The following is a 144,179-nucleotide window of genomic DNA, read 5'->3' as shown; positions in this document are numbered from 1 at the left end:
AGACTTCTCAGCCAAAATTTTAGCAAGTATTTCCATTGCTAAAACAAATAAATAAGGGGATAGAGGATCACCTTGTCGCAATCCTCTAGCCCCTTTGAAATAACCATGGAGACTTCCGTTGATACAAATAGAAAAGGAAGGACTAGTGATATAGGCCTAGATCCAAGAAATCATGACAGGTGGGAAGGCCATAGCCTTAAGAATATCAATAATAAATTCCCACCTCACACTATCATAGGCTTTCATGATATCCACTTTCATGGCACACTTTGGGGTAGGGGACTTCCTATGATACCCTCTCATAAGCTCCTGAGATAGAAAAATATTGTCAGATATTCTCCTACCTTGAACAAAAGATGACTGAACGGGATCAACAAGATCCGGGAGAATAGTTTTAAACCTGTTAGCAACGATCTTGGCAATGCATTTGTAAATAGTATTACAGCAAGAGATGGGTCTAAAGTCACCCACTTTAACAGGATTGGGGACCTTAGGAATGAGAGCTATGATGGTACTATTGACTTCGGAAAGAAGCCTACCAGACTCAAAAAAAGTTCTAATAGCTTGCGTGACCTCTCTCCCCACAATATTCCAGGAGCTCTTGAAAAAACCAGCAGAGAAGCCATCAGGGCCAGGGACCTTATTGGCTTTAAGAGACCAAAAGGTGTCCTTAATCTCTTGATCAGTCACAGGGCTAGCAAGCAATAGCGATTGGTCAAAAGATATTTTAGACTTAACAAGAGAATGGATTCTGTCGAACCCATTGTAATGGTCATCAATAGGGGTACCAAATAAACCAGAGAAAAAAAATCTATAAAAGCATTGTGAATGTCCTCAGGTTTTGAAGATTTTTGGCCATTCATCATCTCCAAGTTCAAGATTTTACCCCTATTAATGTTACCCTTAATAGTTTTGAAGAAGAACCTACTATTGCTATCACCCTGACTAAGCCACTGGACTCTAGATTTCTGGTGGGCCAAGCTCTCCTCAACAGCCAGAAGATCAACATGCTATTTATACAAAGTTCTCTCAAGCTTTTGCAAAGAAACATTATTAGGATCCTTGTCCAACTTACACTGAGAAGAAAGGAGCTCAGACCTAGAAGTGTGGACTCTAGTAGTAATGTCACTGAAGTCTTTCTTATTCAAAGCCTTTAGAGCAGGTTTCAGATTTTTCAATTTCTGACACACTCTGAACATAGGGACACCCTGAATGTACTGGTTCCAAATTGTAGAAACCACAGAGCAGAAATCCTCATGGTCAGCCCAAAAGTCAAAGTATTTGAAAGGTTTCTTAAAAGAAGTCACCTTATCAGAGATGTGTATCACAGCAGGAGAGTGATCAGATATGCCCGAGGGCAAAAATGTAGCAAATGAAGCAGGGAATGCATCAAGCCAAGCCTCATTTACTAGCACTCTATCAATTTTGGAAGCAATATAATCCCCACAGGTTCTCTTATTTGCCCAGGTGAATTGGCAACCTCCATCTCTATTTTGTACAAGGAACTAATTAACTTAGGTCACCAACAGATTCATTAGCTTAAGTGGGAGGTTTAACTCAAACTAACCTTGAACAGCGTCTAGGAAAGAGAATTTTCTGTGTAATTGTAGCTTAACGATTTTGGTTTCACTTATGAACCAGATTCAAGGTTTCTTAATCACCTACGTGTTGAATTCTTATTCACCCAAAAAAGTATTGAATTCTTAAGTCCACAAGCATGAATTTGAATTCCCTTTGATTTTCTTCCTACAACTGTCTTTTTTAGCTCTGAAGAAGAAAGTTGCTCTCTTACTTTCTTCGTCCTTCTACATCCTTCTCTATTTTATTCTAGGAACTAATTAGCATAGGCCACTAATGGTTTCATTGGCTTAAGTGGCCAAGTTTAGCTCGAACTAACCATCTTTTTTTTTTCTTTTTCTGGGTGAATAAACTAACCCTCTTTACACTCTAAAAAGGAGAATTTTCCATGTAATATAAGCTTAACGATCTTAGTTTAGCTTAAACACCATATTTAAGGTTTTCAAAACCACCAAGTGTTCAATTCTCAAGTCCAAACGAATGAATTTGATTTCCCTTTAATTTTCTTCCTATTTCTCTTTTGTTTCTCTAACTTTCTCTTGCTGCTCTCAAGAAGAATGTTTCTCTCTAACTTTCTTCATCCTTCTTCATCATTCTCTATTTTGTTCTAGGAACTAATTAGCCTAGGCCACTAATTGTTTCATGAGCTTAAGTGGCAGAGTTTAACTCAAGCTAGCCTTGCATAGCCACTGGGAACGAGAATTTTATGAGTAATCTAAGTTCCTTTCCCCAAGTTTCTCTTCTTGCTCTCAAGAAGAATGTTTCTCTCTAACTTTCTCCATACTTCTACATCCTTCCCTATTTTGTTCTAGGAACTAATTAGCTTAGGCCACTAATTGCTTCATTAGCTTAGGTGGCCAAGTTTAACTCAAAATAACCTTGCTTTTCCTCTAAGAACGAGAATTTTCGGATTAACTGGAGCTTAATGATATTAGTTTAACTTAAGCACATTGTTTAAGGTGTTTTAAATCACCAAGTGTTCAATTCTCAAGTCAAAAATGATGAATTTGAATTCCCTTTGATTTTTGTCCTATTTCTCTTTCTTTTCTCGAACTTTCTTCTCTAGCTCTCATGAAGAATGTTTCACGATAACCTTCTCTGTCCTTGTCCATCCTTCTCTATTTTGTTCTATGAAGTAATTAGCTTAGGCCACTAAATGATTCATTAGCTTAAGTGGGAAGTTTAACTCAAACTACCCCTGCTTAGCGTTTAGGAAAAATAACTTTTTCAGTAATTGTAGCTTAACGGTAGGTATTAGTTAAACAACATAAGCACCTCATTTAAGGTTTTCTAAATTACTTAAGTGTTCAAATCTCAGGCACAAAAGGATGAATTTGAATGCCCTTTGATTTCCTTCCTATTTCTCCTTCTTTTCTCTAACTTTCTCTTCAAGATCTCAAGAAGAAAGTTTCTCTCTAGCTTTCTCTGTCCTTCTACATCTATCTCTATTTAATATAACCACATCATTTAAGGTTTTCTAAATCACCAAAGTGTCCAATTCTCAAGCCCAAAATGATGAATTTGAATTCCCTTTGATTTTCTTCCTACTTCTCTTTCTTTTCTCTAACTTTCTCCTCTAGCTCTCATGAAGAATGTTTCTACCTAACCTTCTTCGTCCGTGTCCGTACTTGTCTATTTTGTTCTAGGAACTAACTAGATTAGGTCACCTATGAATGTTGGTGACTATAGACCTATTTCTTGCTACAACACCATCTGCAAATGCATTGCCAAGATAATAGCTAACAGAGTCAAATTGGTGCTTCCTGATCTGATTGATTCTGTGCAGTCTGCCTTTCTCCAGGGTAGAAGAATCTCAGACAACATCTTTCTGTCCCAGGAGATTATGAGGGGCTACCACCGGAGTTCCAAAACTCCGAAGTGTGCTATGAAAGTGGACATCATGAAAGCCTACGATACTGTGAGATGGGAGTTTATTATTGATATCCTCACTGCTATGGGCTTTCCTCCTTGCATGATAAAATGGATCAAAGCTTGTATGACTAGTCCTTCTTTCTCCATTTGCATTAATGGTAGTCTTCATGGGTACTTTAAAGGGGCTAGGGGGCTTAGGCAAAGAGACCCCATGTCCCCTTATCTTTGTGTTGGCTATGGAGATTTTGGCTAGAATTCTTGCTGAAAAATCTAGAAACCCTCTTTTTAAGTTCCATTGGAGATGTGAAAAGACTAAAATTGTAAATTTGTGTTTTGCTGATGACCTTATGATCTTCTGCAGAGGGGATCCGGGGACTGTTAATCTCATCATGCAAGGTTTGGAGGAATTTAGGAACTTGTCCAGTCTTACTCCTAATCCTAATAAGAGTAATATTTATTTTTTCGGGTGTAGTAGTGAGCTTAAAGCTAATATTTTGCATATTGCCAACTTCTTTGAGGGCTCCCTCCCTGTGAAATACTTGGGTGTGCCCTTGATCACCACTAAGCTTAAAGCATCTGATTGCCAATCCCTGGTTGATAGGATGACTAAAAGGATTAAAAGCTGGACCAATAAATTGCTATCATATGCTGGAAGAGCCCAACTCATCCAGTCTATTCTTTTCTCGATGCAAGTTTATTGGTCTTCTATTTTTATTCTCCCTAAGAGGGTTATCCGCGACATTGAAAATCTTTTCAGATCTTTCCTTTGGTCTGGGACGGAGCTGAAAAAACATAGTGCTAAAATTGCTTGGAAGAATATTTGCAAAAAAAAAAAAAAATGAGGGTGGGCTTGGTTTTAAGGATATGGAGGTTTGGAATAAAGCGGCTATAGCCAAACATGTTTGGTATTTGTTTTCAGGTGGGGAATGTTCTATGTGGTGTCAATGGGTCAAGTCCTACTTACTCAAGGGTAAGAGTTTTGGGGGTATTAAGTTGCCCAGTGATCCTTCCTGGGTTTGGAGGAAACTTTTGTCGCTTAGGGACTTAATTTTCCCTATTATCAAATTCAAACTTGGTAATGGTGAAAATGTTTTCCTCCGGCGTGATAACTGGCACCCCTTTGGTTCGCTTTTGCTTCGGTATGGTCCTAAGTAGCAATGTAATCCCCACTGTCTCTTTTATTAGCCCAAGTGAATTGGTAACCACCATAAGATAGGTCCACCAATTCCGATTGAAGGATATGAGAATTGAAGGCCTCTTTTTCACTAGACCACATAGAAGAACCACCAAATTTTTCAAAACCATATCTAATAGCATTAAAATCCCCAAGCATAACAAAAGGGACATTGGACAACAAAGATAAGGTCCTGACCATATATTCAAAAAAATCCTTCCTAACAATATGCCTATTATCAGTATATACAAAACATACAGTGAAAACAACATCTTTAGTAAAATCAGTAATTTCACACAAAAGGAATTGATCAGAGGACTCTATCAACTTAACAGAACAAAAAGTCGAATCCCAACATACACAAATTCGCCCAGTTTGAGTAGGAAGTGAGTTAGTCAAAAAAGACCAATTATTTAAGCAAGAGGACAAAATACGATTTTCATTTGTAGCTTTTATTTTGGTCTCCAAAATGCCCAAAACTTTAATATCTTCACGACTCAAAATTTTTTTTACTTCTCTATCTTGAAGGGTCATTAAACCCTCTGACATTCTATGATGCAATTTTAAAAGTCATTGGACATAATAAGAAAAGATTTCTAACCCAAGACCAAACTAAACTAGGACTTACCTTTGTTTCTTCCTCTGGCCTTTGTAGCCCTTGCCAGAGGAGTTACCTTTTGCAGAGTTGGGTGGTGTGGCTTGCTGAACTGGTGGAGCAACTTTTTTTTAGAGTAGTGCCCTTCAAGTTTTCTACTTTTATGATGAGATCCACCTCATTTGGTAAAGCCAGCTTAGTGAGCTCCAACAATTCCTTCTGAAGAACATCAAGCCCTTCAAGATTGGGAATAAAGGACTCCCCAACAGTTTCCTTAGGATCAATTTCCCTAACCTCATCACTACTACTCTCTCCAGCCTTCTCCAAAGGAGCTATAGGTAAACTGCTTTGCCCAGCTTCTTGTGTTCCTAGAGCAACCTCCCCTTGAACAACTGGTGGCTCAGTGTCCGAGATAGTAGCCCCCACTTGCCTTTTACCCTTAGCTTTCACCGTACTCCAGCCTGGATCAAGGTTGTCTTCAGTTTCCTTTTGAAGGGAGATCAATTTGGCTACTTGGGTAGCATCATGACCAAATGCTATACAGTGGTCACATTTGGGGGGAAGCCCTTGATATTTCACGTTAATAATCACCTCTACTCCCTCACAGTTAACTTTGAACATAGATGGCAGTGTAACAATAGCATCAACTTCTACACAGACTCTGGCAAAAGAGACCCTACCATATTTCTCTGTAAGATTGTCCATAAACAATGGAACACCCACTGCACTTGCAATTCAACTAAGCCCATCACTGTCCCAGTATTCAAAAGGAACATTAAAAAATTTAGCCCAAACAGGAACTTTTGTAGCTTTTTCCTAAGTCAATCTCATCATCCTTGTCCACTTTTTGAGAAATAGATTAAAGCCCCCTACATACCAGGGTCCCCCTTCAAGGACAGAATTACAACATTCAGAATCGTCGAAGATAAAGAAACTAAAGCCCTCATTATTAACCTGAACTTCCTTCAACCCCTTATTCTTCCGCATACTGAAAGCACTGTTGCGTAAATGGTTGAACGAGACCCCCTTGTCCAGAAAACAACCAACCAAACAAGAGTCCCATTTTTCTAGGGGGTTACGTCTAGGGGGCAGATCCACACTAACATAGCCCTCATTGTGGATTGGGGGGACATACCTCAGGTGGACACTGGATCGGAACGATGGTGCCGCGATCTCTGCCCAAGATTTAGCATTAGGTTGCCCACGACCTCCCCCTTGACCACGCCCTCCTCTGCTGCCTCTGAATGTAGACGTACCACCTCTTTGAAACTCAACATCATCACAAACCCTATCAGAGTCAATATTAGGGTTCCGATCAAAAATCCCTTCGTCTTGATGAACGGAGATAGCAGGAGGTGAGTCTCCTCCCATCTTGACAAGAGATGGATCTGATTGTAACATCTCCGCTTCCCCAACAGCCCTAGACTCACTTCGATTTTTTGCTACCACAATGCTATCTGGAAGATTTTGAAACATAGATTGATCCTTCTCCATGCGATCTGACCAAAGGGGTTGAGCCGTACCCTCGACGGTTGGTGTCGATTCACCTTTCAAGCGTGGCAATCTATCTTCAACTCTCTGAAGATCCTTCTTCGAAACTAGAGTATCCAGACCCCGATTCGAATGGGTTAGGGTTTCAACCCCTTGCACAGAACTCACCGTGGTTAGATCTTCAGGAACACGATCTAGATGAGAGGTTATCGACGGATCCATCTCACACACGCTCAAAATGTCAAACTGATTTCTAGTAAACCCTAAACTCGAGTTTTTTTAACATATCACCCCCCAAAACCTGAGGATTAACATTTACAAGAGATGGGCCCTTAGAACTAGCCGAAGCATTTACTTCTACCATCGCATTCAATGAGGAATTGAAACCCTAAAAACACAAAGTTTCTAGAGAGAGGTAGGAGCTTCTCACTCTAACCCATTCAATGAGTTACACAGGGAAACTCTCTCTAACTTTCTCCGTCCTTCTCTATTTAGTTATAGGAAATAATTAGCTTAGGCCACTAATTGTTTTATTAGTTTAAGTGGCCAGGTTTAACTCAAACTAACCTTGCTTAGCCTCTAAGAATGAGAATTTTCTGAGTAATTGTAGCATAACGATATTTGTTTAATTTAAGAACCTAATTTAAGGTTTTGTTAATCACCTATGTTTTCAAAAGTTAAGTCCAAATGGATGAATTTGAATTCGTTTTAATTTTCTTCCTATTTCTCTTTGTTTGCTCCAACTTTCTCATCTTCTATTTAACTTTCTCCGTCCTTCTCTATCCTTCTCTACATTGCTCTAGGAACTAATTAACTTAGGCCACTAATTGTTTCATTAGCTGATGTTGCCTAGTTTAACTCAAATCAACCTCTTAGAGAGAGAATTTTCTGAGTAATATTACTTTAATGATATTAGTTTAGCTTAATCACCTCATTTAAGGTTTTCTAAATCACCTAAGTGTTCAATTCTCAAGTCCAGAAAGATGAATTTGAATTCCCTCTGATTTTCTTCTTATTTCTCTTTCTATTCTCTAACTTTCTCTTCCAGCTCTCAAGAAGAATGTTTCTCTATAACTTTCTCCGTTCTTCTCCATCTTTATCTTTTCTGTTCTCGGAACTAATTAGCTTAGGCCACTAATTGTTTCATTTGCTCAAGTGGCCAAGTTTAACTGAAACTAACTTTGCTTAGCCTCTAAGAAAGAGAATTTTCAGAGTAATTATTGCATAACGATATTAGTTTAACGCAAGCACCTCATTTAAGGTTTTCTAAAACACCTGAGTGTTCAATTCTCAAGTCCAAAATGGTGAATTTGAATGCCCTATGATTTTCTTCCTATTTCTCTTTCGTTTCTCTAACTTTCTCTTCTCGCTCTCAAGAAGAATGTTTCTGTCCAACTTTCTCCGTCCTACTCTATTTTGTTCTAGGAACTTATTTCCTTAGGCCACCAATTGTTTCATTAGCTTAAGTTGCCTAGTTTAACTCAAATTAACCTTACTTAGCCTCTAAGAAATAGAATTTTCTAAGTAAACTTTTGACAGCCACCGTCCCAAATGAAAGCCAATTGGTTGTTGTTCAGGAGAATCTGCCACCAGAGAATGAAAATGCAAATATTACACACCATTTTGTAATTGAAACCACACTTTAGCATGCAAAGAAAACACACGATATATTGTACATTTGTATTTGCAGGCTAAGATATTCATTAGCTCGAACATAAGAAGTTCATTTCACACTCTATTCTCTCACCAGTCAATCTTTGAATATTTTCTCACAACACTCGACCCTCAACTTAGGCACTCTATTTAGCTTCAGTTGCCACTGCACAAAGTAAAAAACAGTTAGATAAACACTATGAATTGCTCTCCTTCACTCAACCCTCTTATGGTGAACTCACACCACTCAGCAGCCCTCCTATTCCTCGAGATTGGGGCTTCGAGATTGTGTTGGGCAAATTCCACTGAGCAATGTACCAGCTATCCCCTGTAGATCTAGGCAAATTGGTGATAGATAGAAATCTTTTTTTGGGTAAGTAATATAGATAGAGATAGATAGAAGTCTACCTCTAATCATATGAACAATTGAGTTAGTAACCACCTTTTCAGGTTTGTGTTCCTTATTAAAGATTCTCTATTATTCCTTTCAAGCCAAATTTGGTAAATAGAACAATGAAAAGTAAGCTTAAGGAGGGTTTGTGGAAGCTTAAGGAGGGTTTGTGTAAAGTAAGCTTAAGTAAGCTTAAGGAGGGTTTGAGGGGATTAGGTTGAGAGCTTCTCTCTCTAGAAAGCTCCCTCCGTTGTTACCCATGGAGTTCTGAGGGCTCCTTATCAGATTTTTGTCTGGTTTGGATAGTGCTGTGTGTTGGGGCTGAATCTCTTCTTATTTTATCCAGATTCAGGAGGGTTTGTGGAAGAATTATTGGGTTCTTGTTGCTTCAGTCCGGCCATTTTACATGGCTGGTCTTGGGTTGTTGGTTGTCTCACACCGGGTTTCACCTTCCTGGGTTCAGGTGTTACACTTGTTCCGGTATGTGTTTGGGCTACCGGTGGGGACGTATCGCTAGCTGTGCTGGATTTGTGCCCGTTTTTGCAGGGTTCTCCGACGCCAGTTTGGTTCTGCTCCACCGGCGCCACTACTACTGTTTTGAGTTAGAGGCAGCGTGTTGTTGGAGTCGGCGTGAGTTGCTCGTTTTTGGGTGCTTTGCTGGGTCCTGAAGCATTGTCTATTTGTTTGTGATTTAGTGAACTTTGATTCATGCCGTATTCTGCTGTTGGTGTCTAAGACCGCGGTAGTTATGGGTGTGTTCTGGGTGTGCCGCTGGTTTTTTCAGTAATGGTGTTGCTCCATTCCAGCATTGGTATTCTGGGTTTATCGGTGGTCTTGTTGGTGATCCGAAGTGAAGTCTTCTTCGGCGTTGTTGTCCGCCTGTTATTTGGCTTTGCCGCTGGTTTGGGGTATGATTATTATATATATATTTTATATATATATGTTTGTTGTTTCGTGTACTGTCTACAATGGTGGTGAGCTAGGACACGAAGTTTGAGTCTTTGCTGTTGAAATGGCGATGTGCTATTGTTTAACTTCGGCGGAGTTAATCCGGGCATGGCGTTGTGAGGTGGTGGCAATGTGGTTGTCAACTGGTGGGCTTTGGTGTTGCTAATGACGTTGTCCATGGCTGGTGTTAATGACATTGTTTCACGCGCGTCCTTTACGGTGGGCTTGTTTCATGTGGGGTACCGTGTAGCTTTACGGGAGGAAGCGTGCTTGAGTCAGATCACGTGGGTCGCCTTTTTCTGGGGTGGCTAACGTCTGTTGAGTTGGAAAAGCTAAGTTTGTCTCTTCTTTTAAATATATATAATATGTCTATTATATATGTTTGAGTGCGGTGTTAGTTGTGTGGTGCTCCATTACGTGGCAGATTTGGAGGAAAACTCAACTTTTTCACGTGGGTGGGATTTGGCAAATATAAGTGTTGGTCTGGGTGATGTTTGTGCCCATGGTTTATTGCTGAGTTGGTGGGGCCAATAGTTGTGGAGTATTTCTTTATAAGTAGATATCGGTGGGGCCTTTTATTTAGAGTGGTATATATAATTTATATCTCTTTTTTTAGTGGTTTCCACCTGTTGCTTTTGTGGAATTTTGAGAGTAGGGCCCAATATTTTTATAAACTTGGTTTTATTTAGTGTTTGGGCTGGTGTAATTATTTTTCAACCGTGGCTGTTCAGCGCTTTTTGGGCCGAGGCTAATCTGTGGAGAATTCTGTGGGTCCACGGCCAATTAAGGTAAATTAGAAATTTGTTGAGTCCTTGATTGCTGCTGTCTACTATTTTTGGCTTCGTCGTTATTTGGTTGATGATCCGTACATATTCATGTGATTCGGCTTAGTGTAGTTCTCTGACCTCTTCTGGTGTGGAGTGAGGGGGACACTGCCATGGGGAATTGAGGTGTGGAATTTGCCATTGCTAGAACTGGGAGATGTGTGGTAAGTTAATTGGATTTTGATTGGCTCTTTTGTGTGGACAACATTGTTGCATGGGCTATGTTGAGTGGTTTTTGTTTGGTCATTGGTGGGCCTTTACGCATTCTGTTGTCTACTATATTTGGTTTTTTCGTTATTTGGTTGATGATCCGTACATATTCATGTGATTCGGCTTAGTGCAGTTCTCTGACCTCTTCTGGTGTGGAGTGAAGGGGACACTGCCATGGGGAATTGAGGTGTGGAATTTGCCATTGTTGGAACTGGGAGATATGTGGTGAGTTAATTGGATTTGATTGGCTCTTTTGTATGGACAACGGTTTGTATAGGCTATGCTTCTTTGTTGATGGTAAATCCAAGTGGGTGAGTGGTTTTTTTGTGGGCCTTTATGCATTCTGCTGTCTACTATATTTGACTTCTTCGTTATTTGGTTAATGATTCGTACATATTCATGTGATTCGGCTTAGTGTAGTTCTCTGACCTCTTCTAGTGTGGAGTGAGGGGGACACTGCCATAGGGAATTGAGGTGTGGAATTTGCCATTGCTGGAACTGGGAGATATGTGGTCAGTTAATTGGATTTTGATTGGCTCTCTTGTGTGGACAACATTTTTGCCTGGGCTATGTTGAGTGGTTTTTGTTTGGAAATTGGTGGGCCTTTTTGCATTCTGCTATCTGCTATATTTGGTTTTTTCATTATTTGGTTGATGATCCGTACATATTCATGTGATTCGGCTTAGTGCAGTTCTCTGACCTCTTCTGGTGTGGAGCGAGGGGGACACTACCATGGGGAATTGATGTGTGGAATTAGCCATTGCTGGAACTGGGAGATGTGTGGTGAGTTAATTGGATTTGATTGGCAGACAACATTTTGCACAGGGTAAGCTTCTTTGTTCTTGTTAAATCCAAGTGGGTGAGTGGTAATTTTGTTTTGGAATTGGTGGGCCTTAATGCATTCTACTGTACACTATATTAGGATTTTTCGTTGTTTGGTTGATGATCCGTACATATACATGTGATTCGGCTTAGTGCAGTTCTCTAACCTCTTCTGGTGTGGAGTGAGGGGGACACTGCCTTGGGGAATTGAGGTGTGAAATTTGCCATTGCTGGAACTGGGAGATGTGTGGTGAGTTAATTGGACTTTGATTGGCTCGTTTGTGTGGACATCTTTTTGCATGGGCTATGCTTCTTTGTTGATCTTGTTGGGTGTTTAGTGAGTTACATTGTATTGTGTGTTTGTCTGTTTGTTTCTTGAGTCTGTGGTGTGTTTTGTTTATTTGCCTATATATCCACCCCAAGTTCCTATCTATTGTCTCTGATGGTAGGGGTTATTTGGGGACAAAAAAGGATATATGGACAAAGTGGGGTCTTGTTTTTCTTTTCGGTTCTGTTGTTCTTTAACTTTCTCTAACTTTCTCCGTCCTTCTCTATTTAGTTATATGAAATAATTACCTTAGGCCACTAATTGTTTTATTAGTTTAAGTGGCCATGTTTAACTCAAACTAACTTTGCTTAGCCTCTAAGAATGAGAATTTTCTGAGTAATTGTAGCATAACGATATTTGTTTAATTTAAGCACCTAATTTAAGGTCTTGTTAATCACCTATGTTTTCAAAAGTCAAGTCCAAATGGATGAATTTGAATTCGCTTTAATTTTCTTCCTATTTCTCTTTCTTTGCTCCAACTTTCTCATCTAGCTTTCAAGAAGAAAGCTTATATCTAACTTTCTCCGTCCTTCTCTATCCTTCTCTACATTGTTCTGGGAACTAATTAACTTAGGCCACTAATTGTTTCATTAGCTGAAGTTGCCTAGTTTAACTCAAATCAACCTTGCTTAGCCTCTTAGAGATAGAATTTTCTGAGTAATATTACTTTAATGATATTAGTTTAGCTTAATCACCTCATTTAAGGTTTTCTAAATCACCTAAGTGTTCAATTCTCAAGTCCAGAAAGATGAATTTGAATTCTCTTTGATTTTCTTCCTATTTCTCTTTCTATTCTCTAACTTTCTCTTCCTGCTCTCAAGAAGAATGTTTCTCTATAACTTTCTCTGTCCTTCTCTATCTTTATCTTTTCTGTTCTGGGAACTAATTAGCTTAGGCCACTAATTGTTTCATTTGCTCAAGTGGCCAAGTTTAACTGAAACTAACTTTGCTTAGCCTCTAAGAAATAGAATTTTCATAGTAATTGTTGCATAACGATATTAGTTTAACGCAAGCACCTCATTTAAGGTTTTCTAAAACACTTGAGTGTTCAATTCTCAAGTCCAAAATGGTGAATTTGAATGCCCTGTGATTTTCTTCCTATTTCTCTTTCCTTTCTCTAACTTTCTCTTCTCGCTCTCAAGAAGAATGTTTCTGTCTAACTTTCTCCGTCCTACTCTATTTTGCTCTAGGAACTAATTTCCTTAGGCCACCAATTGTTTCATTAGCTTAAGTTGCCTAGTTTAACTCAAATTAACCTTACTTAGCCTCTAAGAAATAGAATTTTCTAAGTAATATTAGTTTAACGATATTAGTTATGCTTAATCATCTCATTTAAGGTTTTCTAAATTACCTAAGTGGTCAATTCTCAAATCCAAAGAGATGAATTTTAATTCCGTTTGATTTTCTTCCTATTTCTCTTTCTATCCTCTAACTTTCTCTTCTAACTCTCAAGAAGAATGTTTCTCTCTAACCTTCTCTGTCCTTCTCTATTTTGTTCTAGGAACTAATTAGTTTAGGCCACAAACGGTTTCATTAGCTTGAGTGGCCAAGTTTAACTCAAACTAACTGCGTCTCCTCCAAGAAAGAGAATTTTCTGTGTAATTGTATCTTACCGACATTAGTACATTTAAGGTTTTCTAAGTCACATAAGTGTTCAATTCTCAAGTCTAAAAGGATGAATTTGAATTCTCTTTGATTTTCTTCCTATTTCTATTTCTTTTGTATGACTTCTCTTCTACCTCTCAAGAAGAATGTTTCTCTGTAACTTTGTAACTTTCTCCGTCCTTCTCCATCCTTCTCTGTTTTGGTCTTGAACTTATTGACTTAGGCCCCTAATTGTTTCGTTAGCTTAAGTGGGCAAGTTTAACTCAAACTAACGTTGCTTAGCCTCTAACAAATGGGTTAGAGTGAGAAGCTCCTCCTTCTCTCTAGAAACTAGTTTTCTAGGGTTTGCATTCAATTCTTTCATTGAACTGCGGAGGTCTTTACTGAAATGGAAACACGGGTTTTGGTATCTGGGTCTTCGGATTCTGATGGAAACATTAAATCGAGTCTACTAAATGAAGAGAGAGTAAATGAGTTGAGTGATTTGTGTGGATGTTATGGTGCGCATAGCCCTAAGAGTTCTAAGTTAACTGAAGGAGAGTTACAAACCCTAGTGGTGCTTGCAAACAAGAGTGAGAAGAAAGTGAAAAGGGTCACGGTGCAATCTATACAAGAACTTTCCGATCGACTTGCGACGATTAAGGCCAGATCTGTCATGGAAGAGGATCCTTACTCTACCCTTGCAGATCTGTCGACACCGCTGCCCCATGGGGCAAAATGGTCGGATAGGGTTGAAGAGGAAATACGATCTAAGCTTCAGGATCTTCCAGATAACGTTGAGATCACCAAAAACCGTGGTATTGCGCATCAAGTTGCAGCGATGGGTGTTCCCGTTGAGCAGTTATCATCCCCCCCTGAAGTAATGGGGATTCTAGATCTGGGTGAACAAGATTTGGGTATTGATGTTGGTAATGAGGTAAGGTCTAGAGGTATCGCGAGTCAACAAGATCTCGGTTCTGACGAATCAGGGTCGAACCCAAGAGGATCAGAGGGCAACCCCCGTGGTGGGTTTCACAATCATGGCCGTGGAACCAACACCAACGTTCGTGGTGGTCGTGGAGGTAGAGGGCAGTATCGAGCCCCCGAGGGGAGATCATGGGCAAATGTGGCATCGGCCTCAGTCAGATCAGAGGTCAGTCTCAAATATTACCCCCCTAAATTGGATCATGATAAAATTGTTGTTGAGATGCCTCCCCCTTCCCCCATGGTCAAATGGGAAGCCTGTTTGGTTGGGTATTTCATTGATAAGAATCTTCCATATACCCTAATCAAGAATAATGCGTTTAATATGTGGAAGAATAAGGGGCTTGTTGAGATTATGAAAAATGACGATGGTTTCGTATTCTTTATGTTTGAAAATCGGGACTGTTGCATCGATGTGTTAGAGGGAGGGCCATGGTATGTGGGTGGCTTCCTTCTCATTCTCAAACAGTGGCATCGTATGATGAGGCTATCGAAGGAGGATAAGAAAACTATTCCTGTGTGGGTGAAATTCTTCAATGTACCTTTGGAGTACTGGGATGGGGAAGGCTTAGGTAGGGTTGCTAGTGCAGTGGGGGTTCCATTGTTTATGGATCAACTTACATCATCCGAAAGCCGTATTTCTTTCGCTCGAGTATGTGTGAATATTCAAGCAGATTCTGCTTTCCCTGATAGCTTTACCCTCACTCATGGTGATGATTCTATTACTATCCACGTGGAGTACCAAGGTGTTCCTTCTAGATGCTTGCATTGTCAGGTGTTTGGACACGACACAAAAGTTTGTCTATCTGCTCAAGTGGAAAAACTTGTTGAGTTACAGAAGAGTACTGAAGACAGGGTTGAATCTGCTGAGGGCTGGATAAAAGTCAGGGATAAGGGTAAAAGGAAAGTTGGTGATCAATTATCTCCTATTCAAGATGTTCAGGGGGAAGAAACATGTTCCTCTGCGTCAAAGGGGCATGATAGGGGGTTAGAAGTTCAGTTTGTGGTTGAAGAACCTGTCACTACTGTTACCGATCAGATAGCTGATGATCAAATTCCTGGGATTCCATCTGAGAAGGCTGTTCTCCACCCAGAAGGCATAGATGTACCTGCTCTGATCCAGATGGATGTCTCTCTCTCTGAGGCTGTGGTACCTGCTGAGTTCTTAATCCCAGTAACTGAAGAAAATACCATAAATATGGAGGAAGTGGGGGTAGAGGTACTGAGAGCAAACTCCCCTATATTGCAGGAGGAGAAGGGGGATGGTGGGCTCAAGGTGTGCAGCTCAACAAAGCAGAAGTCTTCTGGCAAATCAGGGAGCCAGAAGAAAAAACGAAGGTAATCCAGTTGTAGTTGTTTTTTGTGGGGATCTGGTTGTGATCTTTTTTTTTGTTTGTTATCATGTCTGTTAACCTATCTTTTTGGAATGTAAGGGGGTTTAACAACCCCTCAAGACATAAAGAAGTTCTTGATTTTGTTAAAAAAGAAGATATTAAAATTATGAGCATTTTGGAGACAAAAGTTAAAATGGATAATGAAGCTAAACTTTTTGAAAATAGCTTTAAAAATTGGAAATTTTTGCCAAATTCACAACCAGATCTGCTAGCTAGAATTTGGGTTTGCTGGGACCCAAATTTCTGCGATATTTTGTTGGTTCAAAAATCAAACCAGTTTATTTTTGTTAAAGTGACTGTTTTTGAAAATGATTTCAGCTTCTTCTCTACGTTTGTATATGCTGAAAATAAGCATGATTTGAGAATTCCCTTGTGTTTTGATCTAAAGAAAATTGCTTTCAATCATGCTAGTTACCCTTCGGTATTTCTTGGTGACTTTAATGCTATCCGTTTTCCTCATGAGAAAGTGGGGGGGAAGGAGGTGTGGAGTCGTGGTCATGATGTGTTTAACAGCACGGTTTTGGACTCTGAGTTGGATGACCTTTGCTATAAAGGGTGTCAATTTACTTGGTCTAACAAGCGCGGGGGTGGCAATTTTATTAGCTCTAAAATTGATAGAGTTCTTGTAAATGAGAGGTGGTTAACCGTTAACCCTAACTCGTATGCTCTTTTCTTGCCTCCTGGTATTTCTGATCATTCTCCTGTGATTGTGAAATTTGGAGGTGCGATAGCCAAGTTTAAAAAACCTTTTAAGTTTTTTGATTTTTGGGCGGACCACTGTGATTTCCTCCCCAAAGTGTATGATGTTTGGAGGAAATACATCAGGGGCTCTCCTATGTTCCGGATCTGTCAAAAGCTTAAAACCCTGAAAATTTCTCTTAAAGAGTTGAACAAGAAGGAATATAGTGAGATTTCCACTCATGTTGGAGTTGCTAAGGATCATCTTCTTAATTCTCAGATTAAGCTTGATAAAAATCCTTTAAATTTAACTCTTCAGGAGGCGGAAAGGGCTGCTTATGTGCAGTATGTTGACCTTATTAAAGCTGAGGAGAGTCTTGCCCATCAGAAATCTCGTGTCCAATGGTTAGGGTTAGGTGATAGGAACTCCAAGTTCTTCTTTAGAACTGTAAAGGGTAATGTTAACAAGGGGCGGATCAATAGTGTTGTGCTCCCTAATGGGGATAGAGTGACTAAATGTGCTGAGATTCATGCTTCTTTTGTGGATTACTTCACTAACTTGTTTGGGAAACCTTTTGAAGGCCAGTATAATGGGTATGCTAGAATTAGTAGCCTTATCACCAAAAGAGTGTCTGAAACTCAATATCAAATTCTTGCTAGGGAGGTTACGGAGACTGAGATCATTGCTGCTTTTAAGTCTCTAAAAGCTAACAAAGCTCCTGGTCCTGATGGGTATTCTGCGGGTTTTTTTCTGAAAGCCTGGGACATTGTGGGGAGAGAGGTTGTTGAAGCTATAAGATCGTTTTTTACTTCGGGGGAGCTTCTTCGGGAATTAAACAGCACCACCATTGCTTTGATTCCGAAGATCCCCAATGCTGAAAAAGTTAGCGATTTTAGACCTATTTCTTGTTGCAACACTTTGTACAAATGTATCTCTAAGATCATTGCTGATAGGATTAAAGTTGTCCTTCCTGATCTCATCGACCCTGTCCAATCAGCTTTTGTCCCTGGTAGAAGGATTGCTGATAATATCTTCCTTTCTCAGGAACTTATAAGGGGCTATCATAGATTTTCTTCCTCTCCCAGGTGTACTATGAAGGTGGACATTATGAAGGCTTATGATAATGTTAGATGCGACTTTGTTCTTGATGTCCTTACTGCGATGGGTTTCCATTGGATAAAAGCTTGTATGACTAGCCCCACGTATTCCATTTGCATAAATGGGAGTCTGCATGGTTATTTTAGGGGGGAAAGAGGGTTGAGACAAGGTGATCCTATGTCTCCTTACCTCTTTGTTATTGTCATGGAAATTCTCTCTAGAATTCTGGCTGAGAAGGCGTCACATCCAGCTTTCAAATTTCATTGGAGATGTGACAAAACCAAGATTGTTAACTTATGCTTTGCAGATGATTTGATGATCTTCTGTAAAGGGGATGTGTTCACTGTCCAGTCCATCAAACAAGGTTTAGATGAATTTACAAGCCTGTCTGGGTTGTCCCCTAGCCCTAACAAGAGTCATATCTTCTTTTCTGGATGTCCTATTCAGCTTAGAGATGAGATCCTTGGGGTTTGTAACTTTAGTGTGGGCACTTTACCTGTGAGGTATTTGGGGGTCCCTTTGGTATCCACAAAACTTAAGGCCACTGATTGTGATCAACTTGTGGAGAGAATCACCAAAAGGATTAAGAGCTGGACAAATAAGTGTCTCACTTATGCTGGACGTGCTCAATTGATCCAATCTGTGCTTTTCTCTATGCAAGTTTACTGGACATCTTTGTTCATTCTTCCAAAGAAGGTCATTAGATCCATTGAGAGTTTGTTTAGATCTTTTTTTTTGGTCTGGTTGTGAGTTAAAAAAGTATGGGGCGAAGGTGTCTTGGGATAGAATTTGTTCTCCTAAGAAGGAAGGGGGGTTGGGTTTTAAGTCCCTCACTGTGTGGAATAAGGCTGCCATTGCTAAGCATATATGGTTCCTCTTCTGTGGGGGTGAGCAGTCTATGTGGTGCATCTGGGTGAAGTCTTATATCCTTAAAGGTAGAAGTTTTTGGAGAGTTAGGGTGCCAAATGACCCATCCTGGGTTTGGAGGAAAATCTTGTCTCTTAGACCTATTATTTACCCCTTAATCAAGCATAGGGTGGGTGATGGTTCTGCTATTTTTCTGTGGTTCGATAATTGGCACCCTATTGGGTCTGTTTGGGACAAGTTTGGTGCTAGGATTGTATATGACTCTGCCCTTGGTATAGACGCGAAGGTCAATGAGATTGTGGAAGGTACCAGTTGGAGATGGCCATTTCCATCTTCCTGGGAGCTTATGGACCTTATTGATAATACTCCTCCCACATTCCTCCCCACTGGGGGGTCTGATGATGTGAGTTGGTGTCCTACAACTTCTGGCCATTTCACTATTCAGTCTACTTGGAACCAATTGAGACAGCATTTTGATACTGTGAATTGGTCTAATTTAATTTGGGGTCCCCATAATATCCCAAAATTAAGCTTTGTTGTGTGGATGGCTTTTCTTGGTAGATTAAATACAGGGGATAGGTTGCAAATTTTTGGTGTAACCCAAAATACTGCTTGTGTTTTCTGCCAGTGCCCTTATGAAGACCACAACCACCTGTTTTTTGAGTGCCCTTTCTCGGAAAGGGTGTGGTCTTGCATTAAGGGTAAACTAAATGTTGATTGGCCTCCCATCCATTGGGGTGACCTAGTCCAGCACATTGCTAAATCTGTTAAAGGGAATTCCTTAGGGACCATTATTACCAAGCTTGCCTTTACTTGCACTGTGTATCAGTTGTGGATTGCTAGGAATAATAGAGTGTTTAGTAAGGATATGGTCCCTGAAGAGGTTGTTAAAAAGTGTATTGTGGATATGGTTAGATTCAGGGTAATGCATATTACCAATTTGAAGTCTCGCCAATTTGACAGATGGTATCTCAGTTCATGGAGATTACCCAACACTGTGCTGAAGCTTGCGGCGGATGATGTGAGAAATAAGAGTTCACAAATTGTGGGTTGAGTGATGGTTTAGCATATACATTGTGGGGTTTCCTAATGTTTGTTATTGATATAGGTGCTTGGATCACTGTGCAGCCGAATGAGGAGTTTGTGCCATTTGTTATGAGGGTTGAGAATAGTGTGAGGAATAAAAAATCACTTACCCCAAAATCACTAGCCACATTGAGAGGAACTAACATGTTATTATATATTTTCTGTATTTTTTTCTTTTGCAGGTATATGGAGCAGTGTGTTTCGAGTGATGTGAGCATATATATTTGTGGGTTGAGTTTAGTGAGCATTTATAAGTGTGGTGTAAACTGTAAAATGTTACTGATTCTTGAATACTACTTTGTTGATCAGCGTTTAATCTTGTTTGATATCTGCTGGATGACAGGGTCTATTATAGTGTCTGAACATTGTTCGGGTTGTATGGGGATGGCAGCAATGTTCCCGTTGGTTGATGCTACATGCTTTGGTTTTCAGCTAGAGTGGTGCCTGAAGCTGGACATGTTTCGTTGTGATGGCTGCTGTATACGCCTCCGGTGTGAAGAAAGACGTTACTTTATGTGTTTGTTTTGTTTAGTGTGTGTGACTGCTTTTGGCTTACCCGTGTGGGATGTACACGGGGAACATGGATTTTTCTTTTTTTCATTTTGTATGTCTTTTGCTACTTAGATTTCTGGGTGTGTTCATGCTCCTCATCTGATTTGCATGCGGCCCATGAACACATTTTGTTTTGTTGCTAGTAGGCTTGGGATCTCTAGTTTTGTGGTGTGCAATTTTATTTTGTTTTTTCTTTTATTTTTGGGTTAGCGTTTTTTTTTTCTGGGGTTTTATAGGGTTGGCCTTGTTTCCTTGGCTTTTTTTAATTCTTGTATAATGGTGGTTTGGGCTTGGGGTATGCCCCTTGTAGTGGTGTAAGTTTTTCGTCTTTATTTTTATGACTTATCCACCCAAAAAAAAAAAAAAAGCCTCTAACAAAAACAAAATTCTGAGTAATTGTAGCTTAACGCTAGTTGTTTAACTTAAGCACCTCATTTAAGGTTTTCAAAATGACCTAAGTGTTCAGTTGTCAAGGACAAAAGGATGAATTTGAATTTCCCTTCATTTTCTTCCTGTTTCTCTTTCTTTTCTATAACTTCTTCTTTTAGCTCTCAAGAAGAATGTTCCTCACAAACTTTCTCCCTCCTTCTCTATTTAGGCACTAATTAGCTTAGCCACTAATTGTTTCCTTAGCTTAAGTGGTCAAGTTTAACTCAGACTAACCTTGCTTAGCCTCTAAGAAAGAGAATTTTTTGAGTAACGATATTAGTTTAAAACTTAATCAACTCGTTTAGTGGCTTTTTTTTTTTTTTTTTTTTTTTTAGGAGGGTACTTTTAAGGTATTCTAAATCGCCTAAGTGTTCAATTCCCAAGTCGAAAATGATGAATTTGAATTCTCTTTGATTTCCTTCCAATTACTCTTTCTTTTATCTAACTTTCTATTCTACCTCTCAAGAAGAATGTTTCTCTCTAACTTTCTCCATCCTTCTATATTTTGTTCCATAAGCTAATTAGCTTAGGCCACTAATTGTTTTATTAGCTTAAGCAACCAAGTTTAACTCAAACTAACCTTGCTTAGACTCTAAGATAAGAAAGAGAATTTTCTGAGTAATTGTAGCTTAACGATATTAGTTTAACTTAAGCATCTCATTTAAGGTTTTCTAATTCACTTAAGTGTTCAATTCACAAGTCCAAAACGATGAGCTTGAATTCTCATTGCATTCTTTCCTATTACTATTTCTTTTCTCTAACTTTCTTTTCTACCTCTCAAGACGAATGTTTCTCTCTACCTTTCTCTGTCCTTCTCCATCAACTGTTTTGTTCAATGAACCAATTGGTTTAGGTTGCTAATTGTTTCAGTTGCTTATGTGGCTAAGTTTAATTCAAACTAACCTTACATAGCCTCTAAGAAATAGAAGTTTCTGAGTAATTGTAGCATAAGGATATTAGTTAAACTTAAGCACCTCATTTAAGGTTTTCTAAATCAACTAAGTGTTCAATTCTTAAGTCCAAAGGAATGAATTTGAATTCCATTTGATTTTCTTTCCTATTACTTTCTCTTTTCTCTAACTTTCTCTTCTACCTCTGATGAAGAGTGTTTCTCTCTACCTTTCTCAGTCCTTCTCCATCATTCTCTATTTTGTTCTAGGAACAAAATTGCCTAGACCGCTAATTGTTTCATTTGCTTAAGCTGCCAAGTTTAACTCAAACTAACCTTACTTAGCCTCTAAGAAAGAGAATTTTATGAGTCATTGTAGCTTAAGGAAATTGGTTCAACTTAAGCACCTCATTTAAGGTATATAAATCACCTAAGCATTCAATTCTCAAATCCAAAATGATGAACTTCAATTCCTTGTGATTTTCTTCCTATTTCTCTTTCTTTTTTTCAAACTTTCTCTTCTAGATCTCAAGAAGGCATATTCCCCTCTGACTTGCTCCGTCCTTCTCCTTCTTTCTCTATTCTGTTCCGGGAACTAAATAGCTTAGGCCGTTAATTGTTTCATTAGCTTAAGTGGCCAAGTTTAACTCAAACTAACCTTACTTAGCCTCTAAGAAAGAGAATTTTCTGAGTAATTATAGCATAACGATATTAGTTTAACTTAAGTACCTCATCTAAGTTTTTCTAAATCAGCAAAGTGTTCAATTCTCAAGTCCAAAAGGATGAATTTGAATTCCCTATGATTTTCATCCAAATTTTCTTTCTTTTCTCTAACTTTCTCTTCTCTTTTTCTTTTCTTTTTTTTTGGGGGGGGGGCGAGGGTAGTGAATAAGACATAAAATAAAACAAGAAAATTTACACAACTACAAGGGGAACGCCCCAGGCCTACCACAGCTAAACAAGACCACCAAACAAAATAAAAACATAACAAACCTACAAACTCACTAAAGCTAAAGAGAGCCAGAAAACTTAAAACCAAACAAAAAAACTAGGGCCTTACAACCTGTTCACTATCCATATATAACTAAAGATAGGGAGAATGAACAAGAGAATAAACCAACCAGCAGCAGCCTAGCACGAGTACAATCAGAAGCATCATGTTCCAGGGAAAACATTCCCTTGACAGCAAAATGATGGCACTTGAACTATTCTTCCGCAATAGCAGGTTTGCTTGCACAATCCAGCTTCTATAACACCAAAACAAACTTATCTATGTAATTTTCCACAGCCGCACGTGCATGTAGCCCCAACCAAAAGGTAAAAATAAAGTTAAAAAATAAAATTCCCAACACAACCCGCAGGGATAAGGAAACAAAACACCAGCCAGTTGTAGACTGTACACATGCCAAAGAAAAAAGAACTATTACAACGCAGAAATGAAAGACAAAGAATTTTCCATTTGAGGATTTTCCACGTAGAGACTGGCGCAGCATGCAACCTGGTCTTTGTGTCTCCAAAACTCTTATCCCAATATAGATCATCGGAACCAATGTACACAACAACCAGTGATAGTTGTCCAGCACAGCAGATTCTTCCATGAAGATAAACTTTTGACAGCCACCGTCCCAAATGAAGGCCAATTGGTTGTTGTTCAGAGAATCTGCCACCAAAGAATGAAAATGCAAATATTACACACCATTTTTTAATTGAAACCATACTTTAGCATGCAAAGAAAACACACGATATATTGTTCATTTGTATTTGCAGGTTAAGATATTCATTAGCTCGAACATAATAAGTTCATTTCACACTCTATTCTCTCACCAGTCAATCTTTGAATATTTTCTCACAACACTCAACCCTCAACTTAGGCACTCTATTTAGCTCCACTTGCCACTGCACAAAGTAAAAAACAGTTAGATAAACACTATGAATTGCTCTCCTTCACTCAACCCTATTATGGTGAACTTACACCACTTAGCAGCCCTCCCATTCCTGGAGATTGGGGCTTCAAGATTATATTGGGCAGATTCCACTAAGCAATGTACCAGCTATCCCCTGTAGATCTAGGCAAATTGGTGATAGATAGAAGGCTGCCTCTAATCATATGAACAATTGAGTTAGTAACCACCTTTTTAGGTTTGTGTTCCTTATTAAAGATTCTATTATTCCTTTCAAGCCAAATTTGGTAAATAGAACAAAGTAAAGTAAGCTTAAGGATTATAGAACGCAATGATTTGCCCTTGGTCTCTTTGGTGACAAAGGTTAGAACATGAGGCCATTGGAGATTAGGCCCAATTTACATTGCATTTAGCTTTAAGAGCTTCCCAAATTCTAGAGGCAAAGATGCAGTTAAAGAATAAATGGGAATGGCTCTCAGCATGGTATTGACAGAAAGGGAAGCTTGGATTAGGGAACAAGCCAAACAATTGCAAACGATCCCCAGTATTTAATCTTTCATGAATAGCCATCCAAACAACAAAACTGACCCTAGGAATCATATGAGGCCCCCAAAGAAGAGTGTGCCAGGTCACAACATCAAATTTGCTCCTCCAGTGATTCCAGGCTGAGTTAATGGAAAAATCACCATCAGAGCTTAATTGCCAAAAAGATTGGTCATTTTCTGAAGAATTAGGGGGTGCAGCTACTGGGGGTTGCTGAGATCAAATCTTCCTATATTCGAAGAATTAGGAATAGGCCATTTCCAGGAATTCCCATCAACAATCTGACTGACTTTAGCCTCACTGTTGAGACAGGAATCATACAAGATTCTATCACCATACTTATTCCAAAGGGGACTAAGGGGATGCCAATTATCATGCCATAAAAAAGTAGAGTTACCTCTACCAATCTTATGCAGGATAAGAGGAGACACAGCATCCCTAAGAGATAAAATCTTCCTCCAGACCCAAGAAGGGTCATTAGGGACCCTGACTTTCCAGAAACTCTTGCCTTTAAGTAGGTAGGATTTCACCCATTGGCACCACATAGATTTCTCACCTCCAGAAAACAAGAACCAGATATGCTTAGCAATGGCAGCCCTATTCCAAATGTCTAAAGATTTAAAGCCAAGGGCACCCTCATTTTTAAGGCTGCAAACCTTATCCCAAGCAATTTTGGCACTATGTTTTTTAAGATCAGTACCAGACCAAAAGAAAGCTCTAATTTTGGCACTATGCTTTGTCAAGAAGAATGTTTCTCTCTAACTTTCTCCATACTTCTCCATTTTGTTCTAGGAACTAAATTGCTTAGACTGCTAATTGTTTCATTAGCTTAAGTGGCCAAGTTTAACTCAAACTAACCATGCTTTTTTTTGGGGGGGGGGGGTAAGTAAGTCATAAAATAAAGACAGTAAAATGTACAAGTTTACAAGGGGCATACCACAGGTACGCCCTACAACAAATAAAAGAAGAACAAAAAACACCACAAAACAACCACTTGACATCCTACAACATAAAATCACACTCGCAAAAGCGAAAGAACAACAGAAAAAATAGAACTCCACTTTGCCCATATATCGTTTTTGACCCCAAGTAACCCCTACCATCAGAGATAATAGATGGAAACTTGGGGTGGATATATGGGCAAATAAACAAAACACACTACAGACTCATAAAACATAACAAACAAACACACAATACAAATGTAACTAACTAAACACCCAACAAGACCAATCGAAAATGATAACTGCCGCTGCTTGCTCCCAGTCTCTACCTTGGATGAAATCATGAAATCCAATAAGCATCTCACTTCTCATAGCCGTGACATCCTAGCCACTCCAAAGCTATGACGAAGGAAAATATCTATCCCATGAAAGATCCTGGCTGAGTCACATGAAGCCTGCATAGTCAATCACCATAATCAACAGTCTTGAGAAGTTTAGTGAAAAAACAATAGCCCCGTTGCAACAAACCAATACATAGCCAACAAAACATGAGAGCAATCATCACATCCCCCAGTCCCTTCCTAGGTAGATCACAAGCCTCAAACCCCACGGCAGTGTCCCCTTCACTCCATATCAGGCGTGGCAATACAATCAATTCAGATGGGTCAGATGAAGACAAGAAGCGACCGGAAAACCGGTAGCTATCCTCCCGCTCATCTCCCAGTCTCTAACTCGGCTAGTTATCGAACCACTATTCCCCATAGCAGTGACTCCCCAATCACTCTTGGTGGAGATGGCTCAAAACCACCCTCATATCGAGTCGCATGAGGATCACACAATCAATCATCATGAAATAACCGACTACAAAAGGTCCACTGCATTGTGGCTAATCAAAATTAAAGGCCCATCCAAAACAAAAACCACTCACCCACTTGGATATATCAACAACATAGAAGCATAGCCCATGCAAAATGTAGTCCACACAAAAGAGCCAATCAAAAATCAATTAACTCACCACACATCTCCCAGTTCCAACAATGGCAAATTCCACACCTCAATTCCCCATGGCAATGTCCCTCTCACTCTACACCAGAAGAGGTTAGAGAACTGCTCTAAGCCGAATCACATGAATATGTACAGATCATTAACCAAATAACAAAAAACCAAATATAGTAGACAGTAGAATCCATGGACTAAAAAATTTTCCCACCAACCGAACAAATTTATATAATACGCATATGTCGGTGAGCCCAGATAACAAACCAAATGGCCAAAAAATTCCAAGGAAACAGTGGCCCATCTAGCAATGCACAATAGGCCAATAGATGCGGGCCCACCAGATCCCACTAGCACAATACGCTTTTGACATTAATCAAATAGAGACAGCTATATATAAAATATATATAACTTACCAATTTAAACAACATTTTGAGCCCCACCGAAAAAAAGAAATTGTGGCCTACAACATGGCAAACCAACCTACTCACATGTGGGCCCAGGTGAATGAACCCATCTGCTCATGCATACCCACGTGGGTTCAACAATAATTCAAGATTTAAAAATCCTCCATACCAGCAAATCTAGCTTGCAAATATGCACTAGGTAGAACTTCCCACAAAGCAGCTGGATTGACGTGCAAGCATTACAACCTAACCGCAGCCACTACGCGCTTAGGCACACGTGGATCCATCTCCAACTTCGTGTCCTAGCACTGCACCATCGTTGATAATACACGAAATAACAAAACACACATATATATATATAATATATATAATAATCATACCCCAACCAGCGGCAAAAGCCATAACCGACGAACATGGAGAACTCCGGCGAGAACCATTGCAACAGTGCTGAAGAAGACTGAACCACTTCACTTCACGCCAGAAAACAGACCATCGATGACCCAGAACACCGACGCTGAAATAGAGCGACACCATTGCCGAAAAATAAATCTAGCGGCACACCCAAGAAGAACGAGAAACACACCCGCAACTACCGCGGTCTTAGACACCAACGGCAAAATACGGCACGAACCAGAGAACACTCTAACTCAACACAATAGCAGTGGCGTCGATGGAGCAGAAACCAAACTGGCATTAGAGAACCCTGCATACAAGACCATCGACGGGCACGCAACAGATGCCATTGACGGAGCTTCGAGCAGTCAACAAACCTAGCACATTCGGCGACACACCACCACCGGTAGCCCAAACACCTACCGAATCAAGCTTACATGAACACAGGAGATGAACCCCGTGTAAGACAACCAACAACCCAAGACCAGCCATGAAATGGCCAAATTGAAACAACAAGAATCCAATAAATATCCCACAAACCCTCCTGAATCTAGACAAAATTAAGAAGAGATTCAGCCACAGCACACAGAACCATCCAAACCAGACAAAAATCTGATAAGGAGCCCTCAAAACTCCATGGGTAACAACGGAGGGAGCTTTCTGAGAAGCTCTCGACCTAATCCCCGAATCTAGAGAGAGACATTATAAAGGCAATTGTTAGCCCTACTAACCATGCTTTGCCTCTAAGAAAAAGAATTTTCTGAGTAATTGTAGCTTAACAATATTAGTTTAACTTAAACACCCCATGTAAGGTTTTTCTAAATGACCTAAGTCTTCAATACTCAAATCCAAAATGAGGAACTTGAATCCCATTGGATTTTCTTCCTATTTCTCTCTCTTTTCTCTAACTTTCTTTTGTAGCTCTCAAGAAGAATGTTTCTGAGCCCTTAAATTGTGGGTCGAGTGGTGTGAGATCCTATATTGAGGGCACTGTTACTGACTTAATTCATAGTAGATTGTATCTTATCTGCTGGAGGTACTTACTTATGGCTGTTCTTACAGGGTCTACTACAATGTATGAGCAGGTCCTGGATTGTATGGGTTGGCAGCGGTGTCCAGATTTTGGGGACTGTAGACCTGTTGTTTCAAAAGATCTTGGCTTTTCAGATTTTGGGTTCGCTACAATGATTAAGTTCTGTTGGAGTTGCTGGTTTGTTGACAATCTGACGTGTGGCAGATTGCGTGGCAGATGGTACTGTTCTGTGTTGATGGCTGCTTGTAGCGCCTTTGTGGACACTTGTCTTTCATTAAGTTATTTTTCTGTTTTGAATTTCTGTGTTTGGATGTTAGGCGGTATAGATGCGATGGTTGTTCTTTTTGCCTACCTGTGCGGGATGTGCCAGGTTATCAGTACAGTGTTGCTTTTGGTTGTGTCGTCTGTATGGACTATTTTTCGCTTCAGTTTTGGGTTCTCGGCTGGATGTGTTCATGGGCCTCATTCGTATGTATGCGGCTTATGCACATATCTTTAGGGGTTTCCTTCTATGTATTGTTTTTCTTTATTTTAATTTTGGCAGCCCGCTTTGATTCCTTTTAGGTGGCGGTTTTTTCTTGTTCTCCATTCGTTTGTATAGTTGTCTGTTAGGTCCTGGGGTATGCCCCTTGTAGCTGTGTAGTTCTCTGTCTTTTTTATTTTATGTCTTATTCACCCAAAAAAAAGAATGTTTCTCTCTAACTTTCTCCGTCCTTCTCCATCATTCTCTATCTTGTTCTAGGAACTAATTACCTTAGGCCACTAATTATTTCATCAGCTTAAGTGGCCAAGTTTAACTCAAACTAACCTTGCTTAGCCTCTAAAAAAGGGAATTTTCAAAGTAATTGTGGCTTAACGATATTAGTTTAACTTAGGCACCTCATTTAAGCTTTTCTACATCACCTAATTGTTCAATTCTCAAGTCTAAAAGGTTGAATTTGAATTCTCTCTGATCTTCTTCCTCTTTCTCTAACTTTCTCTTCTAGCTCTCAGGAACAATGTTTCTCTCTAACTTTCTCCGTCCTTCTCTATTTAGTTATAGGAAATAATTACCTTAGGCCACTAATTGTTTTATTAGTTTAAGTGGCCATGTTTAACTCAAACTAACCTTGCTTAGCCTCTAAGAATGAGAATTTTCTGAGTAATTGTAGCATAACGATATTTGTTTAATTTAAGCACCTAATTTAAGGTTTTGTTAATCACCTATGTTTTCAAAAGTCAAGTCCAAATGGATGAATTTGAATTCGCTTTAATTTTCTTCCTATTTCTCTTTCTTTGCTCCAACTTTCTCATCTAGCTTTCAAGAAGAAAGCTTATATCTAACTTTCTCCGTCCTTCTGTATCCTTCTCTACATTGTTCTGGGAACTAATTAACTTAGGCCACTAATTGTTTCATTAGCTGAAGTTGCCTAGTTTAACTCAAATCAACCTTGCTTAGCCTCTTAGAGATAGAATTTTCTGAGTAATATTACTTTAATGATATTAGTTTAGCTTAATCACCTCATTTAAGGTTTTCTAAATCAGCTAAGTGTTCAATTCTCAAGTCCAGAAAGAGGAATTTGAATTCCCTCTGATTTTCTTCCTATTTCTCTTTCTATTCTCTAACTTTCTCTTCCAGCTCTCAAGAAGAATGTTCTCTATAACTTTCTCCATCCTTCTCCATCTTTATCTTTTCTTTTTTTTTTGGGTGAATAGAAACCAACTTTTTTGCTTTTTCTGAGATTCGAACTGCCAACCTCTCCTACATTCTAAACCTTTAGCAACACACTCTCTCCACTATGCCACTACAACACTACAATCTTTATCTTTTCTGTTCTGGGAACTAATTAGCTTTGGCCACTAATTGTTTCATTTGCTCAAGTGGCCAAGTTTAACTGAAACTAACTTTGCTTAGCCTCTAAGAAAGAGAATTTTCAAAGTAATTGTTGCACAACGATATTAGTTTAACGCAAGCACCTCATTTAAGGTTTTCTAAAACACTTGAGTGTTCAATTCTCAAGTCCAAAATGGTGAATTTGAATGCCCTATGATTTTCTTCCTATTTCTCTTTCTTTTCTCTAGCTTTCTCTTTTCGCTCTCAAGTCGAATGTTTCTGTCTAACTTTCTCTGTCCTACTCTATTTTGTTCTAGGAACTAATTTTCTTAGGCCACCAATTGTTTCATTAGCTTAAGTTGCCTAGTTTAACTCAAATTAACCTTACTTAGCCTCTAAGAAATAGTATTTTCTAAGTAATATTAGTTTAACAATATTAGTTTTGCTTAATCATCTCATTTAAGATTTTCTAAATTACCTAAGTGTTCAATTCTCAAATCCAAAAAGATGAATTTTAATTCCCTTTGATTTTCTTCCTATTTCTCTTTCTATCCTCTAACTTTCTCTTCTAGCTCTCAAGAAGAATGTTTCTCTCTAACCTTCTCTGTCCTTCTCTATTTTGTTCTATGAACTAATTAGCTTAGGCCACTAATGGTTTCATTAGCTTGAGTGGCCAAGTTTAACTCAAACTAACCTTGCCTCCTCCAAGAAATAGAATTTTCTACGTAATTGTATCTTACCGACATTAGTATAACGTAAGCACCTCATTTAAGGTTTTCTAAGTCACATAAGTGTTCAATTCTCAAGTCTAAAAGGATGAATTTAAATTCTCTTTGATTTTCTTCCTATTTCTATTTCTTTTGTATGACTTTCTCTTCTACCTCTTAAGAAGAATGTTTCTCTGTAACTTTCTTCGTCCTTCTCCATCCTTCTCTATTTTGTTCGGGAACTAATTAGCTTAGGCCCCTAATTGTTTCGTTAGCTTAAGTGGGCAAGTTTAAGTCAAACTAACGTTGCTTAGCCTCTAACAAAAACAAAATTCTAAGTAATTGTAGCTTAACGCTAGTTGTTTAACTTAAGCACCTCATTTAAGGTTTTCAAAATGACCTGTACAAAAGGATGAATTTGAATTCCCTTTCATTTTCTTCCCGTTTCTCTTTCTTTTCTCTAACTTCCTCTTTTAGCTCTCAAGAAGAATGTTCCTCACAAACTTTCTCCCTCCTTCTCTATTTTGGCACTAATTAGCTTAGCCACTAATTGTTTCCTTAGCTTAAGTGGTCAACTAACCTTGCTTAGCCTCTAAGAAAGAGAATTTTTTGAGTAACGATATTAGTTTAAAACTTAATCAGCTCATTTAGTGGTTTTTTTTTTTTTTTTTAGGAGGGTACTTTTAAGGTATTCTAAATCGCCTAAGTGTCCAATTCCCAAGTCGAAAATGATTAATTTGAATTCTCTTTGATTTCCTTCCTATTACTCTTTCTTTTATCTAACTTTCTATTCTACCTCTCAAGAAGATTGTTTCTCTCTAACTTTCTCCATCCTTCTCTATTTTGTTCCAGAAGCTAATTAGCTTAGGCCACTAATTGTTTTATTAACTTAGGCAACCAAGTTTAACTCAAACTAACCTTGCTTAGACTCTAAGAAAGAGAATTTTCTGAGTAATTGTAGCTTAACGATATTAGTTTAACTTAAGCATCTCATTTAAGGTTTTCTAATTCACTTAAGTGTTCAATTCACAAGTCCAAAACGATGAGCTTGAATTCTCATTGCTTTCTTTCCTATTACTGTTTCTTTTCTCTAACTTTCTCTTCTACCTTTCAAGACGAATGTTTCTCTCTACCTTTCTCTGTCCTTCTCCATCAACTGTTTTGTTCAATGAACCAATTGGTTTAGGCCGCTAATTGTTTCAGTTGCTTATGTGGCCAAGTTTAATTCAAACTAACCTTGCATAGCCTCTAAGAAAGAGAAGTTTTTGAGTAATTGTAGCATAAGGATATTAGTTAAACTTAAGCACCTCATTTAAGGATTTCTAAATCACCTAAGTGTTCAATTCTTTTTTTTTTTTTTTTGGGTGAATAAGACATAAATAAAACAGCAAAATATACAAAGATACAAGGGGCATGCCCCAGGACCTACAGAGCTATACAAATAGGCAAAAACCACGAAGAACAAGACAAAGGGATGAATTTGAATTCCCTTTGATTTTCTTTCCTATTATTTTTTCTTTGCTCTAACTTTCTCTTCTGTCTCTGATGAAGAATGTTTCTCTCTACCTTTCTCAGCCCTTCTCCATCATTCTCTATTTTGTTCTAAGAACAAAATTGCCTAGACTGCTAATTGTTTCATTTGCCTAAGCGGCCAAGTTTAACTCAAACTAACCTTACTTAGCCTCTAAGAAAGAGAATTTTATGAGTCATTGTAGCTTAAGGAAATTAGTTCAACTTAAGCACCTCATTTAAGGTATCTAAATCACCTAAGCGTTCAATTTTTTTGGGTGAATATAAGCGTTCAATTCTCAAATCCAAAATGATGAACTTCAATTCCTTTTGATTTTCTTTCTATTTCTCTTTCTTTTTTTCAAAATTTCTCTTCTAGATCTCAAGAAGGAATGTTCCTCTCTGACTTGCTCCGTCCTTCTCCTTCCTTCTCTATTCTGTTATGGGAACTAAATAGCTTAGGCTGTTAATTGTTTCATTAGCTTAAGTAGCCAAGTTTAACTCAAACTAACCTTGCTTAGCCTCTAAGAAAGAGAATTTTCTGAGTAATTATAGCATAACAATATTAGTTTAACTTAAGTACCTCATCTAAGTTTTTCTAAATCAGCAAAGTGTTCAATTCTCAAGTTCAAAAGGATGAATGTGAATTCCCTGTGATTTTCATCCAAATTTTCTTTCTTTTCTCTAACTTTCTTTTCTCTTTTTCTTTTGTTTTTTTTTTTTTGGGGGGGGGGGGGGGGAGGGGAGTGAATAAGACATAAAATAAAATAAGAAAATTTACACAACTACAAGGGGAACGCCCCAGGCCTACCACAGCTAAACAAGACCACCAAACAAAATAAAAACAAAACAAACCTACAAACTCACTAAAGCTAAAGAGAGCCAGAAAACTTAAAACCAAACAAAAAAAACTAGGGCCTTACAACCTGTTCACTATCCATATATAACTAGAGATAGGGAGAACGAACAAGAGAATAAACCAACCAGCAGCAGCCTAGCACGAATACAATCAGAAGCATTGTGTTCTAGGGAAAACATGCCCTTGACAGCAAAATGATGGCACTTGAACTATTCTTCCACAATAGCAGGTTTGCCTGCACAATCTAGCTTCTATAACACCAAAACAAACTTATCTGTGTAATTTTCCATAGCAGCACGTGCATGTAGCCCCAACCAAAAGGTAAAAATAAAGTTAAAAAATAAAATTCCCAACACAACCCGCAGGGATAGGGAAACAAAACACCAGCTGGTTGTTACACATGCCAAAGAAAAAAGAACTATTACAATGCAGAAATGAAAGACAAAGAATTTTCCATTTGAGGATTTTCCACGTAGAGACTGGCGCAGCATGCAGCCTGGTCTTTGTGTCTCCAAAACTCTTATCACAGCATTGATCATCGGAACTTACTTACCCAAAAAGATCATCGGAACCAATGTACACAACAACTAGTGATAGTTGTCCAGCATAGCAGATTCTTCCATGAAGATAAACTTTTGACAGCCACCGTCCCAAATGAAGGCCAATTGGTTATTGTTCAGGAGAATCTGCCACCAGAGAATGAAAATGCAAATATTACACACCATTTTGTAATTGAAACCACACTTTAGCATGCAAAGAAAACACACAATATATTGTACATTTGTATTTGCAGTCTAAGATATTCATTAGCTCGAACATAAGAAGTTCATTTCACACTCTATTCTCTCACCAGTCAATCTTTGAATATTTTCTCACAACACTCAACCCTCAACTTAGGCACTCTATTTAGCTCCACTTGCCACTGCACAAAGTAAAAAACAGTTAGATAAACACTCTGAATTGTTCTCCTTCAATAAACCCTCTTATGGTGAACTCACACCACTCAGCAGCCCTCCCATTCCTGGAGATTGGGGCTTCAAGATTGTGTTGGGCAGATTCCACTGAGCAATGTACCAGCTATCCCTTGTAGATCTAGGTAAATTGGTGATAGATAGAAGTCTACCTCTAATCATATGAACAATTGAGTTAGTAACCACCTCTTCAGGTTTGTGTTCCTTATTAAAGATTCTATTATTCCTTTCAAGCCAAATTTGGTAAGTAGAGCAAAGTAAAGTAGGCTTAAGGATTATAGAACGCAATGATTTTCCCTTGGTCTCTTTGGTGACAAAGGTTAGAACATGAGGCCATTGGAGATTAGGCCCAATTTACATTGCATTTAGCTTTAAGAGCTTCCCAAATTCTAGAAGCAAAGATGTAGTTAAAGAATAAATGGGAATGGCTCTCAGCATGGTATTGACAGAAAGGGAAGCTTGGATTAGGGGACAAGCCAAACAATTGCAAACGATCCCCAGTATTTTAATCTTTCATGAATAGCCATCCAAACAATAAAACTAACCCTAGGAATCATATGAGGCCCCAAAGAAGAGTGTGCCAGGCCACAACATCAAATTTGCTCCTCTAGTGATTCCAGGCTGAGTTAATGGAAAAATTACCATCAAAGCTTAATTGCCAAAAAGATTGGGCATTTTCTGAAGAATTAGGGGTGCAACTATTTGGGGTAGCTGAGATCAAATCTTCCTACTTCCGAAGAATTAGGAATAGGCCATTTCCAGGAATTGCCATCAACAATCTGACTGACTTTAGCCTCACTGTTGAGACAGGAATCATACAAGATTCTATCACCATACTTATGCCAAAAGGGACTAAGGGGATGCCAATTATCATGCCATAAAAAGTAGAGTTACCTTTACCAATCTTATGCAGGATAAGAAGAGACACAGCATCCCTAAGAGATAAAATCTTCCTCCAGACCCAAGAAGGGTCATTAGGGACCCTGACTTTCCAGAAACTCTTGCTTTTAAGTAAGTTGGATTTCACCCATCGGCACCACATAGATTTCTCACCTCCAGAAAACAGGAACCAGATATGCTTAGCAATGGCAGCCCTATTCCAAATGTCTAAAGATTTAAAGCCAAGGCCACCCTCATTTTTAGGCCTGCAAACCTTATCCCAAGCAATTTTGGCACTACGTTTTTTAAGATCAGTACAAGACCAAAAGAAAGCTCCAATTTTGGCACTATGCTTTGTCAAGAAGAATGTTTCTCTCTAACTTTCTCCATACTTCTCCATTTTGTTCTAGGAACTAAATTGCCTAGACCGCTAATTGTTTCATTAGCTTAAGTGGCCAGGTTTAACTCAAACTAACCATGCTTAGCCTCTAAGAAAGAGAATTTTCTGAGTAATTGTAGCTTAACAATATTAGTTTAACTTAAACACCCCACGTAAGGTTTTTCTAAATGGCCTAAGTCTTCAATGCTTAAATCCGAAATAAGGAATTTGAACCACATTGGGTTTTCTTCCTATTTCTCTCTCTTTTCTCTAACTTTCTTTTGTAGCTCTCAAGAAGAATGTTTCTCTCTAACTTTCTCCGTCCTTCTCCATCCTTCTCTATGTTGTTCTAGGAACTAATTACCTTAGGCCACTAATTATTTCATCAGCTTAAGTGACCAAGTTTAACTCAAACTAACCTTGCTTAGCCTCTAAGAAAGGGAATTTTCAAAGTAATTGTTGCTCAACGATATTAGTTTAACTTAGGCACCTCATTTAAGTTTTTCTAAATCACCTAATTGTTCAATTCTCAAGTCTAAAAGGTTAAATTTGAATTCTCTCTAATCTTCTTCCTCTTTCTCTAACTTTCTCTTCTAGCTCTCAGGAACAATGTTTCTCTCTAACTTTCTCCGTCCTTCTCTATTTAGTTATAGGAAATAATTAGCTTAGGCGAGTAATTGTTTTATTAGTTTAAGTGGCCACATTTAACTCAAACTAACCTTGCTTAGCCTCCAAGAATGAGAATTTTCTAAGTAATTGTAGCATAACGATATTTGTTTAATTTAAGCACCTAATTTAAGGTTTTGTTAATCACCTATGTTTTCAAAAGTCAAGTCCAAATGGATGAATTTGAATTCGCTTTAATTTTCTTCCTATTTCTCTTTCTTTGCTCCAACTTTCTCATTTAGCTTTCAAGAAGAAAGCTTCTATCTAACTTTCTCATCTAACCTTGCTTAGCCTCTTAGAGATAGAATTTTCTGAGTAATATTACTTTAATGATATTAGTTTAGCTTAATCACCTCATTTAAGGTTTTCTAAATCACCTAAGTGTTCAATTCTCAAGTCCATAAAGATGAATTTGAATTCCCATTGATAATCCTATTTCTCTTTCTATTCTCTAACTTTCTCTTTTAGCTCTCAAGAAAAATGTTTCTCTATAACTTTCTCCGTCCTTCTCCATCTTTATCTTTTCTGTTCTGGGAACTAATTAGCTTAGGCCACTAATTGTTTCATTTGCTCAAGTGGCCAAGTTTAACTGAAACTAACTTTGCTTAGCCTCTAAGAGAGAGAATTTTCAGAGTAATTGTTGCATAACGACATTAGTTTAACGCAAGCACCTCATTTAAGGTTTTCTAAAACCCCTGAGTGTTCAATTCTCAAGTCCAAAATGGTGAATTTGAATGCCCTGTGATTTTCTTCCTATTTCTCTTTCTTTCCTCTAACATTCTCTTCTCGCTCTCAAGAAGAATGTTGTCTAACTTTCTCCGTCCTACTCTATTTTGTTCTAGGAACTAATTTCCTTAAGCCACCTATTGTTTCATTAGCTTAAGTTGCCTAGTTTAACTCAAATTAACCTTACTTAGCCTCTAAGAAATTGAATTTTCTAAGTAATATTAGTTTAACAATATTAGTTTTGCTCAATCATCTCATTTAAGGTTTTCTAAATTACCTAAGTGTTCAATTCTCAAATCCAAAAAGATGAATTTTAATTCACTTTGATTTTCTTCGTATTTCTCTTTCTATTCTCTAACTTTCTCTTTTAGCTCTCGAGAAGAATGTTTCTCTCTAACCTATCCTTCTCCATCCTTCTCTATTTTACTTTGATTTTCTTCGTATTTCTCTTTCTATTCTCTAACTTTCTCTTTTAGCTCTCGAGAAGAATGTTTCTCTCTAACCTATCCTTCTCCATCCTTCTCTATTTTGTTCTAGGAACTAATTAGCTTAGGCCACTAATGGTTTCATTAGCTTGAGTGGCCAAGTTTAACTCAAACTAACCTTGGCTCCTCCAAGAAATAGAATTTTCTGTGTAATTGTATCTTACCGACATTAGTTTAACGTAAGCACCTCATCATCATCATCATCATCATTACTTACCCAAAAAGAAGTAAGCACCTCATTGAAAGTTTTTTAAGTCACATAAGTGTTCAATTCTCAAGTCTAAAAGGATGAATTTGAATTCTCTTTGATTTTCTTCCTATTTCTTTTTTTTTTTTTTTTTTTGTATGACTTTCTCTTCTACCTCTCAAGAAGAATGTTTCTCTGTAATTTTCTCTGTCCTTCTCCATCCTTCTTTATTTTGTTCGAGAACTAATTAGCTTAGGCCCCTAATTGTTTCGTTAGCTTAAGTGGGCAAGTTTAATTCAAACTAACGTTGCTTAGCCTCTAACAAAAACAAAATTCTAAGTAATTGTAGCTTAACGCTAGTTGTTTAACTTAAGCACCTGATTTAAGGTTTTCAAAATGACCTAAGTGTTCAGTTGTCAAGTACAAAAGGATGAATTTGAATTCCCCTTCATTTTCTTCCCGTTTCTCTTTCTTTTCTCTAACTTCCTCTTTTAGCTCTCAAGAAGAATGTTCCTCACAAACTTTCTCCCTCCTTCTCTATTTAGGCACTAATTAGCTTAGCCGCTAATTGTTTCCTTAGCTTAAGTGGTCAAATTTAACTCAGACTAACCTTGCTTAGCATCTAAGAAAGAGAATTTTTTGAGTAACAATATTAGTTTAAAACTTAATCAACTCGTTTAGTGGTTTTTTTTTTTTTAGGAGGGTACTTTTAAGATATTCTAAATCGCCTAAGTGTTCAATTCCCAAGTCCAAAATGATGAATTTGAATTCTCTTTGATTTCCTTCCTATTACTCTTTCTTTTATCTAACTTTCTATTCTACCTCTCAAGAAAAATGTTTCTCTCTAACTTTCTCCATCCTTCTCTATTTTGTTCCAGAAGCTAATTAGCTTAGGCCACTAATTGTTTTATTAGCTTAAGCAACCAAGTTTAGCTCAAACTAACCTTGCTTAGACTCTAAGAAAGACAATTTTCTGAGCAATTGTAGCTTAACGATATTAGTTTAACTTAAGCACCTCATTTAAGGTTTTCTAATTCACTTAAGTGTTCAATTCACAAGTCCAAAATGATGAGCTTGAATTCTCATTGCTTTCTTTCCTATTACTGTTTCTTTTCTCTAACTTTCTCTTCTACCTCTCAAGACGAATGTTTCTCTCTACCTTTCTTTGTCCTTCTCCATCAACTGTTTTGTTCAATGAACCAATTGGTTTAGGCCGCTAATTGTTTCAGTTGCTTATATGGCCAAGTTTAATTCAAACTAACCTTGCATAGCCTCTAAAAAATAGAAGTTTCTGAGTAATTGTAGCATAAGGATATTAGTTAAACTTAAGCACATCATTTAAGGTTTTCTAAATCAACTAAGTGTTCAATTCTTAAGTCCAAAGGGATGAATTTGAATTCCCTTTGATTTTCTTTCCTATTATTTTTTCTTTTCTCTAACTTTCTCTTCTACCTCTGATGAAGAATGTTTCTCTCTACCTTTCTCAGTCCTTCTCCATCATTCTCTATTTTGTTCTAGGAACAAAATTGCCTAGGCCGCTAATTGTTTCATTTGCTTAAGCGGCCAAGTTTAACTCAAACTAACCTTACTTAGCCTCTAAGAAAAAGAATTTTATGAGTCATTGTAGCTTAAGGAAATTAGTTCAACTTAAGCACCTCATTTAAGGTATCTAAATCACCTAAGCGTTCAATTCTCAAATCCAAAATGATGAACTTCAATTCCTTTTGATTTTCTTCCTATTTCTCTTTCTTTTTTTCAAACTTTCTCTTCTAGAGCTCAAGAAGGAATGTTCCTCTCAGACTTTCTCTGTCCTTCTCCTTCGTTCTCTATTTTGTTCTAGGAACTAAATAGCTTAGGCCGTTAATTGTTTCATTAGCTTAAGTGGCCAAGTTTAACTCAAACTAACCTTACTTAGCCTCTAAGAAAGAGAATTCTCTGAGTAATTATAGCATAACGATATTAGTTTAACTTAAGTACCTCATCTAAGTTTTTCTAAATCAACAAAGTGTTCAATTCTCAAGTCCAAAAGGATGAATTTGAATTCCCTGTGATTTTCATCCTAATTTTTTTTTCTTTTCTCTAACTTTCTCTTCTCTTTTTCTTTTGTTTTTTTGTTTTTTTTTTTCGATGTGGGGGGGTGAATAAGACATAAATAAAACAAGAAAAGGTGTAGTTCAGGGGCAGAATGCAAATGATATGCAATTGAAAATTGAAATCTTTTTTTTTTTTTTCTTTTTTTGAAAAAGCGCATGACTAATGCAATACGACAAGTAATATGAAACATAACAAGGGATACAAACCGAATACACCCACGCAAAAGAACGAAATGTAACCGATGGTCTCAAAACGAGAAAGGTATTAACCAAGGGATAGTTTTAACCAACAACCCAAGAAAATGGAGGTATTAACCAATAATGGTTTGGACTACCAACCCGAGAAAGGGATAGTTTCGTCATCTTGAAAAAGAGCCAGTACAAACGAGTGGTTTTTACATCTCAAAAAGTGGGAGCCGGCATAAACTGTGTCAAATGGTGATGTGAATAGATTGTAGCCAAGTGATGCAACATGTAACTATGCAAATGATATGCTAATGCAAGTGAAAGTGAAAGTCGAGTTTTTCTTTTTGTTCTTTTATTTTGGAAATGCATGATGTATACAATGCAAGATGTAATGTATAGTGAGACAAGCCTCATGCAAATGATATGAAATAAAAGAGGGTGCATCACATACAAATGTGCATACTGCACAAATGAAAAAAGGGGGTGCATTGCATACAAATGTGCATACTGCACAAATGGAAGAAGAGGGTGCATCGCCTACAAATGTGCATACCGCACAAATGAAAGAGTGGGGTGCATCGCATACAAATGTGCATACCGCACAAATGAAAGAAGGGGGTGCATCGCATACAAATGTGCATACTGCACAAATGAAAGAGGGGTGCATCGCATACAAATGTGCATACCACATAAATGAAAGAAGGGGGGCGCATCGCATACAAATGTGCATACCGCACAAATGAAAGAGGGGTGCATCGCATACAAATATGCCACAACACAAATGATGAACTTGAAATCCAAACACGTCTCACGTGAGAGGAGGAACGATGGTGTGAACACCAGGCGCACCTGATGTTTTTAACCGAGTAAATCAACAACCTAACGCTTCTCATTCGAAATGAGGAAAGATGGTGTGAACACCAGGTGCACCTGATGTTTTTAACCGAGTAAATCAACAACCTAACGCGTCTCACGCGAAAGGAGGAAAGATGGTGTGAACATCAGGCACACTAAGATGTTTTTAACTAAGTAAATCAACAACCTAAGGCGTCTCACGCGAAATGAGAAAAGATGGTGTGAACACCAAGCGCACCTAATGTTTTTAACCAAGTGAATCAACAACCTAACGCGTCTCATGCGAAAGGAGGAAATGGTGAACAAATCCAAATGCGTCTCACGCGAGAGGAGAAAGGTGAACTTGAGATCTAAATGTGTCTCACGCGAGAGGAGAAATAGTGAATGAATCCAAACACATCTCACGCAAGAGGCGAAATAGTGAACAAATCCAAACGCGTCTCACGCGAGAGGAGAAATAATGAACAAATCCAATCGCGTCTCACGCGAGAGAATAAAAGGTGGTATAACCGACAGATGTACCTAACCGTATTTCCAACGGGAGGGGAAATATTTTAGCCGGGTAAATGTCACATCCTAACACATTTCATGTGAATGAAGAAAAGGCGGTGTAACCAACAGGCATACCTAACTGTATCTCATATGAAGAAGGGGAAGGTTTTAACTAGGTAAACATCAAATCCTAACATGTTTCATGTGAAAGGAACAAAGGTGGTATAACCAACAGGCGTACCTAACGGTATTTCATATGAAAAGAGGGAAGGTTTTAACCAGGTAAACATTAAATCCTAACTCGTTTTACATGAAAGGAAGAAAGATGGTGTAACCAATAGACGTACCTAACCGTATCTCATACGGAGAGGGGGGAGGTTTTAACCAAGTAAACGTCAAATCCTAACACGTCTCACATGAAAGGTGAAAACGTGCTAACCGTATCTCATACGAAGAGGGAGAAGGTTTTAACCAGGTAAATGTCAAATCCTAACACGTCTCACATGGAAGGTGAAAAAGTGGCGTAACCAACAGGCATACCTGACCATATCTCATACGGAGAGAGGGAAGGTTTTAACCAGGTAAACGTCAAATCCTAACACGTTTCACATGAAAGGAGCAAAGGTAGGATGCGATGATATGCAAAATACGTATTACATACATATACGTATACACACGGGCAAACTATATACATATATGGATACACACATATACATATACAGACAAAATATATAAAGTTAAATGTACACATACATAATATATACATACACATACATACATATACATATACACATCTCTCTCTCTCTTTCCCTATTTTTGTCTCTCTCTCTCTCTCTCTCTCTCTCTCTCTCTCTCTCTTTCTTCATCTTCTTCGAGCGTTGTGTCTGGCGGGCGATTTCAACAATCGCGGTGCCTGACCGACAGGCTATCCAATCATGCCCCGATTGTCAATGATCGTCTCGGCCTTCCTCCCTCTTTGTCTTCTTCTTTGGCTTCATCCTCTTCCTTAATCTAAGTTCTGCAGGGGAGGCAGAGCAGAGAGCTAAGTAGAGACAAAAGGATGCAAAACCTACTCTGCAACCCCTCTTTTGCATCCCTCTCATCTGACATGGCCTCTCACCATTCTCTTTCTCTTTTTCCAGACCTCAACGAGTCTACAATAGAGTTCACTGATTCTGACTCCTCGCCTCAACCACGTGCCCCTCTTCCTTCCCTTGTTTTCAGCTTCCCTACAATTCCATTCAAGCAACTGATGGCTGCTCAGTCTAACATTGAGGCCAATTCTTTCACGCTAAACGCATACGTGGAGACCGTGATTGTGGTCTCTAATCTGTCCCATCGCCTGGAGTGTATGACGAATGCGGTGCATCGATTGAATGCACAACTTTCTTTACTTCAACGTATGTACAAAGATTCTAAAGGGAAAGTTAGCGGATTGAAGAAACAAATCAAGGAGTATTGAAATGGCAGGTGACCATCGCTGTTCGTTATGGGACTACTTTTGATGACCAGCGAGGGATCATCTCTTTCGGCGGTTTTGTAGACACCGAGGCAAGGTCTTCAAGAGCCTCCCAAAATGAAGGCAAGAATAAGTGATCAGTGGAAGAATCGAGCAAAGAAGGTATCAGCAAGGAAAGTCGGCGTGTATCCGTCACCGCCGGGCCACTGCCAGAATCCGAGAAGTTTGTTCTTTTTTCTTTTTTTTTCCCCCTTAGGAAGGAGCACCAATGCTTCAGATTTTTTTTTTTTTTTTTTTTTCTTTGTGTGTCGAAATTCCTTCCTCTTTTTGTAATGTTGTAATCGAAGGACCTTAGAATTGAATGAAAGAAATTTCATTTTTTGCACATCACGATGTGAATGGCTTTGCAATTGAGTTTGAAAATATTTTATCGAATTTGAATTTGAGAATGATCAAGTTTCAAAGAATTCTGAATTGGATATTGAGCCCTTACCTGATCAAAAATCAAATAATGACTCAATGGAAGAAGAACAAAGCAAAAACAATCCAAACAAACCTATTTACATTCACTGGAATGAAATAGACTCAAAACAAAACTCTAAAAGACAAGCCATTAAGCTTTACACAAATTCTGCAGTTTTTCCATTCTGGGTTCATAAATTGGCTTACAGGCAGATTGAGTGACCTGACACAAACAAGAAACACACCTAGAGTCAACTAAAATCTGGATGGCCGACTGAATGTTTAACCAGCCAGCAGATATATGAACATGCGACTCGAGAGCGCAGGGAGAAGACAAAATTCCTGACTCGACTATGCCCCTAGTTCATTGCTTTGACTTTCTATTTTTTTTTTCTTTTTTCTTTCTGCTAAAGTGCTTTTGATCAACATGAAAGGTAAATTAGCACACTTCTTCCATTTTCTAACTGGAAATCATATAAGCCAAATTATGAGCACTGAAAATTCTCTTTTTGGTCCAAAGAATGGTCTAAGTTTTGCAAAAATGGAATAATTTTTGAGAAAATCAGTCAACATTAAAAGTCCTCAAAATCTATTTTCGCAAATGACCACTACTCGATCAACATGAAATGCTTGAGATGTACAACTGAATTTGTCTTGTAACTGAATTCGTCATGAAGGAGAAATAGGACAACTGAATCAAATGGGGACGAGTCACTCAAATATGGGTAGTTGAGTTGAATAAAGATACACCAATCAAACACAGACGAGATGAGTGAGTTGAAAAATGATTAGAGTCGAACTTCAAGATGAAACTGCCTACATATCCCAAAGATAGGAATCAGGCCATATGTGGTTCTAGCTAAGGTTCACTCGGGTATTGACACTCTACTTTTGTGCTCTAACTTTTGCCAAAGTCGCCCTTTCAAATTTTCAACTTTGCAAGCTTTTCATTTTTTATTTTTCTATTTTTTTCATTTTTTTTTCACTTTCTATTTTTTGTTTTCCTGCTCTAACTTTTGCTTAGGTTGCCCTTTTGGGTTTTCAGCCCAACAAGCCTCTCAAGGATGATACTTTCATTTTAGCTTGCCCATGTTGATTGGTTGTGAGATCTTTAGGCCATCTAAATCTATAAGAATGACTGCTAAACTTTACTTGATAGATATGATGATGTAGGGACTAGGCTAATTTGGTCTAAATTTGCCCCTAGTGTCGTGGATAGAAACTCGACTGTCCTTTAGTAATAAAACTCATTCCCTCAGATTTCGGGATTTGACTTATTTTTCGGTCTTCATTAGCTTGAGAAACAATCCAATTTTAAATTTTTTATCGCATCCAACCTTATTGCCCCTAGTTCAAGGGCTGCTTCCAATCTAAATCACATTCGACCTTATTTCCCCTAGTTCAAGGGCAGTTTCCAATCTGAATCACATCCGACCTTATTTCCCTTAGTTCAAAGGCTGACTCCATTCCGGCTATGCAAGCCTTATACTTTGGTTGATTACTGAATATTCTGAATCAAGGTTTGAAAGCTAAGGAGATCGGACCTTAAGTCGAGAGGGATACTATGCTTTCAATTTCATGTTTTTTAAACCAATTGAGCAAAACCACCCCTCTTTGTTGAATGCGTCTCAAAATTAGGGTTATGGAAATTTTGGGGTTTCTCTCTAAAATATAAATTGGAGATCAACTCTCACCATCACTTACAATAATCTTCAATAATAAACATAATTTCATCCATAACCATAGAGTATTACTCACATTTTCCCAAATCACTTACTAACAACACAATCTACACACACATATATATATACACATACACATGAATAGCTAATGAAAATTACCACATAAGTAGTTCAAATTGAAGATATAGCAAGTTAAAGACACCCCTACCTTGAATGTGGAAGCTGGGGTTGTGAATCACACTTGAAACTTTGATGATCCAACGAAATAATAAGTAGAAGTGTTGATCTAGACTTCCTTTCAACTTTTCTTGGATGATTTTGAGGGAATCTTGGGTTGAAGTTAGAGAAATCCAGGGTTTGCGAATTGGGGTTTTTAGAAAAATAGCGTTAGAGAGAAAGAGAGTGTGAAAAGTTAAAATAAAATGAGTGAGGATCGACTTTTAAAATCTACTGCCCTGACTAACTGCTCGAGCACAACTTCTTTCACTCGAGCGAACAGTGTCGCTCAAGCGACACATCCTACGCTCGAGCGAAAAATGAAAGGTCCCTGAAGTTTTGCAAAGCTACAGTGAAATTACTGGAGCAAACATTCTATGCTCGAACGACAACTTCTTCACTCGAGCGATCCGCCTGCAAAACTGCCAACTATTGTGACCTGAAGATCTACGCTCGAGCGACAAAAGCATCGTTCGAGTGGTCCGAAAAACCCAGGTGTCACAGCCTACCCTCTTTAAAGAATTTCGCCCCCGAAATTTCGGTAATCCTTGTTAAAAGCAACTCTAACAATTCCCAAGAAGACAATTACTACCCTTGTAATACCTCTAATCATCATATTATCATCACACACCATAATTCGAAGTATGAATAGCTAAAACACGTGAACTTCTTATCATTACAACACATATACCTACCAAAGTTTATTCACATTCTTTAGGCTATATTACAAACATTAACATCACAAAGTAAATAAGATTACACATCTCTAAACAACTTAGGGTATTTCTCTCGGACTTCCACTTCTGTTTCCCAAGTGGCTTCTTCTACTCCGTGATGGTGCCATAGTACTTTATTCCTACAATTAACCTCATAAAACAGGGCATTTTGGAATTTCAAGCCTTATCTGGCCTTGTCCCTAATCCTAATAAGAGCCATATCTTCTTCTCAGGTTGTAACCACACCCTGAGGAAGGATATTTTGGATCTTACCCAATTCATTGAGGGAGAGTTGCCTGTAAGGTATTTGGGAGTTCCTTTGATCACCACTAGATTGTGAGCTAGTGACTGTAGGAGTTTAGACACTAGAATTACTAAAAAGTTGAAATCTTGGACCAACAAGGTCTTGTCTTATGCTGGAAGGGCCCAGCTTATCAAGACAATCTTATTCTCTATGCAAGTTTACTGGTCCTCTCTTTTTATCCTTCCAAAAAAAGTGATTAAAGAGATTGAATCATTATGTAGAGCTTTTCTTTGGATTGGTTTGGATCTTAAACAAACTGGGGCTAAAGTGGCTTGGGATAAAATTAGTGCTCCTGTTAATGAAGGGGGCCTTGGTTTTAAAAATATGGAGGTGTGGAATAAGGCTGCTGTGTCTAAACATGTTTGGTTCTTAATCTCTAGTGGAGAGCAGTCTGCGTGGTGCCAATGGGTTAAATCCTACCTCTTAAAAGAAAACTGCTTTTGGGGTATCAAAACCCCAAGTAATCCTTCCTGGGTTTGGAGGAAGTTACTATCATTGGGAGAAAGGATCTATCCCCTTGTTAAATGGGTGGTTGATCCTGGTAGCAAGGTTTTCCTTTGGCATGATAATTGGCATCCTTTTGGTTCCCTGTGAGAGAAATATGGTGCTAGATTTGTGTATGATACTGGTCTCCCGAGCCAATCCAAGGTTGGCCTAATGCTTCCTCTTGGGAAGTGCAGGAAATTGTGGGGCACTCTCCTCCTATCATGGTGCCAACCATTGGTAGTAGGGATGAGGTAATTTGGCTGCCAAATAAGAGTGGGTTGTTTACTATTGGGTCTGTTTGGAATCTTTGGAGAAAGAAGTGGCCTAAGGTATCTTGGGCTGATCTTTTGTGGGGTCCTTACAACATCCCTAAAGCTAGCTTTGTTGTTTGGATGGCTATCTTAGGGAGACTGAATACTGGGGACAGACTTGCCACCTTTGGCATTAATGGGGTCTCCAATTGTCAATTTTGTACCCATAATGGAGAAGATCACCAACATCTATTCTTTCAATGTCCATTTGCCTTGCGAGTGTGGACTGCTATCCAAGACAAATGCCAAGTAAATTGGCAGAATATTCCATGGAGTGACCTACCTCAGGTAGTGGCTGCTGACTGTAAAGGAAAATCCTTAGCTACCATCATTAGACGATTGAGCTTTTGTAGCTCAGTTTACCATATGTGGCTAGAAAGAAATAATAGAATATTTTCCCATGAAAAGAAACCTGAAGAAGTGGTGGTCAAAGGCATTGTGTCTCTTGTCAGATACAGACTTTTGGCTATCTCCAACATCAAAAGAACTCAAACTGAGGAATGGTTCCTCCAAGAGTGGAGGCTTCCTGCCTCTATCCTTAAATGAGTGTTGTGTTGTGGGTTGAGTTGTTGGTGAGCCAGTATAAGAGGGCCTAGTGATGTGAGCCATATAGTGAGGTTTTTAAATCTAATCATTATATTTGTTTGGTTCTAATGTGTGTTGTTGCAGATTTGCAGGCCATTCCAGTGGAGTAAAGAGTATAGCAATAGGAGGGTTGAGTGCAGTGAGTTTATAAATCCTATGAGGAGTGTTGTAAGGTGTGGGTTGAGTGAAATAGCCCTATAATATTTTCTAATACTGCTGCAGGTACATATGCTGGTACAATTTTTAGGGATATCCATTGTTGAGGGTTGAGTGATTGAGTGTATAATTTGTTGGTTAATTAGGGTTTCTTCTCTAACTTGCTGTTAATTGTTGAGTGTCCTTTATTTGTGGGTTGAGTGACCAAGGAATTTACATAAGTGAGAATTGTTGCGGGTTTTCTTTATTTTCATATTCTTATTCGTGATTATATATAGCTTCATTGCTGTTTACTAATCTGAATTGGATCAGGGTAATCAAGGTCACTTGCTTTGGTTGTTAGGTTTTATTAATCGATGGAGGTAGTGTTTGCTGTGTAGTTTGCAGTATCCGGTTTGAAGACTCTCATGGTTGAGGCTGCATAGGTGCGCCAAACCTAGTGGAATCTAGTTGGAAATTCGTTGTTCTTATTATGATAGTTGGCTCTTTTGTTTATGTTTTGATTTACACAGTTTTGAATGGTATAGCTCTTTTATTATGGTAGTTGTCCTATCCCTACGGGCTATGTAGGGTAAAGCTCTTTTTTTCTTTTCTCTTTTCTTTCTCTTTTGTTGGAACCGTTTGGCATTTTGGACATGTTGACTTTGCTAGGTTTCTTCTTGCCTTTGCTACAAAGTTGGTTCTCCCCTGTTCATCACCCCTATGTGCTGTATATGGCTGCTGAACAGGTTTTGGTTTTTTATGGTTGTTAGAGTGGATCACGCTGGTTCTGCTGTTGGTCGGTGCTATGTAGAAACTTTCTCTTCTAGTTTTGGTTTTGGGGTTCACTGGGCTGTTGCTGCTTTGCTGCTATGGTGCATTTATCCTAGGGGGATTTTCAGTTCTAGTTTTGTCTTTATTTGTTTGTGCTTTTCGAGTTCGAGTTTGTTCTCAGCTCATTTGTTCTTTATCTGTTGGGCCGATGCTTTTGTTAATAGTTTATAGTTCTTTGTTCCACTTCTTTTTTGTTTTGCTTGTCATTATTTGTTTGTATAGTTGGCTAGATCCTGGGGCATGCCCCTTGTATTCCTGTATTTTCTTCTGTTTTATTTTATGACTTACTCACCCAAAAAAAAAAAAAAAACAAAACAAAAATCTCTACAAAATATTTCTCTTTGTTCTCCCTCCTATGTCACCATTGTAAAATCTAAGGATTTGGAGTGTGGATATAATATTAAGAAACTCTAATAACTTCTTAATGAAAAATGTTTCAGACCACTAATTCAATACCACTAATACACCACTAATGATATGACACCATGTGGACTCCATCACTGGTATGATAATTTGGCCTTTGTTTTTTATTTCTACTTTTATTTTTTTCTTCTTGCACTGCCAGCTCATTAGAGCTGACATTAGTACTACCATTTTAGAGCACTGAATCAATGTTGGGTCTTAATTGACAAAGGGTTTTCCAAATGAGGCTTGTAATTCAAGTGTCCGATCCAGATCGTTTTCACATCAAGTAATATGGTTACCCGTGTTATTTTTATTCAACTATATATAGTGGGTGTTTGGAAAGTTGCTATTTTAGTAAGATATTTTAATTTTTAGCTATTTTAGTAAGCTAAAAATCTATGTTTAAGAAGATAGATTTTTTTTGTAGTTGAATGTGATGTTTGTAATAGAAAAAATGAAATGATTATAAATTTTAACATTTTATCTTATTAATTATTTTAGCATATTTTGTCCTTTTGTAAATTTTAACCCAAAAAAAAGGCTAAAATTCAACTTGCCAAACACCCCCATAAAGTGAACAAATTACTTGATGTCCAAACCTTCTTTTTATGCCACGTGTCCCATATTTCTTAGAGAAATATAAAATTAAATATTAAGGTGATAAAAGGCACTTGAACCTAAAATCATTGGTTTAATAAACAATACTTCTACCACTAAAGCAATAGACACTATATTTTTAATTCAAAATCAAAATGTATATTTTATAGATTTAACATGACATTTATTGGGTGACACTCACCCACTAGTGTGTATATATATATATATATGAAGTGTTGTTCAGGACACCGAAACAAAAATAAAAAATAAAAGAAACCTTAATGTAGAGAGAGAGAGAACAAAGACGTTCAGTGAATAATTAATTAAACAAAAAGCATACACAATCATGAGACAAACAGGAGGATGGTTATAAGTTATTTATGCCATCTATTTCTAACTGTCGTGCTGCTGCTACTCATCCTCCTATTGCAAATATTGAGTGGGTGAGTGAACGAGCGGATGTCATAATACTTTGGACTGTACCCAATGGATGATTCCCGTTGAAATGCGAAACAACCTCAACCTCATCCTCATCTTCATCTTCATCTTCATCCTCATCAAGCAAGACTACCTCTCAACATATTCCATCGCCTTCCTCTTAACAGATTCAATCCTTTCTTCATCACCTACAGACTTTCATACTTTTTGAATAAGAACTGCATTTCCAACAAACCACACTTATTCACTCACTCATGTGACAAGGAAAGTCTCAAAAACTAAATCTTCAGCATGAGCACGAAAAAAAAAACAAAACAAAACAAAAACAAACACAACCAACCAGTTAAGTTGCACACACCTTCATCCTTTTAGGTGGAAGGCTCAAACTTGTTGCCCTCTCAAATAATGCACGAATCACATCCACATCACCTAGTCGAATTTCCTGTTTGTTAATTTTTTTTTTTAAGACAAATTTTAATGCATAAAGCAAACTATATTTTTTTATCATTCATTGTTAAAAATAAACAACAGAAATAGAAGAAAAGGATTTTTACTTGATCAAGATAAATGCTCCACAAATCTGTTCTCTTTGGGTACTCGCGAAGCATTCCCATCGCCCTCTATCAGGAACCCCACATTTGAACTCTAGAATAGCTGCTTGCGAGAGGAACTTAATGTGCTTATGCCGGGGAAGGCATACAACAGCTCGTTTTACAATAGACTGAACTTCATCCTGATTTTGATTCAAAAGCCACTGAATCCACCTTAACCAAACCTATAAAAAATAAAAATTAATAAAAAACGTATGGTGAAGTCTAGTAGATTAATTTGATAGCTCCGCCACTCGAGGAAAAAACAATAACAATACTCTAGTTTATTATATCATAAAAATACCTTGCATGAATGCTTTGAATTTCTTGCTCATTTTGCTGAGAAGCTCGTCAGCCAACTTGTGTTGCTCAGTCCTTTCATACATTCCCAACAGTGCCAGATGCACCTTTTTGGGATCACAATACTGCAATGCTCTTCCAAATATTTTTGAAACAGCGTCCTGTAGAGAAAAACTAAAGTAAGAAAACTCCTAGAAGCTATTGAAATGATACTGATGGTGAGAGAGTTTTTTTGGAATCAAGGCAAAAGGATATACATGTATAGTATATATATTTTACCTCTGGAGGATATCCATATTCATTCTCTAAATTAAAATAAGCCACCCATACATTCAACTTCTCAGATTCTTCTCGGATGTTTATTGTCTTCAAAGCCCTAAAGAACACAACAATGACATAGAGTGAGAAGCAAACTAGCACACATTATGAACATAAAAGCCAATTTGTGGATGTGCATTTATTTTATTTTTTTGATGCAACTGGCTACTGCTGACACAAAAAATGGCTCGTTGGTTCAACCACAGCATATTTGATGAAGGGAATATAAGGTAAAACCAAAAAATTTGAATGTAGAGAAAAATGAAACCAAAGAAGGAAGAAACAAAGAAAAAAAAAAGAACAAATCAATACAATAAGACATCACGTGACCAGAAAGCTGAAATGCAATTCAGGACCCACAATAATGTCGGCCTTGTTTGGTTTGTGTTTCTCAAAAAATTTTGGGAAAAATTCTCTACAAATAAGTTTTCAAAAGTAATCAAACCAAACAAATTTTCTCAAAAATTTTTTCCAAAACTTGTTTGGTTTACAAGTTTTCCAAACAAATCTCTCTCTCATACACATCAAATCAATCACTTTTTCCAAAACTCTCTCAAAATAATTTTTCAAAACATCTTTTGAAAAAAAACCAAACCAAACAAATTTTCGTACTTTTTATCTCAAAACATGTTTCTCAAATACAAACCAAACAAGCCCGTCAATTCTCTGCTTCAAGTCCAAGATCACTAATCCACTTTCACATCCTGTTCAGATATTCTCGCTTTTTCTTGACAAACAAAAGCTTACACACAAGACCATGCACTCATATGTTCCATGTGGCTATACACTCAACAAATCAGTCTCATTATTTTGAAAATTTAAGGTTTAGCATTTACTTTTCAACTCAAATTAAACAAGCCTTTGTCTCAATTATCTCAGCTCAATTTGAATATTTTCTTTCTTCATACTACCAGAGAAATGCTTATTATAACATTGATAAAAGCAGGCAGTGGATTGGATCCCATCTAGGAAGCACGGATACAGATACAGGATACGGATACGATACGATACGATACGGATACGGCGATACAACAAAATTTGAAAAACTAGGATACGGGTACGGCGGGGATACGTTCGTAAAAAATATTATTTTAACAATTTTTAGTAATACAGTATGCATAAAAATAAAATCTAAAGCAAAAGACAACTTGATAAAGAAGAAAGATTCCTATAAAACTAAGAGTCTTCAAGGTCAATAGCTTCAACTTGTTCCCCTTCATCATTGAATATCACAAGACCTTAGCTAAAGCCAAAAAACCATTCTTAAATAAAAATTTCAGCAAATATACTTTTTTAAGTCATCAATGATAGCCTAGGAAGCACGGATACGAATATGGTGATATGGGGATGTGGATATGGCGATATGTCAAAATTTGAAAAAGTACGATACGGGTACAGCGGGGATACATTCATAATTTTTTTTTTTTTATAAAATTTTAATAATGTAATATGCATGAAAATAAAACTTAAAGTAAGTTAATAAATAAGGAGAGGGATTCCTATCAACCTAAAAGCACTCAAACATTCATAAAACATCCAAAACTAAAAGCAAAAGCAAAAGCAAAAGCAAATGCAAATGCAAATGCAAATTAAACATCATCCTTACATGCCAACACCAAAAAAAGAATGAGAGCTGAGAGAAGAAACGTGAGAGAGTGAAAAAGCGAGAGAGAAGTGAGAGAGACAACAAGGATACATCAATTTGACAAATTCTATTACTTTAACTCTCACTATATTCCTCTTATCAAAGAACTAAACAAAATATTATAAGTAATATATAACTTCGAGTATCCGATACTTCAAAATTAAGTATCCGATACTTCAAAATTAATAAAAAATTAATTAAGAAGTATCTGATACTTTTAAGAAGTATCTGATACGTATCCGCGAGTATCCGAGGAGTATCGGTATCCGATAAGTATCCGATACGGATACGTCACCCTTTTTGAAATATCCGTGCTTCATAGGATCCCATTGTTAATAACTTTTAGTATTTCCTGTTAAAAAATAAATCATAACAAGGAGAATAATAACAATAAAAAGACACATTTAGGGACAAAATGTTTTGCTTGAAGCAAGAATTTCAAATAAGATTTAAAAAATAAAATAAAAATACAAATGCAGAAAAAAAAAAAAAACACTCCATATGTTTTTGCCAGAGCAAACTAGAAACTAATATTACAGCTAAATGATTACCTCTCAGCAATTGAGCGGGCTTTCTCAACATCAGCCAAAGAAAGCATAAATGCCATGTACTTTATCCAGACAAAGCTGCTATTTGGGGAAATTCAAACCACTTTCTCAAATTCATCAGCACTTCTTGGAATATCTTTCTCTAATAGCCTTTCTTCAGCAGCCCTAATTTCTCGTTCCCTGAGCAGAACAATTTCCATTCTTGACAGGAAAACTGAGACAAACAGCCTTTAATAAGAAAATCATGAAAATATGTGAATAAAAAAATTACCTCTCTTCATTGGCTTTCTTCTTTGCCTGGCTTTTATTCTTTTGATCTACAGCATCAGCATCATCAACATGCTCTATATTTTGACAAGCAGCATTAACCATGTCTAATTTCTCTATATCATCGAGAGGGACCTCAAGTGGAAGAATAGAAGCCCTCGCTTCCACTTCAGCAGGAAGAGGATGCTGCCCATTTTCACATTCAAAGTCCAAATTCTACATCCCGAATGAGCCTCTATCTGGCAACATTGTTAACCTAGTACCCACCATGTGATCTTTTTCCTCAATGGCATCATCATACTTCTGCTTTGAAGGAGCTTGAATGTCATAATTGCTCATAAAATAAGAATTCTTCATCCTAAGAGAAACTCGTTGTCTATCCTCATCCACCTGATAATAGTTTGAAAAACAGAAGAAAATAAAAAATACAGCTTCTGTAGCCACAGAGAGCTACTCAAACTGGCAGAAGTTCCATAGCAGCTGTTCCTATTTTAGATAATATTTAGAGAAATTATTCATTTGAATCAATATACATGTTCTCTAGAGTCTAGAAAGAGGTTACAATAATCACCATTCAGCAATCATAACACAACAACCACACTGCTTGCAAAGCTTGGCATGCAATTGTTTACCTTCAAAACCTTTGATGTAACTCTCTCCCTTGCTCTGTATTTAGTTTCAATATTGTTAACATGATCATCAGAAAGCTCGGAAATATGGCATAATCCAACCTAGGCAGAAGAAGAATGCAATTATAAACCCAAACTAATATGCAGTCCGCTGCCAGAGCAGAATACCATGTGTTACATAACCTAAAAAGAGTTGGGGCACACCTACCCATAAAACACATCCTATATTCAAAGTTTGGTAAAATCAAACAAATGTGATGATTGTACAAACTGGCTTATTATTATAGTGACAGAAGTTGATGGGCCAGATGTTACCGCCACCCGTTACGGCCGCTTTTGCAGTATGATTGAGATTCACAGGTGTGTCAGCCGTAGCGGTCTTAATGGTGCCGTAACAGCCGTAACGGCCTGTTACGCACTGTTACGTAACGGTTCCAAACTGTTTCTTTCCAAAAAACACACAAAAAAAAGTTGAAAATGGGGGAAGAGGGATAGAGAGAAGAGAGAAGATAAAGAGAGAAAATGGAGAAGCAAGAGATAGAAAGAGAGAAGAGGGAAGATGAAGAACATGTTATTGATTCGTTGAAGTTGTAAGACCTATGTTATTCTATTCAGCTGCTATCACTCAACCATTTTGTTTGTGTGTGTCTATCTATATATTGTTTGAAAATAATAATAATGAATGTAGTCATTATCTATTTGGGTTGGTTAAAATATGTATATATATATTTAGGCTTTTATTTATTCTTTTACTTTTGTCATTGTTTATCTTATATATAATAGTTAGTGATTGATTTTTTGTATAATATAAAGTCATTAATTATTAAAATAAAATGAAAAAAACTCAGTTTATAGTAATTTAAAAATATGAAATATATTAGATCATACTTAAAAATTTATAAAAATTGATCAATATTTATTTTTAACCCAATAAATATGATCATGGAGAAAAAATATGCGTATCCGTAAGTTTGTTTCAAATTGTGCGAAAAATAAAAAAATTCACGGTTCCGGTTACCGCAACCGTTACACTACGGCCTTTACACCCCGCAACCGCAACCGCGCCACCGCCACCGTTACGGCGACCGCAACCGCTTTTTAAAACCTTGATTTCATATGATTTTCCAGCAAAGGGGGCAGTTTTTCGGAAATCTAAATTGCCAGCTTAAATAAGTCCTATTAACTATTTAAATAAGGCCTATTAACCATACATCTTAAATAACTACTTCATGGAAAAAAGACAAGTGATTCAATACTAGAGAGCTGACTATTATATATCATATGATTTTCCAGAAAAAGGGGCAGTTTTTCTGAAATCTAAATTGCCAGCTTTGTGTGGAGCAATTTTCAGTTCCATCGGATATTGAAGGTGCTGACTGGCCGATTGGGATCACCAGCCAGGTTTATTGGAGCGTAATGTTAAGCTCTGGGCCCCATTGGTATTCAGGTCCCTGGTGTGCTGTTTGACAGTTAATTTTTTTGGGTCAGTTCAACATTGTTTTGCAATTTTCTAATATGATTTGGTGATATTAGTTCCTATTTTTTGTTGGGTGTTTGCTGACTGCTTGCAGCACCCACTAAACAAGAAAAGGAGGGGGGGGGTTTGGTGGTCAGTTGAAGGGTTACAATAATAATGCAAAATGATAAGTGCAAAAGAACGAAATAGAATTTTAATTATATACGGACTTGGTGATGCAAGAAAGCACCAGTAATTCTAAATACTTACAGTGTTGTTGAGTTCACTGTTGCTGACAGTAGTAGACTTCTGAGAATGAATGCCATCTGAAGTTGTGCGTAATGACAAATCAACCTGGAAAGTTCCCTTAACTGAATGGCTGATTTCTAGGACTTTGCATTTGACAAATTGTCCCTCATGATATCCAGACAATGGGTCAGAAACCCATAAGTCTGTCAATTCAGTAAAATGGACCTTTCCATACCGGTGTGGATCTATTTTGATGAGCATTCCACCCACACCAGGAAGAATTTTGGAAATCCTGCCGCCCACATCACCTTCGTGAATATGGTATGCTACATTCCCATTCAAGTGATTGCTTGTGTCATCTATCTTAGTAGTTTCACAACCAAGTGTTCTATCAGGAGCAGAATAAATTAGACGCAGCACAAAACGTAACAGCTTTTTCTCCTTATTAGCACTTAAAATATAACCAGATATTGCTTTCCCCACAGTATAGCGCTTCTGGAATTCCTGAAGTTCAGTAGGTTCACATGAACTGTCAAGAACGTAGAGCTGAGCCTTCACATGTCGAGACATTGTTAACCAGATCCATTCACTATCCAATTTATAGACAAATCCAGTAACATGTTGCCCAATTGAATAACTGAAATCTTCATTGCCAAGCTTAACTCCCATTTCTGTAGAACCTGGATAAGCAATTGCATTTGGATCAACTTGAGTGATAAAACAGATACTAGAACAAAGTTTGGGTCATGTGCAACTTAGACCAACTAATGCACCAGCAAGGGCTGATTTGATACATGTTCCAGTCTCAAACAGAACAAAGAGGAAAACAGAGGACATGGGTTAAGGGAGTGGCCTTGGATCTCACCGAGCATTGCTTTGAATAGACCCAACCAGAGAAAAAGGATAAAAACTGCACCCAGCAGATAAAAAAATATCTACTTTTTTAATATATTAGCCATAAGAAACATCCGACGACAAGTAGTCAGCAGCATGCTCAGGGACCAAATTTTGGGAAAATGGAGTAAAAATGAGCGGTCATGGTAGTTAGGTACTGCTTTCTACAGCAACAAAAAGATACATATAAAATATGTCTGTGTGTTTGTGTTTAAAACAGTCGCTTAGGCACGAAAGAGATGCACATTAAATACAGGTGTGAATGCCTTTTCATCTGTGCTCATACACGGATGAGGATGATCCCTAGAGCAATGCCCAACAACTATTAACAGACACATATAAGGTGTAAGCTTTTCTGTTTCTGAGTTAAACATATTACAAGATGTAAGCATTTCAACGAATTTATCTTCAAGTGGGATAACTACGAAGACAATTAATAGCATAAGGTGAGTCATGCTATGTTAAAATTTATCACCTACTTCACCCACTTAAACCTACTCCACTAAACCTAACCCACTACACCACTACCACCTCACCTACTCCACTAAACCTAACCCACTACACCACTACCACCTCCACTTCACCTACTTCTTACCTACTACACACTCACCCTCTTCTATATATAGGAATCATGAATCATTGTAATCTATCAATCAAGACATCAATCAATAATACATAAATTCTTACATGGTATCAAAGCAAGGTTAAGAATTTAATATTTTTTCGCTTCACCGGCGGGCGGCAACCTCGCCTTGGCCGCCCGCCGGACCTCAACCTAGTCCGCTAGAATTGTCTACTACATACCTACCTCCTCATCATATCTTCATAACATCTCATTCTCTCTCGGCATCATAGTAGCCGTGATACTGCTCATACTTCTGGACAGCGGAGAGAACATCGTCTTTCTCGATCTTTCCGCCGACGCCGGTGGCGAGATCCAAGGCTCCGGCTTTCGACATCACTCTCCCCAAATAGTCCATAGCAGCTTCTCCACCGGAAAGATACTCCTAACAGCAGCGGAAAAAAGGTGTTTCCCTCAGCCAAACAAGGCTCAATAGCTGTGGTCCTCATCAAAATACGTGTAATTGCTACTCCTGAACTTGGTTTCCCTATCCTTGCTAACAAGCTTCTCAAATGCTTCCGGGCCATGTTCTTCTATGTACTTCTCAGCAGCAGTTAGAATGTCATCTGGCTTACTGAAGATGTCCTTCTTCCTTGGGACATACTAGACGTTAACAGTCTGCTGTGGGTTAAGAAAGAAAGGCCTCAAATAATGCTCATAAACATATGCAGCACCACTGATACTCTTTATGATGGTGGATATTTCAATGCCATTACAACACAGCACCTTGAAATTTATTTTATTTTATTTTCTTATCTCTCTTTCTGACCATTACAACACAGCACCAGCACACTTGTTCCCACCTTTCATCATGGTCTCCACTTTCTTTTTCTTTTTTTATATTTATTTTAATCCATCTTTTTGAAAACAAAACCAATATCACTTTTTTTAATTCCTTAATTTATTTTAATAACATGAGTGGCCTCTCTTTTCCACCATCTCCCTCTTTTTCTACACAATATTTTTGTACCACCGCCCACTCCATGATTTCCATATTAATATTATTATTATTATTATTATTATTTTCACAAAAAAAAAAAAAAAAAAAAAAAAAAGTCATTCCAGTTGATTTTTCTGCCTTACCACACCTACCATTCGAGTTTGCCAAACACACTTATTTTATTCATGTCAGGATCAACCCCGATCATAATTTTACACGAGAAAAAAAAAAAAAAAAAAAAAAAAAAAAAAAAAAAACACCATAACACACCCAACACCCACAGTGGGATTTTTCTTCTCTACTCTGCTGCAGATCTCTTCTTCTTTCCTCCGTCCTGGGCGGCCCTTGACGGTGCTGCCTCCGTGTTTCCTACGCCGCCGAGCACGTTCACTCCTCCATACTCCTCCACTGCAGCATACGGCGGACCTCCAAATCGGAACATCACAGTGGCCTTCCGCTTCAGCTCCTTATTTTCTGCTTTCAGCACACTTATCTCTGCTCGCGCATCCTTATACATGCGTTGGAGCAGAGCCAGTTGGGCGTTTAACTGCTGCACCTCATTTGTCCTACTCTGCAGCCGGTGCGACAAGTTTGTGACCGCAGTCATGGTTTCCACACATGACTTCAATGTATACTGATTCGCCTCAATATCTGATTGCGCTGCCATTCTTTGCTCCACAGACCGCATAGGAAAGGTCAACGGAGCAAACTCAGGGGCGTTTGGTTGAGGTTCAAGGGCAACCGCACCGGTTATCTCTCTTGTGGACTCGTTGAGGTCGGGAAAGAGAGTAAGCAGACCACGGGAAGAAGAGGCCATGTTCTGGGTAGCTGGACGGGAAGAAGAGGCCATGTTATGGGTTGCTGAGTGTTTCAGCGAAACAGCGCTTTCCGACTGGTACTTTCAGAGAAGGGTTGGATCCAGAGTGTAACAGTTGGTTACAGAGTTTCTCTCTCAGAAAACACAGAGTATTTCAGAATGCAAATGTTCGGCGGTTTCAGACTGGTTTGCACAGCCTCCGCCTCACCCTTGGTTTAAATAGCCAGGGCCGATCCGCGCATCGCGCGCCACTTGCCGACAGACGACAAAACGGGCGCGCAAGCCAAGGTAGTCACGTGCCTCGCCGCGTCTCCGGCTCACCTTTTGATGGCTCGACGCTTTCTGTCGGGCACGCCTTTTGATGAAGTGGGCGCGCCTTTTGAGGGCGCGACTTTTGAGGGTTCGATATATATATCTACATGTATATCTTTTGGGCAGCCTATATACACACTCATACAGTGTCTTCTACATCGGTCCGACATGACCCCATAAACTGTCTTCTACATGGGTCCGACAAGACTCTATAAACTGTCCCGACATTGATTCCGGTTAGCTCCTTTATGGGTCCGACAAGACTCTGTAAACTGTCCCGACATTGATTCCGGTTAGTTTCTACAAGGGTCCAGCAAGACTCCGTAAACTGTCACAACATTGTCTGCTACAACGGTCCGACATGACCCCATAAACTGTCTTCTACAGCGGTCTGACACCGCCATCCAGTGTCCTCTACAACGTTATGACACCACCATCCAGTGTCTTCACCAATGGTCTGACACGACCATACAGTGTCACCTATCCTCTTTTATTTTTATGTATTTTCTTGTTTTGTTACTCTCTCCAAACTCAAGTTGGCTAGTTCCTATCCCCCTTGAGTTTGCGGGGGGCTGTTAAAATTTATCACCTACTTCACCCACTTAAACCTACTCCACTAAACCTAACCCACTACACCACTACCACCTCACCTACTCCACTAAACCTAACCCACTACACCACTACCACCTCCACTTCACCTACTTCTTACCTACTACACACTCACCCTCTTCTATATATAGGAATCATGAATCATTGTAATCTATCAATCAAGACATCAATCAATAATACATAAATTCTTACATGCTACAATAAAGGATACCGTCTTTTTTTCCACCAGGGATGAGAGCCAGATAGTTGATCTTTTTTTGGTTTTGAGAATTTTTGGGGTGATCTCAGGGCTAATTTGGCAAAAAGTAGTGTGGTGGGCATCAATTTGCAACGTAATAAGCTTCAACGAATGGCTTCGCTTCTAGGATGTGGTATTGAGGTACTTCCGTTCAAGTACCTGGGACTTCCACTGAGGGATACTCCTAGGAGTGAATCTTTTTGGAATCCAGTTGTGGAAAAGATTGGCAAGAGGTTGAAAGGGTGAAGCAAGGCTTTCCTCTTACGTGGGGGTAGATATACTCTAGTAAGACAGTTTTAAGCGGTATTTCTATTTGTTTTTTTTATCTTTGTTTAGGGGTGACCATTGGTTTAATGGTTAAGACTTGGCCTAATAACCTTGAGGTTATGGGTTCAAGTCTTGGGCCACCACTTTACGCTTTATGCCAAAGGTTAGGTGTGTACTGAATCTTTCCCCTCCCAAACACACATTAATGTGTACTTCTTGGGCGTTGTTTTTTTTTTTTTATCTTTGTTTAGGATTCCAATTAAGGTTGCAAGATCATTAGAAAAGTTGATAAGATCCTCTGGGAAGGTAAGGATGAGGGTAAGAAGGATCATCTAGTGAACTAGGAAATAGTTTCCTTCCCAAAGGAGAAGGGGGATTTGGCCATTGGTAACATCGTGGCTAGAAACATGACTACTTGGCAAGTGGTTATAGAGATTTCCAAATGAATGTGACACACTATGGCATTCTGTTATTAGAAGCAAGTATGGGATTCAAGGTAATGGTAGGGATTCATAGGTGGTCTTTAGGGGTAGTTGTCGTGCTCCTTGGAAATCAATTTCTCATCTCTACCCACTTTGGTCTCATTATCATTCTATGATGGTGGATAATGGGAACTTGTTAGATTCTGGGAGGATGTTTGGGTGGGCTCTTCTTCCTTTGTTTCAAATTTTCCACATTTATATAGAGTGGCCCGGTCTCATAATAGTTCTATAGCTTCCATGGCTTGTTTCTTTTTGGCTCCAATTTCTTAAAATTTCAATTTTTTTAGGAATCTCAATGATAGGGAAGCTGAAGAGTTGATGTCTTTGTTGTCAAAAGCTAATCATATTTCTTTGGCTTCTCTTTCGGAAGACAGAAGGTTTGGGCTCTTCATTCATCAGGTATTTTTTCTTGCAAGTCTTTTTTGGCAAAATCATTAATAATCCCCAAGTTCCTCAGTTTCCTTTTAATAAAATAATTTGAAAGACTTGTGCTCCTCTTAAGGTAAAGGTATTCATGTGGTCCTTGGTTCATGGATCATTTATTTTTGCACTATCTAGTTGCTTTAAATTTATGGGCATAGATTGTTTCTTTTGAAGAATGCTACGTGGGTGGCCCCAAAAGGCAGTGTGCATATGCTACTAATTGACTTTCGAGCTTTGGGTGCATCGAAGAAGGCCAACGTGCATTGGTATTGTGCCATCTTCGCAACTTTTTGGGTCATTTGGTTGGAAAGGAATGCACGAGTTTTCGAATATAAATTTCGGGATGTGGATTTTTTGTGGGATAAAATTTGTCATGTAACCTCCTTTTGGGCTTCGGTGAATGCTCTTTTTAGAGGGGTTCCACTTTTTAGAGATTGGTTGTCGATGTGTGACATGTAGAAGGATTTTGACGTAGTCTTGTTTGGGTTGTGTACTTGCTTTCTTTTTGATCCTCTTTGTAGAGGATGCCTTATCCTCGTTTCTTTTTGTTCATTAATAAATCTCTTTGTTGTTGATCAAAAAAATACTACAATAAAGGATACAAAGTAGTATTACTGGGATGAACTATTTTGAGATGGAAGAACACTATGATAAGTAGATATGATGGAACACAATTTGTGATGGAAAAAAAAGTTTAACGGCTCTAGTGCTGGGGTTATAGTCCAAGTTCAAGACACTACTTGCACAAAGGGGAGGAGTAGAAGTGTAGAAAATGATTCAAGGTTACAAGAAAAGAATGGTGTACTTAGATAAGAAAGAATGAAAAAAACAAGTTGCGTTGCCAATTCAACTACTTGGAATAAATGTCAGCCAACTTTGGGTGATATGTTAACATATTGAAAGGACAAGTATGCTGTTGAGGGAACCCAGTGACTGAAAGCTTTGATATAGACTATAAATAAAGAAACTTTAGACATTACCGTACCTGAAACGAGTGAAGGTCTGATAGACAATTCCCACTGATAGTTTTTCCTATTATTTTCTGATTTATTGGTCTTTGAAACAATTACTGCGGTCAGTGTTTGTCCAATTCTGAAGTCTTTAAAGGGATTTTTGACAGCATTATCATCATTTGCCTGCCACAACACAAGTTTAACTAGTATATGCAGCCAAGTAATTCGAAACCCATATAAATCTAGAAACAATGATCATAGATGACTGTACTGTGCCATTGTGTCAAAAAAATAAAAAATAATAATTGAAAAATATTCACCTCTGTGATATGTACCCTCCCATGGAAACCAGATCCAAATTTCAATTTCAGTTCCAAAGTCTTTATTTCAGTAATCTAGCAATAAAACATAATTGCATATAAATAATCTTAAAAAATAAAGAAACCATGATAACAGATTTTTGTGGTCAAATGAAGCCTTTAAATATTAACACCAAGATGGAAATCCAACAAAAATAGATATTTCTACCTCTGCCTGAACAACAGCTCCCACATCATAGCCAGACTTCTTTTTTGCTCTTTTTGAACTAGAAGTCTCTGTAACCTCACTTATAGATTTAAGTAGCAACAGCAACCTCCCAGCTGTTGCAGGGCTTGGCAAAGCCATGATGGTGGCAATGACACTACATTACATAAACAATTTCAACTTGTGAATCCACAAAAAAGCATATATAATTTTGAACCTATAGAGTTTCAAAAATATTTGGAAAGAACCTCTCCTAGAATTGGATTAGTAAAGTTGGTTTATTCTTTAAGTTCGATTACAGCTTTTCTTTTTACTTTTTAATTTGCATATTAGGGTATTTTGCTAATTTTACTTTTCAGTTATATTCTGATTGTCTTTTGTTCTTTATTACTCAGGTAAGCTTTCAAGATCATGAGTATGATTCTGTATAGGTCCAACCCTTAGCTTTACTTAATTTTCAAGACTACTTGGCTCCAAATTTTCAAAATTGAATCCTCCATAAAAGTGATGCAGTGGAATTACTTTGAAGCCCCCTGAATGAGGAATTTGTTGGAAGACAGTTACTAGTAGTATGTGATGCAACCTCTTGCAGATGTGATGCCAAAAGAGTCTAGGGGGAATTGCTTCAGGATTTCCTCACTGTTTCTACTGTCTCTTCTCATGTAGTCCTTGTTCACTGAACCCACGCATTCTGTCAACCACCAACTGCTGTTGTAACACCCTAGGTATTTCCATTAACCGACACGTACATATTTCTCATTTCAATGCTTGAGATGCCTGGAATTAAATTTTCCTTCTTCAGTGTATGATACACTTAAAAGACATACTTTGATGGTCCTTTGGCATGACTAGAAAGATTTGTTCTTTGAATAAAATACACATGTTTTGCTATCCAATGTTTATAGCCTTGAAGTTCTGTCATTTGATGTAAAATGAAAGAAAACATAGAGACAAGAAAGGAAGAATTATATTTGCATACGGTGAGCTATATATAATTATATTCCCCTCATCAAGATGCTTAAGTGGCATGGTCTAATGTTCTTAACATTTATATGCAATGTGTGGAAAACATAATCAGGATTAGTGGTAATTTAAGTGTGATTAGTGAATTTAATCAAGATTAATTAAGCTTAAACAGGAATAATTAAGTCAAGTGTGATTAGTTGCCTGAACTTGATTAATCAGTACTAACCTAGCTTAATTAGTGTAAACTTGATTAATTAATATTAATCATGTATTGGTAGAGACATCCAAGCACACACCTCACTTAGGAGTGTGAAACCTCATACTTGAATAGATAGATACATATATAGGAGAGACAAGTGTCTCTCCAGTAATAAAAAACAACGGAAAATAGAGAGAGAGAGAGAGAGAGAGAGAGAGAGAAAAGAAGAACCTAAACTTGCCCCTAGTTTGAATTGAGGTAAAAAAAATTATTTTTATTATTATTATTATTATTTTTGATAGGTAAAATTCATGTTCACCTTATTGTTACCTTTAATTGGTTGATTTTATGCTTTGACACTTACTCTAATTGAATTTAAGCTTTTGAGTAGGAAAATAACTGAGTTCTTGACAAGTAGAATCTGAACAGGTTGCACTCTTTTGACCATATCTCCTAAAATATGTGAAATTTTGATGTGAAATTACTACTATTAGAAACTAGACTTATGGGAGTTCAATTTAGAGTCAATTTTGCCCAAACCCAAGTTTGTGTGAAGGAGTTATGCTCATTTGAAAGTAACTTACCTGTGCTGAAAATCAGTGCACAGGCAGCAAAAGTTTTGGGTCAATTTTGATTGCAAATCTGTATTACTTGGGAAAGAAATAAATGGCATGGCCTATACCATTGGAAACATATAGGAGTCTAGTTTCTAACACATCAAACGGAGCTCGATTTCAAGTTTTGTAGTGAGAGATATGATTTTTTCACTAAAAGGTGTCGGTGCTGCCTAGGGGTGAAGGAAAAACTGCCTCCACTGAACAGATCCCGGTTTTTGGTTTGTTTTCTGCACCGTTGGACTGTGTTGGGATTTTTTTTTTTTTCCTGGAAATCGGTTCAGTGTTCGGTTTTGGAGATTTCACCCGGATAGAACCGAACTTAACGGATTATACCAAATTTACCGAACATTCAAATAATATACAAGCATTACCTCTTACTGTTGTTGAATTTGATATTTGATGAATTAGTCTTGGTGCAATTATGTTGTTGTTTGTTGGGTAAAAACAAGCCTTATATTTTAATTAGATTGATCTATAAAATATATATATATATATATATAAAGGCAATTATTTATTTTTTTTAAACAAATGCACAAACCGGTAAACTGCACCGAATCAAACGAAACCGAATTTACTGGTCCGGTCCGGTTTACTTGTTCTAGTCAGTCTGTTTGGTGCCATAGTTGTAGAAAACCGATTTTAACAATTCTGTCAAAAAAACATGCAAAACCAGACTGAACCAGACTGATTTCACCTACTGCTGCCCACTCAATTCGAATCGCATTAAAATGGTTTCAAACTTATTTTCTTCATCTAATTCAGCCCCAAATCACACAGAATTTAACTCAAACATGTTTTGAGATATTAGCAAGGGCCTAAGCAACATGGTCAAACCTTCGATATACCTCAAACAAGTTAATTTAAGAAAATGAATTTCAAACCGAATTAAAATTGCTCTAATTTTGTTGAAATGGATTGTGTACACCAACATGCATTGTTTTATATGATGCAGGTTGAATTATATTTGGACTAACCTACATTTTAAGGGGGAAAAGAGGTGAGTGGCGATAAATCACAATTTATTTTGCAGTACAACTTCTTTGAAAATTAAATCTACCCTATATTCTTCGAATATAAAATGTTTAATCAAGGATATCATATGTTTATTACATTTAATGTATAAAGATGATATCTATGGTTTTGGTTATGGTTTTAACTGTTTTGGGAGCAAAGTACTACATGAAACTAAGTACTACATTGTATTGTGAAATACAATGGAAGCCACCTCTAGAATTTTTACAAGTCAGCTCTTGGATCCTACATATCAGCTTTTGTCCTGGGCTGCTATTGGGGAACATTAATCTACTAATAATATTCGTCCCGGAAGCTATTTGGATACATTAATCTACTAATCGTATTGGTATTGTGCAAGTTATCTTAGAATGCGGTCTTGACATCATCGAAGTCAACCTAGTTATGTTTTGTTTTGTATTTTCTGGATGGGCATTATCACCATCGAAATGCATAAGATATGTTAAATTTCAAATGCAAATTTAGCTTTTAAGTTTTGAACAACTTATAATTATTGGAAATGAAGATATCCTTGTCTCTAAATAGCTTTGATACATCACAATTCATTGGGCTTTAGTTCACCTCGCTTCCCTATATATATGAAGGAGATGATGATAGAGCATGAAGATTTCATGTTTGAAGCTAAGTGTTTATGTGAATAGACAAGAAAGTTTGTATGCATAGTTGTTGGATAAAAGACAAAGCCCTGAAGTTTGAAAGCTTTGTACACGTTTATCTTTGGAAAGAACATGACGTTCTCTTGTAAAATTGTGTACTCCTTGTGACTGAGTCTGTAAAAGGCATAAAAAATAATAATGTATGTTTCATTTCATTTACTTATGCACTTCCTCTGAATGGATGTCGTGGAATAAACAGGTCTTCCAATTTAGTGGCTTCCGCTACTCAAAGCAGTTTTTTCCCAAATTTTCCGTAAGTACAATGCTTTTGTTTAGTTAGGCCATTGACTATTGGCTGGTCACTACTCTATCTCAGTTTGGGGTGGAATGCAATCGTGACAACTGTGGACTTCTTAAGCCACATCATACTACTACAGAACTTTCATGCCAAAATAAAGCAATCATACTTCAATAATAGTAGAGGGCGAGCACATGAATACAGGCTACAGCTATTGTCAGATTCTGTCAGATACTTACTTCAGTATAGAGGATCACATAATCCATATCATACTTAAGAAAAAATAAATTTAAAAAATCATAAACTATGAAACCATGGTTCCATTTCAAGGCAAGATCCACTTTAAGCTTTTCATAATTAAGTTCTAAATAATGTCGAGTTTTTTTTTTTATATTTCCTTCAAGCACTACTGCTTCAGTTTTGCGTATCTTAAGTTATGTTATGTTTTAGGAGTAAAAAATTATTCAGCATATCCACATTTTCCAGACATGGGCTGTAGTGCTAAAATGTGGTTTACATTTTGTTAATAGATGTGTTATTGGGTCCCTTGTTTTGGCCTTAAGTGTGTTAAGATAAGTTTCACTAGTCATAACTTAAGCAGCTACTTTGCCTTATTCCTACCCCACAAGCCTCTTTCATACACTAACGAAACCAAACCAGTCTAAGTCTTCCCCTCCCCCTAAGTTATTCATTTGTGGTGATCACATAATTTTTTTCTGTTATCATTGCATCTATCCATCTTTGTTGTATATGATCAAACCATCTTAACATGTTCTCCTACAAAACCCAAAAAAAGTTGCCATACAAAAATTTCAGCAAGCCATCCTTTGAAAATTCAAAAAATCCAATCCATTTTTATCCATAAAACCTACCTTTTCAAAAATCCTCAAAACACAAGTTTACCAAAACCTAATCTCGCCAAATATTCAACTATAGGCCGCAGTATTCTAATTTTCAAGTGCTGTCAAAGAATATTTTATTTGAATTTTAAAATAAAATTAAAAAAGAAGAAACAAAGAAATGGCATGCACAAAGTATTGATTAAATTACACCAGAAATCATGTTTCACCTTTGGCCATTAACATATTGTCTTGGAGGGAACTTTTGTGTGCTGTAGTCGGTCAGTGAGGCATATCCAACAGCAAATTTATATTGTTGTATTGACAGAACCTGCTCCACAAGTAACACAATAGGAAGAGAGAGATCAAAATAAGTATAGATCACTAACAGTGAATTCTTGTGAGACTAAACAAAAACATCAAACACTTGCCAAGTAAGTATCTTTCACAATCTCCACCATTGCATCAACAGTTTGATGTACCTCCAGTTCTTTGTGTGATTCCTTTTTGCGTTTCTGGAATAAACAATTGCATAATTCATGTTTAAAAAGTAAAGGAGGAGAAAGAGAAGGGAACTACAGATGATCTTCATTAGTGAACCATGAGAAGTGAAATGTCTAAGACAGTAGCTAAATTTAAAATATAACATCACACCTCATCCTATAAACTTTAACAAATGAAATATAGGTGTATGGAGATTCCCTAAGACGTGAAAGCGCAACAATATAATTGCACTCAATGTGCAGCGAAACGTATTCACCAGAGACCAAAAGCATTAACAGAGCTGGAAGAAGAAGAATATCAGAACTGAGAAAGATCATCCCAAATCACAATGTGGGTGTTTGGAAAGTGACTATTTTAGAGGTTTTTTAGCTTTTTGGCTATTTTAGTAGGCTATTTTAGTTTTTGTGTTTGGGAAGATGGGATGGATTTTTATTTGACTTGTTGTATTGAAAAATGTGTTGAAATGATGTTTAAAGTTAAAATGACAAATTTACCCCTAACATCACATTTTTCAAAATTAATGTAAAGGGGCAAAATCGTCATTTACCAAGGGATGGGACAACTTGTCAATTTGACAGTGTAGGCTGTGCCTACACTGTCCGTGGTTGCAGCTATTTTTTTATAAAGTGTTAATTTAGGAGCTTTTTGGCTTTTTTTTAGTTTGAGGCTATTTTAGCCTCAAACTCATCTTCCCAAACACCCCCAATGATAATATGTGACTGAGGAAGAGGTGGAAGAAGCAAGGGAACAGACAACATCTGGTACATCAACAGTACATCAACATTTAGACACCAAACTTGAGGCAAACCTCCTTGTTAATATCAACTTTAGAAGTTTCTTCTCTCAATATATCAACAAATGCTGCCCTTAAAGACAAATCCACAAGGTGTTCAATCTTGGCAACATCAAGAACCACAGCTCGAACGATGGACCCAGTTTCCACAGTAATTCCACCTACTGCAAAAGATTTGTTGCACCAAACAGATGTATTACATCTTGAGAGATAATAAATAACTGATTCATGAAATTTTCAAATAAAGGACTTGCACTGATAGTGCGTAACAAAACCAAAAACATCATTATACTTCTCAAAGCTGACGAAAACTCCAAAATCTTTCACATCACTAACTTTTCCTTCAACAACACTGCCAATGCTAAAATCTTCAACCCAATTTAACCCAAGACTTTTTGAGTCAGATAACTGCAGCTTAGCAATCTGGATCATAAAGTAAGATCAGTTCAAAGATGAAAATATTACATATCCAGAACATGGTCAAGAGAGTCAACAGCAGCATCGAAACAAATATGCATGATAGTTACAGAGCAGAAGTAACATCTTACATAGGAACCTCAAATGCTAAATGAATAAATTCAATTTACAACACACTGTACAGTTTCAAGCAAAAAAGGTAAAAGATACAGAAAACAGTAATGTGTTTTTTTTTTTTTTTTTTTTTTTTGCTCATATATCATATGAGCGTTCTGAAGAATAAGGAACATAAAAGGAGGAATGTGGAAGGTACTTTAAAATTTTTAGGAAGAATATAAAGAATTTCCACCAAAATGCTTGAACAACTAAACCAACCAGTGAAAGGTTCCAAAGACATCATTCTTTGAAGTAAGTTCCGCAAAGCTGTTCTACATTTTCCACAGGGGCTTCTTTTCTTTTCCAAGGGATGGCATTTTTCCCTTAGCTTATTCACTAAGCTATCCTTACCAAACAAGACAAGTGAGTTATCCCACAATTAAGATCCCACCCCACCCAATGCCCATATGGTTTCAGCTGGAAAATTAAGGCTGTGTTGAAACGATTTCCAAACATTGATTCTACCCCCACGTTCCAATATGATGTTTGGATAGGCATTTGGAACTAATTTTCCACAACTCTGCAGAAAACTCTGTGTGTGAGGCGCGATTTTTAATTTTTTTTTTTTTGAATTTGGCCTAACCGGTCGTCCCACCGATTGTTCGGCTGGTTGACCGGAATAGTACTATTTTTTTTTTTTTGCAATTGACATATTTTAATTTTTATATATTCGAAAAAAATATTTTCCGAATTTTTAAAAAAAATTTATGTGTTTTAATAGAATTTTGAGTTGTATGTTTGATTATGAGTTGTAAGTTTTTGTATCAAATATCAAATGACACATCAAAAATTCTCCACTCAATTCAAAACTCTTTCACCAAACAAATTTTCCACACTCAAATCATAATTCCAAAACTCACAAACTCAAAATATAACTCCTACTCTCAAATCATAGTTAGAAAGCTCTACCAAACGCAACCTAAGATTTCAAAGGAAAATTCATCCGCAAATGACATCAGATCAGATCAAACATAACAAAAAGAAATGCCGTCCTTTCCTTGTCCACCTTGAACCACTTTCCAACCCTAAAACTTTGATGGCAACTTTAATAATAATAAAAATAAATAAATAAATAAAAATAAGTATAGTTAAGACAATTCTGCATGTGCAATTAGGAATAGTTTAGACAATTTCCTATAGTGTACATTGATACATTTCCTGTGCTAACTCATGAGCAATACTACAAGAAAATGACATAGTTAGCCTTAAAGCATGACAATCGTTTTTGGTGTCCTTCAATTTCTATCACATTCACAATTCTTCCTGTTTTTGTAGAGCGCTAGATAACTGAGGAGTGATAATAGGCATTTTGGCTTTTGTGACAAGTCTGACTGTTGACATTGGTTAGTACCCCTTTAATGCTTTCTCTAATAAATCTTTTACTCACAAAAAATATAGATAATAAATAAAACTGCTTTTGCTGGCCATTGTAAGCCCTCAAACTTGTAGTTGAAGCACAACTTTTTCCCATCATAGAGCAATTCAGAAGCTGATATAAGTTAGTCCACTAGTAAACCTTTCATCAGCTGTTTCCAGAACCTTATACGTACAGTGAACATCATCAGCTATTTCAAGAAATCATTACCTCTTGTTTTTATCAGTTCAGCGAACCAGAAACCATCAGCTATTTCAAGAATCTTATCCAGGCTACAGTAAATGAGTATACCAAACCAATGGACAAAAGCATCCTCAACAAGACAGGAAAATCAATTTTGTTTGAAACCTATCAAATAAGAATTGCATTTTGTACATCAATTAGAAACATGCCCATGATTTCCTAAACAGTTGAGCCAGATATGGAATTAGCACATATGATAAGTGCATTTCTAATGATTTGGAAGTCCTTGACAAAAAGAGTTGAATAACCCTTTCTTCCATGGGAAACTTTCGAGTTGTTCTGTAATTAGAATAACGACACAAAAAACAGAAATAAAAAATTTCACTCACGAATCCAATGTGGTTGCATTTCTATTTTGTTTCCTTCTTAGTACATAGAATTTAAAGAAGAATTATCTTTTCTCTAAGTTTGGATTATTTAACTAAAGAGTTAAATTTGTAAACAAAATCATTTTTGATATGTTAAAAATATGGTGACTTCAGTGTTTACCTTTTCTTCCAAGAGAAAGTATTCTTGGATAAAGGATGCATCCATCGAAGAGCATAATGATTGCTTCAAAGATAATGTTACTCTGCCAGTTTCACTACTAACCTGGAAAGAAAACAAACAGAAGCTTGTAACTGAGATTCTTCAATAGCATAAGAGATTCCATTCTCAAATTGTCAACCTACATCAAGTATGTAACTGCGAACAGATTGCCCAATGTAGAAGGCTTCAGACAGATTAGTTCTTCGGTCATCCGTTGCCTTCAAAAAACAAAAAACAAAAGAAAACCCAAAATGAGGGAGAATACTACTAAATTAAACAGGACACTTGGGCCTTGTCTGGTTCAGGCCATTTTAGCCTAAGAAACATTTCATCGAATTTTTTTGATTTTAGGTTCCTCAAGAGTAGAGGGAACCTAAAAACAAATTTTAAAAAATGATCCAATTTGAAAAAATTCATATGAGCAAAAATTAAGCCAATTTTTTGGGTAAAAGATAGCTTATTTTCGTCTTATTAAGACTCTTTAAAAATTTGATCATATTTATTATTTTTAGGAACCTAAAAAATTTTAATAAAAAATGATCAAATTTGAAAGAAAAAAAATTCAATTAAGGTAAAATAAAGCCAATTTTTGGGCAAATGATGCCTAATTTTTGTCTTAAAAGGACATTTTAAAATTCAATCAAAATGTTTTTTGATTTTTAGCTTTTAAAAAAATAATAAAAAAATAAAATAAAATAAAAAACTAGGAAAAAAATTGATCAAATATGAAAAATGTCCTAATAAGACAAAAATAAGCTGATTTTTCTTACTTAGGTTAAAATAGTCTCAACCAAACCTGTCCAGAGAAAGTAATAGCCGGAAGAAAAAAAGAAATGACAGAAATAAAGGTCACTACCTTGCTTCTAGGAGCAAAACCAGTTAAACGCTCAATATATCGAACAAAACAACCAGATTCAATCAAGTTACACACGTACCCCTGGTTCAAACATCCGAAGTAGTATTAGTCAATAAAATTCAACTGCAAAATATCCGCAATTGATCTTTTAAAGCTATGGGACACTTTGATAATATTTCGTATACTTTTAACTTCCAACTTTCCATGGGCTTCATTTGTAGGTAATCTAAGTTGTTGGAGATGATGATCCAGTTGTTTGGCACGGGAAGTGGGTTAATCAAAGGGAACATAGTGAGTGCGAACTGTATGGAGGAGTTAAGTGGCTGAATAGTCTAGTGGCAAGCTGGAGTTTAATTTTTTCTCTTGTTGGAGAGTGCAGGTGTGAGTATAATATTTTATAAATGAAGATTGGGCAAGGTCGGCAATGGTTTAGGATTGGAAGAGAATGAAGACAAGGGGTGGGCTTAGGCAAACACAAACGAAGAAAATGTGAAAAGGGGTTGACAAGATTTACTTTTCATACTTTTTCATCCTATCATCTTATAATTTCATTCTTTTTTTGGCCATTTTCAGTTCTGTTTTGAAAACCAATGACACCAACAATGCATATTCTCTAGCTTCTCCCTCAATATATATATTTTTTAAGAAATTACTTTTAAAAATGCAGCAGAATAGGGGCTGGCTGCATTAATATGTGATGAGTTTTCCTACAAAAAAAATATATATATAAAAAATAGAAAAAAACAGGGCTCAGAAATAAACTAGTAAATAAATTCTTACATGGATTATTGAATGAGGACAAATTTGAGAAACTTCTGCAGGAAGCTGTTTAGCAGATTTAATAAGTGAATACTTTGCAGTGAGAATTAAATTGTTGCTCTCAGCGTCTACAACATTCAAGAGGAAATTTTAAAATTTGGATCAGCAATTCATAATTGTCATAAAGACTTTCTGGCAATGAAAATTTAATAGCATCTAAGCAAGAAACAAGCATACATACAAGAAATATCCTTTCAAGTAGAAGAAAATGACTAAGAAATAAAAATGATGACTGCCAAAAACTCGCTCTCTCCCCCTCTCCAGTTATTCACCCACAAGCAGCAAGGGTGCAACTCCAAAACATCTGCTCCATTAACGTATACACCCCTTGACAACCTCCCAACACCTAATACTAGTCTCTGATAATTCAATGAACCCATTCCCTTCCCCAAATGCTGGTCCCAATTCATCATGGTTTCTTGGAGGGGAGTGTAAAGAGGGAAAAAAAATAAAGGGACCATAGGGGTTGTTTGGGATGTCCTAAATAAGTGCACTTTTTGACTTTTTAGACTAAAAAGTTGAGGAAAAAATTATGATTGTTTGGGTTAACTTTTTGACTTTTTATGGAAAAATGTGTATTAAAAAATTGTATAAATTAGTGTGTAGGAGAAAATTAGAATCGGGAGTTGTTCAGCCGTAATTTTTGACTTTTGGATGAATAGTGATAACTTTTTAACTTTTTGAGTAATTTTTTGGCTTTTTGACTTTTTTACAACTTGTCAAACTTGGTCTAAATCAAGCAGTAAAGAGATGATCAACTGTCTTCCCTCTGTTCTTACATACAAAAACAAATGGGCAAAATAAATCTTGAATGTATTTCTGAAGGCCAATGAACTATCCATGTTAAAACTAATAAATCTTCAATGTTCAAACTAATAGCAACTGACTTGGGGACACAACCTCAATGAAGCATAAAATAATAAAAGAGGTAAAAAGAAAAAGAAAAACATTTTGTTTGGGTGCCTTTAATCAGGAAAGAGATACAAAACTTTGAGGATGTGAACAGTGCCCAGACAATTACAGTTGGTGTCATTGCTATGGCTAATTATTTCAAAAGGAAAGCAAATAAGCTCAACAGAGAAGATTTTACAAGGGTTAAAAGTGGTTACGGGTCATAAACTAAGACCAAAAAAACAATTTCAGTAGAAGTAGATGCTAGGAGGCAATTCTAAAAATCCTTAAAAGTCAGACCTAGGCTTGGAATTGCACCACACATTCCCTAATAAATTGCTAGAAAATTCCTCGAGAACTACTCGGTATTGAACTGAATGCATCTAGTAGGTATTATATGTAGACTAGTAGATAATCCTAACCTATGTTACGCGGACTCAGGTACAGGTATCGGGTGCGGGAGGGTATCTAGAGGTCAGACCCAGCAAACGTCAAATTTAAGGGTACACTGACTCGGTATAAAAGGTCAAATTTTATATTTTTAATCTATTATATGAGATAAAACAATGTTAACTTCTATGTAACATACAATGTCAAAAAAGCATTTTATTTATTTTATAGCAATAATACAACAATATATACATATAATAATAGTGTTCAATAAAAATATGTATGGAGTGTCTGATGAGAAGTATCGGACATATATCCCACACCATTGCCCAAGGGTCGGGTGTCCAACATAAGTATTTGGTTTCTTTTTAGTCAATGTAACATAGAATCCTAACTTCAGTAGGATTTAGAATCCAAATTTAAAATTTTATATGCTTGCTAGTGCAATCCATATAACCAATATAGAGTCATCAACTAAAGATCCAATACATCACATGGACCAATAAAAAAAAGCCGATGTCAGGCAAACTAAGAAATATGAAAATATTTTGATTCAAAAAAACAAACAAAAGATGTAGAAACTGATCCAAACATACCAACCTGATAACAACAAAACAACATGTCACTAAGACTAAAAATGTGACTATTGCAATGTCTCAAATAGGCCCTACCCTAAAATCAAGTCAATTTCAACAAGTTTTTTCTAATTTTCGTATTTTACTCTTTCTAGTCCCTCATATGGATTACATCGGAACTATTAGACAATGGGCAACTAAGAAAAAAGCATAGCATCCCAGACCTTCGTCAAGGAAAACTGTGTGTGTGTGTGTGTGTGTGTTTGTGTGTGTGTGTGTGTGTGAGAGAGAGAGAGAGAGAGAGTCAAAAACCATAATAGCATTAATTTATTAAGTTCAACTCTCTCCCAGCAATGTTGGGCTGTTGGGACATGGGGAAGTGGGCATAAATACAAGTACTTACAAAAGAAAGCAACTCCAAAATCATTATTTGTGCAGGTCTTTTTTTATTTTAAGTTGAGTGTTGATTTCCATTAAAACCAGTTGAAACCAACACCTATTCCACAATCAACAAAGAACTCAACCATTGTTGCCGCCTCAACAGTTTTCTTTTTTTATTTATTTCCCCTGTATGGTGTGTTTGTCATATCTCACAATCTTTAAAACTCATTTACAAATAGATATATATAATTATACAAATATCAATCCTGTGGCCTACCAGGCTACAATGTACAGCATTCATGGAACTCAGATCTAAAAACCAAATTGATAAATATGTTTCCAGAGGACATACTGGCCACTAAATTGTTCGTCCAAATTTAACTGTCATGTTTAAAGAAATAATAATAATCATAAAAATAACACGAAATTGATCCTAAGCACAAAAACTGGCTTTCATAATCCTGCAGGCCTATTGGATATAGACATTCACTGAAATTCATATAAACATAAACAAAATTCCAGTTGTTTAGACCAGCCAGTATCATTATTATGTCCTAATAAAAAGGCTTATTTGAACAAGCATAAAACAAACTGAAAATATAAGAAAGAGTGTACATATTGAAACATAAAACATAAAAAACAATAATAATAATAATAATAATAATAATAAAAGCAAAAGCAAAAGAAAAATTAAAACTAAGGAAAACAATTTAACGAGAAAACAAGATGTGTCCTTGATACAAGTATTGAAAAGAAAGAAACTGAGTACCAAGAACCAATAGTTGATCAAACTCACATCCTGGCTTCAAGACAGATTTCATCAAACCCACAAGCCCTGTGCAGCAGTCCCTTGAAAGTCAGTAAACAATGAAAGAAGGCAGCCTTGAACAACCCTTTCTTCTTGAAGACAGAAAACATACCTTGGTGATCTGACAAATGTTCTGCAGAAATTGTACCCTTGGTGTAACCTTTTGCATTGACACGTACTATTGCTGCATGAGGGGTTACTCACTCAACCACTCCAGAAACAATAGTGCCCAACTTGGCCACATCATCATCAGTAACCCTGCCAGTAGAAAATCTCAGTTGAGATTAGTACACTGTTCAATGTGAAAAATGCAATTCAGGAATCGACATATATTTCCATTACCATACATGACTGTAGATTATGAGTATCAACATTTTATGTAACAAACAAGGAACAAGATTTCATTTTGTTTCAATGAAAATGACCGAAACATTTCAGTTTTCCAAGAAACCAACACAAAACTGGTTGAAAACCAAAATTCTAGTGTTTCCACCAAAACACATTGAAACTCACCAAAACACTACGAAATACACGGGAACAATTTGTTAGAGACCCATTAGGAGTCCCACGGGAACAATTTGTTAGAGACCCATTAGGAGTCCCTAGCCAAAATTGTTTGTGTTTTTCCATTTTGTAAAGAAAAAGAAACAAGAAGTTTAGAAACAAATAAAACATGTCAAATGTGATAAAAGAAATATGAGAAAGTAGAATAGAGAAATAGAGAGATAAAGAGAATAGAAACAGGACATTTTTGAGCTATTTATTGTCTTCTACTGTATTCACAGATATCTTCTTCACCCCCTCTTCCCTAGTACTTTTAGTTTTTCTCTTAACAAAGACAATCCCCACTCCCCAACCCAACCATTTCATTTATCATTTGCAAAGAATCATAGACACAGATAAGGATGCGGACACAAGACATGCTCATTTTAAAAAAAATAGGGACACGGATACTGCGGGACAAGGCAATAAAATATTTTTCATATATTTTAATTTTCTATGTAGATTAATATTACATCCGGAAACAATCAAAATTAACAAAAACTAATACTAATTCAATATTAAAATAAATAAATAAATCACCTTTAAATTAACACTTATCGTTTGTATCTTTTTTTATGGATGATAGATGAAGTATTTAAATCTAAGCAAAAAGAAATAAACATTCAACATCCAACATCCAACATCCAACATACATCAAAAGCACTAAAGCAAGCGAGAAAAAAAACTACTTCGCATGTCCCCGGCATGTCCCCAGAGCAGTGTTTTAAAAAGCTCTAGGCGTGAGGTGCAAGGCGAGGCACGTGCCTCATCAAAGTGAGGCACAAGTCGTAGACTATGAGTAAAATTTTAATATAGGCAAAGTTTTCAACATAAGCAACTATTTCTAAAATTTCAAAAACCATAGAACTTTCAATATTCTAAAAATCATAAAAATAACATTCAACGTTCCGAAAATTTCTCAAAAATAATATTCAACCTTACTTTATCCAATACTACCTATCTTCCTTCATTAATTTATTGACGTGATTCACTTCTTTTTAGATAAGAAACTCGCAACATATAGTACCTTAGTGGTTTTGATTTTAAACCGGGACCAAATTGCCTGATAGCTTCAATCATTGGCCCAGCGTTGTCCTAATTCACTACATTGAAAGGAATGCCAAAGTCATATATCCATATTGCAATCCAAGAGCTTTTTCTCAATCCCTAAGGGTTTTTTAATATAAAAATTGGGGCTCAAAGTACATGTTTATGTTTGTCGGCGGCGGCGGCAGGTTTGGTTGTTGGTGCCACTAAGTTTGATGTGGTTGGTTTGGTTGGAACGGAATCGACGAACGTTTCAAGAGGTTCATCATTGTGTGTCCTGGCTAGAGTCGTTTATTATTTGTTGGTTGGAAAGGAGGACAGGTTCAGATTTGTTTGTTCTTTTTTGATTTTTTGGATGATGTTATTGTTTAGGTGTTGTTAGTTTTTCACCCCATGCCGAGGCTCTTTTTGTATTCTTTTGCATCATCTTGATGCTCGCTCGATAAATTTAGTTTATTTATCATAAATAAAATAAAATAAATTAAAGGGGTTATGATTCCCTATGGCACACACACACAAAGAATAAGGATGGAGCAAAAAAATGAATGAGGCAAGCACCTCACGCCAAATCCTAAGTCACGGGCCTCAAATCCGCCATTCCTATAGCACCTTGCCTCAAGTTGTCTAAGGCACCTCAGTGCACTTTGCGCCTAAGTGCGCGCTTAGGCATGTATTTTAAAACACTGCCCCAGAGTGTCCTTGCTGTGTCCCCAGTGTGTCCCCTAAAAAGAAATCAATTAAATAAAGGGGCACACCTCGTAACGTGTCCAATGCGTGTCCCCGCCATGTCCCCATGTCTAACACAACTACAACACTTATTTTCAATTGTCGATGCTTCATAGATCATCTATCAATATTTATTGATCATTGTTGAAACATTGTTTTTTAACTTGTTAGAAAGAAACTTCTAATCTTATCGCTAAAGGGCTCCTTACACCTTAGAACCCCTTTGGCATTCATTTATTGCTCCCTTCATCCCACATTGTTCATCCTTATTTCCCATTTGGAATGTCCCGCAATGTCTCCTCTTTGAAAACTCAAAGCATAAGATTTTACAATTTTCCAAAACTATCTCTTATAAGTGACTAGGAATAGATTTAAGAGTGGGAATATAATGGCTATTTGGGAAACCATGTTGTTTGATTTTAAATTGAATGCATTAATGACATGCCTCCTTAAAATGCTGGAACTCCCAAATCAGACGAACATGTAAACCTTGTTTGGAAGGGATTTAATGTACATTTAGAATTATAAATGCTAACGTTAAAGACTTGTGGATTTATTTGACTTTAATTGAATTTTTTTTGTTTATATTAACATTTACTACCAAGTTTAATAAGAATGGATGAGTAGACCTCAACTACGTTTTAATCGTTAGGCTACATATGCATTTGGATAGCTTTTAGTTTTTCTATCAAACATTATTGTGCTTTTCCAAAAATGTTTATGATTTCCCTCAAATTTCCCATACATTTCCATTTCCAAACTGACACGTTGAAACAAATTTGACCCCTGGTTACAAAGTAACCATATTTAACAAGTCACATGCTTTTTGGTCACTTATCATGTTAGAAAGTAAACACAAGATTTTAGCAAATCTTGTAGATCCATTTTAAATATACAACCAATATTATTACACAGTTACATACTATTACGCTCCATTTGGATGGAGGGATTTGGTGAGAAAAGAAAAGAAATAGTGAGAATAGGAAACCCCTTTACTTGTGTGGATGGTTAAGTAGGTGAGAAATGATGAGAGATGATGAGAAAAGGATTCTCACCAAACCTATGTTTTGTTTCTCACCAAAAGCGGTGAGATTTGGTGAGAAACGAATTGATTTAATGAAACTTTTCTAAGATACCAAAATTACCTTTATGAAAAAACATAGCTTATTAATATGGACGGTTATTTTAGTGAAATGAAACACAACACTTTCCTTTCTTTTTTCTTATTTACTCTATCCAAACAAGAGAGGTGAGAAACCACATTATCTTCTCTTTTATTCATCCAAATATAATGGTGAGCTACGTTACACGGACTCTTTGTTTTTTGAGAGGTACACGTGTTGACATGACACAACATGGGTACGGGTGCTGAATACTGTTAATTTTAGAGAATACCATATTAGGGAATGATTAGGATATCATTCCCTATTTATATTAATGAACATTAATAATTACAAGGAAGCCCTAAGGCATAAAATAATTACAAAATAATAATCCAAATAATCATATATTATTCTAACACTCCCCCTCAAGCTGGTGTGAAGATATCTCTCATGCCCTACTTGCGTAAGATGTCATGAAATGGCTTACTCCCAACTCCCTTGGTGAGGATGTCAGTAAGTTGGTCACCAGGCTGCACAAAGGGAGTACATATTGCGCCACTAGTTAGTGAGTTTCTCCTTAATGAAGTGGTGATCAATCTCAACCTGTTTTATCCTGTCATGTTGAACCGGATTGTAAGCAATGTTGATACCGGCCTTATTATCACAGTATAACCGCATGGAGTCTGTCTGATCAATACCTAGATCACTCAACAATAACCTGATCCATAAGAGCTCACACACCCCTTGTGCCATAGCTCTAAACTCAACTTCTGCACTCGACCTGGCAACCACATTCTGTTTCTTACTCCTCCAAGTAACTAGGTTGCCTCCAACAAAGGTGCAATACCCTGAAGTCGATCTCCTATCAGTCACTGATCCAGCCCAGTCAGCATCTGTATAGGCTTCTACACGAAGATGATCATACCTTGAAAAATAAAGACCCTTACCAGGGGTAGACTTCAAGTACCTGAAAATTCGTATGACAGCCTCGAAGTGAATCTGATGAGGAGCATGCATAAACTGGCTAACCACACTGACAGCAACAGCAATATCAGGACGAGAGTGAGATACGTAAATGAGTTTACCCACTAATCGCCGATAGCTCCCCCTGTCAACAGTTGCTCCTCCTTCATCATCCCCTAATTTCTGATTGGGTTCTAGTGAAGTGTCACAGGCCTTGCAGCCAAGCATCCCAGTTTCCTTCAACAAATCAAGCACATACTTCCTCTGTGAGATAAATATCTCATCCTTGGAGCGAGCAACTTCAATTCCCAAAAAATACTTCAAGCTCCCCAAGTCTTTGATCTCAAACTCACGGGCTAAATATTTCTTCAACAGAAGAATTTCCTCACTATCATCACCCGTAAGAACTATGTCATCTACATAAACAATGAGGGTTGTAGTCTTACCAAGTGAGGAATGTTTCACAAATAAGGTGTGATCTCCCTGACTTTGTTTGAAGCCATATTTAAGCATAGCTTGAGTGAATCTCTCAAACCAAGCTCTCGGAGACTGCTTGAGTCCATATAATGACTTTCGAGATCCTCAAAACCAGGAGGAATGTCCATATATACCTCTTCTTCGAGGTCACCATGGATAAAGACATTCTTTACATCAAACTGATGAAGTGGCCAATCTAGATTAGCTACTAAAGAGAGAAGCACTCTGACTAAATTCATCTTAGCCATGGATGCAAAGGTCTCCTAATAGTCAATGCCATACGTTTGAGTAAACCCTTTTGCCACAAGTCTAGCCTTGTAACGCTCAATAGAACCATCCGCTTTGTGTTTCACAGTATACACCCATTTGAATCCCACCGGTCGTTTGCCCTTAGATAACTCAGTCAATTCCCAAGTACCATTCTTCCTAAGTGTTTTCATTTCCTCAATCATGGCAAGTTTCCACTCAAAGGTAGCTACTAGCAAGAGCATCCTGAAAATGGTTAGGAATGCTAACAGAGGAAATATTGGACACAAACGCTTTATATGAGGACGACAAATGAGAGTAGGACACAAAATTTGAGATAGGATGTTGAGTACAAGACCTCACACCCTTTCTCTTGGCAATCGGAACATCAAGATCAATGGACTCGAGAGATTCAAAGTTACCTGGACTCTCATCAGAAACAGGAGATAACAGTGGAAGAGCAGAAGTGGTCTCTTGTATGCAGTTAACTTTCTGTCCGTCTTTGTCCCTGACAAAAACTTGTCATTCCCTATCCTTGGTGACATTGGGTTCTGCAGTCCCAGTATGACATGGTGGTGTAAGAACAACTGGTTCCACCATAAGAATCACTTCACACCAAAGCTCCCCCTGAAGGGAGGACTGTGACACCGGAGAGAACAAGAAATAGGACTGGGACTCAAAGAATGTGACATCCATGGACACAAACCGCTTACGAGAAGGAGGGTGGTAACACTAATATCCTTTTTGAGTAGGAGAGTACCCAAGGAAAACACATTTGAGGGAGCGAGGGTCCAACTTACCACGAGTAGGAGAGTGATTATGGACAAAACAGACACAACCAAATATTTTATGAGGAATAGAAAACAAGGACTGGGAACCTAGGAGGACTTGAAGAGGAGCTTGTTTTTGCAAGATGTGAGTAGGGAGATGATTAATAAGATGGGCAGCGGTGAGAACAGCGTCGCCCCAGTAGGACCGAGGCATACTCATAGAAAAACACATGCACCGAGCCATGTCAAGAAGATTGCAATTCTTGCGTTCCGCCACCCCATTTTGTTAAGGGATATAGGTGCAAGAGGTCTGATGGATAATGCCATGAGTAGAAAAATATTACCCTAACCCAGAATCTATGTATTCACCCCCATTATCAGAACGGAATATTTTGACAGTGGCCCCAAACTGAGTACAAATCATCCTATGAAAATTGTGGAACACAGAGAAAACCTCACTCTTGTCTTTCATGAGATACACCCAAGTAGTACGAGAAAAATCATCAATAAATATAACAAACCAGCGATGACCTTTCATAGACACAACACGAGATGGACCCCAAACATCAGAATGTATTAATGAGAAAGGAACTAAACTATTATTAAAACTGGGAGCAAAAGAAGCTCTGTGTTGCTTGCCAAGCTGACAAGACTCACAAAAGAAATTCAGACACATTATTGTTTGAAAAAATAGATAGAAATAAATGCTTAAGTAAAGAAAAAGAATGATGCCCAAGACGCCAATGCCACAGCCATATATCATCGGTGGTAGTAGGACGCATAGTGGAAGAATGAGCAAGCTTGTCCGGTTGATCCAGGAAGTAAAGACCATTTTCTGCACTACCACTGTCAATCGTCCTCCTCGTGACAAGATCCTGAAGAAGACAATTATCGGGAAAAAATGTCACACTACAATTCAAATCCTTTGTAATACGACTCAAGGATAGCAGGTTAACAGAAAAATTGGGAACATGAAGAACAGAAGAGAGAGATAAAGTAGGAGTGACATGGACTAAACCTTTCCCAGAAATAAAAGAAACAGCACCATCTGCAATCCTAACTTTGTCCTGACCTGAAGAGGGCTTATAGGCAGAGAAGAGATCAGAGGAGCCAGACATATGATCTGAAGCACCAGAATCAATAATCCAAGGCAAAAACTTATGAGACAGGAAAACACAAGGAGAAGAGACTAAGTTACCTGAACGGGCAAATGACGAGGAAGATGTACCGAGAGCAGCAGAAGACCAACGGTCTAGCAATTGATGCAGAACATTCTCAAGCTCATGAGTAGTCATGCCAGAGAGATCATCAGAAGCCTGGCCAACGGAAGCAGAATTAGAATAAAGTGTATCAACGACACTAGACTAATGAGCTCGGGGATAGGAGCCACGTCCTCTAGACTGGCCTGATCAACCTCCTCTAGAACCAGACCGATCACCTCGATACCCGGATGGAGTCCCATGAAGCTTCTAACACATCTCACGAGTATGCCACAGCTTCTTACAGTAATCACAGAATACAGACTCCTTAGCGGCAGACGAAGGAATGGGAGTCGGGCTAAGGCCATCTCGAGAGGTAGACAGTAATGCTAAGCGGTCAGTAGAGACAGGGGACATCATAGCAGACCGGCGACTCCTCATTCTGGACATAGGCAAATGCCTCTTGAAGTGAAGGAAGAGTATCCATACTCAGAACCCGACTCCGAACCGAATCATACTCCACATTGAGACCGGCCAGAAACTAGAAGACCCTTTTCCTGTGCAATAAACTTCCTGTACCCGACAGAATCAACAGTGCAAACAGGCTTATAGTCCTGCAGGTGATCAAGACGTTTCCAGCCGTTAGGGAGGAAGGTGAAGTACTGAAGAACCGTCTGCTCCCCCTGAATAGAGCTCTCAATAGAGCGACGTAACTCAAATGCCTGGGAGAAATTCCCTTTGCGGGAATAGGTGGTAGCCACAGCATCCCAAACATCTTGGGCAGTCTCCATAGACAAGTAGCCCTCGCCAATGTCTGGTACCATCGAATGAATAAGCCAACCCATAATCAAAGAGTTGGTAATCTCCCATTAATCATAACCCGGGTCAGTTGTGCTGGGTGCCTGTATCCTGCCATCCACATACCCCATCTTCCCCCTGCTCTTCAAAAACATAGTCAAACTCTACGACCACGCGAAATAGTTCTGACCATTAAATAAAGAGGTGGTGATTTTAAGACTAGGGTTGGGGTTATCAGTCATAGTAGTAGGTATAGGGAAACTCTCACTCCCGGGTGTCTGAGAAGTAGTGGACACATCGGTGGAATCTGCCATAGATATACCGAACCCACAACAAAACTAGTGTCAATCACAAACCTGGAAGGTGGTGGTGGTGGTAGAAGGAAAAACAAACAACCACTATGACAGTAAAGAATTAACAACTCTTACTATTTTCTTCTTCTTCTTTTTCTTTTTTTTTTTTTTTTAGAAAAATAAAACAAACAGTGCTGGGTTATATACCTAGGTTATATAAACACAGAGCAAACAAACAACTCAAGAGTGAGAGACAGAGAAACGAGACAGACAGAGAGAGGAAGACAACAAGATAAGCAAAGCAGAGGAAGAGTTGAGCAGTTGAGAGAAGCGAGGTAGGGTAGTGGAAGGGGCAAGGCAGTCGGCTGAAGCCAACGAAGACTGAGGAGCTGTCCGCTGAGTCATCCAGTAGTCGACGAAGCTAGCACAGACGACAACAATGAGCCGAGGGTGATTCAGTGGTCCACGTTCATCACACCAGGTGAGTTCCGAACCCTAGGTGAACCGAAACCCCTCAGGCTTGACACGAACGAAGCCAACGAAACCAATAATGATGATGATTCGAATGTGATTCGGCTTGGTTGGCTCCGGAAGTGGGTTGGTGGCTCCGGTGGGTACTGTATGCTTAGAGGAATTTAGGTTTTACGGTTAGCTCTGATACCATGTTAATTTTAGAGAATATCAGATTAGGGAATGATTAGGATATCATTCCCTATTTATATTAATGAAGATTAATAATTACAAGGAAGCCCTAAGGCATAAAATAATTACAAAATAATAACCCAAATAATCATATACTATTCTAACAAATACGACCGGGACACGGCTGTTTACAAACAGATACGACAGAGCCCTAATTGCAAAAGAGAAAGAAGAGAGAGCAAGGAGACAACCTGGTCGCCAACTTCAAAAGGGTGAAGACATTGATCTCTTCTTCTCTCTGTCGATCTCCTCTTCAACTTCCCCTTCGTCTTCAACGAGTCCCGTCTCCTTTTCTTCTCTCTCTCTCTCTCTCTCTCAGATAATAAATAAAATAAATAAATAAAAAAAACCCTAATAAAATCATCTATTTAATAGATAATAATAAATAAAATAGATCATTTATTTTTATAAAAAAAAAAAACTAATAAAATTATATATATATATATAATAATAAAAAATCTATAAAATAAATCATAACCAAACCTTAAGTCCCATCAAATGGGATCGGCTATATGAATCCTTCTTTTCCACTCAACTCTATCCAAGGCCATTTCGTTAGTCAAACAAATCATCTAATTTTTATTTTTTATTTCTTTCAACATAATTTGTTATTTCTTATTTTGTTATAATGTTTTATTTATAATATATATAGATGTCAATTAAAGATAACATATACAGATAAATTAAAAATATTATAAAGAGAAATTATTAGGTGTGGTACTTTTGGTTTGGGAAGAAATTATAATAGAACCGCCATGTTACCAAAAAAATACATAAAATTTAATTAGAAAAATACAAAATATTTTTTTGCAAAGCCATGTTTAACCGTTTCCACATACCCGTGTCTAATTTTTGGGTACTTTTTAGCCGTACCCGCGTATCCCTCATTTAGAGGTTTGTTGAATCCGACCTCTAAATATATACCCGTGCCGACACTCGTACCCGAGTCCATGAAATGTAGATGGTGAGAAACCATAATCATTTCTTTTCTCACCTCACCTCACAATCCAAACAGAGTGTTACTGTTCAAAGCATAAAAGAGCTTTCTAAGGAAGGCGGCTCACTAAACAATGTTTGAGAAGATAATTGTCCACGTATGAAGCAATGTTATTTTCAGTCCATAATTCTTTTAAAATGTGCAGGTTCCGATAAAATTGGATGCATATTACATGTATGAATAGTAGGCACATTTCCTATTCTAACAAGTTTTCCATGAGGAAAAAAACGGGTGGGTGATTGGTAAGTAATATAAATATTAGTTCACACTCATGCAACCAAGTTACCTTACCAAAAGATAGTAGCCATTGAATTATTGACCAAGTAAATACAGTTTCTGCTGCCAACTAACTACACACGTAGGTATCCAGTTACAAAAATGCAAATCATGTCCTTCAATTCTAGGGTAGGACTGAAAAATATGAATGAGTTGTGCAGAAGCCATGGCGTTGGTCTCCCATACCCTTCTTGTTCACTCTCCCCCCTCTTTATCTCTTTCTTTTTTTTCTTATTTAAACAACCTTCACACAAGTTACAACACCTAGGCACTGTTTCTGACATAAATTTTCAACCACTTTTCCTATGAAAAATATGTTTCATCATTCTAAACAAATCATATCTTCTTTCTTTTTCCTTTTTTTTTCAGTTACTTTTCAAGGTTTCACAGATTATGTTAAAAGATCCTGATCCTTTGTGAGTTGTGTGTCATTATATGTCAAACATGCATTAACTATTGAATCAAATTATGAAAAAATATTCTGACTGCTCAATTATGTTATGGTTTTATTATAAAGCTAGGTATTTTGCGAAAAATTTGCACCCAACTATAATAATAAACACTTCAACTAATGATGTCAAAGATTACCTTGCAGGTGTCATAACAAAACTAAGGTTGATGCGCCGTGAAGCAGGAACAGAACTTGTAACTCTGCATTTGACAACTTGTTCAACATGATACAGCAAAGTTGGGTCATCACCAGGTTCTAAACCAAGCTCAGATCTGGGTCAGATACAATCAGTTAGTTTCTTTCAATAATCAGATAAGGACACACAACATCCAATAAGATGATAGTCAAACAGAAATTTGCTACAAATAATAATTCTTTTTTTTTTTTTTTTGTTTCAGGTACAATTCTTTCTTCTTCCTCTCTCTTCTTTATTTTTTTCCCAGTGCATGGGGGGCAAAGGGATAAGGAGAAAGAAACAGTAACACTTATAGAAGAAACTCCAATCAATTAAACAAACTGCACAAAATATGATTAAAACATGCACAAGCTAACACACCTACCCATGAACACAGAGGCCAATGCACACCTTCCCCCCATATTTTTCCCATGACTAGAACCCGAGCCACAAGGCTGAAGGTGGATATCACTTGCATCACACCAGGACACAACCTCTTATATACAGACTTAAAAGAACTCCCAATTCAAACAAAAGATTAAGATTCCAAAATTTAAAGCTTGAGGCATCGAGTTCTAAAACGCCTATCTAACCCAATTCAAACAAATTCAGAGACTCAAAACGATCAAATGACCGATATACTGACCCATGGGTGACTTCTATAGCTATGTCCATAAAATTTAAGAAAAAAAGTTCTATTGCCTCTTTATTGTCCAACTCATGTGATGGAGAATGCATCGGATAAGGATAAGAATAAAAGTTCTATTTATCTACAAGCTATTTATCTAAGAATTTTATCTATCTAGGAAGTCGAGTTTGTTTAGGATTAGTTAGGCATGCTTATAAATTAATCTTTTATGTAATGGTTTAGCTGACTTGGAAAACAATTAATAATTATCATTTTGACTTGTGATTGATGTGAAAGCCTAGGGTGATTGCTGCTATGTCTGAAACTGTCACACCCCAAACCCACCCCTAGAAGTTTGGGCATGACCACTACAGAAACGGACACTTAACCTGTTATATATGACATATGGGGCCTAAATGGAAGCATAAATTTTTATATAATAACATGCAAGAAAAGAGCTACATCCATTGAGCGACCACTATCATGCCAGGATCACAAACAAACAGATAATAATAGTTACACACACATATACAACCCCGCCCGTGTTTGGGCATATAACAAAAACATTAGAATTTACAACATATTATGGACAATCAGAATGTAGGCTAAAACTTCACAAAACGAGTAAGCTTCACCCAAATGCTTGGATACACAGGGGCTAACAAAGGGAGATGAGCATTAAGAGTTGTGGCTGACCTCCAAACGCAGGACCTACGGAATCAGACGAAATACAGAGTGAGATAACCTCAGTGAATAATAGTACTTGAATAATTCAATGTTCAACTTGCATAATAATGCAAATCAGAGCGTATATAATATAAAAGACAGGTAGTTAATCTGATTCTGTACTAATGTCACAACGGCTTTGGATCCGGCCTTTAAAACAAAGTGGCTTTATTTCCAAAGATTTCACAAATTGGCCCTTGGCCTAATAGGTTCACAAGTTCACAGATTGGCCCTCGGCCTCATAAGTTCACAATATCACAGATTGGCCCTCAGCTTCATAGGTTCACAATATCACAAATATTCATAATTTCACAAATTAGCCCTTAAATAGAACGACATTAAGCCCAGAATGGCATATAGCCCTTTCATGTACGCATGAACTCAAGAGGTGGCTCGCACGGATTCTAGAGGTGGCTCCCACCAAAGTGTACCACTTAGCTCCGTACAGCACTTTGTTTCATGCTAACAGATCAGACAAAATGGCCATAGGCCTCATAACTTTCACATAACGGCCATAGGCCTCATAACTTTCACAGAATGGCCTCTGGCCTAATAGTTCATACAGAAGCACATAGTTCCTTCTAATTATTCACATGAGTTAACATAGTTACGTTACATCCAACAGAGTGCTAATAGCAGCTATTAACGGGTTGGACTTCATAAATAGCAATGGATAACATTAATGAGGATCAAAGGCGAATGTACCATTAATAGAGGCATATATGTCATTCCATTACATTTAATAAGGATAGACCAATTTACATTCTAATGTGGTCACATCGTAACATTAAACCTTTGCATACATGCCATAAGATCTGAACGATCTAGGTTTCATAGGTGACATGTTCGTTATTGACAGAATAGAATGATTGCAAAGTCATACCGATATGTGCCAATCCTTCAACATTCACATTGATTTCCAATCGTCATAACTATGCATGTAACACTTACGAGGAACAGAGCGTTAGTGATAATAATTACCAATGGTAGATAAAATATACATTTCCATACTATTACTCACAGTGTTGTGATGACGTGTTACTTCCTCTCGGAGTGTGTCCTGCACACACGCAAAACTTGCACATTAGTTCTCTTTTCTTTCTTAAATCATTTCCTGAATCATTACACTTTTCATGAATTTACAACCCTCTTAAAATCATCAGAAAATATTCTAAAAATACCAGTGAGTCAAGCACGCAAAACTAAGCGAACCACTTTTCCAGCCCGGGCCGCACGTGCGGCCGGACCCTCCGCTCGAGCGGCCAAGCACCGCACGTGCGGTCATCCCCCTCTGCTCGAGCGGCCGTAGACAGTAGGCATTTCCAGGTTTTTCTTCTTTCTCCGCTCGAGCGCCCGAGGCCTCCGCTCGAGCGGCCATGGCCCTGTTTTGGGGCAGCTCAGTTTCAACTCAATTTTAAGCATCATCACTTCATTTCTCATGCAACCCAAGATGAAATTAAGGCAATACTTGAACCCAACTTCACTATAACATAATTTATCATTGAAATATCAAAAGGTAACATGATTAAAAGCTTGATCAACTCACTATTCTTCCAAATTTCATCCTTTAAGTTAACTTCCTTTTGTTCATAAAAAACATAACACATTATAATATGGCATAAAAACCAAGGATTGAAGTATAAATTGCACCATAGCATGTACTAGAACTTGAGCATCATAAAATACACATGAATAGAAGCTTATTCCAGTTACAAACCGTCTAAATTCTATCTTTAATTCAAGTTCCTCGTGTTTATCAAAACATCATACCTTACTTAAATATAGTTTCATGGGTTTGACATGAGAAACAAAGATTGAGGTATAAATTTCATGTCAAAGCAACCAATTGATAAGTATCCTCTTCAATCAAACATAAATTATGAACAATTCTCCATTACAACCCTAAATCATCAAACATAAATCATAAACAAATCATTCTTCACAATTAAAAGGAGAATTCCCATATACACAAAATTTAACATACCTTAAGCTTTAAAAATGGCAAGGATCTCCTAATTTAATCTCAATTCCCTTCCTTGTTGAACCTTGCCCTTGTTCTCCTTTTTTTGTTTTTCCTCTTCTTTCGTTTTTTTCCTCTCCAAGAGATATGTCAAATTGTTTTTGATCAAGCTTAAGAGAACTTGGACTTTGATATATATATAAAGGCATATAAGACAAAATTCCATCGTTCAATCATTCCGAAATTGAAATTTCGTAAACATGCTTAATATTACGTAAAAATTATGCTAATCACAGATATATAATCAATTTTAGATAATTAAGCCGTTAAGGCTTCCAATTTCTGATTCAACCATTCTAGATGTAATAGATACTTTTCTTGTTAGACAGATAGACATCCTTAAACATGGATTTCACTTACTTAACCTTAATTTCTCATGGGATGTTACAGTAAGCAGTTATAGTAAGCATTTAAAAGCACAAAACAAGGACTGAAAATAAACATGTACGAGGGTCGGGTTATTACAGAAACTAAACTCCTTCAATGTTCAATCCTAATGTTTCTCGTCTTTTCGTTTCGTTCTTTCTTATTGATCCTGCATCAATTTAGGTGTCAGATCCTGGCATTGACCAACCTCATTCATTCAAGAAGTTCATCGAACAGTTGGAAACCGCCAATGTTTCAAGTCTTGGTGAACCGTCAGCAGCATCAACATCATCACACTGTCATTACCCATCGCATATATTGAAGTTTGGGTACCAATTACTATTTTGGATTGCATTGACACTACTTTTCGTCATTGTCCTTGTCACTTCACTGCCTCAAATCACCGGACCATCCATTGTCAATCACAACCAACACCTTCGTGCCTCACTGCCACTGTCTTTCAATTTAGAATTGCGGGGTAGCCTGAACTGATGCAATCCACAGCATTAACTTTGATTTATTTTGCTATCTCTCAGTTCAGAATTGTTGGGTTGTCTGAACTGCTACAATCCACAACATTAACTTCGATCTATTTGCGACAGATAATTCCATGACTCGTTGCTGGAAATAGCAATGATTGTCAACATCCCTTGTTGAGTCATTACTTCTTCCACCAAAGCCACATCATCTATTACATCACTGTGGGCGATGCTTCCCTCATGCCGATGCCACCATCAAAAGCCAGATCCCTTGTCTGTGGCCGTGTTACTGCTCAACATTGTCAGTGTTGTGTTCTGTATTCACTTGAGGTTTCATCATAGCTATATAGTGCCTTTATGTGTTGCTATTTACTACATGAGGAAAACATTGTGCAAAGAAAAGAGTATAAAAACCCTTGATTAGACACAAGTCTAACCCAGAGCCAAGAATATTTAACGCAAAACAAGCCTAGCCCAACCGAACAGTCCAGACGACAATAAATACCCACACTGACCCAAGTCCTACCTTTATTATATTGATCCAGCCATTTTGTCTTACAAATAAAGATTTCCAATCCAAGAATATAATGAAGCAATAACCCAACTCAATCCAACTGCCCCTGCCAAAGCCTAAACATAACAAGGATCAAAAATTTCATTTCGGTATGTTGTTTCGGGTAGCTTGGAAATGAAAATGTTTTAGAAACATTTCAGAAATATTATGGAAACGTTTCAAAAATCTCTCAAAATATTTCGAAACCATAAGGGAAATGATAAAAGAATTTGAAAATGTTTAATATCAAAAACAAAAACCTATATAAATGTTAATACATTATCAATAATTAAATCATTACACTTTTTTTTTATCAGCTACAAAAAACAAATTAATTAATTAATTAATTAATTAAAATAAAAAATTTATTAATAATGAAAAAAGGGGTACAAGGAGAGGACAAGATGGTGTTCAAAAAAAAAAAAGAGAGGACAAGATGTCCTCAAACACAACATGAAAAACCACACTGAAACACCACAAAGAAAAGAAATCAAGATTCACAAACAGCTTTACAATCTTTGGAAATCAAAAAAAAAAAAAAAAAATGCGGAACCCGTTTAAACGGAGGAGAGGCGTATATCCAAATATTCAATCCTATCCTCAAAGATCTTTGCATTCCTTTTCAACCAAACTATCCAAAAGATCACAAAGACAACACAATGCCACTATTTGTTTTATTTCTAATTGCCACCAAAACCTCATAAATCAATTAAGAGCAAATTTGCACATGCACCAACAGCCACCCAATGTGTTTTCAATCAAACAAAATAGTTGATGCCATAAATTCAAAGCCAGGAGGCAATGCAAGAATAAATGATCCACCAAATCCCCTACACATGATGCACCATTGAGGATAAAGGAAATGATTCAGTCTCCTCCTTTGAAACATATCGTTGGTCATAATGCTTCCATGAGCCAACGACCACATAAAAATCTTCACTTCAGGAGACAGCACCGCTTTCCAAATCCTCTTGTGCAACCAAAAAGTAGAAACATTGGGGTCGCGTTTGGTAGAGTTTTACAATTATGATTTGAGAATAGAGTTGTATTTTGAGTTTGTGAGTTTTGGAATTATGATTTGAGTGTAGAAAATTTGCTTGGTTATGAGTTTTGAAAAGAGTTTTAATTGAGTGATGTGCCATATGATATTGAAAGTGGGTGTTTTGAAAAGTGTTTTGAAAAGTGAGTGTGAAATTAATTTTCTAAAGCTGTAACCAAACAACACACTCAAACTAAGAGGAAACTTCAAAAGCTCTACCAAACAAAGCCTGGGTTTCTCAATGATTGAATCAAAAAAAAGACTTGCATGAAAAGATTTCGGAAGAGTATTTAAGCCAAACCTACCTATCACAAACATTTGGAGACAACGAAAAATTATCAAGCAAAGACAACAAAGATGCCAACTCAAGAGCCTCCTGATCATTAACATTCCTGATGAAATTGAAATTCCAAATAATTGGAGCTAAATTGGAGCATGCCAAAGATGCAATGGAAAATTTATTGAGAACGAACCACAATATACAAGTGTAAAACAACCTTGTTAAAGGAAGATTCACCCAACCAAACATCCTCCCACAACCTCTGCATTTTGTCCTGTTGCAAATTAATACCAACCACACCGCTCTTGTTCAAATTAACCTACGACCGAGCATAATTTCAAAACTTCTCACAATCCCTAAAAAATTAGCTACCATACTTTCCTCCCTTGAAAAAAAAAAAAAAAAAAAATGTCATCCACATAATGTAAGGTGAGACACAAATTTCATCCTCCCAATAACAAAACCATCAACTAAACAAAGCCCCTAGCTCTATCTACTATCCTCCCCAGCACAACCGCCACCATGGTTATCAGAATCCCGATCCGGATCTTACGATCCTACGATCTTACGATCCATTTGAGTGCAATCGATCCGGATCATGTAAAAAACTTCTTATAGGTAGGATCTTTCGATCCTGGTAGTGGGATCTTATAGGATCGTGGAATCCCGATCCGAATCCGATCATATCCGATCCAATTTACAAGCCTTGTTTTGTATTGTATGACATATTTTGTTGTAAATTTTATATTTGTTATCTAAATATCAATTTATGTTGTCAAAATAAATAATAAAAATTAAGTATTATTGAATCAAATAGACTAAGAAAAACAAACTAAGAAACAAACATTCAAATATTGCGGTAATTTAAGAAAATTAAATAGTCGAAAAAACAAACTTAGCTTTAGCGGAGTCTAAGAAGGGTAAGATGATTGTAACTTTATCCCAATTTCTGGAGAAATTATTTTTGTGACTCGAATCCGCTCCACCAGGGATGCTAACGACAAACCTTATCATTCGATTAAGCTACTCTTTTGAGTTCTTAATCTATTTTCATATCCAATTTTGTTAAATATTTTTTCTTCACTTTTTATGCATTATTGTACATTGTAAAGTATTTTGTTATAGAATTCTTCTTCTTCTTCACCTTCTTTTTTGATAAAATACAGAACTTTTACCATCGAGTTTTCTATTGCATAATATTATATGTACATTTTACATGGAGTATTATATTTTTCACAATATCTTCACTTCTTTTTAATAAAATATAGGTTCATTTTGTGTATACTTTATAAGAAATATTTATTTAAATTAAAGTATTATGTAATTTGTCTTTTTCGGTAGGATCTTACGATCCTCGATCCGATTCTACGATCCGATCCTATAAACACCTCCAACGATCCAACGTAGGATCCCGATTTTAACAACCTTGACCGCCACCAGAATAAAAAGGAAAGGAGAAAGTGGGTCTCCCTACCTTAATCCTCTAGATGCCTTAAAAGTGTTCCCAGCTTCTCGATTAACAATGACCGACATATTACAAGTGGACAAACAACCCATAATCCATTTGCCCCATCTTACCCCCAAACCCTTTATTTGCATCACAAAATCCAAAAACCTCCAAGCAATATGACCAACCATATGTGCTTTTTCAAAAATAAGGCCCTCCTTTTTCAAAGCTCTATATTCTTCCACGCTTCATTTGACACCAAAACAATATCCAAAATATGTCGGCCCTTAACAAAAACACCCTACACTAGAGATACAGTCTCCCCAAAATGGTTCCCAATCTTTTTGATAGAAATTTCCCCAAAATTATAAAGGGGTGTAACCAAATCGATGGGCCTAGAATTACCTTCACTGAGTTTTCCTTTTTTAGCATCAGACAAATAAAAAAAGCATTTGTGCACAAGTTAACTACTCCCTTCTCATAGAATTTTACAAAATCACTCACTAGATCCTTTTTCACTATTGCCCAACAATCTAGGAAGATCGCCATAGAGAACCCATCTGGGTTTGGAGCTACATCTCTATCACAATCAAAGACTACCTCTCTAATCTCAATTTCACCAAATGGTCTCAGCAACCAACTTGCTCCATATTCATCAATCGACATCCAATCAATTCCATCAATTCCTAGCTTCTCGACTCCCCCATCAGAGTAAAAACTTGAGTAACAATTTAAAATCTCACTAACAAGTCGATCCTCCCTATCCACATACACTCCTTGATCAACCTCCAATATTTTGATGAATGTCTTTTTCATCTTTCCATTAGTCATTCTATGAAAGAGCCTTGAGTTAACATCACCCTCCTTAACCCATTTTAATTTTGCCTTTTGGGCCCAAAAAAATATGCTCCATAAAATTAAATCTTCCAAATTCACTTTTAAATCAGCCCATTATCCAACTCCTCAATATTCCTAATAATCTAATTCTTTGTTCCTTTCAAATCTCCAAAAACCTCTATTCCACATCTTCAAGTTTTCCTTGATCTTCTTTAGTTTTTTCACAAACCTAAAACCCTCCCATGAATGACATCCACAACGATTCCATCACACCCCAAAATCTTTCTTAAAAGAATGGTGTTCCTAGCACATATTTTCAAACCTAAAAGGTGATGGACCCCATATTAATGGACAACTCTCCATGATCGCCAGACAATGATCTAAAACGATTCTTGAAAGACCCTCCTACCTTGAACTAGGAAATAATTCCTCCCATCCCGAAGCAACTAAGAACCTATCCAACCTACTACATATCAAATTTTTTGAAGATTAGACCCAAGTGAATATAGTATTACACAAAGAGGGGTCAATCAAATCACAATCTCTTATTAAAGAGTCAAAGTCCCTCATGCTCCTATTTGTTGAAGTCTCATTGAGTCTTTCTGACACATTCGACCACATTAAAATCACCCCCCACACTCCAATTGGGATGAAAAAGCCAATTTAAACGTACCACCTCCTCCCACCAATCCTTCCTTCCACTAGGCCTATTTGGGCCATAGACTTTGGTCAACCACCACGCATTATTATCACCATTTTTGAACCTAACAAAAAATGAGAATTCCCCTACAAGAATTTCACAATAAGTGACCACTCTCTCATCCCAAATAATCAAAATTCACCTTGACATCCCACAAGCTAGCAAGAGAGCCTATTTTCTAAACCTAGATTCCCAAATACTTTTAATGAAATGCTTGTCACAACTCTCAATTTTAGACTCTCGAAAAATAACTATATTTGGCTGATAAACTTTCAAAGTCATTTATTACCCCATTCTTTTTACGAGACCACATATCTATAACATTCCAACTTAAAATCTTTTGTTGAGAACTAACATTACTTGTAACCTCCTTGTGACGTCCTTCATAATTAATGTTGCTCGCTAAATATTTTAACTCCTTGTAACCTTTTCTGCTATTACCACCCCTTTTTCAAATCCTTACCTCCCCCCAGCTATAACCAAAGATAATCCCAATGTTTGAAGCAAATGTTTAAAATGTGACATCCTCGTCTAAAGAGAAAGACACAAACTTCATCATCTTACTCAACCACCTCTAAGTCTCATCCACTTTTTTCCCCTGAATAGTGCTTTCCTCAATCCCATGATTCCTAGAAACTTTCATTTGAATTATCACTCATATTGTATTCCTTATTAAACATAGGACATTGTTGACAATCATAGTGGGTCCAGTCTCTATGGGTAACTAAGGTATATGCCCATTCCCATTTAAATCCTTCCTTCTCGACTACAATTTGGGCAAGAATCAAAAAGACACTACCTATTTTGTCATGCACCTATCGTTTGCATCCCTCGACACTAACCTTCCCTTTTTGATTGTTTCCCACCCTTTCCACTTCCTCATGTTCCTTGAGAAAGTAAACCTCATTGTGCCACCCTTTGTCTACTCCAATGCCACGTGTTAGCTTTGTCTACCATCTGTCCCCAACGACCCAATTGTTGATGCTTGAGCTTACTGCACTTCCTCACCCGAAACTCCATTGTCGATTGCCTGCTCTAGGTTTAATTGATTTTAAAACTACCCTCAAACGAACTTTGATGACTTCTTCAGCTACCTTAAACTCCATCGCAGTTGGAAGGAAACAACAATCGAAACCTTGTACCTTCAATCTACTTGTCAACAAATTCTCGAAAGCCAAGTAATCGATCTCAACTAGCCCTCCATAGTTTATGTCGATCTGTTCAAAAATGTCTTCGTTCTATAACTTGAATGGTAATTCGCAAACAAACAGCCCAACCTCCATATGACTAAATTACATATGGTTCTTTGTGCCTTCTATCGGATCACTTTTCCAATCTAACCGCAACTCCTCCTTCAAAGAAACACACCCCTTGACTTCCATAAAAATCAGCTTCATCCTTCTACAAAAAAACAAAGCCGTGTTGATTTGGAAAGGTTAAAGAACAATTAACTCTTCATATTCTTTTTTCTATGTCCTTTCAATTTGCACCCAACTGATGTATAAGTCAGTTCTAATGCAAACAAAAACATTTCCCCAATCAATTACCTACTTTCTACTTTGATTTTCTTATGTTAAAGCCTTAGAAGCTCATTAAAAACAAAATTTGTTAAACGCTTAATTAGGATAGAGATTTACAATTTTTTTTTTTTAAATAAAAATTAAGGAATAGTAGGGATGAAAAAAAACTCTGCGCTGGGAGTAACAAAGAAAAAGAACAAGTGACTTAATCATACAGGTTTTATCTTGTCCTCACTATCTCTCATTTTCTTATTTTTAGATATAGTTTCTCATATTCTCTAATAAATTTTATTTTTTTCCCTTTTTCACTTTTTTATTTTTATTTTTATTTTTTTATTTTTTTAACAAAAAGAAGCAAATAGAAATGACCATTGTTAAATAACCTTAATAGGTATCGAAACAGCTCGTTGTTTCAGTATGTTTCGTTGTGTTTTAGTACATTTCAGCTTGTTTCAGTGGAAACATCGAAATTCGATATTCCACAAAAGCATTTTCGTTGTTTCGATGAAAAAGAAATGAAATTTTGTTTCTCAAAAAAAAATAAAAGAACCCACATAAACCCACAAAAACTCATTATAGCCAATCACCCAACCCACTAAGAACTAAACTAGCCCAGCCTAATACCTTTCCAACTTATTCTAACCCAATCAATTTAGCCAACTCACTAAAAAATCCACCAGAAACCAAAAAAAATTAAAAAAATAGTCTGCCATACCTCATCAATTTTGGAATAAGAACTAAATCAATCTATTACCTTACAATGTTAAACTCTCAAACTGGTACATCATCTCACAAGTGTTGTGTCATTGTTACAAATAACCTCTCGTTTACCCCAAAGGCACTACCATCTCATTCAACCTTCAGGTCTGGCAACATCACCTAAATCTTTCATTGTCCACATCATTGCCTGCATCTTTTCCACAATGCCTTCGAGTTCCCAACAAGTCTTCGATGTCATAGTAACATAGCTTCCATTACAGATAACCTTTGGTTTACCCCAAAAGGCACTACCATCTCATTCAACCTTTAGGTCTGAAAACATCACCTAAATCTTTCATTGTACACATCATTGCCTGCAACTTTTCCACAATGCCTTCGAGTTCCCAACAAGTCTTTGATATCATAGTAACATAGCTTCCATCATGCTACTATGATATTGTTGCCACGTTGTCATCAATTGTTGCAGCTTCTATTCCATCGTTATCATTCTAAGGCTTATTCGTCAATAAATCGACATGAAGACAACGATGTGCAAAGCTTGTACTGCCATTACCCAACCCTGTTTTGACCCATAAACCCATATCACTTTAAAACCTAACCCAAGAACCAACCTAAGACAGTATTATCCAAATTCTATCCAACCAATTAGATCTTTTGAGTAGCATCCAACTAATTAGATCAATCGTTAAACAGCCCAAACCAAAATCTCATTACAACTGACTGACTAATCCCAAAAACTCTATAACCCATTAACCCAGCCCACACTACAACCATTCAAAACCAAGCCCAATGAAGTTCGCCAGCTCAGCATGTATCCTTATGCCACACAAGATCTTTGGCATAATGAGCACTACCAAAGTCGCAGTTGTTGTTTCCGCTCCAGCCCATAAAGCCTACTGTTGAACTTTGTATACAATAGAACCATTACAACTCTCCAGACAAGAGTTCTTTTCTTAGCTAGAGAGAAATGATAGGGGCAAAAAGGCAAAAAATAAAGATGAATTGAAGACTAGGATTTATTACTTTACTAGCATTATCCTATATTTTTTATTTTTGAGGTTTTAGTGTTCCACTAGGATCCAGTAAGTGTAGTGTTTTATTATAGATAGGGTTTATTTAGAATGCCTACAAATAAGCCTATGCGTAATAGGTTTTAGTGGACTTGAAAGAAATTAATAGTTATCATTAGGATTTTTGCTATGGTTGGTGTTGAAGCCAAACTCCTCAGGTGCTGAAACCTAGGATGATTTCCTCTATGATTGGTGCTGAAACCAAACTCTTTAGGTGCTGAATCCTAAGATTTCTCTGTTCTTTTTCTTTCTTATTGTCCTGTGCCACCAAGACTCCAAAAAACAAAAAACCCCTGAGAATAAACAAAAAATCCAAGATATCTCACAATAGATTGTCATAAGAGCAAGGACCAAGTAATCACTTCAGCCTACCCATCACAATTAGAAACACCTCCGAGCAAACAACTATGAAATTCCAAAGAAGTGGTCCCTCTGACATGTCCATTATAATGCCTATTTTATACCTTTAATTTATCTTTGTTAGACTTATTTTATATATTATTTTATTTTATTATACTTATTTTTATGTTTTTAGGTATTCTGGAAGTTTAATGGAAAAATGCTCTTAAATGAAGGAAATTGGAATATGCATAGGAAAAGATTAAAAAACTTTTTTGGAATTATTTATAACACATTGAGGTGTCTAGCCTAGTTGGTAGTGTGGTGATTCTATTCTTGAGGTTCCTAGTTCAAGCCATTCTAGCAACACCAATTCTATATTTTTAGCAAATTTGGCATTGTCCAATTGTACCAAGACCCAAAAAGCACCAAATTATTTCTCGAATCAAGTGGATATCTTCAGAAACCAAACTGCACCACTTTTGCCATACTACTCACGGGAGAACAATTTTTTTTTTATTGGCACGGGGTGTCCAAATCAAAACCCAACTAATTCCCAGTGGTTCCCAGGCCCTCAACAAGGAGAATAATTTTTTTTATTACAAATTGTATTTTTATTTAATAATAGTTTATTATTATTAGATTAGGTTTAGGTTTTCTCTTTTATATAAACACATGTAACCCTTATTATTTAGGGACGACTTTTTAGAGAGAAAAAGAAAAAGATTGTTAGGGTTTTGCTATTATCTTCTTCAATAATAGTAAGTTTTATAACTTCAATTTTTTTTTTTTTTTTTTTTTTTGATTGACGCTTGGGTGTCCAGATCAAAACCCAACTACTCCCCCCAAGGGTGCACAGGCCCTTGGCAAGGAGTTTCCCATTAGTGCACCACAATTAATTCAAGGGTTAACCCCTAGTCCAATTGCCCCAAGGAATTGTTAGTACCTAAGAGGTTTCGATCCTGAACCTTCGAAGAAGCACACCCCCAAGACCCAAGGCCTTGCCACCAGACCAACTCCTTGGAATTTTTATGACTTTGATTATTTCTTCAGCAATGTGTAACTAAACTATTAATTAAGGTTAAAGATGAAACCTCATGCTTCATAGTAATTAAATATTAACCTAATTGTATTTTCTTGAATTGTGATTTAATTGATTAATCGTTCTTGTCTCTTCGTAATTAATTCAGTAAATTTTGGACATGAATTTAATCATGTTTCTTTCATGATTTGAAATCTACTGATTAATAGTTTGCCTTGATTATTATCTTGTTCAATTCGTATATTGGATATCTACTGTGATTTGTGCAAACGGATGCATTAGATGATTAGATTTTTAACTTTTAGGCGAGGAAGAACGTACATAAGATAATTATTTTCAAAAGAATTTAACGATCCCATTTTCCATAATAATTGAGATTGATTTCCATATTATTGTGAAGAGAATTAAAAAAAAAAAAAAACCATTGAGATTATGTTATTAATTATTTTGCATGCTTGAGTGTGGATTTTGAAACCTTAGTTCTATTCATCAGATTAATTTATTCTTCAATTCCATTATTTCTATATTTATTTAATTATTTTTTTATTGCATATTTATAATTAATTTCAATCACACCAAAATTTGTTCACTACATTAGGATCTATTTAATTTGAAATTGATTAGTTTTTGCAAAAATCGTAAGTGTTTGTGGGTTCAACCTCGCATTCATTAAACTATACTATTGTATGGTCCATACACTTGCAAGTAATTAAAATTGACACATCACCCTCCATGGCCTCTAACAGGACAATGATATTCGCAACAGATTATAAAAAAGCAAAGAGTCATAGCATGTTTTGTTTTGCGCTATGGAACCAATCTGGTTTTCCAAATATATGTAATGTAACTTTTGGCAAGCGTGGTATAGTTTGCTCATTCAAAAAATTGAAGAATTTTAATGAAGAAAATGCAGAGTCCAAATAAATACATCATATCTATTTAGAGACTCAAGAAGTTGTCAAATCATCCAAACCCCCAAAGTCAATAAGTTAATCGGGCTTATGCCATAACTAAAGTCTAAATATAGAACCACTAATTATTTAGATTCCACATCTCTTAGACAAAAACCATAGCTTTATTTGACAACTACTAAAATCATATTCATGCAAAAAAAAAATTTGACGTTAAACAAAAGCATAAGAGCTAAAAACCTTTGGAGTTGGGAGCCAAAGGAAACAAAAGAAACCAGCTATTTTATATTGTTTAGCATAGCTAATTTCAAAGAAGAGAAGAGGCCTAAAGACCATCATTATGTAATTACACTACTTTTTTTTCTTGATAAGTAAGACAATAGTCATTCAATTACAATCACATTATTACCACAATTCACACTCAAGGCAAAAGAAAGTGACTGGAACTGAAATTAAAGGTGCTGATACTAACCTTGAGGCAAATCCCTGTACTCCATTGTAAAATCGCACAAAGCATCCATGGTTTTCGATCTTGGTTATCCATCCATGTGTTATTAATCCTTCAGTAGCATCAGTATGAACTAACAATTCCAAGCATTGATTTCACCTGAAAAGATACAGAAAAAAAATGTACAAAACATCATACATGAGTGTATTGCAATTTTATTTTAATTTTTCATTTTGAATAACAGAAATTAACAGAAATGAAGAGGGTTGTTAGCACCCAAAAATTTTTTTTGCATTTTGTATCAAATGGAGTAAAATTTGTTACTCTAAGATTTATTCCTACATTTTGATAGCATGTTTCTTGAAATATGCAACCTACAATAATAGCTTACACTGTAACCAAAATTTCTCTCATTTAGATTCATTAAATGGGGGGACTAGATTCAGGCGTTGAACAATGCAAGGATAAATTAGTAGCAACTAGCAATACAAGATCAAATACGACATGATAATATTTAGGACACATTACAGACCACACCAATTGAAACAGGATAATAGAATCCAGCCTCAGATGATTTGCCATGTGCAATACTGCCAACACAGGTGCACAGGTAGCAGCAAGTGATTATTATTTATTTTTCTTTTTTTGCTGAGGGAACAAGAACAAAAATTGAAAATGAACATTCAATGACATAACTGATACCACACTGAGTAAAGAAGAACAATTCAACGAGCTGATCCTTGGTAGTTGGGAAAGTCTCATTGAGTTACTCAAAGGATCTCAACGAAAACCAACTCATAGAAAAGAATAAAAAATTGAGTTCAAAATTGAAATATTCACTTTTACAAATGAGGACTGAAATGAAATGCAACTCTTTAAAATAAAGAGGCATATACAAGCATGTAATATGAGTCCGCATAACTAACAGGTGAATTGAGAAGGTGACCCCTCCTACACACATCATATACTTCATAGCAATCCAGTCAGCCCAAATTATGATAATTGAAAAATTCACAAAATTCATGCTGATGAAAAACAAATGTTGCAAAAATAAATCCTAAGGTCTCAAAGAGAGCTTGCTATGCTCAAGAATAAGATGACATTATCAACTCTACTTCCAGCACAGTAGCACCTACAATACGGAGGAATTTTCCACCCTCAACTCATGAGATGCTATTAAAATTTATACTTGGTAAGCTGTGACATGTGAGATACACAGGGACAGTAAAGAATAAGGTTGGGGTGGGGTCCGGTTGATTTCAGCTAAGAGGTGAAGTCTTCTAAAGGGTACGAGCAGTCCCATGTTGGAGGAAAGGTTTTCCAAAGAAGCATATTACTGCCTTTCTGTTTTCCTGGATGAATGCATGAGACAATTTGAGAAAAAGTATATCTGGAAATTAAATTTTATGGGGTTATTCGAAAACCGGATGGAAATCACAAAAGAGAAAAAAAACACCATTTGTGGAAATGGCGTGTTATTGAGGCAATTCAGGGACTAAGAGAATTTTTTTTTTAGATGTTGGGGGTATTAGATCTATTTTCTATACTTTTTCTTGTTTTCTTTCTTTGTATTTTATTTGATTATACAAGGGGTGTTACTTATGTGTGGCCCCTCAACACATTCTCTAATACAACGTGAACCTGTATGTACCCATTTGGTAATGGTTGACAAAGAGAACAAAAGAATTGCTAAGATGCAGCAGAGAGGAACACAAACCAACCAAGTTAAATTTACAACAATAGAGTTATTCCTCAAAGGCATATAAGGTTTCTTTCATAAAAACTCCGTAAACCAAAAGCATAATTTTAACAAGTTTCACAATCCCAGTGCACTAGTTCATTGATAGGGGCATAGATACATCAAAATGTGATTTTAAACACCAAATAACAGTGAATGTCTTATTACCTCAGAAAAATACACTGAAACAGCAGAAAGATAAAAGGAACAAAAACTTTAGAAGAAAATATAGCAGATCAGAAAAAACACAAGTAGCATCATTCACAAATCAATAATGATTAAGACCTCATACAAATTATTTGGGTTTAGCAGAGGAATTATTTTCTACCAGCTAGACACTTCTCTAGTGCAGCAAGGCAAGCTTGGAATTACAAATTTGATCAATTTCAATCATTCCATTCATAGATTTTGAAACAGGACCAATCCAATAAAAGGGTTTGAACTTCTAATTTAAGTTTTAAAGGAGTTCTTTAAAGTTTATAAGCTTGTTCATGGTAAGTCTGGAAAAGCATACTAGTGTTTTCTTGTGAGTAACAGTGATTCTCTTGGACTTGCATCCAAGCACACGGAACTGTAGTTCAGCTCCAACCTGCACAGAAATTACCAAAGATAACATTAAACAAAGTAACTGACAAGAAAAAGAATCATCTCTTTTAACAAGATGAAAAAAAACAAACAAACAAAAAGTATTTCTGCTCTCAATATACATCATGAACTGGTGCAAACTACCCACAGAAAAAATGCAGTAATAAAAGCATCTTTAAGAGGACATGTTGCTTAAAAATAACCTGAAACTTTTTTCTAGGCTTTGCTATTTCAAACTCTGACATATGTCGAAGGGGACAAAGTGACTTGACACCACTGGGAAATTGAACAATGGCCCCAAAATTGTCCACAACAGTTACTTTAGCTCTTACCACCATGCCAGGCTTCACATCGGAGTGAGTGAAAACTGAACCTTCAAAGGCGCTACTCTGCTTAAAAGAAAAACGCAAGGACAAGAATGTATGCAACCAGATAAGCCACATATTCATTAGTAACATTGAGGAAGCAAAAACACCATTTTTTCACACTCAACCATATAAATCCCCTTAATATATTCCAACCAGTCCGCTATTTATATTTACTTTTTAGCAATAACAAGGCAATTTGTAAGCCAAAACAATCATTTCTTTTGCATTAGAGAAAATTCATTACTAGAAGAAGCACATCAAAAAGCCTTAAATCAGAACATATCTTGCTAAAACATTTTTGCTAATCAATCAATAACAGCACCCAATCAACAGGAAAAGTATATATTAAAGAATGATGCTGTAGACAGTGTGCAATACGATTTGGTGGACTAAGAAAGGTGTATATTGAAAGGGATGGGATTAAATCAACAGATGAACCAAAGCTTTATGTGGATACAAAATTGAACATCAATGAGAAAAATGTACTTAGAGATATAATCATGATAGGGTATGAAATCACTAAATAAAATACATTAATAGTTCCAAGATCCCAATCAAGTGGCACTCTTTATACAAACAAAATATCCTATGAATCCATTCAACACTTGAGAAACGGAATTTAACCTTCTAAGTTATGTTACCTAGAATGTGGATCATTCCAGTACGAGGAATGGGAACAGGAACGTAATACACCACATGGTCTAAAATGTGGTACGATAGAGGTGGACTTCTTAATTTAATATCCAATATATTATAGTTTATTTTTCTTCAAATTGATGATTCAACAACACACTTCTATGAATATTAAAGCCCATTGTTTTACATTTTCATAATCCAAAACTCCATTCCATCTCAATTTTAGTTCATTATATTTAAATTTTCCCTATTAAGGAGACCTTTTAATAAAAAACATAGAAACAAATTATGGGACCACTAAATTCACCATTTTGGAACGAAAGTGTACCATGTTTCAGAACGTGCATTCCAAAACGTCGCTAAGGTGTTGGCATTTTCCAGTAACACTACTTCTAAGTAGACTATATTTCTGTAAGTACAAATAAAGTTTTATAGAGACCCTGGTGCACATGTAATGCACACAGAACATTAGTACACATGCCTTGCTGGGTTACCTAAAACAAAGGCAATAAACAAACTGTTAACAAGAAATTTTTGAAAGCCCAAAAGACCTTCAAAGAGGGTATATGTTAATAAAAACTTAAAAATTAAAATTAAAAAAAAAAAAAAACCTACAAATCTTCTATGTTTTTTTCCCCAACAATGTTCCTTCACCATGTGGAAGAAATGGGGACGTGCTATCCAATAAGAACCCAACGCACAATGCTAACTAAAAACAAAGGTTGTATCCAGTGCATTACAGCGGAGTCTTGGAGAGGTACTAGGTAGGCAGGCAGCCATCCCTCCACTCTTTTTCTATAGTGGTTTTTTTAGCGGAGAGGCTAATTCTCGTGACTCAAACCAACGCCACAACAAAATATATGTAGTTCTTTTAAAAATTAGTTCATCAAACTGAGGCCAAAAATTACAGCTTCTTTTCTTAAAAATGTAACTTTTCTTGTAAAACAAATAAAAACATCATAAATGGTAATGAAGTCCCGGAGGAAATTTACTTGTGTACATACATATAATGTAACCAGTACAAAAACACACACAAAAGAGTCCAACCATCAAAAGCACCACAATAACAACCTAAACTAAAATATAGTTCAACCTAGAATATTCAACCTCAAATAGAATTCAATGGAAGATATAAAAGTGACCTTTAAAACACCCATAGCGAGCCCTTCCAAGTGCCTAAATCCTAGAATCTGAACACAAACATGGCTCCCTTGCTTGAAGTTTTTTTCCAATTTCCTAACATCCTTGTCAGTGACATCAGATAGCTAGGAATCTCATAAATTAAATATTACCATTACAAAATCAGTAGCCCAGCTGAATAAAATCAAGATCACCACTACAACTTAAGATGCCAGGATGAACTAACACTGACATATGCTGGAGTTGGGATTGGAGAAGTAGGGACCTCAAGTAGAAGACCGAATCCTCTATCCACCCTGATTACTTTTGAATGGTCAAAGATATCTCCAGTATTAACAAGTTGCATAATGGACCCAAAAAATGAACTCCATAACTGAGCAAATTGTATATCAATTTCGCTATTCCAAAACACATTCAACTAGTACATAATATATATATATATATATCAGACAGAATGCAAAAGAAGAAGGAAAACAAAAGTTATTGGCAGAAACAAAGAGAATTGTCAGTGAAGCCTGAGCAGCACCAAATCCCTTTAGGCACAAGAGCCAATAAGCGAAGCTAAAGTATGCTTAGGTAAGTTAACTAGCATATGCATGCTACAATCGTAAACCTGTTCTAGAGATTTTCAAGTCTTTTGTGTACAAAGCAGGCTTTTACTATTTTGCTTCATTCTGGTGACCCCATGTACAAATGGATTTTAATAAAACTGTTCAACTTGTCCAGTGAAAAAATTTCTTTTAATGCACTATGGAAAAGCGTAATAAACCAAGTCTCAAAACCAAAAATACCAAGCTTGAGCCCAAAAGAATGCACAAGCTGAAGCTTGGCCTCACGCATGTTAATTGTACCTTTTTCCTATGTACAGGGTTCAACTGTTAATTCAAAACAACCCAAATCATATTTAGAATCTGAACATATAAGAACTAAGAAGTACTAGATCACATTCACTCCAAGCAACATTTAATAAATAACAGCACAAAATAAATGATCTCTGATTGCAATCAATGTTCTTGCAACTTGGTATATTCCAGGAGAAAGCTCAGAATTATCATAAGTACTAAACTTACAAAAGGTGGAGCCTTGTAATGGACAAGGTGAGGATTCAGAGTCAAACCAACAGCTCTAGTGAAGGGATCAATGAATAATATCCGAGCATTGACCTAATCCCAGGTAACAGATATTAGTAAAAATACAAAAAATGAAAACTCATCAAAATTTGAGAAAGAATTAATGGCTTTAGAGACCATGGCTGGAAAACTATCAATGGATTAAATTTTATATTTCTAGCACAAGAAACAAAAGCAAATAAAATTATAGAATCCCTGCAAAGAGCAATTTAAACAAATCTCAGTGAAGGTAAATCAGCAAGAGAACAAATCACTCCAATAAGGCCAATTCCCTCTTATGATGCTTTGCTCCATCGAAACTTCTATATTTATAAAGCACCAGTTATGATATGAAGCACAAACACTCCAACACAAGTGCCGTAGCAGTGTCGAACACGCCAGGGACAAGGCGGACACATACGGGACACACCAGCTGATGTGTCACCTTATTTAATTAATTTGTTTTTCAAGGCCACGCTGAGGACACTTCGGGGACATGCCAAGTAGTTTTTTCCCCCTCTTCTTTACTGCTTTTGATGGATATTTTTATAGATTATCTATTAATTATTTAAATCTAGTTATATATATATATTGAATTACGGTTAGTTTTTGTTAATTTTGATTGTTTGTGGAGATTAATATTAATCTTCATAGCAAATAAAAATGTATAAAAAATAATATGTTTTTATTGTCGTATCCCTGCAATGCCCATGTCCTCATTTTTTTTAAATCACCATATCCCTTGCCAGTGTTTGTGTCCGTGTTTGTGCTTCTTCGGTTGGAGTCTAAGACTCTAATATTTACAATGGCTCTTGTATTTAATGAGTAAACATTTAGCTTCACCATAAAAAAATGGATTGTCGATGTACAATCATATAATTTACAATTAATAAGTGTGCAATTAATTATCTCTTGAAGCCTTCCAATATAAGTATCTATGTGGTGCAAAGCACAAAATACTGTCACATCAAATAAACTACATATTATATCATTCACTATAGCATTCTCTGATTTCACCTGTGTCCACAAATCTTATCTTTTCCTACACATGAAATTAAAACATTTTATTGCAGTAAGTTCAAGATTCATATGATGCAATTGAAGTATTGATTTTAACCTAAGTTTTGAGTTTCAAGGACATGTCACATAATTCACATTAACAAAACTATCAAAACATAATTACATTCCAGCCTAACATGCTTTACTAGAAAAAGAAATTGTTGTCAACCGCTTGTACTAGGAATTACAGTAGTCTTTGTGCTGAACTTGTCACTCCAAAAAGATGATATCAATGTTTACCAGATGTCTAAAGTCTCATTATTGTTCTTGAATACTTTGCAAACTTGTCCCAAACTTCTAAATGGGGAAACTTCGAATCCAAAATAAATCTCAAGACCTAAACTTATGGCAAAAAAGTACACAACCATGAACACCTTAAGCCTTAAGCTCAGATACACCAAATGACAACAGCAATAAATGGGTTAGATAAAGGGGGGCAAAGAATCCTATTATAGATTTCTACACCAGAGATACCAAAAAAATGGGTGAGAAAGTGCCCAAACCTTCTTATTTTGATTGTAATCATCTTTCCAATTTGAAGTAGGGAATGCTTTTTGCAAGTGAAATATGTCAACCTGTAAAGATATGAAATGAAAGATCACGGTGGCAGACAGTTAAATTGAACAAATTTATAACCTGTTAAATCATGATCTTATTGCTGCAAAAATATGACAGACACTGCAAACTCACAGTTCCCGTAAAGTACGTAAGGAATGATAACATGATTCCGTTTTCAAGGGTTGATTGTACACATGCATTAACCATCATGCCCGGAATGAGAAGATCAATTGAAATGCCTTTAAGCTCCTTGGTCTGTATAGAAGTACAAATTGAAGTGTTAAACAACAAAATAAATTGCTTGAGAACAGGACAATTAATAATAAAAGAATACTAAGCAATGACAAGGCATACCACACATTTAGACACCATATCAGCATCAGAACTCAGATAAACTACTTTACGAGTTTTGTCGACACTTTTGACAACCCCTTGTAAAAGTTGTCCAATATTGACCCTAATTTCCCTGCTTTCTGCCAGAGAAGGGTAAAAAAAATGAAAAAATAAAACATGTTACTAGATGAGCTGCAAATCACAAGCCACTAATGCAACCATAAGAGAGTCCTCATAAACATATTACAAGTAGATTGCAACATAAGAGAGAATTCTGAGAGAGAAAATATAAAAATAAAAGGGAATAGTGTTTGATTTTTGCAAAACAAAGAATGGCCTGATCGTCATTGTGAAGCTTATACTTAATAATTTCAGGGGATATTTTTTCATAAGAAATGAAGACCTCATTGGAAAAAAAAAGAGATGCACAACAAATTTATATATACAATGAATTGTAGAGTCAAATGATCCCATCTATGGAAACCAAGGTTTCAAATAATGGTTGCAGCTACCGTAACGGTTGTGATGGCAGTGACGTGGCAGAGTATAACGGCCGTAGTGTAATGGTTGCGGCAACCAGAACCATGAATTTATTTTTTTTCTTCATGCAATTGAAAGAAAACTGACCAATACACTTGTTTTATTTCAGAATCACATTTATTGAGATTTAAAATAGATTTTGATAAATTTTGTTTTTTTTAAAGTATTATACAATATATGCCATATTTTAATAATATTTTCCAATTACTATAAATACATTTTTTCAATAATCAATGATTTTATATATCACAAAATTACATTTGGTTAAAAAAAAAATCAATTTCACATTTAAATGTGTACAAAATTATATGTGGAATCTTGGATTAAAAAGAGAATGATTTGAAGACATCCATAAAATTATGCAAACATCTCACTTAATGTCCATAAACTAAACTCAATTCACTAAATAAATAAAAACAACGATCTAATCTAAAATTTTAAAAAAAAAATTAAAAAGTAAAGGCAATGTTCATAATCATACAATAAACAAAAATACTAGCAGTGTTTTTATATTTATAATTTCATATTTAATGTAATCACATTAAATAAATTGTATAGGAAAAAAATTGGCTGATAAATGACAATCTATGTAAATAATAAATAAAAGTAGAAACAGAATTGTAGATATTAATGACTGTTATAGATAGTGTATAACATCTCTATCATCTATCTAGAGAACATCACTCTAAAGCATATCAAAAGACAGCACTCTTCCAGATCATATCAAAAGACAGTCAATAAAAGAGAAGGTTAAAAGAAATATCTAGAAGCTAAAGCTCCCTGATGAGGTGACCCCATCAATGGCAACGGCATCCTGTTGTCTCTCGTCTCCTCTCCTTTCCTTTCAGGCTTTGTCAATCTCACTCTATCTCCCACTGACCATGCAAGTCAAAGCCCACTAGGGCCTCTAAGGTCATCTACAGGTTTGGAACCCTCTCCCTCTCTTGATCCGAGATTCTAAAGTTGTTCAAACCTTTCAAAGATAAAACTAAGGCTATAGATAATACATCTGAGGATTCTGAGGTATATCAATAATTTTTGGTTGAAGGGCTCTAAAAACTTTGTTTTTCCAAACCAAGGATGTTTGAAGGGCCCTAAAAACTTTGTTTTTTTCCAAACCAAGCCTATTTAGAGGCTTACCTGCACCTTAATGGGACATTAAGACTGTTACTCTACCGTTACAGCAGTTACACATGCAATTTTCTGTCACACCGCAAAAGTGGGCATAACGGGTGGCGCCTGAGACCGCAACCATTACATAGCACCGCTTTTTGAAACTTTGCCCATAATTAAGAAACAACAATATCAGAAGCTAAAGACATGCCACAAAGTATCAAATGGGAAATGTGGTTCAAGTACTACTAGGAACATGAGAAAGAGGGGTCCAGAGTTTTACGCTTGATCATGAAGAAGAAAAAAGTTCTAGGAGCGGAGTAAGGTATTCACCTTTCAATCTCAATATTTTTCTTTTCTTTTTTCTTTTCTTTTTTTTCTAAGAAACGACCTTTGTATATAAGGTATGAGGTTCAAAATTTTCAAAAAATTCAAAATGCATTATATTGGCTCAGCACAAAAATTGAGCTCTCCTACATTATCAACTAACTAGGGCAAAAGAGGATTCGAAAAAAAAACAAAAAAAAAAAATCCTTCATACCAAAATGAGAACTATGCAATAAACAAATCTTTAATTTTTGCACCACCAACTCTGTATCCTCAAAAGTGCATCCATCTCTTTCTCTCCACAACCACCACGTGATACAATCATCCATGCTTTTTTTGGTAAAATATCCCAACCTTAATGGGATGAGTTTGGGAATGGGCAGGTAGAATCTGATTAGGTTCAAGAGGGGCTGGGTGGGAAAAGGACAACTTCAACTCAAGCATATAAATTTTCATATATATAATTATATTTTAGAGCAAATTACAAATATACCTCCTAAGATTTGCTTAAAATATGGATTATCCCTTGTAATTTGGAAAATTACAAATACCTTCTTGTCAGAATTTTTTATTTAACAGAATTAACTAAAAAAATAAAATTTTTGACTACTCTTCTATAGAATAATAAAATTACATGAATTATTAATTAAAATAAATTTCTGACATCATTAAAAACTGTTAATTCATTTGATGATTTATTAACAAAAGAGACTATTTGTTATGAAATTAAAAACTTCAAGAGGTGGCATGTAATTTTCAGAATTTGTATTTTAAATTAACCTCAGGGGGTGTATTTGTAATTTACCCTATATGTTAATATATATCCACCGGAGCTTCTATTTGCACCCTAAAATGTAGGTTGAGGACCCCATTACTTTGAGCACCCCAATAATAAATTTGAAATTTTATTTATTTGTTTGGACACTCTAAATAATACCTATCCTAATCTTAAAAGCTCTAAAACCCTATACAAATCTACTTTGTACACCCTATTACCAATAAACAGAGGAACAAAAACCACATTTGGAGTCTCTGGAATTCCAAGCGACGAAAATGGATTCTGAGTTCATTCGAGACGAAGAGGGTCTCTCTCTACTCCTCTATGCAATCCGTCTATCAAAGCAAACTACTACTCCTACATCAACCAACGGTAGGGTTGTGCAAAATATTGCCCAATCCGTTAAAATTGTACCGCGGTTTAAACTTTAAAATTTATAATCCGCCTTCGAAACCGCTCTGCTCCGCTATAGTTAATACATATATATTTTTTAACCTATAATAAAATATGAAAGTAAAAATGAGTGTGAAAGATATTTAATATGTGAAATTTATTACAAATTAGTAGTTATATATATGAAAAATATTATGTAAAATTAGTTTGTGTCATATATATGAAAAATATTATGCAAATTAGTATTATATATTATGCAAAAACTTGATAATTGGCTAAAATATTCTTCAATCTACCAATCCATCCAAAACCACTCAAACTGCAATTTACCAATCTATCAATCTGCCAATCCGCCATTCGGTTCATAATTTTAATCTCAAGCTACCCGAACCGCACCGTGCACACCCCTAACCAGCGGCTACCTAGTCCCAGTTGTTTCAAATAGATACTCAATGCGGAACAAAATATATTTGTCCGCATACTTAATTCCAAACATATGAAGTTTATTCGGATACTCAAGCCCAAACCACAAAAAATTGATTCCGATTGTTTCATATGGATACTCAGTGCCGAACAAAATATATTTATCCGGATACTTAATTCCAAACACGTGAAGTTTATTTCGGCCAGTTGCTTCATATAGATACTCAGTGCCAAACAAAATATTTTGTCCGGATACTTAATTCCAAACATGTGAAGTTTGTTCGGATGCTCAATGTCAAATCAATTCAGAAAACTAACCTACGAAAAATGATGAACAACAATTAAACACTTAATTTCTCTATAGAAAATTGCTTGGAAACGTCTTCTTTATTATCCATTATTGATTTCAATATGAAATAGAATACAAGAATGATGGATTAAAGTAAATAGGGTTGGGTTAGGGTTGGGTATGAAGATGCAAAGTGATGAAAGTAGGAAAAGAATAGAGAAAATGAATATTGGGGCTGATGATGAATGGGGTTTTCAAAACCCTTTTATTTACACTTTTTCCAAAGTCAAGTACTTTTTGGTCATTTTAAATAGGGACTTAATAGTAATAAAAAAATATATCATTAAATTGGGGCGCCTAATCTACTTTTTGGGGTGCAAATAGAAGCTCCCATATATCCACAAGTAGGAACACTTCTATGAAAGAAGTGTCGTGTCAGACACTGACACTCTGCTAACACTCCTAATTTATTGTTTCTTCTTCTTTCTCATATAAGCAATGACAATGATTGGTATGTATATACCCTGTCTTCTTTAGGTTATCAATAGAAGGAATGGTCATCTATTGTTTCCTCTTTCTAACGTAAGCAGCACAACACTAATGAAGTGATTAGTGAGCCTATATCCTTTCTTCTTTAGTTTATCAATAGTAAGAAAAGAGTCTAACGCAATCATCCATACAAAGAATGCCACCTTTGTTGGCGCTCCCAACTCCCAAATCACCTCAAAAGGAAATAAGATCCTCACCCTACCAAATGTTAGAGAATAATAGGACTTTACCAAGAAAATCCCATTACCATGATTCCGCCAATCTTACTCCTATGAACAGTAATTCTGTATAGAAGCTCAAAGAAATAACTTATAGCCTCCAATTACTAGTCCTAGAGCAATCTAATGAGAGATATTCCCAAACCATTCCGGAGTCTCATGTAATCTGCTATCAAAGTTTCCTAGTTCACAACAACAATATGAAGATCCAAGGTCACTATGACCATCACCACAAAGCTCACGTGCTTGACAAAGTCAGACCATCCTCTATCGTCACCCTTCTCCATAGATTGTCTTTCTATTCTCCGAATATCCAAAGTCATTTACCCAACAAGGCTAGATTAAAAAGGCAAAAATGATGAAAGCCCCCTATCCACAAAGTAGGCAAGCAAGCTAGGGAACCCTTAATAAGAGTGATTCTAATCTCTTATATATAGATATTGCCTTTTCCATCAAGTGATGATATTTGAAAATTAGGATGATTTCAAAAAAAAAATCGATACATAATCATGTCTCTAGTATTATTAGTCTTATTTTATGACTAGTTTTAATTTACTAGGATTTTAAGGTAGCGGTATTTTGGTAATTTTCATATTTGCTAACTTGGGTTGTAGGGGTTGGCATGTGGGTCAAATTACTGAATTGAATTTTATTCATATTTTCTTATTTGGTCTTAAATTGGTTTCAGAAGTAAAAGAATTTTTAGTAGTTCACTTCTCTTGTTATAGTTGGAATAGGAAGTCTTTAAAGTCTATATGAAGTCATGTAATTCTTCTAATTCAATAGATTTGATATTTAAGAAAATTTTCAAAGCTTTTGAAGCTTCTTTTACGGATTGTGTGATGCAATCAAATGCTAGGTGTAATGCCTAAAAGATTCTAAGAGTGATTCCGCAACCTATCTTCTTCTTCTCCTTCTTTCCCTCTTGTATTTTCTGCACTTTAACAGCCCCTAAACAGTGCCAAATCTCATCTTTTCATGCTTAAACTCTTAACCATATATTATCCTAAACAAGCCCTACTTGTCCCCTATACTTTTATTGCAATTTCAGCCATCTATTCAATTAAAATCAACTCTTAATTTTCAAGAAACAATAACTTAACAATGATGTTGATTTTTCATAATCATATATACATTTACAAGTAACAATGACCTAATAATAACGAACTTGTAGAACCATTAGGTTTAACTAACCTCATCCATGTAATATTAAAATATATTTATTTCAATAAAATAGCAATAGATGAATTCATATTGGAAATTACTTTAACCTTAAACATTTTTAGAATATACATTCTGTTTTTTTTTTTTAAGGAAAAAAAAAGGAAAAAAAAAAAGAGAGAAATGTTTAAAACATGTTGGGTTTGACTGAATCTGATTGGATCCTATTAAAAACTCTCTCATCTAAAAAAAAAAAAATCAAATATATATATTGGTTATTTCGCACTAAACCCTCTTAGAAGTTGTATTATGTCATTTTAACTAAAAAAATGAAGAAAAAAATTGAAATATGTCAAACATGATCGCTTCAAGAATTGCATGAATTGTAAAAAGTGAATCGAATCGTAAATCGATTGTGAATTGCGCGATTCACTAGAGACTCACTTCCAAAATAGATTCACCCATAGATTTATATCGATTTTGTAAAAATTGTGAATTGAATCGTGAATCGTAAGATCCTGATAACAAAGCTCTGGATTATTGGCTTCTCAACTGTGAGGTGGTTAGGGAGCTTTGGGATTTGTTGTTAGGACATTTTTGGGATTCTTTGAGTTATCCCTGCTTGATTAAGAGAGTTGTTGGAAAGTTGGGAATGCTGCAAATGGAGGAGAACAAAGAGAGCTTGATTGAAAGCTTCTCCCTGCATTTTGTGGTTTTATGAAAAGAAAGAAATGGGTGCATTTTTTATGATAACAGTGTTAGCAACTTTTATGTTCAAGATTTGTCTTTTGCATAGTTTTCCTTCTTGGTGTAAAAGATTTTTTGTCAATCCTCGTCTACTGTAAATTTCATCAGGAGCTCAACTTGGCATCAAGCCTTCTTTGATACTCTTGAATACAGGTTGCGTACCCTTTGCCCTTTTGTTTTTTTCTAATACATATTTACTTATCAAAAAAGATGTAACAAAGATTAATTAAAAGACAAAAAGTGACTAGAATGGATATGCTAGGATGACTAGCGATTACCAGCTTGACTGTTTTTCGACATAAACCCAGTAAATGAAGGCAATCCAAAATGAAGTATATAGCCGTGGTCTTCAATGCTCTTCACATATGCAGTGATAACCTGTAAATCATACACAATTAGAAAAAGAAAAGAAAAAATCATACCAGAACATACGCATGAGAGATAAACAAAAGATATGGTTAAGAGTAGAGTGTTCAACTCAAACACAATTTCGCAAGAAACAGACTCCACATCAAACCAAAAAGAGTACCTTACCTAGCCTCTTTTGTCATATAGGCAAATAAGGGAATAAAATTTTTATTTTACAACTTCAAAGCTAGATAATAAAGAGCTAAAAGAGCACATAATAATTAATAATGTAGCAATAATACTTAGGAGTCTTATTTTTTCATGGGTAATTGAAAAGGGAGGATTTAATTTGAGTATTGGCATACCTCTGCTATAGAGGACTAGGCAGTGTTTTTAAAGGGCTCAAGGCGCACCAAGTCGCTAAAGGTCTCTTAGGAGCAAGGCGCAAGGTGAGGTGCGGGCTTTATTGAAGCAAGGCACGCAGTCTTAGTAAAAAATAAATAAATTAACATAGACTAATGACTCATACTAGTACTAAGACAAATTATTAAAAAAAATAAAAAAAATAAAAAAATAAAAACTAAATAAAAGAAGAAGAAGAAAGTAACCAAGGCAAATTATCGAATAATTCTCAAACCATAGAATAAAAAAAGAAGAATAAAAAAAGAAGACATGTGCTTGCTTAAACAAATAGTTGTTATTCTCGTTTTGCATTATTCCATGTAACAGAGAAGCAAAAAAAAAAAAGACAGGAAAAAAAACCCAACCCAGCAATAGACAGAAAAGAAGAAAAAGAAGAACCCTGCCCAGCAAAGAAGCAGGGATGAGAGAAAGAGAGTCGAAGAAGCTGGAAAAAGAAAAAAACATAGAGCAAAGAGGAGGAGGAAGAAGAAGAAGAAGAAGAAGAAGAAGAAGAGAGAAAGAGAAAGTCGAAGTCGAAAAAGAAAAAAACAGAGAGCAACAAAGTAGAAGGGGAGGGAGGAGGAGGAGGAGGAGGAGAGAAAAAATAAGTCACCTAGCAACCAACGAAGAAAAAGAACAAGGGAAAAAAAAAAAAAAAAGTCGAATCAAATTGAATCGAATCACCTAACAGCAACTAACGAAGAAGAAGAAGAACTAACCTCAAGATTTTGAAGTCGAAGTCGAGAGAAACGATCCCAGAGGAAGAGACGACACAAATTTCTTCAATAGATTAGGGATTTAAGCTGTTGACTGATTTGAGTTGAGTTATATTGTATGAGTTGTAATCCTATGGGTTGGAGCCTTTTGAACACAGATCAGAGCCGTTAGATCAGCATCAGAAACAAAAACAAAAACAAAAAAAGCCCTCTTAGGCTCGCACCTTGCGCCTTTCACCACCTGGCCAAGGCGCGCAACTCATTTAACGTGCCTCGCCTTGGATCCCTTCAAGACACTAGTTGCGCCCTAAGCCTAAGTGCGCCTTTCACAACACTAGGACTAGGGTTACCACAATTCTCACTAGTCATCATCATTCCTAAGTGGGGGAACCACAATGCTGTTAGGCACATCCTTCATGTGAGCTCACCTATTATGTGATGCAAGATTCTTCCCCAATTGTTTAATCCAGCACCTGGGGATTTTGATGACATGTATTCCTCTGTTACAACCTTAAGTTGAGTCCAAGGACAAGGCCTTGTTACTTAGTCCAAAAGGTAGCCCTCTCTGGGAGTGCTCCCTTAGTTGTACGGTCAAGCTCTTCCACACTAGCCACTCTGTGCTTAGCCAATATGATGATCTTAGTGGTCTGATCCAGTTACAGATGCTCGGCCATTGCCTATCTTGGCCCAAATAGTGGCTGGACCAACTCTAACATTCTCGACGCACAACCCTAATTCCAATATACGGTATCTAGCCCTAGCCCTAGCCCAAAGCTCGGCTCAGTCCAAGGGTGCTAGACTAGGTTTGGCCCATCTCGTGTACTTGGCCTATGCCCTTATCTAACCACATACGCAGGCTAGTTGGGCTTGACCCATGTGACGAGTTTGGCCCAATCTAGGCCTTGCCTCGGTCATATTAACCACCTTCATTTGCCCCTTAGCTTTCACTTGTACTTAGCAGTGTTTTAAAAGGCTCTAGGCGCACCGAGGCGACAAGGTCTCCTGTAGCCTAAGCACAAGGCACGAGGCAAGGCGCGCGCCTCACCAAAGCGAAGCGCAAGTAGTAGAAGAAAAGCAAAATTATAAAATAGGCAAACTTTTCAACATAACTAATATATACAGAATTTCAAAAATCATAACCATTTCCAATAATCTTTAAACATAACATTCAATAATCTAAAAACTAGAAATATAATATCCAACGAAAGATATAAAGCATAACATTCAATCTTTTATCACTTTTCGCTCTCTTTTGACCACGTTTTGTCATTTTATATTGAAGAGTTTTGAATCCCTGTGGGTATTCCCACAAAAAAAGCACTTAATCAACAATTGGAGTAGAAAAATAGGTATGAGCTCACGTCTTGCGCCTCAAAAAAGAGCCCACACCTCACGCCTCAAAAAAAAAGCCCTCACCTCAACACCTAAGCTGCACCTTGCATATTGCACATCGCCTTGACCTGTTAGAAGCGCAAGGTTGCTCCTCATTGCAACTCGCGCGCCTTTTAAAACACCGGTACTTAGTGAAGTGGAAGCTTACTTCAGGGGCAATCTCCTTGTGATATTAAGTGTCTACCTCCTTAGCTCAGTCATCCCCCTGGTCAGACACAAATATCTGTTTGTGTACTGCTTGTGCACACGTGGCGCTTTTCAATTGGCAAAGCCAACCTGTCCTTAACCGCTTGATTTGCTCAATGTGACATGATCCGTTGTATTTTTCATCTTCCCCAACAAGTAATGATAGTACTAAACAACACCCTTTGGTTTCCCAATACACTTGGATGTCCCTTCTAGTTCAAAAGCTATGAGTACTACATCTTCCTTCCAATAAGGTCTTCCCCTTCCTAATGATCTAGAGTGCTCTCTCGCAGATCCTGTTTACTCCAATTCCATCATTCCCCTCCAACGAGCCTGTTCCAGCCCCAACTTTGAGCCCATCTGTTGTAAGTCGTCCTTCCTCACTAGCTTTGATTCCTAGTCCCACTTAGTTCCTTTGATTTCCAATACTGTTCTGGTTTCTCCCGATGTCCGCCATTGATTCTAGTGACTATTGCCATGATTTCCCCGCCGTTTATTATTTCCATGCTTTGTGAGGTTTCAACGCCATGGACAAGTTTCGGAGTAAGGTGGATACTCCCACTGCTATGGTGCGATTCCATCATGAGTAGAGTGTTGCCAATGACGTCACATTATCATTGGCAAAGATGGATGCTAAACAGATGGGGACCAAATCAACAATCGCCTTCCCCATAGCATCCATTGTTGAAGGCAGCCTTAGATTCTTATTAGACGCTTCGTTGCATCAGCTTTTCCATCAAGTCATGCTTACCTCGATGCAAGTCTCTATTAATGTCATTAGGATAGTCTGCGGAATCTCAACCCTTAATCACAAGCTCAGACTTAACCTTGAAATCTGAGACATCTTTCATTGCAATGGTTTATTCCACAACAAGGATTATAGCACATATTATTTGTGTGTTTGGTCGGCCGAGTTACATATTACTTGTGTGTCTGGTTGGCCGAGTTGCACCTAGTTACCAAGCTCTTTGATAAAGGACAAGCACAATGATGACTTCCTTCAAGTTAGGAGAAATTGGGAGTTTTCAGCCGATACTAAGGACCAAACAGAGAGGCTACCACAAATCGATAGCCATCCAAGTCTTGGACTGACCTCTCCTTTGATCTCAAATTCTTGATTATTTTGCCTAAGTCACTCGTTTGGTTCCCCTTTCAGGTCCTAGTTGACACAAGAGGCAGCCGACAACGGAGAACGTAGAAGCAATCAAAGCCACATTTCAATACAAAAAACGTTCAGCTCTAGAGTTGCTCGGTTACATACAAATCTACAGGTTTACTATCACAAAGAAAGTTAAAGTACTAATTATCTTCAAGAGTCTCCTGAGTATAAAGACGAGCATCAACTCGATTAGACACAAGTGCCTCTTCTTTTGTTCCAACCCGTTCTTCGAGCCAAGCTCCCAATAGCACTGTCTAGGGAGATAACCATGCTGAAGCAAAGAGTGATGCTTGATTTGGAGACCAAAGTGCTCAATTCCACATCTACACAAGGAACAGCTCTCTTGCCTTTCCTTAGACTAGGTAGTATGAGAGGCTTGTTTAGAAATTTATCTGAGGGAGAAGAACGTTTATTTTATTATGAGGTTGAACTGAACAAGTCCCCCCCCCCTCCCCAAACCGAGAAGTCCTGGAAGAGGCATAAGAAGACTAGCAAAGAACTAGTTGATGCCACATTGAAGAGCAAGGAACGAAAGAGTTGCTCGAGCTGTGGGAACAGCCTTTGATGCATACTGGCCGACTGATCAATACCACTAACTCCGTTGTAAATTCGCGAGAGATGGCTTTCGATCTGTCGAAAATCTTCTTCTTCCACTTGACATGGCCAACCACAACATTCCTTCAAGAAACCACATAATGAAGGGAATAGCCCAAATGCTAACCGTGGAAATGTGTTTTTGTACATATTTAAGTCTTTCCTCTCCCTTGTTAGGAACTAATTGACTGTCTTCTTCAATGTGTACAAAGGATGCATATCATTGATGATTTGACTACTTTAGAGGATTCCAAGAGGACCCCCGCATCTTGGCCTAAGACTTCTATTGCGTCAGATGAGAAGGCAAAGCTAGAAGCTGTGGAGCTAAGCAAGAAATTAGAGGAGAGGGCGGCCAAGCTAGAGGGTGTGGTGGCAATCAAACTCTAGGTGCGATGTCAAAGGCTTGTAAAAGTGATTCCAATAACCAGATTTATTTAAAGCACTTTAACCCTCAAACATCTCACATCACAAGTGCAACCCTATAAAGAACTGCAAAATAAACATGTATTCCTATTTTTTGGATATTGTTCACAAGGTAGGAACAAGCCCAAACCAATCCCCAAAACTCGTATTTTTCAATCTCAAAACCCAACCCTTTGTTTCACTTTTAAACCCTAAAATCCTCGTATCTTTTCACTCATCTAGCCTTTTAAAACTAACCGAAAGAGTCACATGCACTTTTTTTGTTGCTATACATTTGAGAACAAGAGTCACTCCTCTTAGTAGAGTGCAATTAGCACTGATTCTACATCACAAAAAAGCAAGGACATATGCCTCAGTGGGTACAAGATACAGGTGGTTTGCCTTTGTCCATCCTAGCACCTCATTAATAGTGGGACCTCAACTACTAGGACCACCAAATCACCGATACACAGATTTCAGATGTTTGCCTTCTATGAAGCACGGATACTTCAAATAGGGTGACATATCCGTATTGTATCCGTATCAGATACTGATACTCCTTGGATACTCGCGGATACGTATCGGATACTTATTAAAAGTATCGAATACTTCTTTTTTATTTTTTCATTAATTTTGGAGTATCGGATACTTAATTTTGAAGTATCGGATACTTCAAGTCATGTTTACTTGTTTTATGAAATTAGAGTTGTAACATTTCTTGCATAGTAATATAATATAATATAATTGTAAGTATAAATATAAGAATATTTTTCTAATACTTTGTTAAGTTTTTCGATAAGAAGAGTATAGTGAGTTAAATAATAGAATTTATAAAACTAATGTATCCTAATTATTTCATTCATGTCCCCTATAACTACATAGAAAGTAAGAATTAACAAGATAATATAACAATGGTAAAATTAATTATCAATAAATAAATAAGCAAGTAAACTTGAATACAATATTTTTCACTAGTGTCAAAGGAAAAAGCATAGGGACAAATTGTGAATTGTTCTATTATTGTAATATAAATATATTAAACTTGATCTTGAAATGAAATATTTGCAAAACCTATTAAAAATTTAAGAAGTAAACAAGCTACTAGCTTAAATTAAAACAAAATTCTTAAAAGTTAATATTTTGCATTATAAAATTACATTATGATTTCTCAACGTTCTTTAGTTTATGTGTAACTCACTATTAATAATTTTAAAAAATATATTTTTCACAAACATATCCTAGCCGTACCGGTATCCTATTTTTTTAGATTTTGTCGTATCGCCGTATCCGTATCGTGTCGTTTCCGTATCTCGTATCCGTATCTATGCTTCCTAGCATGCCTTTATCTTGGTATAGAGTCATCTCCTTTTGGAGATCTATCTCTTTCGCTCTCTAAGTCAAGCAAAAGCGCAAGTCCCTCGAGGGAGAGTGGAGCGAGCATCTTAATCAACCTTTAATTCTAGCCACCAAGTCACATGACCTGAGAGGTATTGCATAGGGTCATAGGGTCACACTCAACTGCCCTGTAATCGTGGAACAAACTCTACCAGAGAGGTCCCTAGGCTAGTGTAAGAGCATTGGATGCCATTGGGGGAAAAGGGGGGACGCAGCATAGGTGAAACACACTATAGTAAAAAATCACTCCACCACCAAACAAAAGGCATCGAGCATGGCATCGAGAGCAAGAGAGGCGACGCGCAAGAGAGGAGCATATTGAGCACGTTTACATAAGCATATTAGAAGTACCTTACTAATTGACTGTAAGCCCTAGGCTTAAGGTTAAGACATCGTTAGTCTTAAGTAACATGTCTCGACTCACAAAATATCAAATTTCAATATCTCATCACAAAATATTTTATTACACCTCTTCCTTTCACTAGTAACATTTATCATTATTAAAATTAATATTCATTTGTTATAGGATTGTGGTCAAAAAAAGTTGAATGAAAACAGGAAGGAACCAAAAATAAGAAGAAAGTATCATATTAGTATCAGAGTCATTTTCTTGCAAAAAGAAAAATTAAATCTTCAATGAAACATTTGAAAAAATGCATACCATTCCTTCTTGAATAACATCCAAGGTTAAGGTCTTATGCAACAAAGCAAGACGCAAAGAAAGCCAGATCTTTCGTTTCCCCTTCTCTTTCTTATCATCACCCAATTGCAGTACAATGCAAGAAACCAGTTGCCCAACATGATAAATGCTAGAAAGAAAATTAGTCTCCACATCCTGAGATAATAGAAAATAAAACCTTCTTACACTGAAATTATGAAAACAAACAATTTTAAGCACACATAAATGTGAGGAAGGAGGGGGAAAATCTAAATGAGAAAAATTAGTTCAAAAGCAGTAGAATAATAATGGCACAAAGACAGAAAATAAATGTCAAGGGAAGAACTATTTGGATATTCTTTATAGAAGAAGCAAGTCACCACCTTCACTTTATTATCTGAAATAGGATCAAATGCTTCACTTGCACGAACTAATCCACGCAAGCCCCCTGGAAGACTAATTACGATATCTTTCTCATTTACTTCAGCAATGACTCCCCAAAGCTTCATTCCAGGAGAAATATTCTAGGAATGCACAAAGAAAGCATAACTTTAAATTAGACAGCAAATTAATGTGGAAAAAAAATATATCCAAAATTAAGATGCTAAATTATTAACAGATGGCATCTATGAAGTTAACTTCAAAGTGTAGATAAGCTAGAAATACAAAAGTAGCAGTACCAATAATTACAAGAATTTTTGAAAACAATATTAGGCTTTTATTGAAATTTCATGCAATTTTTATTAAAATCTTCAAAATAAAGTTTACACACACTGTACTATTCTCAGGTTGCCCAGTCTCAATAGAGAGAAATAAAGAAAAAAAATACACAAAAAAAAAAAAATAAGAAATATAATAGATAACATTCACATATGGAACGAGAGAAGGGAAAATGAAATCGTATGACAGGACAAGGTCTATACAGTAAATCATAACATTATGATCAGGGTTGGAGAAAGTATGATCAGGAAGAAAACAAGTGGGCATAGCAAAAGTAGTCACAAGACTCACAGCTGACACGTTTAGCAGACCTTAGCCAGTCAAGTTGATCCAACAACTTCCATCAGGGTAGTCCATTAACTTCACATGAAATCAGGGGCAAGTTAAAGGAAGAAATACAAAATCTAACCACCTGGCTCAGATTTGTAAATTTTATTTTCCCATTTTAGCTCAAGTAGAACTTTAATTTTAGAAATTAAGCTCTCCTTGTATTCAGTATTTTATGGTCATGGTTCATTCACCCTTTAATATGTATTAATTAAAATTTTACATGGATTGAGTTTGATCAAGTCATACGGATGTACATGTCTATGTATATAACATTCCCCCCTTCTTTCTTTTTTCTTTTTTTGGGTCAATTGATAGAGAGAATTTTTCAATATGAAGTGAATTACATCAGGGGCAAACATAGTCCAACAACAATAGAATAGTAGCCCCACAACTAATCTAGTGAAGAGCCCCTATAATAGGAAAGAAACAAGTAGCCTAACCAACCAACCTACAAACATACCCCATATTGGGGAAGAAGAGAACAATATTACGAAAGAGCGGGAAGAAATTATCAGTCCTTGCTCAATGCAAGGATTGACCCCCTAACCTCCCAAATAGAAATGTACCAGGGTAACCAACTAAGTTAACCCACCCTTGTTATTTGTACCTTTTTCAAGGAATGTAAGCACCTTAAATTCATAGATCAAACTGAGAATGAAGCTGAAACATTGTCAGTTCAGTATTGTGAAGGCAAGATTGCAGATGTATAGGTCCTCAGATTTCAGTTTTTCGGCCTGTCAAACAACTAAACAAAAATTCACCAAGTCTGGAAATACAGTAACTTAATTTAGTTTAATGAAATAGCACTATTAACACCTAAATACGGCTGTTACCAACCATCTTATTACTTCCATCACCCAGTGAATTCCCTATTCAGCTTTGTAGTTACGCAATTTTATCGGCTAACTCTAATCAAACTTGTAAATTGTTTGAGTCATTACTCAACAATCTTGTTTCTTTTCAAGCATTTCCTCTTTTATTCCCCCGCTTACTCTCCATTTTTTTTGTTTGTTTGTTTTCTTGCGAAACCACATTGTTGTTTTCAGCATATAACTCGAGTATCCAATTCCTAAACTAGGAAAATCAGACATTTAGAACAGATGTCGCAGCAACAATACAAAAGAAAACTTGAATGAATTATACATCAAAACCCTATTATAATAATGATTCAAGGATGGGTCAACAATAGCATAGCAACCGAGAGAACCAACCATAGTACACACTAATGATAGAATAATCTATCTCCATACATATAATAACTTAAAACACAAACAATCAATTATCTAACAAATATTTACCTTCAAGGTGATCTTATTGGCAAACCTAGGTAATTTTCCAGAAATGCCATCACCAAAAAGAGAACCCAAATCATCCTCTTCTGCTGAATGATTTCGCTTTTGTAGCCTTTTATTCTTATTCTTATAATTATTATTATTCAACTCCCTCTCTCCTGATTCAAACTCCATATCAACATCATCGCCATCAACTTCATCGACTTCTTTCCCAAGTGAACTTCTTCCACCTAATAATAATAACACATACAAAACAACAAACAAATTTAAAACCATACATACATACATACACGTAATATATATATATATATATACGAACCACCTCTGGCTGTGGCTCTGGGGAAGTCAGGGACGTCGTCTTGGAGTTGCATAGCCAATACTTGTGTTTCGTCTGTTTTTCTTGTGGGCTTGAATGATTTCTTAGATGGCTTCTGGAATTTCTGCTCAGATTTCTTGTTTGAAATTTTCTTGGAAGGTCGTGCCATTTTACCTGAAATTTTTCTAAGCAACCAAACACGTTCTAGGGTTTTGAGGCAAGTGATCGTTTAAACCCTAAACCCTTAACCAATAAAAAGCATGAGATGCGCGGAGGCTTTAGAAGGGCTTTAGACAAAACGGCTGATGATAATGTTTATATATATATATATATATATATATCAAATAAATACAATTGTTAATTACACTTTTTGTCCTTCTAATTTGATTTAAATTTTATTTTAATCTCTATTATTTTAATTTAAATAATTTAATTCTTATAGCTGCCTTATTTGATCAGATGAAATTGCACTTTTTATCCTTCTAATTTGATTTAAATTTTATTTTAATCTCTATTATTTTAATTTAAATAATTTAATTCTTATAGTTGCCTTATTTGATCAGATGAATTATAATATAATATTTGAATTATTGATTCATGAAACTCACATTTTATTATTTTGTTACAAATTTTATTATTCAGTTTAAATTCCAATGACTATCTAACAAAATTGATGAATTTTTTAATCTTACAATTAATAGCACAAAGCATATATATAATTGGTTATAGACCAATTTTTCCTTACTTGATCATTGACCAAATATTGCCTAAACCTTGTTACTTCGAGTAGTATTTGGGCCGTTACCTTTATTTTTGATAACATTTACATTTTTGAAAACTATTTGATAAGATCTATCAAAAAAATATCTCAATTGAATATAAAATTATTTTTTTTAAAAAAAACACTTTTTGAATGAAAATGTATAACTTTCGGAATTTCACATTTTTAAAATTTCATATAGTTTCTAAATTGAAAAATTTTAAATTTAAATTTCTAATAATGTGAAATTTCACATATTTGAAATGCAACAATTAAAAAATAAATAAATAAACTTTACACTTGTTCTAAATAAAAATAATGTGATTTTTTTTATAGTGCGAATGTTCACACTTTCAATGAACAATAAATACTTTCTACAAGTTTTTAGGTGGCCTTGCAACCTTTTTATCAAAATCCAAACTAAAATTAACAAAAATAAAATAAAATAAAATTGAAAATTTTAAAAATTACTAAAGAATTGCATCCAAACTACTACTGATTGTTGGTCATGCACTTCGTTAAAGAGGGTAAAGATATCTCACAAAGGAATTTTTATTTTTATTTTTTTTGATAAATAACTAAAATTTATAAGAAAAGCATCGAGAAAATGCAAAGAATACAAACTAGAAACCGCAAAGGCTCAACATATTAACAAGTCAAATCCTCCACAAAATCTACAAATGCCAAAACATCAAAATCAACCAAACAGGTCAGCCAACTATGCAAAACCACAAGTAGTTGGCGTTCCAACCAAGGAACCGAATGAGACACCCCTTGGAAAATTTATAGATATACATATGCATCTCTAGTTATGATTTTTGTGATTTTTAGTTATAATTTATTGGAGTGTTAGTCATGACTCATTATAATGTTGATTATGACATTATTTTGGTTATGATTCAAAAGTTTTTTAGTTATACCTTATGAATATTTTTAAATTTTGACTCCCAACAAATTGAGTTATGACATTTGTGATAATCAACTCCATAAATATTATAACTTACATATAATAGCATTGCCTTTTTAACAAATGCTTAAGATGAATTTTGGAGTATGCCTATCATTTATTGCTCTCTCTTTCTTTCTTTTTTTTTGTTCTATAATGATGAAATACATAGCAACTAGTGAGCCTCAACAACTAATAGCTCAATTAGATACCATTAGTGGAGAAGGCTCTTCAATATGTGTCAAATAAACCACAAACATTTCCTTGAGTTGAGTTGAGTTGACATATAATCTGTGTCAAAGAATCCAAAAGCATTATAATAGTTTTGGAGAAATAAATTGCCGCTTGAGCGGTGGAGTTACCGCTCGAGCGGTGAATTGAGGCAACCAATATTTTCCTCTACAAGTCTGATGTAATAACCTCAACATACATATCATGATTATATTCATTTACTTATGTGTTATTTATTAATTGTGATATGTGCCTTGTGATTAATTTGTGCATATCTGTCAAACTTGGAAATTATCTACCATGATTTCTACTCTAAATCTGAAAGTGATAGCCAAAATGTTTTTAGAAACTGAAACTGAGCATATGGGTAGACTAAATGGAATTTTTGAAACCATTTGAGAAGTTTTATTAGAAATTGATTTAGTTTAGTAAAATCGCATGTGATTAAATTGAGCCTTAATTGGAACTATTTTTGGTTAACTGAGTTGTGTACTAACCTTGATTAATTAAGGCTACTTGTGTTTAATTAAGATGATATAAGATAATACATGATTAGTATCTAATTTAATCCTATTTATGATTCAACATCTGATTAAGTGTAGTATGAGATGGGAATTTTGTAATGTTGGGTGTAGAGGATTAAAATCCTTGAGTGTGTGTTGTGCTGGAAGCTTTGCAAGAGTTGTGTATCTTGTGTAGGAGAGTCAAGATGTGAGAGTGTGTGTATGTATATTCTGCTGAGTTGAGGGAATGTTGTATTATTCCTTTGGTTTTATTGAGTTCATCATTGGCTCCTTGTGTTGAGAGCTCAAGTTAGAAAGAGAGTGAGAGTTGAAAACTTGTTTTAGAGAGAAAAACCCATTTTTGTGCTAGAGATTAAAGAAACTAAGGAGGATCATCTCATATTTTCTGAAATCGAAGCTCTAGGTAAGAATCTTGAACACAATTTCTGTAGTAAATCCTCTATGCGTCATGATTTCATCAAGTTATTGAGCTACTTTCATAAGAGTTATAAAAAAATGGATTTTTGAGCATGAAGATGAGTTGCATGTACATTCTTAGTAGTTAACCTTTGATTTCATCATTTTGAGTATGAGTTTTGAAGCCTTTGCATGCATGTGAGTTCATATATTGTATATTGTTTCAGAAACTCATGAATTTATAAGCACCATTGCATATTTTTTTGAAGAATAAGAGAGAAGAGTTAGAAATTCTTGCATGCATGGGATTTTGGTTCAAATCTTTGACAAATTGATGAAGATTTGAATAAAGGATTTTTCAAAGGTCTTGTATTTGAGTTTTCTAAAACTATTCCATGCATTTGAACAAACCATGCAAGACCCCCAAGTTTTGAAGAGTTGTTAGAAGCCATTTTTGTTGAGCTTGGTACCCATAAATTTTGCTGACCGCTCGAGCGACCGTCTAGTAACTCTAGTGAACTTCGTGGGCTCCCAGTAGTTTTGCAGTCTTTACAGATCGATCGAGAGACCAAAAGGTGGCTCAAGCGAACCCTTTGTATGTTATCGGACTGCTTGAGCGATAGAGTGTTGGCTTAAGCCAACTTCAAACCTTCCCAATATTTTTGAAATCCATGCAGTCTGCTCAAGCGACCATTTGGTGGCTTGAGCGATCATGTCATTTTCAACACATTTTGGGATGTTGTTTTGTGTTCGCATCTTCATTCTCATATTCTTCTGAGCATTCCTAGGCATGAATTATGACTCATTAAGGAACTGACAAGTAAGAAACCATCATGAATAATTGGATTAGAAAATAGTAGATGAATTATTCGGTTCAAACAATATATTTCAATGTGTATGCTTATATGTAATGTGTAGGTTCGAACGTTGTGGAAGAACATCAACCTACTCAAGGTGAGTAATATCTTAGTAAAGATATTTTCTCCTATGTTATTTTTTTACCATAACAACGTGGTAAGTTTTTTTATACTGATAATTTTGAAAGTATGAATGAGTCTTTTATTTGTCTGATCGGTATGCTATTTGTAAATGTATCTATCGGACCTAAGGTCATTCTATATCTCTGTTCATGTTGGATCTAAGGTTGTTTTGCTATGTATTAAGTCGGAGGCCGTTTTATACAGTTGTGTTGAATTGGAACCTAGGTTGTCTCTTTTTGCCACTGTCTGCTCTGCTTTGTTTTCTGCTCTATTCTCTGTTATACATTGGACCCGAGGTCGTTCTGTCATGTATTGGACTTGAGGTCATTCCGTTACGTACTGAGGTTACTTTATGGTTTTACTTATGTATATAGAACTCATTCATATAACCTCTTTACTCTAATGCTATTCACTAGGCTATAGCTCACTCCATATTTATATGTATGTAGGTGAGCAATGAGATGTCCAGCCCCAGTGAGTTTGTGAAAGAATTATTGAGTTTTGTGGAGTTAGCCCAAGATGCCTCATGCATAAGGCTTTTGCTTTTCGTCTTTTGTTTCGTTTTATTGGTCATGTTTGGCCATGTCTGTACATAAGTTTTAAGTTTTGTATGGTCCTGGTTTTGTAGTATCTTTTGTGTATGAATGGATGTGAGTTATTAACTAAATGAGATGTTTATGATATGCTATATATGCACAGCTCATTGGACAAAAGTTGTTAGTCTGCTTCCACTTTTAGCCCATTTATTATTAAAATATTTTTGTTAATTCTGTCTTTGAGGCCAAGTAATTCGAGATTTCTAGTTGGTTACAGTCTAAACTCATAAGGACGGGTTTGGGTTGTGACATTTGAGATTATAGGAGAATGAGTTCTCCGCTCGAGCAATGGAGTTACCGCTTGAGCAGTCTTCGTTCTCACACCGCTCGAGCGCATAATTGACTGCTTTAGAGGTCTATTCGGATTCAGCCAATCAAAAATCAACTTTTTGCCTATTTTCTCTAAAATTTTTCTTTTCCTTTATCTCTTTCCTCCATTCCCGAAAAACCCTAGTCTCAAACCTTTGATTTCACTCATTTTTACAAAGAATACATCCTAGATCTTGCAATATAAGTGAAGAGAAGGTGAAAATCAACACTTTGATCTTACATTATAACTCTTTCAAAATCATGACCGTTGATCATTTGCTCACCATATATAAACATTAACCACCATCATGTTAAACACATAACTTAATCCATTTCTTGTTCCTATTTTCATGTCGCATCTTTTATCATAATAATTAATATGATTCAAAGAATTCATGATATTAGCAATTAACCTTATTTCTCAACATGATTAAATAGACAAAATTAAGGCTTTTGATTTTAATTATCATAATTATATTCTATTGTCATCAATTTATCATAATCAACATTAAAACATAAGATTTATTCCTTTATTCAAAACCCTAACCCACATCTACATGTTTTTCACAGATTCCCCTTTAAAACATGATTTTATGCAATACAAAAATATCACAAGCCTATCTATAACAAGGTGTTGAGGAGAAGCTGTCACATCCCAAATTTTAATTACTCGAAAACATTACCAAAAGCCTGTAATTTAGGTCTTTTTTTTTTTAATACAAATATCCATTACCCTTAAGTAATATAAACACAATAGTACATATTCTCTCTCATAATGAATACAACAATAATAATAATACATGCCAAGCTTCCGCTACAAAATTACAAATAAATAATTATAAACGTCAATGTGCAAAATTCATTTCTTTCACATCTACTATGGAATTACCCAAAAAAGATACATGAACTTCTTAACCTTGCAACCAATCAATCCGAATTCTCTTCCTGTAAAAAAAAAATGAAACAACAAGGGATGAGCACAATTGCCCAGTAAAAATCTTATAGTTCTAAAACAATAGCCATCCTATAGATAGAAATAATCATGCATGCAGGGTGATACCATATAATAAGGTAATGTTTTGTAATTTATTTGAACATTTAAGGAAAACCTTCAGCCATAAAAATTATTCGTTATCGTCAGAAAACCATAAATCCTTTTTGAAAACAAATATGTTTAAGGAACAACATCAATTTAAATTTATTAACCAATTCCAAAATATTTCTCATTTAATCTCCATTGTAATATTCCTCTTTTTATTTCCATTTTCCCTTTTTACTAATTACATTTATTATAACTCCATAATCTCAAGTTCAAGTTCAAGTTCCCTTAATACTCAAAAACAGCCCTCATACACTCCATTCCCACCTGTCTATTCATATTTGTTGTAACTCCTTAATGTAGAAATCCAAATCTCCTTTATGTTCAATAACAGTTCTCCTACACTCAACTCGTACTTGTCTAACAGTTATATCACATCCACATTTGCATTATCAATTATACTCCAACATATCATAACTACATTACATCCACATTTGCATTATCAATTATAATTCAACATATCACAAGGATAATAAACCCTTTTAATTCAATTCTTCATTAATTACAAAACAAAACTCTTAGTCTTTCATTATAGTTGCAAACAACCCGGTGAATTCATTATCACCAACCCCTTATCCAGTTACTATTTCCTTATTCCATTCTTTTCAAATAATTTCTATATGCATTCCCCTTCCATAACAAGGCACACATTAAATTGTAATTTCATCAGTTCATCACAAGTTACACATATTATCACCAACTCAACACATTCCACATTTTGTCGACTTGATACGGCGGGATAGTGGGCATCCAATTCATGGCACATTCCACCTTTTGCCCGCTACTATATGGCGAGAAGTGAACTCCCAAAAATGCTTTTCTCAAAAATCATATTTTTTCAAAAATCATGTTTTTCCACATTTACCGACTATCATATAGCAAGACGTGAAACCCAAAAAAAAAAAACATTTTCAACTTTAAAACCATCCCCACATTTGCTGGCTATTATACAGCAGGAAGTGGGCACCCAAAAACATTTTCAAAACCATCCGTTTTTCCACTTTTGTCAGCTATTATACAGCGGGACTGTGTAGACACCAAAAAATATTTTTCCACTTTTGTCGGCAATTATACGGCGAGACTGTGTGGACACCCAAAAATATTTTTCCCACATTCGTCCAGCGATAAGCCTAGACAGGACATTTGGGCACCTTTAATTCAAAACCACCTCCACATTTGCCAGCTATTATACGGTGAAACGTTGGCCCCCAAAAACATTTTTGACTCCCCGCGCGGATGTCAACCACAACACAACCCAACACAACTTAACTCAACCCAATACAACTCAACCAAACTCAACACAACATAGCCCAACTAAACTCAACATAATTTAACATAACTTAATGCAATTCAACATAACATAACAAAATTCAACACAACCATTTCAACACCATTCAATACAATTCGGCATAAACCTTCACATCATCATTTCATCACAAAGCTCATATCATCCATACCATTAGTAATTTCTTTCCCCTAAGTTTGGTTTCATATTATAACATAATTTAAAATATCAACATTAAGAGTTCAATCGCAACTTTTACATAGATTTTCCAGCTATTTAAAATTTAAATTTAACTTGTACATGTGTAATTTGACGCCTCAATTTCATAATACTATTTTCAATTTAAGCAAAACCATCATCTATCTTCATGGACCAAACTAGGATTTTTAAGAGAAATTAAAGCTCTTCACAAAACACATTTTATTCCAACCCTTCATCACCGGCGACGAAACCACGAAACTCTTGGATTAAAAGAAAACTCTTGACGAGATCTACAATCTTTCTCAAAGGACCAAGGTAAAAAGATCACTCTAGGTGAGTAGATCTAAAGATCTAAGTAAAAAAGTTTGAGTTGAGAGAGAGAGAAGAGAAACTTACGATGTAGCGAGAGAAAATAGGAGAAAAAGTAAAATGAATAAGTGTTTGGAGCCTATTTATAGTAGCAAGGTAATAATAGAATAATAGCCCCAAAGTCAAATGAAAATAATAAGTCAAAAAACCCCAAAAAGTAGGGCCCAAACCGACCCAAAAATCTAACTATCAACCCGAGAAGGAGATGGTATTAATCGAGGGTGGCTAACCAAAACACTTCACACTGTAGACACCCCATTTTTGACCGACCTTAAGACTCAGACGTCATCGATTGAGCGCTCGGTGATGGTGCATGTTGTGCTCGTTTCGAGTTTCTGGAGTTTTGGCTGAGAGCCTTGCCTCTGGGCCTCTGAACTCTTTGTGCTTTGGCTCGGTTTGTAGATCGAATCTTGTTTTCTCTTCCCGAAATGAGGGAGAGGTCTTGTAGACCGTCTCTTTGTGGTTGTAGACCACTTTTCCCGTTTGGAGACTAGTTTCTGATTTTTGGAGCCTTAGGTCTCGCACCTTGTCTCGGGACCGCTTAACGTTCTCCGTTTGGCATGGTTTTTGAACCACACCTTGTTGCCTCTGCCTAGAGGGACACTGTGGTCCGGGAGACCACTTTTGTGGTTGTATACCACTTTTGGTGCCCGTAGACTAGTTTTTGAGGCTTTCGGTCACGTGTCTTGCCTCTCGATCTCTCGTCTTGCATCCGTTTTGGTTTGTTTTTGGTAAAAACCTTGTTTTCCTTGTTTGTAAGGTGGTACAAGGGTGGGAGACCACTTTTTCTCCTTGGAGATCACTTTTCCTTCTGCCAGCCAGTTTTCTGGTCGAACAACTAGCTTTCTTGGTCTTTGGGCCATCTTTTCTGGTCAGCCACCACACCACTGCATTGTTTTCATGCCCTAGACCTTCTCCCACCATGTCCGACCAGTTGTCTTCTTGGAAGACCACTTGAAGTGGTCGGCCGACCACTTTAAGTAGCTGGCCGACCATATCAAGTGGTCGGCTGTTTTTGTCACATTTTTTGAGATATTATCCTCCAACTGGCACAACTAGAAGGCACCAGAGCCATCCTCCATACACGTGTATGGAGGGATTGGTTTGAGTCTTAGCTTCTTTGAGAAGCTTTGCCTTTTGTTCTCTATAAGAAGGAGGCTCCCCTTCCCTCCTCTAGGTTCAGAAAATTGGCTTAAGAGTTATAGATATAGCTTTGTCTCTATATTGCTCTTCTTCTTCATTTTTGTGCCTTAAAGTGTCATTTTGTCTTACTTTAACACACAAACACACACTCAAACACCATCCTTTTGTTGCTGAGGTGCTTAGGAGCTGGTTTTGGTGTTCTTGGGTTAGTTTGAGCTTGAAAAACCTGCTAGAGTTGCAGCCTTGAAGAGGTTCTACAAGGGTGAGTCTTTAACCCTTAAAACCCCTCTTTTTGCTTAAGCTTTTAGACCAACTTGCATGCTGTTTTAAGCTTAACTCTTAACTGGAAAAAGTTCTATTTTTGCATGCTTTAAATGTTTGTTTAATGTCACTTTTTCATTGGGGGTGGTCTACTCCCTCTTAGGCCTTGTTAGGCCTTGTTTTGAGCCATCCCTTTAGGCTCTTGTTGTAGCCTTTGCATGACCTTTCTACCACTAAAATCCAGAGAATTTTCAATGGTGGAAAGGTGGTTTTGGAGTCCTAAATAGGAGAGGGTCATCCCCTCTCCTTGTGTCTTGTATGCTTGCTTCATATGCCTCATGTTTGAGCATGTTTATTAAGCTTGTGTTGGCTTGTTCTTAGCATGTATTTGGGGTTATTTTGAGGTGGCATGCCACTGTTTTTGGTTAACTCGATCATCCCTTGCATGCCTTATACACTTGTAGTGTAAATCTCACAAACTAACTTTGTATGCTTCATGAAATAGCATGTCATTCTAGCTTGTGTTGAGTCCATTTCAGTACGTTTTTGGTGTTGTTTTACCATGCCTTAGATCTATTTTGGGTTTGTTTATTACCCCCTTTGCATGCTCCATGCACTTGTAGTGCAATTCCATGAAGTAGCCTAATGTGTCTCAGGCTTTGACATGTTATTCTAGCATGCTTTTGGCTTAACTTAAAGAAGATTTTGTTCATGTTTTACCATGTTTAAGGTCTGATTTTGGTTTTTTTTGGTCACGCATGCCATGCTTTGTATAGCTATAATGCATTCTAGCTTGTTAGTTTTGTGTATCAAGTCCATTAGCATGCATTGCTTAACCTATTTCAATGATTTTGCATCATTTTTAATCTTATTTCAGTCCATGTAGTGTGGTCATACACTCACATCTTTCACTTATTCAATGCGTTAGAGGGTTAGTCCTTTATGCCTTAACATGAGCCATTATGTATGCCTTCATGCCTAAGCTTGTGAGCTATTATTTCAGTGTGTTTTTTGGGTTATTATGCCATGATATAACTCTGATTTTTGTTGGTTAAGTCATTCCATGCTTTGTCTTAATAGGTGTAGTGTAATCCACCTTATTTGCCTTGTATGCATCATGTCTTATGCCCTTCATGCTAGCTTATTTTGGCTTCCTTCCATACATGTTTTAGTATCATTTTGACATGTTCTAGGACTGTTTTGGGTTGCCTTAGCCATATGATTCATGTTTTGTATAGTTGTAGTACAAGTGCATATCCTAATTTCAAGCTTTGGGCACCATAGCATGCTTCATTTGTGTTGTGTACATGATTTGGCATTATTTAACATGATATTTCAGAGCATATAGGGCTGTCATGTTCCCACTTCATTCACTCTTTAAGTGTCTTTAAGTGTTGTGCATTGTTGCCTAGTTTATGGCTTAGCTTGTATGCTTGCATGCCTAGGCCTTTGAGCCCTCATCTTAGCATGTTTTGGTCTTTGTTATGACCTATTTAAGCTCTGTCCATGATTGGTTCATGCATTTGTGTCATGCATTGCATGCCCTCTTTATAGTACTCTTTGATAGCTTCATGCTTTAAGGACCCTACCAGGCCTTACTTGTCTTGTTTGAATGATTTGGCACCATTTCTTGCTTAATTTCAGTGCACTTAGTGTTGTTACACTTCCATACTTTTCACTCTTTAAGTGCTCTTGAGAGTTGCACCTTAGTGCCTTAATTGGTGAGCCAATTAGTATGCATGTTTGCATGTGTTTTCGGTGCCTTCATTTTAGCATCATGGCCACTGTTTTGGCATGACTGAGGTCTGTCCATTTTGGTTTAAGTCCATTGAGTATGTGGTTTGCATGTTGTTGCATGCTTGGTGTATTGCATATTGTTGCCCTTGTTGCATTGCATTATGCATGCATGCATTACATTGTGCTTAGAACCTTATGATTGCCTTGCATTGAGTATGCCATCTAGTTCTTAGCATTTAGCATTGTGTATGCCATGTTATTCCTTGCATTGTGTATGCTATGTTGTTAGTTGCATTAAGTATGCCATGTAGTTGCATTTGCATGTTTGCATGCTTGAGTTACATTGTTTAACATGCCACGTTGTTTGCTTGCATTCGTTTGGATTAAGTGTTAATCCGAGCACGAGAAACGAGGGACGTTTCATACTTGAAGTGATGAAACGTGCCTCAATTCTCGGTCACCGACGCTCTTGATCAAACATGATAGAGTTTTAGGCTTTATGTGTTTATGTGTGCATTCATTTTATATTGAATTGTGCAATTTGGCTTCTCGGCCATCATGCATTGAAATGCGTGATTGGTGGCCCGAGGGTTGAGAACTACACTCCCTTGAGCTCATGACATGATAGGGAGGGTGGTTGTGCACACATATGTTGCAAATACATTGCCATGCCCTTTCTTGCTCTTTGTTGCAGCAAACTAGAATTCAGTAGCAACAATTGGTCGGCCAGCCAGAAAAACTAGTTAGCCGACCACTTTTTCTGGTTTTCAACACAAAAAGTGGTCGGCAAGTGGCTGGTGGCACCAATAAGTGGTCAGCCACCCCGTCACGACCCAAACCCGTCCCTATGGGTTTAGTACCGTAACCGGCTAGTAATCCGAGATTACCGAAGGCCTGCTTAACAGTAAGACAGTAATACAGAGTACAGGGGCATGGTGGAAGCCAAAACAGTAAATAAACAATGTCCAATGAGCTGTGACAGTCTGTATGCAAAAAGATTTTTCATACATATATACAATCAGTGCAAAACAGTATGTACAACATTTACAATTATTCAGGACAGGGACTTAAACCCTATTAAAACAGTACAGTATCAGTCTATATAGAAACAGAACAGAAAGGGGGAAACTAAAACACCCCATAGCCTTAGCTTGGCAGGCTCGGAACCTCTCAGTGAGGCACAGTAGTTGGCTTGACAAAAAGGGGAGTCTAACCCACGCTCTTAGCTCCAGTCTGGTGCCCGAACACCTACATATATATATAAACAGTGAGCTAAAGCCTAGTGAATAACATGATGCGTAAAGAGGTTAAGAATGAATGTCCTTTCAGTATTGAAAACAGTCAATTGATTCAGTATATCAGTCATTCAGTCATTCAGTGATATGTGGTACATTCATTAGCATGGCAGTACAGTAAACAGTAGGTCTTAAAAGACCGAACAGTAAATTATGGCCATCATGTCAGTAAACAGTAGTGGTTCCAACATGGGAACCAACAGAGATCTCTGTAACAGTAATAGTAACAGCAAACAGTAGTTGCTAAGGATGCCACAATACAGTTCAGAATAGAGGACATACATTCATTCAGTCAACAGTAAAAATTCAGAAAGCAGTTCAGTTAACAGTCAGAAAATATTCATCTTTGAACATATCTTTACACAGTTGTTACTCACAGAGTTCTGGGCTACAGTTAAGCTAGAGCGCGTCCCCAGATGCTAACCCTACACAGTTACAGATTGAACACACACTAAGCTACACAGTTGGGAAAAATAATAACTTAATCCCTAATTTGCCTCGGTGTGGTTTTACATCTCTATCCTCATTAAGATGCCTTAAATTAGGCCTAAGAATGCCTAGGATGGGATGAGGACGCAAAGATGCACTCAGAAAACATTTTCAGAATTTTTAGAAAACAGGAGTCCTGCTTGAGCGTCTACTACTCCGCTCGAGCGGACATGCAGACAAAGGTTTCCGCTCGAGCGTAGACTTACCCGCTCGAGCGTACTGCAAAACAGTCAAAAGTACTGGATAGGTGAAATTCACGCTCTATTGGGCACTCGATAGCTGCTCGAGCGTAAGACACAAGATCCCGCTCGAGCATCAATTACCCCGTTCGAGCGGACATCAAAACAGTGCAAAGTACTGGGAGCACGAATTTCACGCTCGAGCGCCAGTAACCCCGCTCGAGCGTGAGTTCAAAATCTGGAATTCCCAGATTTGAACCTCGAGCTCAAATTCAACTTCAAATGTATCAAATTCAATTCCTTGGGCCCATTTCCTGAAAAACACTTGTAAATACATAAAATAACATGATTTAAAGCTCAATTTGTAAAATCAAGGCCCAAAGGTAGTTCAATTAAACCCAAATTCAAACCAATTTTCATAAACATAATTCAAACATGACATGCATGAGTTAATCCATTTTCAAGCTTCAAATACTTGCTCTATTGAGCTCATTAGTCTCAAAACAAGATGAAATCAAGGTCCATTGTAAAATTATGAACATGCATGTGAGGAATTTATGAACAACACCTCAAAACTCATGAATGGCAACATGGATACAACAATTAAGCTACAATTCAACATTATTAGACTAAATCTTGACTTAGATCACTAGAGGCTCATAAAACATGTAAAACCAACTCAAATACACAATTAAGAAGGTGAGTCTCCAACATTAAGTCTTGAATTATAGGCAAGGAAGCTTAATTTAGCAATCTACACTTCAATTCCTTCAATTTCCAAGCAATTCAACAAGATGTAGCCAAATTCTCTCTTAATTCTCTCCCTCTCTCTCTCTATTTCGGTTGAGACATGAAATGAGCTGATGAAATGTTTTTGTTTAAGTGTGTATGAAGATCAAAATGTTTAGCTAGTGGCCACTCACAATGGCATTAAGGTAAATATGTCAAACTATGTAATTTAGCTTATGTTAATCTAACTTAATCATAACAAATCACATTTTAAATAAATATGCCATAAAATCATATAAATTTCAATGATCGTAAAACATCAATCAATTTTTGATTCGGCCGCCGATAAGGCCTTCAATTAGCAGTTTAGACACAATGACATGAGCAGATCAATTAACAATCAACAGATAGAAAATGCATTTAAACAGATACAGTCAATCAATTAGTTTCAGATTTCAGTCAGTCAGTTCAGTATTTTAATCAGTTCAATTACCAATCATAATCAGTCTCAGTTTAGCAGTAAACAGTAGTTAATCGGTAGACGGTGGTGAGGGTTGTTACACACCCTCCTTTAGGTTTCCAAGGTGGAGTTCAAGCTTTCTGGAGCTTTGTGCAAGGTTCTAAGGACAATTGCAAACAGAGGCAAATTAGGGCATCGCGACGGATTTCTGAACGAGGCGACCGAGCATGCATCCAGTCTTCTCCCTCTGAGAACCTTCTGTTTTATTGCTTTCCTTAGCTAATTTGCTTAGCTAGATTACGCATTCGTTTTGTACTTTAATAGTTAATGCGTTTAGCTATTTCAATTCGTTTTGTAATAATTAGTTAACTAAGATTAGTTAATTAGTTTTGTTGTGTAATAATTAGTTTAATTAGCTTAGATTAGCTAGTTAGCTTCTTACTCGGTCCCTCCTTTGAGAGGGCATATTGTTGTAATAAGCGTGCGTGTATGTGATCCATGTCTTCCAACCCCTATTTCTTTCTCCCTTTTACTTAACCGCTTACGATGGTTAGTTTTAGGGCATATTTCGTTTAGCATACTTTATGCTTGCATGCATGCATCATTCATCTGTATTGCATGCACCGGGCTCGACACATCATACTAACTGCATTGTATTTCGATTTCTACTTGAATATATGTATCAAGTTGCATTTCACATGACATTCTAGATAGCCGAGCCTGTCTCAGTTGCATTTTCACATGTGTTGCATTAGCCATCTTAACATGAACTAGGATCATGAATGATTTCTAACTAGTTTTCTGTTTTGGCTCGGAGTACACTGTGAGTGTTTACGCTTTAGCATATTGCATGTGTGTTAATGTTGCCATGAAAGCATGCTTGCCATGAGGCTAATTGCTTATTTGATATAGCTGCCTGAATGTCTGTGGGTGAAGGTTGGATTACTTGAATTGGAACAATTCATTAAAATTCGTGATTTAGCCTACCAGTAGCAAATTTCAAACCGTTTTCAAACAAATGAACATGCAATGTTTTGTTCCAACTTGGGCGATCTAGTCTATACTTGTATGTTGTGCGCATCACATAGTAATTCTAGGTTAATAACCGGAATAAGAACACATGTGTTTTCAAAAACAAAATATCATGCTTAGTAAAGACCGATCTTTGATCGGACGAGCGGGGGTGCTCATTGCATGATCTTTCCCTTTCGTACCCAAGTTCCCGAGCCGAGGCAACTTTGGTGATGACGGACACGTGGCCTTCGGCACGAGTCAGGGTTTCCTAAATTTCCCAAAATAAAATATTTTGGTGGCGACTCTGTATCTGGCAAAGCAATCCATGTTTGGCACTTCTTTATAAAAATCAGTTTTCCAAAACGATTTGCCGGATTTGGACTCTTTGGTGATTTATCGGTCTCATATCGCACATTGTGAGACTAGATTCAGAACCGTGATATGAGTCCGAACTTGTAGTAGCTAGAAAGCAAACGAATTTTGCGCCTTCGCAGGGCGGAGCTTCGGGAGCCCTCGGGCGCGTCTACAAACACGTGCAGAGGGTGATTGCAACAACAGAAGCATCCTACCGCTGAGGCAAATGTAGGAAAAACACAACACAATGGGGGCAAACCTTTCCCTCATTTGAGCCACTAAATGACTGCATTTTAGAATATGATGGAGATAACAACTATTCTAAACATCTTCATCTCAATATACTGCTGATGATTGTTTAGCCAGATCATAATTATCCAGCTCAAAATATATTTAGCCGGTTGGCTTAGTCGGGTCATTTCAGGGACAAAACTGACTTTTCACATCTTTGAAAGTTTATAAAAGGCGTGACCATCCAGCTTCCATTCATTTTCATCTGAAAACAACTCTTACTCTCTCTAAAACCATTTCTGATCATTACCTATGGACAATGATGATTTCCTCCCCTTTCCTTCATATTCGCCCATTGGTTTCAATGAACCAGATACTCTGGAGGACATGTGTTCTCCCTCTAAGAACACTATGGCAGAAGTGATCTCCATGGCCATAACAGAGAATGCGGACTTGGAGCTTGCTTATGCCACAACTTACGCAAGGAAGCATGGTCTAGGACGGGCTCGTGGTGGTAACAGGAATCACAGACGGTCGGCAGGTCATGAGCTTGTTCAGAACTAGGCTCGTGGCAGGGGGAGATACTATTAGCCAGGCCAATCTCTAGATGAGAGACGAGGCCGAGGATACGGGGGATGATGAAGACAAGGATGAAGTCCCTTGCCTCCAAGTCCATTCCCTTAACACTTCCCTGATTTCTTTGATGAGGTTAAATTCTTTAACATCCGAAGCTGATCATTTTTCGAACTACTTGTATACATGTTCTTCTGCTAACGGTTCTCACTTCTTCTTTTTGCAAGATGATGAGGCTGCTTCCCCTTCAGAGGTGATTGTCATTAGTAGCGATGAGGATGAGGAGAATGATGAGCTTGACGGTTACTTCAATGACCCTTCCTATAGTAGTGGTGGCCTCGGTGATGATTCCAGCGATGACGATGACTGGCCCGATGGAGTTAGCGCTCCGTTATCCCTTAGGATGATTGTGCCTGCTGTTTAGTTCATGCCTTTGATCAGTCTTGTTTTTGTTATCCTTTTTGGCTTCTTATCCCTTTGTATAGTTAGATGTGTCTTTTTATCTTTGTGCAAAGAACATCTTTTGTAGCCATTTGTTTTAATCAACTTCGCGGTTGTAGCTCATAAATATATATATATAACTACTTTTTGTAAATGGATGACCTTTGGCTCTCGTCTTGCTCCAAATTTGAACACACATTGTCATTCTGAGATCTACAACACATCACTTTCCCTTCTCTAGCTGAAACTGGATCCATTTATACATTGAAGCACAATGAATCACTCCAAGGAGATTTTCTAGATACCGAACACAATTCTATCCGGTCGGTTAAACATTAATTTGGTTGAACTATTTGGGTGGCCTTCGGGGAAGATTTGAATTTTCAACCTTTGACTGTTTATGAAAAAAGCTCGAAACCATTTGAAGGCTCTTATAGCCACTCGAAACCTTTGTTGTGGGTGGCCTCATTACTCTCACTATATTCTTATAGCTGGGAATACTTCTCCTCCTCTTTCTCCTCATTCTTCTCTCAAGGTTGATTTCCTTCATTACCCAGACAACGATGACTCCTCTGATGATAGCTTAGGTGACGTTGTAGTTCTAGACTTAGACTTGGAGCATGCAAGAGCTCGTTCTAGAGGCCGTAGTGGCAGGCAAAGACTGATTCGTAAAGGTAGGGATGAACCATGAGTCGTATTGGGAGAGACCAATAACAATGATGGAAGAAGGGTCCGAGGTCGCGATGAAGCCTACGGACGATCTGTGAATTATGCTCAGGCTCAAGGTAATTTTTATGGGCTCGATCAAGCACTAGGACATAAGTGTGGGTATGGCTAAGGCCCTCCACCTCTAGGTTTTTTCCTACATACGTCCTAAACTTCTTGGAGGTTACTCCTTTGAATTTTTCATCTTTGTCCCATTTCTGGTTTAATACCACTATTTTTCATTCTTTTCACATGGACACCTTTCTTAATTTCAGGATGAAGACGTGGAGCTACTCTAACCTCCTACTCCGGACTTCCTAGTGGTAAGTAGCGATGACGGGGACACTATGAAAGTGATTTCTGATGCTGGGAAAGGCCCAATGACTGGGGCAATTCCAGTAACGATGAAGATGCACTGGGGGGTCTCACATACCTTTTGGAGAACTATAGCCTTGCCTCATCAGTTTAGACTAGCCTCAACGGTGCATTTTCTCTACTCTCAGAGAGAAAGGGTTCCTTGTATAGTTTTGATAGCTAAAACTTGTGTATAATGAAACCCCTTTGTGAAATACCAACTGTAATGGGCTAAAGGCCCTTGTGAACCTCTTGTAAACCTCCCGTGTTTAATATAACACTTCTTATGTATAAATTGGAATCGACCGTTGTTTTGTTGACTTTTAGAGTGCACACTGATCCTCTAAAATTGATTTGAACACTGTTTTCTCCTCCTAGATAAAAACAAAGACCATTTGAGCAAAACAAGACTCTGCCTGTACAAAAGATCTATGCTGGTCCTCTTATTTGGCCGTCAGACACTAAATTGGCTGGCCGAACAAGAATTGGTCCAGTGGGTCATGTCAAGTTTTTCAGGGACAGTTTCGACTTTTCACCTCCTGGTGTAGAGTAACAGATCAGATTGGTTATAAAGACCCACGTGCAGATCAAATAGTTGATTACGCTTAATCAGTTCCATGAATAAAACTCACGTGAAACCCTGGTACCAGATAACAAATAACACATGACAGATACACATAATGCTAAGGATGCCACGAATACATTTAAGAAATTAGAAAATCATTCGTTCTAATTAGAAAATAACATTTCAAAAAATAGAGTTTAACATATAATCAGAAAATACATATAATCAAACATATCTTTACAAAGTTGTTACTCATAGATAGCTCCAAAAGCAGATCAGATAGATTAGACAGATGATAGCACGTGACCTACACAAACATATAACATATACACATTGAAACACAATATCACTTCCTTGATCAAACTTGACTTCTCTTGTCTTTTTCTGTCTAAGTAATCCGAAGTTTTACTACGTTTATTCTTTCTTTATTCAAATGAATCGAATTCTCATTTCACATATTCTTTCATTACTGAATCGTTATTTTCCAAATAAACTGATTTCTTACTTGGCTTCTTAATCAATTACTACTAAATCAATGATTTATTCTTTAACCAACTAAGTTATGTTGATTGTTAGCTTATTAATCTTCATTGAGTCATAATTCTTGCTTAGAAATTTTTGG

The 144,179-nt window shown here is 36.7% G+C and overlaps 1 protein-coding gene and 1 long non-coding RNA gene across 2 annotated transcripts; both read right to left on the bottom strand.

Moving 5' to 3' along the window:
* Positions 1-48,797: 48,797 nt before the first annotated feature.
* LOC114258744 (rRNA biogenesis protein RRP5) lies at positions 48,798-125,635 on the bottom strand. The gene is given in 39 exon segments (XM_082912415.1): positions 48,798-49,299; positions 49,302-49,317; positions 49,458-49,541; positions 49,654-49,712; positions 49,715-49,874; positions 49,994-50,008; positions 50,010-50,150; positions 50,269-50,365; positions 52,504-52,680; positions 52,772-53,157; positions 53,400-53,498; positions 55,123-55,781; positions 61,691-61,841; positions 61,979-62,053; positions 62,187-62,340; positions 66,961-67,061; positions 67,162-67,245; positions 68,043-68,191; positions 68,282-68,450; positions 70,708-70,809; positions 70,890-70,964; positions 71,603-71,683; positions 72,383-72,489; positions 75,428-75,493; positions 75,579-75,724; positions 86,195-86,329; positions 101,382-101,483; positions 101,485-101,516; positions 103,610-103,684; positions 103,884-104,072; positions 106,895-106,987; positions 108,496-108,567; positions 108,683-108,805; positions 108,905-109,023; positions 115,700-115,799; positions 122,677-122,850; positions 123,057-123,197; positions 125,022-125,245; positions 125,335-125,635. Coding segments are annotated over 39 exon segments (5,169 nt in total). The 5' UTR covers positions 125,501-125,635; the 3' UTR covers positions 48,798-49,228.
* Positions 81,918-84,212, bottom strand: LOC145816161 (uncharacterized). Its single transcript, XR_014358599.1, has 3 exons — positions 82,540-84,212; positions 82,360-82,413; positions 81,918-82,216 (listed from the first exon to the last, which is right to left on the bottom strand). It is a non-coding gene; the product is annotated as an uncharacterized LOC145816161 (long non-coding RNA).
* Positions 125,636-144,179: the final 18,544 nt, after the last annotated feature.

Source organism: Camellia sinensis, unplaced genomic scaffold, assembly GCF_055761805.1.
Source record: "Camellia sinensis isolate YWXY unplaced genomic scaffold, ASM5576180v1 Unanchor3, whole genome shotgun sequence".
In the NCBI taxonomy this organism is placed as follows: domain Eukaryota; kingdom Viridiplantae; phylum Streptophyta; class Magnoliopsida; order Ericales; family Theaceae; genus Camellia; species Camellia sinensis.
Note: the sequence above shows the minus strand (reverse complement) of the source record. Positions and strands in the feature narration are given on the sequence as shown.